The following is a 144,179-nucleotide window of genomic DNA, read 5'->3' on the forward strand; positions in this document are numbered from 1 at the left end:
TCCGAATGGAGGCGTGGGTTCAAATCCCACTTCTGACAACACTTTTACATATGGAACAAGTCCCCGGGGCAATTTTGCTATTCTTTTAGACTAAATTAGAGACCTTTTGGCTTTACCGTCTCTGGCAAACGCTTTAAAATATCTATGAAGCACACAGAAGAAAACCCTTTACCTGCACTTTTTGTGGGAAATGCTTGTAAATATCTAAGAAGCACACGGAAGAAAACCGTTTACCTGTAGTCTACTTTTTGTGTATCTTCAAGTTAATTGGATTCCATTGAAAACAATTTGTAGCCTGTTGCTTTGTAGCTGCCAGTGTGAACACAGCACAACAACAACAGCAGCAGCTCTTTGTCAAAGCAGCCATTGTCAGTTTCCCCTCCTGTGTAGAACTGCTGCCCCATGTGAGGCTCAAACTCACGACCTTCAGATTATGAGACTGACGCGCTGCGTACTGCGCCAACGAGGCTACAAATGATGTATTCATGCAAGCAAACATGGGTTATTACTACACTAATTCCAGTATTAAACTTTTTTATGACATAGGCCAAATGCCACTGGTAAATGGCCTGGCAAGCTCTGATCTCAACCTTTCAGTCTGCACAAGGGGAATTAGCTCAAATGGTAGAGCGCTCGCTCAGCATGCGAGAAGTAGCGGGATCGATGCCAGCATTCTCCAAGGAGCACGCATTCTTGGACCCTTAAAAGCTCATGCATAAATGATAGTAACTACTGCTTATAAATTGAGACTAGCCTATTATTGCATTATTATACTGTTACAGTTTCATTACATAAGTGATGAATTATTACTACATTACACTGTTATTACAATGGTATTACATTGGAAAGCAATACGTGGATTTGAACCAGGAACTTATATGGATGTCAGGATGGCCGAGTGGTCTAAGGCGCCAGACTCAAGGTGACAAACCTTCCAGGTTAAGGGACTTCTGGTCTCCGAATGGAGGCGTGGGTTCAAATCCCACTTCTGACAATACTTTTACATATGGAACAAGTCCCCGGGGCAATTTTGCTATTCTTTTAGACTAAATTAGAGACCTTTTGGCTTTACCGTCTCTGGCAAACGCTTTAAAATATCTATGAAGCACACAGAAGAAAACCCTTTAACTGTACCTTTTGTGGGAAATGCTTGTAAATATCTAAGAAGCACACGGAAGAAAACCGTTTACCTGTAGTCTACTTTTTGTGTATCTTCAAGTTAATTGGATTCCATTGAATACAATTTGTAGCCTGTTGCTTTGTAGCTGCCAGTGTGAACACAGCACAACAACAACAGCAGCAGCTCTTTGTCAAAGCAGCCATTGTCTGTTTCCCCTCCTGTGTAAAACTGCTGCCCCGTGTGAGGCTCGAACTCACGACCTTCAGATTATGAGACTGACGCGCTGCCTACTGCGCCAACGAGGCTACAAATGACGTATGCATGCAAGCAAACATGGGTTATTACTACACTAATTCAGTATTAAACTTTTTTATGACATAGGCCAAATGCCACTGGTAAATGGCCTGGCAAGCTCTGATCTCAACCTTTCAGTCTGCACAAGGGGAATTAGCTCAAATGGTAGAGCGCTCGCTTAGCATGCGAGAAGTAGCGGGATCGATGCCCGCATTCTCCAAGGAGCATGCATTCTTGGACCCTTAAAAGGGCATGCATAAATTATAGTAACTACTGCTTATAAGTGTTAATTATTACTACATTACACTCTTATTACAATGGTATTACATTGGAAAGCAATACGTGGATTTGAACCAGGAACTTATATGGATGTCAGGATGGCCGAGTGGTCTAAGGCGCCAGACTCAAGGTGACAAACCTTCCAGGTTAAGGGACTTCTGGTCTCCGAATGGAGGCGTGGGTTCAAATCCCACTTCTGACAACACTTTTACATATGGAACAAGTCCCCGGGGCAATTTTGCTATTCTTTTAGACTAAATTAGAGACCTTTTGGCTTTACCGTCTCTGGCAAACGCTTTAAAATATCTATGAAGCACACAGAAGAAAACCCTTTACCTGCACTTTTTGTGGGAAATGCTTGTAAATATCTAAGAAGCACACGGAAGAAAACCGTTTACCTGTAGTCTACTTTTTGTGTATCTTCAAGTTAATTGGATTCCATTGAAAACAATTTGTAGCCTGTTGCTTTGTAGCTGCCAGTGTGAACACAGCACAACAACAACAGCAGCAGCTCTTTGTCAAAGCAGCCATTGTCAGTTTCCCCTCCTGTGTAGAACTGCTGCCCCATGTGAGGCTCAAACTCACGACCTTCAGATTATGAGACTGACGCGCTGCGTACTGCGCCAACGAGGCTACAAATGATGTATTCATGCAAGCAAACATGGGTTATTACTACACTAATTCCAGTATTAAACTTTTTTATGACATAGGCCAAATGCCACTGGTAAATGGCCTGGCAAGCTCTGATCTCAACCTTTCAGTCTGCACAAGGGGAATTAGCTCAAATGGTAGAGCGCTCGCTCAGCATGCGAGAAGTAGCGGGATCGATGCCAGCATTCTCCAAGGAGCACGCATTCTTGGACCCTTAAAAGCTCATGCATAAATGATAGTAACTACTGCTTATAAATTGAGACTAGCCTATTATTGCATTATTATACTGTTACAGTTTCATTACATAAGTGTTGAATTATTACTACATTACACTGTTATTACAATGGTATTACATTGGAAAGCAATACGTGGATTTGAACCAGGAACTTATATGGATGTCAGGATGGCCGAGTGGTCTAAGGCACCAGACTCAAGGTGACAAACCTTCCAGGTTAAGGGACTTCTGGTCTCCGAATGGAGGCGTGGGTTCAAATCCCACTTCTGACAATACTTTTACATATGGAACAAGTCCCCGGGGCAATTTTGCTATTCTTTTAGACTAAATTAGAGACCTTTTGGCTTTACCGTCTCTGGCAAACGCTTTAAAATATCTATGAAGCACACAGAAGAAAACCCTTTAACTGTACCTTTTGTGGGAAATGCTTGTAAATATCTAAGAAGCACACGGAAGAAAACCGTTTACCTGTAGTCTACTTTTTGTGTATCTTCAAGTTAATTGGATTCCATTGAATACAATTTGTAGCCTGTTGCTTTGTAGCTGCCAGTGTGAACACAGCACAACAACAACAGCAGCAGCTCTTTGTCAAAGCAGCCATTGTCTGTTTCCCCTCCTGTGTAAAACTGCTGCCCCGTGTGAGGCTCGAACTCACGACCTTCAGATTATGAGACTGACGCGCTGCCTACTGCGCCAACGAGGCTACAAATGACGTATGCATGCAAGCAAACGTGGGTTATTACTACACTAATTCAGTATTAAACTTTTTTATGACATAGGCCAAATGCCACTGGTAAATGGCCTGGCAAGCTCTGATCTCAACCTTTCAGTCTGCACAAGGGGAATTAGCTCAAATGGTAGAGCGCTCGCTTAGCATGCGAGAAGTAGCGGGATCGATGCCCGCATTCTCCAAGGAGCATGCATTCTTGGACCCTTAAAAGGTCATGCATAAATTATAGTAACTACTGCTTATAAGTGTTAATTATTACTACATTACACCCTTATTACAATGGTATTACATTGGAAAGCAATACGTGGATTTGAACCAGGAACTTATATGGATGTCAGGATGGCCGAGTGGTCTAAGGCGCCAGACTCAAGGTGACAAACCTTCCAGGTTAAGGGACTTCTGGTCTCCGAATGGAGGCGTGGGTTCAAATCCCACTTCTGACAACACTTTTACATATGGAACAAGTCCCCGGGGCAATTTTGCTATTCTTTTAAACTAAATTAGAGACCTTTTGGCTTTACCGTCTCTGGCAAACGCTTTAAAATATCTATGAAGCACACAGAAGAAAACCCTTTACCTGCACTTTTTGTGGGAAATGCTTGTAAATATCTAAGAAGCACACGGAAGAAAACCGTTTACCTGTAGTCTACTTTTTGTGTATCTTCAAGTTAATTGGATTCCATTGAAAACAATTTGTAGCCTGTTGCTTTGTAGCTGCCAGTGTGAACACAGCACAACAACAACAGCAGCAGCTCTTTGTCAAAGCAGCCATTGTCAGTTTCCCCTCCTGTGTAGAACTGCTGCCCCATGTGAGGCTCAAACTCACGACCTTCAGATTATGAGACTGACGCGCTGCGTACTGCGCCAACGAGGCTACAAATGATGTATTCATGCAAGCAAACATGGGTTATTACTACACTAATTCCAGTATTAAACTTTTTTATGACATAGGCCAAATGCCACTGGTAAATGGCCTGGCAAGCTCTGATCTCAACCTTTCAGTCTGCACAAGGGGAATTAGCTCAAATGGTAGAGCGCTCGCTCAGCATGCGAGAAGTAGCGGGATCGATGCCAGCATTCTCCAAGGAGCACGCATTCTTGGACCCTTAAAAGCTCATGCATAAATGATAGTAACTACTGCTTATAAATTGAGACTAGCCTATTATTGCATTATTATACTGTTACAGTTTCATTACATAAGTGTTGAATTATTACTACATTACACTGTTATTACAATGATATTACATTGGAAAGCAATACGTGGATTTGAACCAGGAACTTATATGGATGTCAGGATGGCCGAGTGGTCTAAGGCACCAGACTCAAGGTGACAAACCTTCCAGGTTAAGGGACTTCTGGTCTCCGAATGGAGGCGTGGGTTCAAATCCCACTTCTGACAATACTTTTACATATGGAACAAGTCCCCGGGGCAATTTTGCTATTCTTTTAGACTAAATTAGAGACCTTTTGGCTTTACCGTCTCTGGCAAACGCTTTAAAATATCTATGAAGCACACAGAAGAAAACCCTTTAACTGTACCTTTTGTGGGAAATGCTTGTAAATATCTAAGAAGCACACGGAAGAAAACCGTTTACCTGTAGTCTACTTTTTGTGTATCTTCAAGTTAATTGGATTCCATTGAATACAATTTGTAGCCTGTTGCTTTGTAGCTGCCAGTGTGAACACAGCACAACAACAACAGCAGCAGCTCTTTGTCAAAGCAGCCATTGTCTGTTTCCCCTCCTGTGTAAAACTGCTGCCCCGTGTGAGGCTCGAACTCACGACCTTCAGATTATGAGACTGACGCGCTGCCTACTGCGCCAACGAGGCTACAAATGACGTATGCATGCAAGCAAACATGGGTTATTACTACACTAATTCAGTATTAAACTTTTTTATGACATAGGCCAAATGCCACTGGTAAATGGCCTGGCAAGCTCTGATCTCAACCTTTCAGTCTGCACAAGGGGAATTAGCTCAAATGGTAGAGCGCTCGCTTAGCATGCGAGAAGTAGTGGGATCGATGCCCGCATTCTCCAAGGAGCATGCATTCTTGGACCCTTAAAAGGTCATGCATAAATTATAGTAACTACTGCTTATAAGTGTTAATTATTACTACATTACACCCTTATTACAATGGTATTACATTGGAAAGCAATACGTGGATTTGAACCAGGAACTTATATGGATGTCAGGATGGCCGAGTGGTCTAAGGCGCCAGACTCAAGGTGACAAACCTTCCAGGTTAAGGGACTTCTGGTCTCCGAATGGAGGCGTGGGTTCAAATCCCACTTCTGACAATACTTTTACATATGGAACAAGTCCCCGGGGCAATTTTGCTATTCTTTTAGACTAAATTAGAGACCTTTTGGCTTTACCGTCTCTGGCAAACGCTTTAAAATATCTATGAAGCACACAGAAGAAAACCCTTTAACTGTACCTTTTGTGGGAAATGCTTGTAAATATCTAAGAAGCACACGGAAGAAAACCGTTTACCTGTAGTCTACTTTTTGTGTATCTTCAAGTTAATTGGATTCCATTGAATACAATTTGTAGCCTGTTGCTTTGTAGCTGCCAGTGTGAACACAGCACAACAACAACAGCAGCAGCTCTTTGTCAAAGCAGCCATTGTCTGTTTCCCCTCCTGTGTAAAACTGCTGCCCCGTGTGAGGCTCGAACTCACGACCTTCAGATTATGAGACTGACGCGCTGCCTACTGCGCCAACGAGGCTACAAATGACGTATGCATGCAAGCAAACATGGGTTATTACTACACTAATTCAGTATTAAACTTTTTTATGACATAGGCCAAATGCCACTGGTAAATGGCCTGGCAAGCTCTGATCTCAACCTTTCAGTCTGCACAAGGGGAATTAGCTCAAATGGTAGAGTGCTCGCTTAGCATGCGAGAAGTAGCGGGATCGATGCCCGCATTCTCCAAGGAGCATGCATTCTTGGACCCTTAAAAGGTCATGCATAAATTATAGTAACTACTGCTTATAAGTGTTAATTATTACTACATTACACCCTTATTACAATGGTATTACATTGGAAAGCAATACGTGGATTTGAACCAGGAACTTATATGGATGTCAGGATGGCCGAGTGGTCTAAGGCGCCAGACTCAAGGTGACAAACCTTCCAGGTTAAGGGACTTCTGGTCTCCGAATGGAGGCGTGGGTTCAAATCCCACTTCTGACAATACTTTTACATATGGAACAAGTCCCCGGGGCAATTTTGCTATTCTTTTAGACTAAATTAGAGACCTTTTGGCTTTACCGTCTCTGGCAAACGCTTTAAAATATCTATGAAGCACACAGAAGAAAACCCTTTAACTGTACCTTTTGTGGGAAATGCTTGTAAATATCTAAGAAGCACACGGAAGAAAACCGTTTACCTGTAGTCTACTTTTTGTGTATCTTCAAGTTAATTGGATTCCATTGAATACAATTTGTAGCCTGTTGCTTTGTAGCTGCCAGTGTGAACACAGCACAACAACAACAGCAGCAGCTCTTTGTCAAAGCAGCCATTGTCTGTTTCCCCTCCTGTGTAAAACTGCTGCCCCGTGTGAGGCTCGAACTCACGACCTTCAGATTATGAGACTGACGCGCTGCCTACTGCGCCAACGAGGCTACAAATGACGTATGCATGCAAGCAAACATGGGTTATTACTACACTAATTCAGTATTAAACTTTTTTATGACATAGGCCAAATGCCACTGGTAAATGGCCTGGCAAGCTCTGATCTCAACCTTTCAGTCTGCACAAGGGGAATTAGCTCAAATGGTAGAGCGCTCGCTTAGCATGCGAGAAGTAGCGGGATCGATGCCCGCATTCTCCAAGGAGCATGCATTCTTGGACCCTTAAAAGGTCATGCATAAATTATAGTAACTACTGCTTATAAGTGTTACTTATTACTACATTACACCCTTATTACAATGGTATTACATTGGAAAGCAATACGTGGATTTGAACCAGGAACTTATATGGATGTCAGGATGGCCGAGTGGTCTAAGGCGCCAGACTCAAGGTGACAAACCTTCCAGGTTAAGGGACTTCTGGTCTCCGAATGGAGGCGTGGGTTCAAATCCCACTTCTGACAATACTTTTACATATGGAACAAGTCCCCGGGGCAATTTTGCTATTCTTTTAGACTAAATTAGAGACCTTTTGGCTTTACCGTCTCTGGCAAACGCTTTAAAATATCTATGAAGCACACAGAAGAAAACCCTTTACCTGCACTTTTTGTGGGAAATGCTTGTAAATATCTAAGAAGCACACGGAAGAAAACCGTTTACCTGTAGTCTACTTTTTGTGTATCTTCAAGTTAATTGGATTCCATTGAAAACAATTTGTAGCCTGTTGCTTTGTAGCTGCCAGTGTGAACACAGCACAACAACAACAGCAGCAGCTGTTTGTCAAAGCAGCCATTGTCAGTTTCCCCTCCTGTGTAGAACTGCTGCCCCATGTGAGGCTCAAACTCACGACCTTCAGATTATGAGACTGATGCGCTGCGTACTGCGCCAACGAGGCTACAAATGATGTATTCATGCAAGCAAACATGGGTTATTACTACACTAATTCCAGTATTAAACTTTTTTATGACATAGGCCAAATGCCACTGGTAAATGGCCTGGCAAGCTCTGATCTCAACCTTTCAGTCTGCACAAGGGGAATTAGCTCAAATGGTAGAGCGCTCGCTCAGCATGCGAGAAGTAGCGGGATCGATGCCAGCATTCTCCAAGGAGCACGCATTCTTGGACCCTTAAAAGCTCATGCATAAATGATAGTAACTACTGCTTATAAATTGAGACTAGCCTATTATTGCATTATTATACTGTTACAGTTTCATTACATAAGTGTTGAATTATTACTACATTACACTGTTATTACAATGGTATTACATTGGAAAGCAATACGTGGATTTGAACCAGGAACTTATATGGATGTCAGGATGGCCGAGTGGTCTAAGGCGCCAGACTCAAGGTGACAAACCTTCCAGGTTAAGGGACTTATGGTCTCCGAATGGAGGCGTGGGTTCAAATCCCACTTCTGACAATACTTTTACATATGGAACAAGTCCCCGGGGCAATTTTGCTATTCTTTTAGACTAAATTAGAGACCTTTTGGCTTTACCGTCTCTGGCAAACGCTTTAAAATATCTATGAAGCACACAGAAGAAAACCCTTTAACTGTACCTTTTGTGGGAAATGCTTGTAAATATCTAAGAAGCACACGGAAGAAAACCGTTTACCTGTAGTCTACTTTTTGTGTATCTTCAAGTTAATTGGATTCCATTGAATACAATTTGTAGCCTGTTGCTTTGTAGCTGCCAGTGTGAACACAGCACAACAACAACAGCAGCAGCTCTTTGTCAAAGCAGCCATTGTCTGTTTCCCCTCCTGTGTAAAACTGCTGCCCCGTGTGAGGCTCGAACTCACGACCTTCAGATTATGAGACTGACGCACTGCCTACTGCGCCAACGAGGCTACAAATGAAGTATGCATGCAAGCAAACATGGGTTATTACTACACTAATTCAGTATTAAACTTTTTTATGACATAGGCCAAATGCCACTGGTAAATGGCCTGGCAAGCTCTGATCTCAACCTTTCAGTCTGCACAAGGGGAATTAGCTCAAATGGTAGAGCGCTCGCTTAGCATGCGAGAAGTAGCGGGATCGATGCCCGCATTCTCCAAGGAGCACGCATTCTTGGACCCTTAAAAGGTCATGCATAAATTATAGTCACTACTGCTTATAAGTGTTGAATTATTACTACATTACACCCTTATTACAATGGTATTACATTGGAAAGCAATACGTGGATTTGAACCAGGAACTTATATGGATGTCAGGATGGCCGAGTGGTCTAAGGCGCCATACTCAAGGTGACAAACCTTCCAGGTTAAGGGACTTCTGGTCTCCGAATGGAGGCGTGGGTTCAAATCCCACTTCTGACAATACTTTTACATATGGAACAAGTCCCCGGGGCAATTTTGCTATTCTTTTAGACTAAATTAGAGACCTTTTGGCTTTACCGTCTCTGGCAAACGCTTTAAAATATCTATGAAGCACACAGAAGAAAACCCTTTACCTGCACTTTTTGTGGGAAATGCTTGTAAATATCTAAGAAGCACACGGAAGAAAACCGTTTACCTGTAGTCTACTTTTTGTGTATCTTCAAGTTAATTGGATTCCATTGAATACAATTTGTAGCCTGTTGCTTTGTAGCTGCCAGTGTGAACACAGCACAACAACAACAACAGCAGCAGCTCTTTGTCAAAGCAGCCATTGTCAGTTTCCCCTCCTGTGTAAAACTGCTGCCCCGTGTGAGGCTCAAACTCACGACCTTCAGATTATGAGACTGACGCGCTGCCTACTGCGCCAACGAGGCTACAAATGACGTATTCATGCAAGCAAACATGGGTTATTACTACACTAATTCCATTATTAAACTTTTTTATGACATAGGCCAAATGCCACTGGTAAATGGCCTGGCAAGCTCTGATCTCAACCTTTCAGTCTGCACAAGGGGAATTAGCTCAAATGGTAGAGCGCTCGCTTAGCATGCGAGAAGTAGCGGGATCGATGCCCGCATTCTCCAAGGAGCACGCATTCTTGGACCCTTAAAAGGTCATGCATAAATTATAGTTACTACTGCTTATAAGTGTTGAATTATTACTACATTACACCCTTATTACAATGGTATTACATTGGAAAGCAATACGTGGATTTGAACCAGGAACTTATATGGATGTCAGGATGGCCGAGTGGTCTAAGGCGCCAGACTCAAGGTGACAAACCTTCCAGGTTAAGGGACTTCTGGTCTCCGAATGGAGGCGTGGGTTCAAATCCCACTTCTGACAATACTTTTACATATGGAACAAGTCCCCGGGGCAATTTTGCTATTCTTTTAGACTAAATTAGAGACCTTTTGGCTTTACCGTCTCTGGCAAACGCTTTAAAATATCTATGAAGCACACAGAAGAAAACCCTTTAACTGTACCTTTTGTGGGAAATGCTTGTAAATATCTAAGAAGCACACGGAAGAAAACCGTTTACCTGTAGTCTACTTTTTGTGTATCTTCAAGTTAATTGGATTCCATTGAATACAATTTGTAGCCTGTTGCTTTGTAGCTGCCAGTGTGAACACAGCACAACAACAACAGCAGCAGCGCTTTGTCAAAGCAGCCATTGTCTGTTTCCCCTCCTGTGTAAAACTGCTGCCCCGTGTGAGGCTCGAACTCACGACCTTCAGATTATGAGACTGACGCGCTGCCTACTGCGCCAACGAGGCTACAAATGACGTATTCATGCAAGCAAACATGGGTTATTACTACACTAATTCAGTATTAAACTTTTTTATGACATAGGCCAAATGCCACTGGTAAATGGCCTGGCAAGCTCTGATCTCAACCTTTCAGTCTGCACAAGGGGAATTAGCTCAAATGGTAGAGCGCTCGCTTAGCATGCGAGAAGTAGCGGGATCGATGCCCGCATTCTCCAAGGAGCATGCATTCTTGGACCCTTAAAAGGTCATGCATAAATTATAGTAACTACTGCTTATAAGTGTTAATTATTACTACATTACACCCTTATTACAATGGTATTACATTGGAAATCAATACGTGGATTTGAACCAGGAACTTATATGGATGTCAGGATGGCCGAGTGGTCTAAGGCGCCAGACTCAAGGTGACAAACCTTCCAGGTTAAGGGACTTCTGGTCTCCGAATGGAGGCGTGGGTTCAAATCCCACTTCTGACAATACTTTTACATATGGAACAAGTCCCCGGGGCAATTTTGCTATTCTTTTAGACTAAATTAGAGACCTTTTGGCTTTACCGTCTCTGGCAAACGCTTTAAAATATCTATGAAGCACACAGAAGAAAACCCTTTAACTGTACCTTTTGTGGGAAATGCTTGTAAATATCTAAGAAGCACACGGAAGAAAACCGTTTACCTGTAGTCTACTTTTTGTGTATCTTCAAGTTAATTGGATTCCATTGAATACAATTTGTAGCCTGTTGCTTTGTAGCTGCCAGTGTGAACACAGCACAACAACAACAACAGCAGCAGCTCTTTGTCAAAGCAGCCATTGTCTGTTTCCCCTCCTGTGTAAAACTGCTGCCCCGTGTGAGGCTCGAACTTACGACCTTCAGATTATGAGACTGACGCGCTGCCTACTGCGGCAACGAGGCTACAAATGACGTATTCATGCAAGCAAACATGGGTTATTACTACACTAATTCAGTATTAAACTTTTTTATGACATAGGCCAAATGCCACTGGTAAATGGCCGGTAACAAGAATACTCGCCGCATTTAGCGATTTGGCGAGGTTACCTTGAGGATTTGCCGAAACGTTACGAAACCTCGCCGAAACGTGACGAAAACTCGCCGCGGGGGCGACGCCTCTTCACATTCTGGCGAGTGTTCGTCACGTTTCGGGGCACTTTTAGCAGCTTTCTGTTGCAAGTTTCCGCAGGCTGATCTACAAGCTCACAACGTGAGCTCACGTTTCGGGGCACTTTCACCAGCTGGAGCTGCAAGTGGCTGATCTACAACGTGTCCGGACGCGACGCGTTGTGAGCTTGTATATAAATAAGATAACTCTCGCTATTTTTCGTGGCACAACAACTAGTTCCCTCAGTGTTTTCTTCACTTTCCAGGGCACTTTCAGCAGCTGCAGCCTCTGCTAGCTACTGTTCTAACGATGTGCATCCAATCTGATCCATGCACAAAACAAAACAAACCAGGGTTGCCCCATATCGTGGATGTGAGAGTGAAACAAGCAACCAGGTCCCCTCATTAAAAGAAGCGACTATAAAAGGCCACACGAGCACTTCAAAGCTATATATATCGTCCACTAAACAATGTGCTCATTTATATTATGTTGGCTATTTGAGAATAGACGATCTACAAGCTCACAAGCGTTCTACCATTATTTACAAGTAACTTCAGAAAAATAAGCCCAATGTGGCTTATAATAACCAGACCAGGCAACATTGCAGAGTAGCCTATACGGGGTATAAATATAATTGTGTCAACTTATAACAGATCATAAGAAAGCCTGGTTAAGACCTGAGCCTCCATCTGAGCAGTGATCACATGCAATCAGACACCACACTGCATAGCAATGGCTGCATTCCAATGCAAATAATACTATATCGATCAATCTGCTATAATGTCTCTTTATTGTGAGTGTTACAGATGCATTTATAATGTTTAGCAGCCAAATACTATTACTGTTAAGTCATACTCTGTTCCAACCTTTGAAAACAGAGAGACAAAGATTAACAACAATGCCAAACAACAAATGATAATTCTTTTTAAACACTTTTCCAATCAATAAGTTATTTTTAACCTGTCTTGTTTTTAAGCATTAAAGTATTTTAAACAATTAAATGTATTTTAAGCAATCCAATGCCTTATTTAAAGAACCATTTTAATTAAATATTTGAAATTACCCACTTGGAATAAAGAAATCAGATAATTGGCTGATCCTTGAGCTTGTAGCTCAGGCATTTTAAACCTTTTAACTGAATTGTTCACATTTGAGTTAGTCTTTTAAATGATTAAAGTAAATCATTTCGAGAGTGTACAGTACAAACTATCATTTAGCCCATAACCCACTTTGGAAACTACTTTCCATTTGATTTAAGCTGTAGAGAAGGAACGTAAATATAATATTGCTGTGGTTATGATGAAATACATTTTTAATATCATTAAACTCTGAGAGTGTACAGTACAGGGCTAAATGATAGTTTGTGACACTCATGTTTGCTTTGTTGGCAACTTGGTCATAGAATATTGCCTGATTGCCTAATTTGTTTACTTAGATGAAAGAATTGTAATTTCTCACATGCTAATATCTCATTAGCAGTAGCCATCATCATCATCATCGTTGTTAGCTTTGCTATTCAGATGTAATTCAGTCAGGAAGTTCAGAACGTTACAACAACAACAACAACAACAACAACAACAGGAACTCTGTGTGGTCCGACTTAGCATACCAAGTGATCAATATTGCATCCAGCAGGCTGATCTACCCACAACGTGCGCTCACGAACACATTAAGAATAAATCAGGCATCTCGTTAGGCATCGTCAGGCATTCTGTACTGTTGTAGTAGGCTAGCTGAATGAATGAATAGCTAGCCTACTACAATTTACAATTTACAATTTAGGCATTTAGCAGACGCTCTTAATCCAGAGCGACTTACATTTAAGCAAGAACAAAAGCATGGGAATACATCACATAAAAGCATTTATCAATATCATGAAACATGCGTAAGCTAAGAAAGTAACAGTGGAATATCTATATAATGAAACTATACATACACTATACATATAAACTACATATTTAATACTATGCTATACATATGTACTATGGCGTGCTATGACTATATACAATACAATTATAGTGCTGTCTACATAACATGCTATGTAACATACTACAACAGCATGAATAGGCTATGACTAACGAGAAATAAAACCACGTATTTTTATACAAATGGAAGTGTACACTACACTACTTGCTTTCCCCTTCATGACAGCAGCAAGACAGTGCTTGCATGCGAGGCGCACGCATGGCTCGCAATCATAGCTGTGTGTGAGGAGATGATCACAGTCACAGATAGAGGGAAAGTGTTATATTTTGCCTGTTATTTATATATTGATCGCGGCTGTGTCTGTGACATTGCGCAGCAGTGCACACACACGAGAGAGAAAGAGAGAGGGAGGGAGAGAGACGTAGAGAGAGAGGTGCTGCGTGTTAAAGAAATAAATAGGCTACTCTCATCGTTGTGTTCTGCATGGGTCGCAAACTTCTCTTTACATCGCAGCTGGTCAGCGTGCATGATCATCATGCAGCAGCTAGATGCGCGCTCCAGTGGCGAGATTACTTCCCCTTTCGGCGACTCTTCGTCACTTTCCGGGTCGAGTTCTCAGACAGAACTCGACCCGGAAAGTGACGAGGAGTCGCCGAAAGGGGAAGTAATCTCGCCAAAGATGAAGAAGACTCGGCGGGTCGAGTCTTCCGGTATTCAAATGGCCTGGCAAGCTCTGATCTCAACCTTTCAGTCTGCACAAGGGGAATTAGCTCAAATGGTAGAGCGCTCGCTTAGCATGCGAGAAGTAGCGGGATCGATGCCCGCATTCTCCAAGGAGCACGCATTCTTGGACCCTTAAAAGGTCATGCATAAATTATAGTAACTACTGCTTATAAGTGTTAATTATTACTACATTACACCCTTATTACAATGGTATTACATTGGAAAGCAATACGTGGATTTGAACCAGGAACTTATATGGATGTCAGGATGGCCGAGTGGTCTAAGGCGCCAGACTCAAGGTGACAAACCTTCCAGGTTAAGGGACTTCTGGTCTCCGAATGGAGGCGTGGGTTCAAATCCCACTTCTGACAATACTTTTACATATCGTCGCTGTCCGATGAAAAACACTTATCTCCAAAAACATAGGTTTTCAGGAGCATGTAAAAACTGTTTTTCTCAGAAACGAACTGGTCAAATAAACCTAAAACACTGTTGTTAAACACATTTAGCACCACAAATAAAAATATAACTGTACAAAATCATCAGTCAACAGTTTAAGGATTTCAATGGACTTACAGGGTTTTCTTGTGAGATACGTGGAGATACGCAAAACTTTTCTGTTTTTATGGCCAACTCAGACTCAGACGTCAATGAGCTGATCCTTGTTTCCCTACGTCGTACTTCTGAGTTCCCTCTGATAAATGTCACATGAAAGCAAGGCTATATCTGTCATGTTGCCATATAAACACATATTGGGACTTGAATCTTACGTTTTAAACCATAGAGTAATGTTTTTAACCCTGGCAAACAAGCTAAAAGTAACAGCATGCCGGTGCCGTCAATCGACTGTCGTAACTTTTAGCTGTTGTCATAATGGTTGCCATGCAATGGAAAATCCGACATGACGAGGTAAAATGCAGTCGGTTGTCAGTTTACCTTGCGTCACCAGGCTGTCAATAGATCATCTCAGTCGTTGCCTTGATGACATCTTCTTGGGACCGATTATTTTAGCAGTAGCAATCAAAACAAGCCCAAATTGATTAAATCAATTACCAGCTGCATTATTATTATTATCTGTGGGTCTGCTCTGCTGCTGACGTTATGCCACTTTTGTGACCCTAAAGAATTCTGAGGCAACATGGCTGGAGACGAGGCAGCCAATCAGAACTGCTCGACTAGCCATTGACATGCAACGACAACTTTCAGCTGTCTTATCAGCTCATATTGGTTAAAAAACAAAAAACATCCAAAGCTATCCTTCTGAATTCCTAGCACCCATGAAAGTTAAAATGCACTATAGAAACCAACCTTTTTACCAAAACAATCTAGGATAAATAGTGTTTTAACTATTGTTTGGGATTGAATAACAGATTACAGTGGAAACAAGCTCTATAGGCTTTAAATACCAATAGCATAACCTTTGACTGTACTGCCTGTATTATTGGAAATCTTGCAAATAATTCAATGCCTAATCTTGTTTACTATTTAAACCAGCTGATACTATACCCAAACTAAATTAGCATTAATGTTTCAATAATAATGTACAATAGCCTATCATCACAAATTTGTGCAGACAGTGTCGTCCACATTAGGAATACATGTATGTGAGTGAACTCTATTACTCCAACAGTCAAAATTGCCCAGAATTGTTAAGCCTTAACATTTAGGCATATAATTTATGCAAATAAATAAGTCAATGCATGAATAAATAAATAAATACTGAATAGATAAATACTGAAACATTGCACTGCCCAAAATGTTGTACAGTACAAACAGTAACACCACACAGACACAAACATTTTAACCCATTTTGGGCGGGAACCCCTTTTGGTGTTTTAAACATAGTTATAATTTAGCTATTTTTGAAGAATTGAGCACCCCTAATACAGAAACATGTCAGAAAACTGTCAGAATTTAGATGATTTTTTAAAATTTCGATGTCAGGCCTAAATGGGTTAATAACGCAACGGGAGGAACATGAGAACCCAGTGGAATGGTGGTAGGTGGTGGTCATCACTCCTCCGACTGCTCATGGCGGAGGGCATCGTAGAAGCCGTGGAAATCTTTGGGCAACACCAGCTTCATTTCTTGCAGGTGTTTGAACTTTAGTGCCTTGATGATGCGCCTGGAAGTGTACAGCGGGGCCACTGTGGTGACGTTGCTCTTCTTCATCAGTGATGGGGACTCGTAGGGCTTCCAGGCATCCGAGTGGTTGATCTTGTACTCCATACTGCCATCCATGTTGTACCTAGGATGAACAGAAGTCATGAAGAGAGGGACAGAGACAAGGGAGAAAAGTCAAGTTTTAATTATTATTTTTTAAATGTAGGGATGTGCTGAAACGGCCGATAGCGATGTGTTTGCCGATTAATCTCCACTCACTAGTTTTTATTACACTATCTTTGAATAATGTTTGTTATGGTTTCCACAGCTATGTACGTATGTCAGTATTCAAATACCTGATTGCTCGGAGGTCATGCACAGTGGGATCCCCAGCGACCTTTCCCGGGCGGATGGATTTGCAGAGGTTCACAGAGCTGAAGTTTGTGAAGAATGTGTGGTCCACATACTTCACATGGTACGGCGTGGGATTGGAGCGAGCTTCCTGGATGGCAGCACCAGGAGAAACACCACTTTGGTCATCTTTAGATGTCCAGGTTTGATCCAGTGGATCTGGGAAAGAAAGACAGACAAACTGAATGCAATGTTCACACACCTGTTATTCAGTGTCACTAGATTGTGCACCCTTTGCTCTGGCTGACTTAAGGCTAGTGTTCCACAAACCTTCGTCCCCACTTGAGTGGTGGTCATCCTCAACTCCACTGCTGTCCAAAACTCTACTCAGTCTACTGTGCTGCTCAACTCCTTCTCCTGCAGAAAAAAAATCAAATGTTCCCTCTCTCTCATCATGCATTGCTTTGCGTTCACAATATTGCAAAGCATCACATGATGTATTGTGCATCATGTGTGTGTACAGAATAAGGCTCTAAATAAATAATAATACCTCTGGATTCATCAGCACCAGGAGAATTATCCAGCTCTAATTGAAGTGTCCATGATGAATCAAGCACATCTGATAAAACAAAAAATAAAGAGGAACACAATGTACAATGAATGCAATTGCTCTTAATCCTCATTTTACCACAAACCTCACTTGGTGAGTCTTTGCACCGGTCAGCTAGGAAACACTGACCCCCCCCAGCCATGACTAGCCCTGTGTGTGTGTGTGTGTGTGTGTGTGTGTGTGTGTGTGTGTGTGTCAAACCTTCTATCTCCCCTTCCCCAATTGATGAGTCTTCCACAGCTGCTTCTGAAGAAAAACAAGAAAACAATTGTGGTTAGCCCCCCCCCCCCCCCCCGTGTGTGTGTGTGTGTGTGTGTGTGTGTGTGTGTGAGAGAGAGTGAGTGAGTGTGTCAAACCTTCCATCTCCCCAATTGATGAGTCCTCCATAGTCGCTTCTGAAGAAAATAAATGTGGTTGATCTCACATGAATGATATAAGTTGACATTATTGTGATGATATACAGCAGATATGTCCATTTATGTTTAAAAAATGCCATTGTATCATGATTATTAGTGAAGACCTATGAAGATAGGTTGAAAAGTGGTCCTTTAAGGTAAATAACACATTTGCAACTAGTACAGCAGGTGCAACAGCACAGAAACACATGGTGTGGGTCTATGTACATTGTGTGGGTCTATTGTGTGGGTCTATGTACATTGTAATGGGCAAAAACACACGACCTACCTTCATTTACAGATTTAACAGCAGACCCAGCACCTTCAGAATCCACTTGGTCACATACAAGTGCATCTTCTTGGAAAGATACAGTTTAAAATATTAGTACACTGAATAAATCAGCTATTTGTTGTCATTCATGATTTTTATTTCCAAATTAATTAATAAGTTGGCACCTCAACCTGATCATCTTGGGGGGGGGGGGGGGGGGGATAAATAAAAAACATGTTAACATTACACTGAATACTAATTAATAACTAGACCTCTACTCACACATCGTTGACATGGTTCTAATTTTTCCCAGCCGACACACACACACACACACACACACACACACACACACACACACACACACACACACACACACACACACACGTTGTTTTGTAATTCCACAAACCTTCCTCGCTGCTTTCACTGCTCTCTGCAGCCTCTGCTTTATCATGTCTGCCCCTGACACACTTGACGTTAACTATGGCACACAGCTCCTCCATTGAATACATCATCGATGTGAAATATAATACTGAAAAGTAGATTACAGGGTTGAAGAAATCAGTGTCCATTAGCTCCGGAGCTAAAATAGAGGGGTTGAGGTCCCAAACGTGGCTATGTTTAACAAAAATAACAATTCACATGAAGTCTAGGACAATCGTGAACATGGTCGTTAGCATAACCTAACATACAGTTGTCAAAAAACACTTTTGGTGGTACTTTACCTTGTAAAAATGTCAAATTCCGTGTCCGCAAAAGTAAGCTATCCTGTCTCTGTGAAAAGTTTTGCCCCTTTTTCTCCCGCGGTTCAATACGTGCTGTGTGATGGACAGGTTTCACATCCAATGGGAATGATTGTTTCAGCGTATCTCCACACCCCTTTGCATACGCGATGTGATGGACAGGTCCCACGTCCAATGGGGAGTTTTGTTTCAGCGTATCTCCACTCCCCTTACATACGCGCTGTGATGGACAGGTTGAACGTCCAATGGTGATGCGTGTTACATAGATTGTTAAATAAAACACCTTTTCATTGGCCATTAACACATCAACTGAGACCAGTAGAGAGAGCAGAACGGCTCTCTTCCAACTAAAGAAAAAAGAGAAAATCATAAAAAATTCATCAGACAGCGACGATATGGAACAAGTCCCCGGGGCAATTTTGCTATTCTTTTAGACTAAATTAGAGACCTTTTGGCTTTACCGTCTCTGGCAAACGCTTTAAAATATCTATGAAGCACACAGAAGAAAACCCTTTACCTGTACTTTTTGTGGAAATTGCTTGTAAATATCTAAGAAGCACACAGAAGAAAACCATTTACCAGTAGTCTACTTTTTGTGTATCTTCAAGTTAATTGGCTTCCATTGAATACAATTTGTAGCCTGTTGTTTTGTATCGCTGCCAGTGTGAACACAGCACAACAACAGCAGCAGCTCTTTGTCAAAGCAGCCATTGTCTGTTTCCCCTCCTGTGTAAAACTGCTGCCCCGTGTGAGGCTCGAACTCACGACCTTCAGATTATGAGACTGACGCACTGCCTACTGCGCCAAAAGGCTACAAATCACGTATTCATGCCAGCAAATCGGTTATTACTACACTAATTCCAGTATTTAACTTTTTATGACATAGGCCAAATGCCACTGGACAAATGGACAGGCAAGCTCTGATCTCAACCTTTCAGACTGCACAAGGGGAATTAGCTCAAATGGTAGAGCGCTCGCTTAGCATGCGAGAAGTAGCGGGATCGATGCCCGCATTCTCCAAGGAGCATGCGTTCTTGGACCCTTAAAAGGTCATGCATAAATGATAGTAACTACTGCTTATAAATTGAGAGTAGCCTACTATTGCATTATTATACTGTTACAGTTTCATTACATAATTGAATTATTACTACATTACACCGTTATTACAATGGTATTACATTTGAAAGCAATACGTGGATTTGAACCAGGAACTTATATGGATGTCAGGATGGTCGAGTGGAAACTGGGGTGTGCTCAGATCGTCCAACTCTGATTAATAGGCCAGTCTGCATTTCAATAAAATATATCATCTGAGCTACAGTATTGTATTCTATGCATTTGAGAAACTTGGAATGATGAACTTTGTTTATCGGCCTGAATATTTTACTGTACAAATGCCCTATTTTTCATAGTGATTGACAACAGATTGCACATTACACAAAGCATTTCCCTGATGGTCTAGTGACTAGGATTCGGAGCTTTCACCGCCGCGGCCCGGGTTCGATTCCCGGTCAGGGAAATAGGTGTCTAGTTGAATCTAGAGTGTGGTAGGATCGTCCAACTGCGAGTAAGAGGCATCTCTTCATTTCAATAAAAGATATCATCTGAACTGCACTGTTGCATTCTATACATTTAAGAAACTTGGAATGATGAACTTTGTTTATCGGCATGAATACTGTACAAATGCTCTGTTTTTCATAGTGATTGACAACAGATTTCCCATAACACAAAGTATGTCCTTGATGGTCTAGTGGCTAGGATTCGGCACACTCACTGCCGCGGCCCGGGTTCGATTCCAGGACAGGGAAAAGCAGTTTTAGTGGAACCTGGGGTGTGCTCAGATCGTCCAACTCTGAGTAATAGGCAAGTCTGCATTTCAATAAAAGATATCATCTGAGCTACAGTATTGTATTCTATATATTTGAGAAACTTGGAATGATGAACTTTGTTTATCGGCCTGAATATTTTACTGTACAAATGACCTATTTTTCATAGTGATTGACAACAGATTGCACATTACACAACGCATGTCCCTGATGGTCTAGTGGCTAGGATTCGGCGCTTTCACCGCCGCGGCCCGGGTTTGATTCCCCGTCAGGGAAATAGGTGTCTAGTGGAATCTAGAGTGTAGTAGGATCGTCCAACTGTGAGTAAGAGGCCTCTCTTCATTTAAATAAAATATATCATCTGAACTACACTGTTGCATTCTATACATTTGAGAAACTTGGAATGAGGAACTTTGTTTATCAGCATGAATACTGTACAAATGCCCTATTTTTCATAGTGATTGACAACAGATTGCACATTACACAAAGCATTTTCCTGATGGTCTAGTGGCTAGGATTCGGCGCTTTCACCGCCGCGGCCCGGTTTCGATTCCAGGACAGGGAAAAGCTGTTTTAGTGGAACCTGGGGTGTGCTCAGATCGTCCAACTCTGAGTAATAGGCCAGTCTGCCTTTCAATAAAATATATCATCTGAGCTACAGTATTGTATTCTATACATTTGAGAAACTTGGAATGATGAACTTTGTTTATCGGCATGAATACTGTACAAATGCTGTTTTTCATAGTGATTGACACCAGATTGCCCATTACACAAAGTATGTCCTTGATGGTCTAGTGGCTAGTCTTCGGCCCTCTCACTGCTGTGGCCCGGGTTCGATTCCCGGTCAGGGAAAAGCAGTTTTAGTGGAACCTGGGGTGTGCTCAGATCGTCCAACTCTGAGTAATAGGCCAGTCTGCATTTCAATAAAAGATATAATCTGAGCTATTGTATAGCAGTATTGTATTATATACATTTGAGAAACTTGGAATGATTAACTTTGTTTATCTGTGGAATGCACTTCCCATTGCAGTCAGAACTGCAGCATCACTCCCAATCTTCCGCCGTAGTCTGAAAACCCACCTTTTCAGACTCCATCATGGCCCATAGCACTTACCCTAACCCCCTTAGATAGCATTTCTGTAGACTTAGATAGCATCTGATACAAACTTATAGCATGTTATGTAGACAGCACTATAATTGCATTGTATATAGTCATAGCACGCCATAGTACATATGTATAGCATAGTAGTATATATATATATATATATATATATATAGTTTATATGTATAGTCTCATAATATAGATATTCCACTGTTACTTTCTTAGCTTACGCATGTTTTATGATTAATGCTTTTTTTGTGATGTATTCCCATGCTTTTTGTTCTTGCTTAATGTAAATCGCTCTGGATTAAGAGCGTCTGCTAAATGCCTAAATTGTAAATTGAAAATGTATCGGCCTGAATATTTTACTGTACAAATGCCCTATTTTTCATAGTGATTGACAACAGATTGCATATTACATAAAGCATGTCCCTGATGGTTTAGTGGCTATAAGTAATATGCCAAAGCCATTGTAACCGCTCTATTTTGGCTCACTCCCAGCAGATTGATGACACCACAACTTCTCTCAGGTTCACAGCATTTATTGACAACACACACCTACACATATGTGGTTGGTGGTGACTGTTTGAGGCTCACAACACAGCTCCCCAAAACAGGAAATACAGCAGCATAAAGGGCCAATATACAGTGTGATCGTAGTTTTAACAATGTTTTTTCCCCCAACATGAATTATGACAAATGTAGCCCTGAACCTGTTTTATAGTATTTATTTTACAATGAATTAATATAAAAATAAAATACCAACTTCTATGCTAAGGCTCTTAAAAGCAATACGGATCAAAATATGGAATGTAATAACAGGTCAGCTCCATATATGGAGATCTAAGGGTTTGAGGTCAGATGCAGATTTGCTGGACGGCTCCATATCCGCAGATCTAGGTGATGATCCAGTCTTCTCCATGTATGGCTATCCAGGGTTTGATGAGGTCAGTGTCGTGACTGTCGTCATCTTCATATATGGAGATGGCCGTATATGAAGCGTGTCCTGGCATGACTGACGGACGGACATACTGACAGGTTTTAGCGTGACTGACATGTTTTGCAGGTTTTCATAGTAAACTGCGACCTACAGACGCAATACTATAAACTTGGGTTTTACAAATTCATACTATTTAAAACTACTTTCAGAATGAGGAAGGGTACCAATGGTACCAAGAATGATAACTATAATTCAGTTTATTTGCACGGAAAAAAGCAATACATTTAAATATAAAGAGATGGACATAAATCAAAACATAACATGCCAGAAAGGCCATGCCAATTGTCACATTTATTTAAAAACCAAGGTGTTGATAACCAGGATAAGGTGTTTATGCATATGGGGAATATTAGAAAGAGAAATGACAAAGACATACAGAGTTGCTCATCCCACAAATGCAAGTTCCTTGTAAGTGGATACATATTTTTAAGAGAAATAAACAGGCTTTCCAAACATAAAAGGTTAATATCTGACACAGTTATCGGTTGATTGTTTGATCAATTAAATTTGTATCAACAGTTCGTAGAATGGGTACAGTTCAACGGGAGTACAGGTCAATACAAAAACAAAAGAAAAAGCACTAAGAAAGAGTCTTAGGGTCCTTAAAGACATACAACTAAAACTTCTATGAAACAAAATAAATCATCGTATACACGTGAAGGGCGCTCTTACGTCATAACAATGTGATTCCGGCCATTCACATGTCCCATGTCCAGCTTTTAATGTTTGTGTTTACACTATGACGTAAAAATGGCCATTCATTATCAATGGAAGTTAGTGTTTTAGTGTTTTTTTTCTTTTATTCTTCTTCTCCTTCCGCCAAAAATAGCAGTTCTGGCTGAACCGTGCAGTCAGTTTTCGTGACATCTGGTGATCTGGTAGAGGGCCATGCCAAACGGTTACTATGCGAAGCCCATGACGATTGGCCAAATGGTGGCGCTATAGCACTGAATTGAAAATACAAAGTTTGAACGTGCATAGCTCATGAACCGTTTGATCGTTGGCAATGACACTTTGATACACATATGTGTTTCCTCATGCCGAACAACTATCGTGTTTTGACCTCTGACCTTTAGATCACCCGCCAATTATATGAAAAACAGTTCAAATGTATCTCCTCCCAGGATCTTTGATCAAAATGCACAAAAACGTCTACACGTGAACTTTGGACCTATACGGACAACAAATCGTAGTACATTTTGTTGAAGTGAAAAAATGAAGTTTTTATGAGCCAATGAAAATTGCTGGTTTGTGAAAATTCTTCTTCTGCCTCCAATACATACATGCAGCCTCAAATGCTTATGTCACTTTACAGTATAGTAGTGGGTCATGCCAAATAGTACTGAAACAGTCTTACTCCAATTGGCCAAAGGGGGGCGCTATAGCAATTTTCCTTTGACCAGTCATAACTCATGCTGTTTGGCCAAGATTCATGGCACTTGTTTCCACTCATGGGGAACACATCTGTCACTTTGACAAGTAAGCTCCGCCCTCTTTCCGGAGTTTTTTTAGGAGTTTGAAAATTTCTTATACCTGATTTTCTGCCTGGATATTTTAGCAATTTGCATGAAACGTCCTACACACAATCTATGGACCATTACTGCAATGCCGGTTGAAGAGAAGTTTGTACGTGAAAACATGAACATCCAACACGCTGAAGAAATGGATAATGACATGCCCAAAATGAGGACACACATACTTCCTGCCGAAACACTGAATGATGTTACTGTTTACAATAAAACAACTGACTGTGTCCAGATAGCTCAGTTGGTTGAGCTCTCACCTTTGGACCACAATATTGTGTGTTCAAATCCAGGTACGGACAACTCAGCCCGTGAGTCTTATTTGTGCATATTGTTCTTTTTGCATATCGTCTTCTTCCTTGGTCCCACCTTAATGCTGCTTGCAGCTATATTTTTATTTATTTTACAGGGGCCTGTTTTGAATTGTAGCTGCCCGCAACTGCTCTTTGAGAGCGGTTTTGAAGGAGTCTAGGGATTCACATTTCTTAACAGCTGTTGGTAGGGTGTTCCACATTTTAGTGGCTCTATGCCACTAAAATGTGGAACACCCTACCAACATAGCAATGGGCGTGGTTTTCTCGACCCACTGAAAAATTGTCCATTCATTTTTCCCATAGAGATTTAAACGCTAATCAAAGGGCAGGGTTAACCCTAACCCTATCATTAAATATTCAATTATTATTTTTCACAGAATCAAAGGTTTTATGGTCATGAATCACCAGGATCCTGTTGGATGGCTTACACAATTGATATAGTTTTGTACATTTCTATGAGGAAAATTAATTGGAGTTTTCGGTGGGTCCAGAGATCCACTGATATGCTCTATAGCAGCGGTTCCCAATTTGTTTTTGGCCATACACACTGTTACCTCCTGACACATGGGACCCACATGGAAATATAAATAGCATAAGCTTTATAGAGACATATGTCCTATTTATCCACATATATGAACCTGAATATGGCGTAATATGCAGCATAGGCTATATTCTGAGTATATTTGCCATATTGGCATTATTAATAGGCCTATAGCCTATTTTAAATAAAACCATAGCACCACCATTAGCCTTTTCATGTCGCACACCCCCTAGAAGGCGCCCGCATACCACAAGTGTTGCACGCACCAGTTTGGGAACCACTGCTCCATAGGAACAAAATACATTTACATTGTTGGAGACAAATCTGGGTTGAACGTGTTGGTCTGGTGTTGTGATCATGGACTTTGTTGACATTAAGGAAGTGTTTTGATGTCCAACGTTATAAAACAGTGTTACAATCGAGACATAATCTACCTGGGGCAAAATGTCCAAACTTTTTGCGCCATGTTTATATAGGGTTTACATACAAAAAATCAATATAAAAAAGTTAATCATGTCATGTTGATATTGTGTAATGGGAAAATAATGATTCTCGTTACACAGACAGAGACACACAGGGCCCATATCCACAGATTGGGTGGCACAGCTCAAATGGCGATGTGGACACAAGGAGGAGCAACAAACGCCAGAGGGACCACGAAGACAGAGTAACAACATACAGAGAGTGAGGAACAGGCCTCCTTGCCTGTTCCACCAGCCCCTCCGGGCGCAAGCCTCCCCAACCCCATTCTCAGACAGTCCTTATAGTCTTGTCTTAAAAGAGATGGAAATACTAACTGTCCATATACGGATCTGCGCTAAACATAAGGGCGACACACAAATAAGTATACCTTTGCTGACAGCGTGGAGGAGTCAAGTCAGCTGTTAGATTGACAGCTCCATGAATTAGACAGAGCACATTGGTGAGCAAAGACTTAATCAAAGGAAGATAAATACACAATATGCACATATACACTGTAGTTGGCATTTTAAAATTCCCATTACAGTTGGCAGATTATGTGATTCCAATGTTTTAGTATCTATCACTTGCCATTGTGTGGATTAGAATGAAGGATCGTTCAATTGTCTGTGTTATATCATGTGTCAACTCAAATGGGTTCAATGGGTGCATTTATTACAATACAACTAACCTGTTGTATTGTAATACCCTGTATTTCTCATTAGCTACAGATGTGCATTTTGACCCAAGCATTCCCCCCTAACTGCAACTAAAGGGATTCCCCCCCCCCTGTATGAGCCCTCATGTGTCAATGGGCTTTACCCTTTTAGGAGTCCTCATGTGTTTTTTTTAAGATCACGATTGATAGCAAAGTCTTTACCACACATGTTACAAGTTAAAAGCCTTTAACTTGTATGAGTCTTCATGTGTTTTTGTAGATGAGGTCTTTGAACAAATCGTTTGTCACACACAATACAAGTAAAGGGCTTTTCCCCTGTATGACTACGCATGTGTATTTTTAGCTGACCAATCTGAGAACAGCCTTTACCACACACTTTACAAGTAAAGGGCCTTTCCCCTGTATGATTACGCATGTGTATTTTTAGCTGACCAATCTGAGAACAGCCTTTACCACACACGTTACAAGTAAAGGGCTTTTCCCCTGTATGAATACGCATGTGTAATTTTAGTTGATATTGCAGAGAAAAGCATTTACCACACACATTACAAGGAAAGGGCTTTACCCCTGTGTGAGTCCTCATGTGTATTTTTAGTTTAGCATTAGAAGCGCAGCCTTGACCACACACATCACAAGTAAAGGGCTTTACCTCTGTGTGAGTAATCATGTGTGCTTTTAGATCACCTTTCTGAGAACAGCCTTTACCACACACATCACAAATAAAGCGTTTTTCCCCTGTGTGACTCCTCATGTGTATTTTTAGTACAGCTCCAGTAGTCGAGCCTTTACCACACACATCACAAATAAAGGGCTTTTCCCCTGTATGAGTCCTCATGTGTGTTTTTAGATCACATTTATGAGACCAACCTTTACCACACACGTTACAAGTAAAGGGCTTTTCCCCTGTATGAGTCCTCATGTGTGTTTTTAGATTAACACTCTGAGCAAAGCCTTTACCACACACATTACAAGGAAAGGGCTTTTCCCCTGTGTGACTCCTCATGGAGTGAGTTTGTTTTGATTTCAGGTCCTGGGACAGCTTGCTGCTCAAAGACAATCTTTGTCCTTCCACATGTTGAGTCTTGTGTGATTTCAGTGTGTTTAAAGTTGACTGACCTTCACTGGTCTCCAACCAATCATCACTGTCTTCAGTGTCAGATTCAGTTGACTGATCTTCACTGTTCTCCAACTCACTGTCTTCAGTGTCAGATTCAGAACAGTGTGAAGAGAGGAGCTGGTCGTCACAAGTTGGCTGTGATGTTCCACAGTCCTCTACATTAGCTTGTGTTTTCATTTGTTGAGTTGAAGTGCTGGCTACAGGCTTTGTCTCTCCGTTTTCATCATCATGACCATCTTCACTTTTCACTGCTAGTAATGTCAACGTTAACTCATCAGCCTCCTCTGGTCTTTGAAGTAGCTCCTCATGTTCCCCTTTAATCTGTGGAGGTTGTGGTTCCTCCTGGACCAGACTGGAGCTCCTCTCCTGTTGTTCATTGAAAATCTCATCTTTACACACAGGGAGGTGTGGGGTGGCTAGGAATAAAGAAACAAAAAAACATTATTTATTTATTTTACTCTCCTGAATAAAGTGTATGGCGCAACGCACAGGTCCTGGCGGTACTCCTGGTGAGAGCAGGAGTGGACATGGTGAGACGTAGGAGGGGCCCGGACAGGAGTCAACCCACAGAGCCTAGTCCCTCCACATGCCAGAAATGTACCTCCAAAGTCCCGGCAGAGTAGTTCTGGAGTGGTGTGTGGCCCGGTCTTTCCCTAGTGGGTCTGATCGAGGGTAGCTACTGGGACGTAAGTCGGGACTTGATCACCCCGGCTGGGTCACTCGAGTGAGGGGCATGTTGTTTGCGAGACCCAAAACGCTGATGACCTTGGGATACATCACTGAGGATACGTCCCAGTTGCATTAATGTTGCATTGAATAGTTAGCTTTGAATAAGTAGTAAGTGTTCAACAGAAGGTTATGGCAAAATAAGAACGCTAAATAAATAAAGAAAACAGAAAACAATAATTGGCACAAACACTCAAACAGGTTGTTGGAAGTTTCAACAAACATGTTCCAATAATAATGATTTTGACAGGGTGTCACATATATTATAGTGGGGATGTAGTGGTGACTCCAGTTCTTACAATGGCTGGGTTTCCAAAAGAAAGTTTGTGTCGCACGTTGCTTGAACAGGAGTGCAGCGCTTGCACACATGCACTCTAGGCCACACACAGAAGCCTGTGTGCTGCCTTCAATCGGGCACTATGTTTTTTGGGAAACACAATATTATAGACATATCAAAACTAGACTAGAGCACAGCCATATGTGCAGGGCTGCACACAACTTTTTTGGTCTAGTACTCAGAGGAGCACCTGGAGGAGTTTCTTGGTGCTCCTAAAATGCGGCGACCCGTCTCACTGGATGGATAAAAGAGGGATGAATAACTTATAGCAATATTTATTGGATGAGTGGAGAGTGAATGGAGGGTATTGCACAGGGCTGCGTTTAGGGTAGATCGAATGGTGCCGCCGCACTAGGCCTCGCGCATGCGTTTTTTTCTTTTTTTTAAACACTTTCCATCTCAGATTCAGAGCTAAAATATAGGCAGCTACGTTCTCCCTGCGTCGCAGTTCGCAGCCCGTTCCGTCGCAGTTGATTTTTCACCTATTTAAGCTGCGGTCGGTTGGGGGGCCTCCGACGGCCGCGCGTCGCCTCCTCCTTCCAACCGCCGTCACTTCTTCATCCTAGTTAAGCGACACCCGGCTGTCCCGTCGTAGGCCCCCCTGTTGTCCCCCTCTGCGCTGCGCTGTGCCGTGCTGGCTTGCGCTGCAGAATTAGAGCAGATCTACAAGCTCACAATGCGTTGAAGCGCGACGCGTTTTGAGCTTGTAGATTGGCCGCACCACCGTGCAACGCATGCAGTCGAATTATACACACTATGGAAACGAAACAAAAACAACTGAACACATGTAGGCTAATTGAGTGCACAACGGCTCCGCTCACAAACAAAGTGACGCGAGTGAAGTGAAAAGGTATGCTGAAGGCACGCGCATCTGTGCCGTCAGTTACACTCCAGACTGATACGTCTTTTTATGCCCTGACGTCACGCACCTGGCTAGCGGCAGGAGGAAGTGCTGTGGCAGCCGCGGAGGCTGGAGGTGGTTTGTTTGCACCTAGTTACGGTTGTTTTAGCGAGTAACTCCTTAAGTTTATTAATCGTTGTGTGCTCGGATCGCGTTGGATATACAGTGTGGAGAGGATCACGCAGAGGAGGACGTCCCGGCGATCGTTTGGATCGGACGCCTTGGAACCGTGGGGATTAAACACCACATTTGTACGTCCGTGAGTAACAACGAAGAGTCACAACCGAACAGCTGAGGGGTTCGGGGTTACACTTACAACCTAACGGATACCGTGCGGGTACAGCAAACATACTGTCGGGTTTTGCGTTTGGGCAAGGACGGGATACTGAACTGAACTGTGAACTGTGAACCTATGTGCTGTAGGGCATTAACGACTTGAGATTTTTCCCAGTCGACTTGTCGGACAGTAATTTATCGATAAGTCGATTTATCGTTTCTGGCGGCGGGGGGGGGGGGGGGGGGGGGGGGGGGGCGGACGCGGACGCGCGGGGGGGGGGGATTTAACAGGGGCGGGTGGAGCTGCCGCGCGCTCAAATACGGAGCATGTCAAACATAGCACTGCGCATTCAGTGGCCTCTCCAATATGACACAGTCACAGTGCATGTATCATCTATATCAGAGGTTCCCAAACACCGGTGCCGGTCCGCGGGACACGTGGCACTGGTACGCAAGAGGGGAATTCTAAGTTTTGCGTCGTTTAAAAATGTCCAATCTTTGTATCTTTAGCAGCAGCAGCTGTAGGCTATTTTGTGACGATCGCATTAATGAAACCAAACGCTACACGCGGTTCCGGTACAGGATTATTATTTCATGTGAATCATGTCAAAATGAAAAGATGATGTTATCCAGGTAAAGTAGTGGTATTGGCACACAGCGCAGCAGCAGCACCGAGAACACAATGAGAGATATGACATTATTATTCTCCTCCTCCTCCTCCACAACTCGATAACGTTCTCATTTGTTACTCATTTTCTGAGCCATGCAAATAAACAACAACCCGCACTGACCGGAGACGGAGAGGTTCATGTGCGCTGAGCGTAAAGCTTAGCCAGAAACAGACAGTCATTGCGTCAGCATGCATGTAGCCTCGGGAACCCAGACGTTATATTTCCAGCACGGAGGTGAGGGGGATATCGTTTGGGGGTAACGTTTGCGTGCTTCTATATCTGTTACTTCTCTGACACAGCGCAGTTCAAACAGACTTCAGCCAGTCTCAATAGTGGGACACCGCGCGCTGAGAGCCACATAGCCTACACAGCTGCATTTGGTTTTTAATTAAGGGCGCGTTCTGAATGCAATGAAAAAAGGGGAGAAAAAAAAAAAAAAAGCTCAACTTTCGACTCGCGCTGCTGCGAGTCGACTCGTGACTCGTTTATCGATAAATCGATAAATCGATTTTTTGATGAATGCCCTAATGTGCTGTGAACATTTCATTATACACCTTCTTAAACTGCAACTCTACCGTGTCTGTGTTTATTGTGTTTACAAGTGACTCTACAGGGTGTGCAGTGTGGTGCGGACCACGGTATGCTGCACAGCCTTATGCAACGGTTACCCTATTAACTAACATTTTGTCAGGATACAACTGCCTGGCTGGCACCCCAGATCCATGATCTATAACAAACCGTTACACATGTCATGTAGGACTGTGTGGACAAAAAAAAAGGTTTTATTTCAAATACTTTGTCAGGCATGGACCGACGACCTCTCAGGCTCTCTCTCTCTCTCTCTCTCTCTCTCTCTCACTCTCTCTTTCAGTCTCTCTCTGTCAGTCCAGTCAGTCAGTGTCATGATATCACAATTTTCGAATTGAATTTTGATCGATCACAAACTGCAATCAAGCAAATGTGATAATATTTATAACAAATAACAGCAACACAAGCAGCTGTTAATTTTACTTTTATAACCAGTAATTTGAGCTGCACTGCAGGGCAGACTGGTTGGGTGGTGTTTTTATATCAGTTATGATCAGGGCAACAGGTTTGTGTTCCATTGGTATTCGTTGTAGAATAATACATAGACAAGTTAAATTGCTCATATAGATCTGATCATCATACAGTGTCAGCCCCAGAGACCCCTCCTGTGACAGCTTGCTTGTCATGTTAACTATAGCTTCCTTACAACAAATTAAATAACATCATTTGGAGGACCACAATCTCTGCACAATGTTAAGCTGCTAAATTAGGCAGTGCATGTCAATTTCTTACTCATTGGAGATGAGAACCTGGCATAATATTTGTAGGAAAGTGAAGGCAAAAGTAAATATTAATTCATTAATTAAAGGTATATTCAGTGATTTCACTTAATTCAAATATCACTTATTTTTTTGTTTTGTTGTGATAATCCTCCCTACTATAGAGTGTGCTGGCCATATAAGGAGTTCCTCCCTGTCCCCAGTTAACCCCTGGGGGTAAAAAAAACCTTAGGTTTCGTTTTTAACTCTCTATCCTGATTGGACGAAAGGCTGGGTCCCACAGCCAAAAAACGAAACCTAAGGTTTTTTGAGTGAAATCACTGAATATACCTTTAATTCAAACATTGTTCCCCGACATCTCGCACAGGGCCTCGCATTTCTCCTAGGGATGGGTCCGATTAATCGATTATCGTTGATAGGACCCGAAATCGATTATGAAAATTAATAATCGATAATCTTTTTTTTTTTTTTTTTCTGTTTAAAAAAAAAATGAAAATCGGTTGGAAAGGCAATATTGTCATCCAAACAGGACAGGGCTATAGGCCTACAAAAGTGTGCCTGGGATGTGTCTGTGTAGCTGCATGACTGAGAGGAGTGTGAGTGGAGATTGATTCCAATCAAGATACAGGTTTGGAGGATTTAGCAGGTGTTGGGAATTTACCTAATCAGGCCTAGGCTGGGGTTGCTATGGTGATCAATTGGATCAACAGTGGTCCAGGGACCACCAGTGGTCCTCATTTAAAAGATGGAGTTAGTAACCAAATGGACCCTTATTAACTCTCAAGAGTTACAATTATTGTTAATCAACTACATCAGGGGTTCCCAAACGTTTTTGACTTAGGTACCCCTTGGGGGGGAAGATTTTTTTTATTTGTAGGGTTCATTTTTTTTAGGGTTCATTTTTTTTTTTTATTAAACCCCCCCCCCCCCAAACGATTAATCGATTAATCGTTAATATTGAATTATACAAATCGATTTTCATTTTGGACACATTTACACATCCCTAATTTCTCCCAGACGCCCCTGGTATTGCAACTGTAGATTTAGCCCTATTTAGCCCCAGAAAGAATCAATAATAAGCAGGCTTGGCAACCTGACTGTAGAAAGTAATAGTACAGTACAATTGAATTTTAATTCACACATTAATCATGTTACCAAGATTGCCTTTTTTCACCTTAGAAATATTGCACGAATCAGAGCCTATTTGTCCTATTTGTTGCAAAAACGCTAATCCACGCCTTTGTTTTTTCTCGGCTTGACTACTGCAATGCGCTCTTTTCAGGACTGCCTAAGAAAACAACTGACAGACTTCAACTTGTCCAAAATGCAGCAGCTAGAGTTTTAACTAGAACTAAGATGAGAGAACATATTACTCCAGTTTTGGCATCACTGCACTGGCTTCCTGTTGTTTTTAGGATTGATTTTAAAATTATTTTACTTGTCTATAAAGCTCTCAATGGTCTCGCACCTTCCTACCTACATGACTGCCTGCCTAAATATGTCCCAAACCGGCCCCTAAGGTCTTCCACTGCTGGCCTGCTCGCTTTGCCTAAAAAAATGGCAACTAAAAAATACGGGGAAGCAGCTTTTTGCTTCTACGGGCCGTCGGCATGGAACAAGCTCCCACTGTACCTTCGTCAGGCAGCCTCTGTAGACATTTTTAAAGCTCAGCTCAAGACCCACCTCTACAACATTGCTTTTAAGTGATCTTTTATTTTTTGTTATTCACGTCCTCACTGTATTGTATTACTGCTTGTTTTTTAATGTTGTTGCCTTATTTTATCTGTTCTTATCTCTGTACCACTGCCTTCTCCTGATTTGACATTGCATTATTGTCCTATTGTTTTAACTGCATGCCTGTTTAAATGCTGTTTTGTTTTGCTTTTGTTTTTATTATTTTTTCTGCTCTGTAAAGCACTTTGAGCTACATTTATGTATGAAAGGTGCTATATAAATAAAGTTTATTATTATTATTACTATTGTTGGCTCTTGTTCATCCCATTATTAAATTTGCTAAAATCTAGGTCCATGTGTGGTCTAGCCCTATGGAATGCATATTCTAATAAAAACAACTTAATACTTCCTAAGGATAATATGAGCATCAAAGCAATATTTAGATTTTTTATTATTTTGTATTTAAATAACCGATCTACTAGCTCACAACATGTTGCGACACGTTGTGAGCTTGCAGATCAGCTATTTTTTTAACATCGTACGGCAAAGCATACATCAGGCTTCCCTAGTTCCCTTTTGTTTTTAGCTGAGGCGACGTACGTAGTCAGACAGTCAGACACACATGGCTCCTCGGTGCAAAAATAAACAGTGTACACTACCCGACTTTACGATAATAAGGGACAGTATGTCGAGACACTGTGTTCATGTTGGGCAGCAGCAGTGCCAGTCCGCAATGCTTTAAACTCTTCCCACTCCACTATGTCGGAACTAAAACCTTAGTACCCGTAAAAAGTCGGTGGCCGGTGCCTAGGAATCCTCCCTTTTGAGTAAGGACGCGCTGTGATTGGCCACAATGGCCAGTGCACTTGTGCAAGACGTGCTGTGATTGGCCAGTAGCCACTTTGAGTGGCAGTCGGTGGAAAATGCTCTCGTCACAGAATTTACTAGTATTCTGGCCATAATAATCATTCTCGGCGGCCCCGGCTGTTGGTACGCAGAAGCACTTCCCGGCGCTTGATTGACAGCGCATTTTGAATTTTGACAACGCATGCGCACTGGCGCACCGCTTATGTGCAGCCCTGCATATGTGTCCTCATTGTGCACGTAAGGTCTCCTGCATGAATACATTTAAGCAAACACGTCTTTCCCAAAGCCTTTTTAGCCTACATACACCCGTCGACCTGTGGCAGTAGTAACAAATGTCGTAGGTGAATTAGTATGTTACAATACTAATTCACCTGCCCTGCAGCCTGCCCTGCACTGAATGTCACATGATAGAACATCTATCTATCTGCATAAAAGACGAATAGTATATCAGCTAAATATCAAATTGATTATCTAGGTTATATAAAAAAATATAAAAATGATAACAAAATATTGTTATCATGATAATGGCTGAAAATGGCAAACAAATAAAACAAATCTAAACAAACCACATTTAAACAGGCAGGCAGTTAAAACAATAGGATAGTAGCAAAGAGCTAAACACTGGCAAATCAGTGAAGAGGTGAGTCTTAAGCTGTGTCTTAAAGAGGTCTATAGTCTGTCTGAGCTGTAGTGGTAGTTTATTCAAGGCTGTTGGCCCATAGAAGCAGAAGGCTACCTCACCAGATTTCTTAGTAGCCACCTTTTTAGGGAGTTCGAGTAGGCCAGCAGTGGAGGACCTGAGGGGGCGGATAGGGACAGACAATCATGGAGATAAGAAGGTGCAAGACCATTACGAGCTTCATAAACGAGTAAAATTATTTTAAAATCAATCCTAAAAACCACAGGGGGCCAGTGCAGTGAGGCTAAAAGTTGTGAGTAATGTGATCTCTCATCTTACTTTTGTTAAAACTCTAGCTGTCGCATTTTGTACAAGTTGCAATCCGTCTGTTTTCTTCTTTGGTAGGCCAGAAAAATAGGCATTGCAATAGTCAAGTTGAGAGAAGACAAAGGCATGGATCAGCGTTTTGGCATATTCTAAAGACATATGCTCTAATTCGTGAGATGCTTCGAAGATGACAAAAAGCAGTCTTGGTAGCCTGATTAATGTGCACATTCAAATTCAGCTCAGAATCGATAAGAGGTTCTTTACCATGAACTTGCTTTCTACAACCAGTCTCGGTAACCTGGTATTCTATATTGATTATTTCTGCGCTCTAGAACCAGTTATGAGGACTTCCGTCTTATCCTCATTTAGCATGAGAAAGTTCTCGCTCATCCAACATTTAATGCTGGTTAGACAGGTCAATATTATGGGTCAAGATCAGAGTCTGTGTCTACAGAAAGATATAGCTGTGTGTCATCAGCTTAAAAATGGGTGCTAATGAACGGCAATACGTACAGAGAAAACAGCAAAGGGCCTAGGATTGAGCCCTGAGGAATACCTGATGTGTTTGTCTGGAGCAAAGTCAGTTAAGAGTAGCTTCTGTCTGTTAACACATTGTATGCTGGGCTATTCTGTCAGGCGGTGCTAGGTTAAGATTGAACGAAGGAACGTCTTCGGGGCCCACAGCAAAATGTTCTCTTATAGCGAGAATCACACCACATACATCAAAATAAAGCCTAACTTGTCCAAAAATCTAAATTGTCGACATGATCACAGCCGGGCTTAGCCCCTCTCTGGATACCGTTGATGAAGCTCTTTGGGAGCGATGAAAATGCTTCAAAGAGGGTGTCCAGAGAGGGGCTTGCCCAGACATGTTCCCCTCCTAGCTTGCAAGTTGCAAACCACTACCATCGCCGATCCAGTAACGCGTCTCACTATAGTTCTGAACCCATCGGTGGAATGGGACATTTTGTAGCCTACACAGATCAAGACTTTTGCTGACCCCCCCTGTTACTGCGATCGAGACAATGAAAGTAGATCTGTGAGATAGATTAGGCGAGACGCGCATCATCATCATCCACATGAAAGCAGAGTTATGAAGGTTTAAAGTCACAGACATTGACAGGCAGATATAAAAATGAACTAATACTGTAATAATAATCAAACTCACACCGCTGTGAAGTGAGCAGTGCAACAGTTGCACCGCTCACTTCACAGGGGTGTGATTTTTATTATTATTATAGTATTAGTTTTTTTCTTATGAAAGCAGATAGTCTTCTGTTTCATACGGTATATAGTATGTACATGTCGCTATAGGCCTTATTTTGTGAATTTTTAGTTGTTCAGGTCCATGCCTTCTCTAAAGTTCTCTCTGGTGGGCGCAAGCTGCATTCAATAACCAATTACTGACAAACTGTACATGGGATCAATGTGTACTGTTTTCCTCCTAAAAGTAGACATTCAGGGCTTTCATTCGATGTATAGTATGTATAGGATATTAATTTATTTGTGTTCATTTTTATATCTGCCTGTCAATGTAGATAGCATTTCTGTTGGCTTAGATAGCATTTGACACAGACTTATAGCATGTTATGTAGACAGCACTATAATTGTATTGTATATAGTCATAGCACGCCATAGTACATATGTATAGCATAGTAGTAAATATGTATAGTTTATATGTATAGTGTATGTATAGTTTCATTATATAGATATTCCACTGTTACTTTCTTAGCTTACGCATGTTTCATGATATTGATAAATGCTTTTATGTGATGTATTCCCATGCTTTTGTTCTTGCTTAAATGTAAGTCGCTCTGGATTAAGAGCGTCTGCTAAATGCCTAAATTGTAAATTGTAAATGTCTGTGACTTTAAACCTTCATAACTCTGCTTTCGTGATGATGATGATGATGATGATGCGTGCCTCGCCTAATCTATCTCACATGTCTGCTTTCATTGTCTCGATCGCAGTAACAGGGGGGGCAGCAAAAGTCTTTATCTTTAGGCTAAAAAAGACCCATTCCACCGATCGTTTCAAAACTATAGTGAGACGCGTTACTGGATCGGCTTTGGTAGTGATTTGCAACTTGCAAGCTAGGAGGGAAACATGTCTGGGCAAACCCCTCTCTGGACACCCTCTTAGGCTCTTTAAAGCAGGAGCAATGGAAAAGAGAAACTCGACGAGGAAGGGGAAATGGCTTCCACAGAACACAACGGTTTAGCATGAGGAAATGTGTATTCGTTATACATTACAACCGGGTCGATGACGTCCCCGACGCGTTCATTGCGGTCTTATCACTGCAATTATAATGAATAAAAAAGCGTTACAATCACATGACCGAGCTTAGCAAGCTATAGTGATTGCTGGCGAAGACGGCTATGGTAATCAGTGGTGGTGCTCCGCTCCCCAACGGAAGACATGTAACCCCAGCGGCCACTGATTTCATGGCGGTCCCTCGATAATGTGATTCGTTTGTTAGTTCATAATATGAAGAAGGAAACATGCATCTGTCCATGACTCCATGTGTGTTGCAGACGTTATACAATGCTGATCCGTTGCAGATTATTCTTATTCGCCGTGGGGTTTTATGGCGGTTAGCATATACGGGCAAGTCGCTGCGTTCAATCATTTTCCGAGAACGAGAGGGAGACAGACCCCCCCCCCCCCCATCCTCCTCCTCGGGAGAAACCATGTAGAAACAGGAGGGGAGGGAGAATCGAGTGTTACTCCTCTATTCACACACACTAGATCATGGGCGCGTCCATTTTAGATCCCCTGACATCTACACGTAAAGGAAGTGGCCTGCCCATAGACCGCCGCCTCTTTTCAGGAGGGGGGGGGGGCTTTTTTCCCCCTCTTTTTTCCGGATCACATACCCGGAACTTTGAAGATGCGTTTGGAGCTACTTTCTTTGTTGTCCGGGTGCATAGAAAGATTAACTAAAGTATTCATTAAAAAAAGCTATATTTGCGTATAGATACGTGATCTGCAAATGGCGATCGGCTGACAAATGACGTATAGATACTCACTCTGCAAACTTTGTGTTAACTATGACAAAAGCCAAGACAGGGCTGTGCGTGACAGATCAATCGAGTGCTCCAAGCGATGTATTAAGAGGAGTAGGAGAACGGATACATTTTTCTTGTCAGTGGCCACCTAAGATCATTTACTACTTTTACAAGAGCTGTTTCAGTGCTATGACCATTTCTGAAGCCGGATTGAAATGTATCATGCACCTTGTTGTTCTGGAGAAAAACATCCAAATGATTCAAGATAATTTCTAATCTTCCCAGAAAGGGCAGATTAGACATTGTTTCTATAGTTTCCTAACACAGAGGGATCTAGATTGTGTTTTTTTCTTTTTTTTTGGATATCTCCAATGACACTGTCTAAGACCTCTTTAAGGAAGGGGAATAGTGTCCAATGAACATGTGGATGAAGAAGGAGAAGGATACCAGACTTAACCTAGGGGGAACAACACTATCATGCAAGGCACAATTGGCTGTGTTAGCAGTTGGTGGATTAGTGTTAGCAGCCACATTTGTGATACCAGCTCGGATGTTAAGAATTTTACTGTCAAAGAATGATGCAAACTCCTAAGAATGTCTCGAGGATAATAATGTTTTTTTTTTCTTTTTTCAAATCTGTTCATCTGTTCTGCATTCATGAGTTACACGAGTTGTGTTGTAATAGTTTCATTTTGCCGTTTTTGAAAACTTTTGAAAGTTACAAGGTTTGCCTCGGATACGTCACATGTTTGGATCACGTGACTGGAGGAAACCCCCCCCCCCCTCCCAAAAAAAAGAAAAACAACTTCTCAGGGCTTCTGGGAAGTCGAGGCACAATGCATTGGCTATGCGGTGTCATGGCATGTTGTTGTTGAACGCGGTAGTGGAATATGTTTTAACACTATGAAAATCAGATTTTCGTGAAATGGAGGTACAATCAAGACCGGGTAATTCTTCAAAGGTTAGTGAGAACCGGTGTGTGAGTATACGATAAACATTTATGTTGAAAGTGAAATATCTCTTAGAACAGCACATACCTATACGGTATAACTTTACAACAGGTTGCATCATTGCATCAAACGGTCCACGTCCCTCGTCCGTCTCTGGCTGTTCCTCTGAAAATGTTGCGTGTCTTTTGGAGGCCATCTCTCCAGATACGGTAGACCTCTCCCTGTGGTGCTCTGTGGAAATCACCGGTATAAACAAATTTTAGGCTACTTATCATTCAGTAAGGGTGTTATTGAAAATACAATATAAAAGAAGTAGGGCTGTCAAATGATTAAAATTAGTAATCAGATTAATCACAGCTTCAAAATTATGAATCATGATTAATCACCATTCGAACTATGTCGTTATTTTTTCATTTATCTATTTTTTATTTTGAATACGTTGCTGCGAGCTATAGCCCATAGAACCACAGAGATGGGCTGAAAAAATGCAAACAAAGAAAATCCCTTTGGGATTAATAAAGTGGCAACTTTTACGTCCACACATTACATTATACAATACAAATCAATTCCTTATTTATTCTGGGTGCCTGCCATGCAATGGCAGAAACACAGGTTGAAATCCGCAACACATACTTACTCATAATCGTCGTAATTATCAATACGCAAAACTTTGACCTCTATGGCTGGCCGCACGGTTTTGGTTCCTGCCCACAGAGCCAAAACTACTAGTAACTGGTGTACTGACCATGGTATTACTGTGCTTAACGGACCAGCTGACTGGCCTGCCCTGAACCCCACAGAATCTATTGTATTGTATATCTGTTGTATTGTCAAGAGGAAGGTGTGAGACATAAGACTGAACAATACAAATTAATTTACGACTGTTATCAAAGCAAACCTGGGCTTCCATAACACCTCAACATGCCATGCCATGCCCATTGATGAAATAATTTGCTCAAAAGTAGCCCAGACAAAGTATTAACTGCATACATTAATATACTTTTCAGATGGACGGCATTTCTCATTAAAAAAAAACATTATTTTAAGTGGTCTCGCAATTGGTCTCTAATTCATTGAGATGGGATTTTTTGATTTTCATGAACTGTACGCCATCATCGTCAATATTAAAACAATATAAGGTTATTTCAGTTGTTGTGGACTGAATCTAAAATATATGAAAGTTTATTTATTTTTATTACATTATGGCAAATAATGAAGTTTTTCCCAATTTTTCCAATTCGTTGGGAAGGACCTGTATATCAATTTATTAAAAAAAAATCGATTAAAAAAAAACAGTAGTATAGAGGCCTGCAGAGGGGAGCTGTGTGTGTCTGTGCCCAGGTGATGGCTGTTGAGTCATTAAGTTTAATTAATTTTAGTCCCCATTGTTTACAATGGGAAAGCTGCCTAGCAGTGTGCGGCTGCCCTGTCCGGTCAGTTGTTGTGGTCGTCACTTTGGAATATGTTTCAACACTACCACAAGCGATTACACCGTTTTAAAGTGGATTTTCATGACAAGCAACTCAGCGGTCGGTGCACTTGCTGTTCAAAGACTTTAGGCAGTCTAGCCTGAAAGACGGACGTAAATTGTCGGCATTCATCGCACGCCGGAGGACAGACCTTTTTGCCCGTATGACTTAAAACTGATTAAAAACGTGGATTAAACAATGAAAACAACTCTGGCAATCGCAAATCGCAGGGAAAATGTTCTACAATTACTAATAAATAAAATGTAATGTAATAAAAAAAGTATTTTTGGCATCGCGACTACGAGCTGTGCGACCTCCCTTTCCGTTTTAAAGTTTGTTTGGCCTTGGTAGTATTGACTAATTGTGGTTTAAAATGGTGTCCATTTTGCAAAGTGGGACATCCCAGAAGTATTGTCCGTTTGGCATAGAATTCCATACAGTGTTACGCGTCCGTTCTGCATAGGATTCCATACAGTTACATACCCTTTTCAGGTGGACAGCCTTCATTGGCGTCTGTTCCGCGGTATTTTTTTGCCAGGAGCCCACTCCACAGCTCCGCCCACTGGGGGAGCTCAGCGTTACGCCTCTGTTGCGCCTCGAAAAATCGCAGGACGGCCCCCGGAAATCGGGACTGGGTGTGTCACGTAGGTAAAAAAATCTACTTATAGGGGGCCCTGGTGGGAGATGCTGCGAGCTGGCCCGGCGCGACCAGGGGGCCAGGTGGGAGAATCGCATGGCGCTGGGTGGCTGAACAGATGCCGGTGTCCGCTTGGTGAACTTTGTCTGTTCGGCCATGTTTGAAAACCTTTCCCTAATGGCAGGGAAACCGGTCAATAAAAGTACGATCCAATGTCTCCCCGCTCAGCATCAAGGTTTGGATTGGGGTAAGGTACAGTAAAACATTTAGGCCAAAAGTATTACACAAAAAGTCCTGGGGACTTGTTTCCTGTTCCTATATTATCCAGATATTATCATTGACATATGTTTTGCCAAGATTATCGTATAGTGAAAATACATACTACGGTTTGGGTGGTCTTCAGGTTCCTCCTGTTTAAGAGAGATGTCTTCAGGTTCCTCCTGCTTAAGAGAGATGTCTTCAGGTTCCTCCTGTTTACTAGAAATATCCGAGTCTGGGGAGTTCATCTTCACCTGCAGTCTGGACTCCACACACTGGTCTGAAATGAAGGAATTGAATAATGACTTGAGCCCTAGAAAATATAACAAATATTGGCAGAAGGTAAAGGCAATATTATAACCTTACAAAATATAATGAAATTGATATTTTAGAGCAGAATCTTGCTGAACATAAGATTGCAAATTGTATCGCCAAAACTGATATTCATAAGTACGGATGAACAAGTTGGTTCAGGATGGGTAACCGCCCTGGTAACCGCCCCCCTTTCCGACATACCGCCATTCCGACATTGACTTCTAATTGTCGGAATGGCGGTACTTTACATTTCCCGCCATTCCGACACGGGACATAGTCCCGCCATTCCGACACGGGACATATATATATATATATATATATATATATATATATATATGAACTGTCGGGGCTTGCACGGCGCACCTCTCTCTCTCTCTCTCTCTCTGCACACAACACGCACATCTGAATATATGATTTCATTCAGACCCCCCTCCCCATGTAACCGTGTCAACATTACCCCTGCCATTCCGACACGGGATATATATATATATATATATATTAAACCAATTATCTTTATAATGAACTGTCGGGGCTTGCACGGCGCACCTCTCTCTCTCTCTCATATATATATATATATATATATATATATATATATATATATATACACACAATAATAAATAATAATAATAAACCAATTATCTTTATAATGAACTGTCGGGGCTTGCACGGTGCGCGCGCACCGTGGCCTCACGCCTCGGCTCGCCACCTCACAGCAGTCATCCTCCACACCACACCCCCAAAATAAATCTACTGTAGTTTCGTGCATGTACATTCTGTATGTATTTATTGTCATTCCATGTATCTACAAGCTCCGGTTGCCTCCAGAGCTCGTTGTGAGCTTGCAGATCTTTCATTTTGGTGCGTGCAACTCACCATGAATCCAAGGACTCCTCACAATGGCCATCGGAAAAAGTTGAGATTATCTCGTGTCATACTCAGGAAATTCACACTTGTTATAATTCCAAGTTGTCTATATACTCCATGAAGTATGTTATCATTTGGTTTTGGGTGTAAATGTCATGTTTTTATAGCCTGGGGACATCAGGTTATAATGCCCAGTTGCAAGCCCCGAATCCCAGAGCTAACGTGCGGCAATACAGCGGTAACAGGTACGGTCGCCCCTTTTCCATCTCTCCCCTGTGAAAAAAAAAGTGAAGGTAACTCGCCCCAAAGCCGTAGATAACTCTCCCCGAAAGCGTGGATATCTCGCCCCAAAGCATGGATATCTCACCCAGAAGTGTGGATATCTCGCCCCATGTTTATTTTACCATATTACCTACACTTTGCATTGTTGTATAGCCTACCATTTCCATAGACAGATGTTGTTCTGGTTGTTGTTGTTCTCATGGAAATCCCCCATCACATGATGAATATGTGATGAATGGCTCATCCCCCACAATAGATAGCTTTTGTTCCGGTTGTTGTATACATTTCCATAGATAGCTATTGTTCTGGAAATTCCCCCAATCACCTGATGAATGGGTGTCTGTCTGTCTGTCTGTCTGTCTGTAAAAGTACAGTACTTTAGCTGGGGACCACCTGGAACCCCCTCAAGGACCACTGTTGTAACCACTGTTGTAAAGCGATGTATACTAATGCACTTTTTTCTTTTTTGTTTGTTCTTTATAAGCAAATAAAAAATCCTGTGTTTGTCAGGTGATCAGTTTTATTTATGAGCAGTATACAATACATATTACTCCTTAAAAAAAGTAATATTATTACTTATTACTTGGAGTCAAGACTAATACATGTTATATTAAAAAAGCCAACAAATCCTGAGTAATATGTAATAGGCCTATGTGCTATTTTACAAAATAGGTATATTATTACTGTTTTTGGCAGAGTACCTTACACTACTCGTTACTGGGTAAAGTAATGATAGAAATATATTACTACTAGTTACTGGCCATGTTGGCCAACAATTAACTGGCTGTCGTTCTGGAAACGACACCTGATGAATGGGTGATGAATGGCTCATCCCCCATTCAAGGTTAAAATATGGACATTGCAAATACAATGGGAAAAAAGAAAATAAATTAAGACAATACAGTTTGTGGAGTTTAATAAAACTAGCAGATTTATCTGTAACACTTGCTATGCATCCCATGTTTCTAACACATTATGAACACACGTATAATATATTAAAATCTTCTCATAAGTCATAACCATGTGTAATTATAGGCGCCCAAAAATAATCATATTTTAACACATAAGCTTTATTATAATACTTCATAACTTGCTATTTATTCCATATTTATAACGCAATTATAACAAATATAAGACAATATAATTTTCTCAAACATTTATAATAAATTATTATAAATGTTAAAGTATTATTATTTAATATTATATTAATATATATTATTATTATTATTATCATAACACATTATAAAGCTTATTTGGGATGCATAACACGTGTTACCATTTATTCTTTTACTGGAGGGGTCATATTTTGCTGCCTGTCATAATTCAGTATCAAAGTATTGGACAAAATCATACCCTAGAAAGCACTAGTGTCTATTTAAAACACAGAGGTTATTGGAATGATTTTGTATTCATCCTTAGGGCCCCAAATTACACCTTAGAAAGCATGAGTGTCTATTTAAAACATTTTTGACTGGGGAGTCATATTTTGACGGCAGTAACTGCCTGTCAGTTCATATTAATTTTGTATTCATCTTTACAGACCCAAATCATACCCTAGAAGTGTCTATGGGATAAGCCATTCATCACACATTCATTAGCCAGCTAATTGTTATTTCTACAGTTCATGTTCTTGCATGCAGACATCGGGGCTAAGATCATTTGTTATTCATATTCAGTAACTAGCAGAGGTGGGACAAAGTCCCTATGTTGCAAGTCCAAGTCAAGTCTCAAGTCTTTGCTCTCAAGTCAAGTCAAGTCTCAAGTCTTTGGCATTCAAGTCCCAAGCAAGTCCATGTCCTGAACTTTTTGTTTCGAGTCCCAACCAAGTCCTAAGCATTTTGTTTCAAGTCCCAACCAAGTCCTTACCTTTTGTTTCGAGTCCCAAACAAGTCCCACCAAGACATAATACTAATTAATGATATGTAAAGATTTACATATATCATGAGCATTTTCCACAATTCCACAACGATACTGTACTTTTCAATTTCCTCCGTGAGGACAGGGTTTAAAGCACCACTCTGTACAATGGGGTGGTTGTAGTTTGTCTCTCTGCTCTTCTATTGAGCCATTTAGGTCATGTCTCACCGAGAGACAGGATCTGACACAAATTCAAATTTTCCCCTGAGCAAGCAGGCTATTATTATTACAATGGTAAAATGTCATTACTTGCACTGAAACCGTGTTCAAATACAGGGTAGAAGAGGAATGTTACATAATGCCTCGATCCACTTTTTCCACTCCCGATCCGATACCAATCTAAAATCATCAAAACCGATCCGATACCGATACCGATCCGATATCGATCCGATCCAGCACATATTTAAGTCGCTCTATGCTTTCCCAAATCTGTCAGATAGAACACTTTTTTTTACAGATTTTATAGTCTGAAATGTTGAATCAGGATTGATCAAGTGATATTATTACTCAAAACAGAGAACAACACCTCCCCAGAATAATAGTCAACAAACAAGTTCCACATGAGTAGGTTGAGAATAACTGACCCATTTATTTTTTACCAACTTGAGCCTATACTTCAAATGTGGAAGTGTTCTAGTGACAAATTTATTTTATTGTATTCTATGCCTTTTTTTATCCATACTATTTATTATTATTATTATTATGCACATTGATCAGGTTTTTTTGTGTTGATACATTTATCAATAGCATAGGTAGGCGATACATTTATCAATAGCATAGGTAGGCTATACCACTCTAAGGGCTAGTATACACATTAATTCTGAATATAGGTTTTGAAACTAATTTGCCCCAATACAGCAGCTGTGTTTTTATGGATCTATCAATGATCATCATTTAAATTTTAAGGACCCAGCAATTTGTATCTCTGGGACCCCAAATTATTATTTTGTATTTGTTTATATTGTAAAATCAATGTAAATTTAGAGTGTACAAATGGAACCTATCATTTGGCTGGGAGTGGGGAGCACACTGTCACTGTCTGTCCGTGACAATGTAACTAGTGACGTCCGTTTATTTAAGCATTGGTTAGCACTTAAGCAGTTATTAGCATCATAGCATGGTCTGTCACATAAGTATTGACAAACAGCGGTCATATTTGTCAACCAAAACTGTTGGGGACTGTGGGGAGATATCATTTTAAGAACATGAGCATGTCGTCATGCTCAGCTGTCAGCTTGTTGCACTGTTCTGTCTCTCTCGTCTAAGATGTTGACGCTAATCAATGCTAAAGATTAGCTTGCATGGAGCTAAGGCTGAAACTTTGCTGCTGTAGTTGCCACGGTGGCGAATCCATTTTTGCACTCGGCTGTTGGGTCTTTTTTGTTTTATAATATATAATACTCCTATAAGGGAGCGGCTGTCAGTGCTGCTTTCTCCACACTGAGTAGCAGCGCGCAGTAATGGCTAGTGGCTAGCCTAGCAGCCTGCACTGTGCAAGACTGCCACTGTGAAGTGTGACTGGGGCTGCCAATGCCTCTGTAGCGCAACACTGCTGGAGGAATAAAGTCCTGGAGTGGAGTACTGGAATGGCTTGCAGTGCTTTTCGCTGTAGTCCGATCCGATCCAGATCACGTTTTTTGGCTGATATCGACCAGATATCCGATCCGTGGCATCCCTTTATAAACCAATACCAAACCATTTTACATGTCATACAAAAGATAATCAGAAGTCAAGAGGGCTCAAGTCAAGTCTCAAGAACTTGGCATTCAAGTCAAGTCTCAAGTCTTTGGCATTCAAGTCCCAAGCAAGTCCAAGTCTATTTTTGATTTGATCAAGCAAGTCTAAAGTCATCAAAATCGGGACTCGAGTCCAAGTCGAGTCTCGAGTCGAGTCCAAGTCCCCACCCCTGGTAACTAGTAGTAGGCTAATATATTTCTATGATTACTTTATCCAGTAACGAGTAGTGTAAGCTACTCTGTCAACATTACATATTACACAACACATTTCATTTAAAAGGTCAGGAGATTGCGGTGGAGCGGCTGGAGCTCAGGGGTAGAGTGGCTGGATGGTAACCACAAGGTTACCACCGCCTGTCCCCTTGTACACATGCAGATCAGGCATTCAAATGCTAATCTTGTTTTCACCTGCCAGGTAGGGTATTCATACAGTACTGTACTCTGCTTAGGCTACTTGTTCACAATGAAAATGAGTAGCCTACCACATGACTCAGTGCAACCATGGCATTTAAAGGGTAAGACCACTTTTTTGGAGGTTTGGGTTGTTTTCTTACCTTATTATGGTCAAACTAGTCCAGGAGTTATTTCGCTCCATTGTGCAGTTTTATAGAAAAATAAAAATACCAGCCCAATGAGCCCATTGACTTACATTGTAGCGGGGAAACAGCTCTCAACGTCACTCTTTTAGCACATGAACGAACGCAACAAAAGCTGATTCTGACAGTTTATTATATCAGGAAAACTCATGCGGTTTTATTTTCGTGTTTTAACGTATATTTATAAAGGTACTATTTTGTTTGGAGAGACACTGAAGCTGCAATGCGGTCTTCCGTTTCCGGTTTCATTTGTAAACAAGGAAGCACGCTGGCTGCCTGTGTTGTACGCTGAGAGCACCCAATCCATCTGCAGTCGAGCAGTACCCCCGACACAGACACCCACGGCAAGCAGTCATAAATTTGTAGGCTTACGATACTCTTAGAACGGAGGATGAAGTGCGCTGTTCCAGATTGTTGCAGTTAGAGTTGTACCAATCGGATCGTAGTACCGTGTCACGTGAAAACAGAAGTGATTCGGTTGGCGTGAGCATACCTACCAGATCTTCTTTCTACACAAATTAGTCAAAACAAGACAACGTTGACATTTCTTACTAAAAATAGTTTTCCTGATGTCATAAGCTGTCAGAATCAGCTTTTGTTGCGTTAGTTCGTGTGCTAAAATAGTGACTTTGAGAGCTGTTTCCCCGCTACAATGTAAGTCAATGGGCTCATTGGGCTGGTATTTTTATAACGTTATTTTCTATAAAACTGCACAATGGAGAGAATTAACTCCTGGACTGGACTAGTTTGACCATAATAAGGTAAGAAAACAACCCAAACCTCCAAAAAAGTGGTCTTACCCTTTAAACATGCTCTTCTGTTTATAATCTAAACACTGTGACAGTGTTACAAATAAGTGTTTATGAACCTAAATGCTTGGGTTTAGTGTTAAACAAAAAAAACAACAACTGTTTTTCCACGCTGTGGCGGGGGGGCAGCGTGCGCATGAGCTCTGATGTAATGCACAATCTATAAAGACGCTATATAAATGCACCATTTACCATTTATTGCTGCTGCTTTATTTTATAGCACAAACAAATATAGAAAAGGTGCATTAATACCAGTACAACAGTGGTTACAACAGTGGTCCTTGAGGGGGTTCCAGGTGGTCCCCAGCTAAATGAGGGAGCTTATAGATCTTTAAATCTTGCCAGTGTAAAATAAATGGTAGGCTAGATAGATACTAAGTACTGTACTTTTAGACAGACGCAGAACATAGAATGCAATAGATATATGGAAATGGTACACACTATACAACAACAACAGCTGGGGGAGGATGAGCCATCCATCAGCCATACATCAGGTGGAAATTTCCAGAACAATGGAGGGGGATGAGCCATTCATCAGGTGATGGGGGGGGAATTTCCAGGACAACAACAACCAGCTGTCTATGGAAATGGTATACAACAATGCTCAGTGCAATGGCTAAACTGGTTCTAAATGTTCTAATATGAGAAATAAGGTAAAATAGACATGGGGCGAGATATCCACACTTCTGGGCGAGATATCCACGCTTTGGGGCAAGATATCCACGCTTTGGGGCGAGATATCCACGCTTTTCGGGGCGAGTTGGAAAAGGGGCGGCTGTACCTGTTACCATAATGAATCTACTGCTCTGCTGTTAGACTGCACGGCGCATGAACGCGCAACAGACAGACAGACAAGCTGTGTGCGCTGCTGCCTATATTTTTCACAGCCATTTCGGGCTTGTCATAAAGTATATAGGCTACTTTAGTTTGTGCTCTTCAACGGGATCATCAACTTCTGGAGACTGGATAGGGAAGAGGGGTGTAAAATCTGCAAGTTCATGTTCAAACTCAAAGCCATTTGTTTCCAAGTCATATTAGTAGCCTATACAGTCAATAGGAGCCAATAGGCTGCATATTAATTAAATGCCCCGCACTCGATTTTTATCATTTTATTTTGAGTTTAACTATATGTTCAAAACAAATAAATATAGGCTACGTGGCTACTCAAACAGCCGGACAGTCCGTGTCATTATATCTTCCTATACAGGAGTAGGCTTTTGACAGCAGATGGAGGAGACCTCATAACAATAACTTAAACAAATATGCCTATTAGGCTACCGGGCGAGAGAGAGATATGGCAAGCCCGACAGTTTATTATAAAGGTATATATTGGTAGAGAATTTAATTGACAGAATTGATTCACATATTTATGGTCGACTCAAAGTGACGTGCCGTCGTTGCCGAGGAACACCTATGGCGCAGGAACATCACAGGTGCAGCATGGTGACTGGGCATATCATGTTTCTTTTTGTTTTTTTTGCAAATTCAACATAAAGGCGGAACCAGGGCGGAACAAGGCATTAAGAGCCTGCTGGTTAGTCAGTCAGGGACCAATCAAAAGGCTGACAAAGAGTGAATTAAATTCATACATAGTCGCTTATAAATATTGGAGGTCCTGGACAAGTTTGTCAAGGACCTGGCCAAGAAATGAGCTTCGCAGACATTGTAGCAGCCCAACAGAAAGTATTGAAGAGAGCAAGACCACATGAAACTTACTTAGGTGTAGGTGGTCTTCAGGTTCCTCCTGTTTAATAGAAATGTCCCTGGCTGAGTCTGGAGAGTACATTTTCACCTGCAGTCTGGACTCCATACACCGGTCTGAAATCAAGTGAATCAGGACATTAATAAGAATCTTGAGATTATGGGATTCATGAATTACTGGTTTTCAACTATTCTCCAATGTTCGGAGGTCATTTCTGATTATCCGGTCATTGCGATTGGAACATTGCCGTTTTCTAGAGCAAGTATTGGCCTTATTTTAGCTTGGTAATAAACGCTAATACTTTAGTATCCAAGATGGATGCTAAAAGCGGACGTGAGTCATAGTGCAATAGCCTGAAATCACCGGCACCCAAGTGCCATACGACTTTCGTTCAGCATGCAGCACTCATTATGTTAAAGTGGGTTTGAGGCCAAGTTTGCAGCGTATGAACAAGACAGGAAAACAATTTCCAATGTCATGCATTACCTGAATGGTCATTATAAGACTGACACAATAATACAGAATGACAAAGGTTTAGTTAGTAAGATTTCAATGATTGGTTCATGAAGACATGGAGCTCTAAGTTCACTTGACAATCACATTACAGTGGACAGAGTAAATATACTACTCGTTTACAATCTACATTTGCATTGCTTGCAGGGCTTGACATTAACTATTTGAGGCACTTGTCCTGTGGACAAGTACATTTCCCAGTCACTTGTCCGGGCACAAAAGTCACTTGTCCGTAGCACGAGCACACACAAATACATTTTAAATTAACTAACTGTAAATTGGTTTTGGTGAATGCATGAGTATTAGTTAAATATTCTCATTTCACAAGTTAATAGCCCTAGAATGTCTGTGATCTAACATACATTTCATGTATTCCAAATACACAGCCATTTATTGTTCCTTTCCACGCACGGTTAGCAGACTGACCTCGTCGGCATTTAAACTTGTAGCACTGCGTGTGCACTCACCCAATAATTAATTCCTAAGGCTTGGAGTCGTTTGGAGACTAGTTTCATATTCATTTGAAAGTTCTGGCATAAAACTTATATTTAGTAAAATATCACACGGATGAGATCCTCTCCAGCAAGGGGCCCGGAATGAGCGCAGGAGTCAGGACTGAACATATCAAAACTTCCTTTAGGAAGCACAAATGTATGGGCCACATTAAAATGGGTGGTGGGATCAATTAGGAAGCACAAATGTATGGGCCACATTAAAATGGGTGGTGGGATCAATTACCACTTGTCAATTGTGTGCCCCATACGTTTGTGCTTCCCAAACATCAACTGTTCCCAAAGGATGTTCATATTTACAGTCCAGGTTTTCCTCGTGTAAAAGTGGCGATATTTTACTTAAATCACGTTTTCTGCCAGAACTTTCAAAGGGATATCAAACTAGAGCACAATATCTGACTCCAAAGCTTAGTAATTAATTACTGGGTGGGTACAAACGCAGTAGGACAAAATAATAATAATAATAATAATAAAACTTTATTTGTATAGCACCTTTCATGACATGAAATCCAGCTCAAAGTGCTTTACAGAACAATGGAGAATAAAGAAAAGCAAGGCAATGACATTAAAAAACAAGCAGTAATGCAGTACTAGTAGCATGGCTACAAGTTTAAATGCCGCTGGTCAGTCTGCTAAACGTGCGTGGATACAATCTATTGCTGTGTATTTGGAATAAATTAAATCTCTGTAAGATCACAGACATTCTAGGGCTATTACCAATATTGGAATTATTGGGATTATTAGGAAAGCCAGACAATAATGCCAGACAATATTGTTGGCTGCTAGGAGCATCACAGAAAAGGTTAAACCAAGAGTCACTTGTACAAAAATGTGATGCACTTCCGGAAAGATTTATTACTTGTCCCGGACAAGCGGACAAGCCTTAATGTCAAGCCCTGCCTTGTATGGAAAGCTTAGCTTCTGTAGTCTGTAATGCTACAAAACACTGATGTAACAAACTGTAGGGCTAAATACTTGATCAGGGCTCGACACTTAGCATTTTTCCAAGTAGCACGTGTGCGCCTAAGTTGAAAAATCGAGTAGCACACACATTATTTTAGGAGCACGATGAAAAGTTATCAAATTATGTGTTTTTGAGGGGTGCTAGCCCCTCCTATATACAGCTTTAGTCCCCACACGTCTCAATATTTGCCATTGACAATGAACGGAGAAATTAGGTCTGATGTATGATGATAAGAGTGCCTCTCACTTCACACAGGTGTGATTTTTATCTGGCAAAATATTATATCACAATATATTTTCAGAAATGATCCCAATATTGATATTCATCTGGATATCATATTTTTTTTAATAATCTATATAATCAATTTTTATACTGATAGACTATTAGTTTGGTATGCAGATAGATAGATAGATAATCAATTCATTTTATGAATGGATGGACAGACTATCCGTTTTTATCTTGCTGTTCCATCATGTGAGTGTGACATTTAGTGCAGAGTCTGCTTGATGGTGAATTAGTATTGTAACATTCTCCTTGGCTTTGACTGCTTCAGTTCAGACAGAACATCAGTAATGTAACATTCTCCTTGGCTTTCACTGCTTCAGTTCAGACAGAACATCAGTAATGTAACATTCTCCTTGGCTTTGACTGCTTCAGTTCAGACAGAACACCAGTAAATTAATGTAACATTCTCCTTGGCTCTGACTGCTTCAGTTCAGACAGAACATCGGACATAAGGCTACACCTCGGCGTGGTGGAAGGAGATGGTGGGGGGATCTTTGCCTTTTTTACGTTGCTCGTTATGCAGGCCAGTGAGGCCAGTGACTAGCTCTGGTCCATAGCTCTAGTCTAATGCGTTGCATTTAGAGTTATGGACCTGAGCTAGCCACTGACTAATAATATATCCAGCCAGGTGGTTTATTCGTAATATTGCGCTGCTGCGCACACGCTTTTGTAAGCGAGGTGCTAAGCAAGGGTTGTTTTGGTATATCAATCAATCCGTCCACTCCATGTGCGTGCGCACGTGCACTCTTTACGTGCGCGGCTGCACGCTGTTTCACAAATCCTGTAGTCGCACCTGTGCTACAAATCTAATTTTACAACTCGCACGGTGATATTTTTTGTCGCAAATGCGAGCACCTAGTCGCACTGTCGAGCCCTGCTTGATGTGTCTATTTCTGATTGATTAATTGATTAAAGTATGTATTAACAGTTTGCAGAAATACTGTTAAATTAACTGTGAGTGGACGACCCAATAAAGCATTGCACTTGTTTACAAGAGGGTCCACCTTATTGTTCAATTCATCAAAACATTTAGAGACATACAAATAATTATACACTTCTATATAGCCACAGAACAGAACAGAACGGGCGGGACAACGCTCCACACGTCCCAAACTCTTCTCCCTTCTGGCTCCAAAACTGTGGAATGCACTTCCCATTGCAGTCAGAACTGCAGCATCACTCCCAATCTTCCGCCGTAGCCTGAAAACCCACCTTTTCAGACTCCATCATGGCCCATAGCACTTACCCTAACCCCTTAGATAGCATTTCTGTTGGCTTAGATAGCATTTGACACAGACTTATAGCATGTTATGTAGACAGCACTATAATTGTATTATATAGTCATAGCACGCCATAGTACATATGTATAGCATAGTAGTAAATATGTATAGTTTATATGTATAGTGTATGTATAGTTTCATTATATAGATATTCCACTGTTACTTTCTTAGCTTACGCATGTTTCATGATATTGATAAATGCTTTTATGTGATGTATTCCCATGCTTTTGTTCTTGCTTAAATGTAAGTCGCTCTGGATTAAGAGCGTCTGCTAAATGCCTAAATTGTAAATTGTAAATTGTAGAACAGGAATTCATCATAAAGGAGGTAAAAATGGAAAAGAAACATATAGTGAGTTGAAAAAGGGGTGGGTGGGTGCGGGGGATTCAGATTTCTACATGCATTTTAAATGCATTGGAGAACATTTATTGCTTATATAAAGGAAGTGCAAGAAGCACCAACATCGTTTCAGTAACACACAAAATGTAGACGACACATGTAGTTATAGCCACATTTTCCTAAATGTGCTGTCACGGGTAAATTCTCTAGATGATGCAGAGATAAAAATATTAATTTAATTATGACATTTTTATATTAAAAAAGGCTTTAGGAAAAACGGGGTTGCTTCTAAATCCATTCATGCAGAAGGCCTTATGGGGCCTGTGCTCTATCTATAGGTATATTATATGTCTATGTTGTCATGTTTGACGGTGTTTCCCAAAAAAGGGCATGGGCTGCGTTCGAATTGCTAGGGTTGTTCCCTACTCCCTACTCCCCATACGGGGATCCAGACTCAGTGGACTCAAATAGTGATGAATTCGGACAATACTCCCTGTATGGGGAGCACCGACTCTGACGTCAATATCGGTAGAGGGCGCTATAGGTCTGCGGGTTCATGTACTTTTTATTTGCATTGTAATCCCCATAGGGTTTTTTCAGATCGATTATTATCAATAAATTAATATTATATCCATTATCCAGCAATATGAAAACAGTGCACCACCTTGACAATATGAAAATATCAGCAGCATGATTGATTAACCACATGAACCCCCGCTAATCCTGGGGCGGGGGGGATACGGCGAAAATAGCCGATCTATATCATGTTGTGAGCTTGTAGATGGGGTACTTTTGGTAAAGAATTACCAAAAGTAGCCGATCTACAAGCTCTGCTCACATTCAATCACAATACGGACGTTTGGTGTTAAAAGAAACAGCAGTCCAATACATTACTGCCTACATAATGAAGTTTTAATGTATTTATCGCAATTCAATGACATTTTGGCAGGAATTAATGAATATTAATAAAACATATGTTCGGTCACAATTAATGTGTCTCACATGCATGTATTTAGCCTACGTTTGTGATAAAGAATCTCACACATATTCTACAGCAAGCAAATGATTATTCTCCCAACGTCATGCACTGGGCCTGGGCGATACAATTAATCAGATAAGTAATACTATTGCAAATTAATTGTTTTATTATAAATAAAATAAAACAATTGCAAATAAATGCACAGATCATTTGTCTCGAGATCTGTAGCTTCGAGATCCGCCAGTGAAGAAAAGAGAGGGGAAAATGAAAGTTTAAAAAGTATATTTGTGATGATTTATTTCGCTGCTTCAACTTCTGCCTCTTCTGAGATGGAGCGCAATGAGTGCATGCATGCAGAAGCAGCACACGTGCGCAAACGTGTGCATGTGCGATCAAGAGCGAGCTTGCACAATGCATTATGGGACAGATTTGCTTTGCGACCATCGGTTGGTCCCTACAATTCCCGGTGCATTGTGGGATACTTCAGTCCACTACATTAGGGTGCAAAAATGCTCACTACACATTCGGACACTATAACAAAATGGCGGAACCCCAAAGTAGTGCACTATATGGGGCATAGGGAATGAATTTGAACGCAGCCATGATGTCTGATTCACTGCATGCAGCCAATTTGGCAGCAGACAGGCTTCTGTGTGCGGCCTTAAGAGGGCATCTGCGTTGGCCCAGGCCGTAGCGTAACGGTCTGGGCACCGGACTGGTAATCCAGTCGCAGTGTGCCGCGGGTTCGACTCCCGGACCCGACACGGCCTTTACTGCATGTCATCCCCCCATCTCTCTCCCGTTTCCTGTCAGCCTACTGTCTGTCCCTTCAAAAATCAATAAAAGGCGTAAGCCGCAAAAAAATATCTAAAAATAAATAAAAAAGAGGGCATCTGCACATGTGCTACACCACAACTCTTACACTAAACGTGTTTGTGTCCTTTGGGGAACCGGGCCAATGCTACCGATTGGTTCATTCTTCATTGGCTTGCAGTTAGTTATTGCACATAGCCAAAATGCAGCAATAATAATAATAGGCCGGTCAGGATGGGGAAAACAAGTTATCCTTTTTTAGAAAACATTCAGTTGGCTCGCATGCATGCACACGCACACACACAGCATGCATGCACACACACACACACGCGCGCACGCACACAGGGAGGAGAGAAGGGACTTCAAGGCAGGCAGAGCGTGCTGTGCTCTGTGTCTAGAGCCTCCTCCGGTGTTACAGGGAGACACGCAGTTAACACTACGAAGTCTGAAAAAATTTCACTACTACTCAGTCGGCTCACGGTCAGGGGGACCGTGTTTTTGGTGCGATTTGATTGGCCACTCTCTCCCCCACTGATCGTCCCTCTCCAGCTGGAGAAGACATTGTTCAAGCCTGCATCCCATTTCCAACGAATTAAATCATAATATGTTTCTTAACACATGTTTTCACTCCTAAAATGTATAAAACTAATAATACATGTGAAAAATATTTATTTTGCCGTTGCCCGTTACTATATTGCAACATAGCCATGGAAGAGTGTCGCGTTGCTGCCTTTTGTTGTCCTTTTTTTTTCTTCCAGAAGAGCAAAGATCACTTGTCTTTTCTCGTGTGTTATCGATGTAATTAATATATCTGACCCCACGTGATGTACAGACTGCTTGACTAGGCATGTAAACATGACATAATTGTATTAATGTTTAAGTGTAATGATGTTATTGACCGGATTGTCCGTAGTCCTCCAGCCGTTAGCTTACAGTTGCTAATATTATAAGCTAACAACATTACTAAAGCCAATGTATTGCATTAAATGCGGTCTGTCCGCGGTAAATTACTTATACAAGTGAGTCGCGTTATATCTACCTAAATTACCAGCCAAAGTACATTCCAAATAAACAATTATTAGCCACGTTATGTTGTTATATCAGTTTAATTAATAAAAAACATCGCATTTGTCGGCCGTTAGCACTGTGAATTCAACATCCGGTGAGGAGAGGATACGGATCGTGTATGTATTGTGTATGGAAATCGGCGCATACAGACAGATACACGACCGGATGTAAGCCTTGCACACTAAATAGACATTTACATGCTTTCCTGAGAGGGAGAGAGAGAGAAAAAGGAAAGTTTTGACTGACAAAGAGCTGGCGATATTGAGCCTATATGCCAGAACAAATTAATCCACAGCAGCATGCCTACATACGTTCCACGTCGCTTGCAGAAAGAACTGTTCTTTTGACTGACAAAACATTTAGCGGTTCGGGAGGTCTATCTGGTTGGAATTATTTCAAACACTTTATTTTGTATCGCGCGCATCGGCAAGCGTTCTCGCTTCATGGAAAGTAAATGTCGGGTCGTAACCGAGCATTCAATAATAATAATAATAACAATGATAATAATCATTGTATTCCTATTCCTATTATCTTATCAAAATAATAAACAAATTCCAAGTTAATTAATCAGCCAAACGTATATGATTTAATTCGTTGGACATGGAATGCAGGATTGAACAACAACAACAAGAATGCCTTCTGTTTGTGTTCTTTTTTTTTCTCCACTTTCTTTCAATCATAACTCGCTCATTTTTTGCTCATTTAAAAAGATTCAAAATACCATGTAAACTATGGAATTGGGGCTTTCATTTGGTATATAAATCGGTTGTGTAGGCGCTCTCTACGAAACGATATCAAGTGAAAAGGAAATGTCGGGGAATCACCATTAACACCATTATCAAGCAGCGCAAACAAAAGACGAGAGGGGGAGAAAGGGGGACAGTTATATTTAGCCTGTCCAACTACTAGTTACTTTGACCAACAGTATTACAAGCAGCATATAGTTCACATACATGACGAAATACGACATTAGAGTTATATATTGTCCCCCTCTATTATATAGAGGGGGAAACATTATAGGCTACGCAATGTAATTAATATATATTTGATTGATTGTGCCAAATAATCGCCTTTTTCCCTCCACCCCTCTTTACATAACTCGCTTATTTTTTGCTCATGTAAACTACGGAATTCTGGCTTGTGTATGCCCTCTCTACGAAACATATCAAGTTGAAAAGGAAATGGGGCAGCTTGCAGATTAACCATTTTCAGAAAAGTGGTATACATTTAGGCAACAATTAATGTGCTATTGTGCTATTCTCGGCCAATTTTCTACCGATTGTCCTAATTCCAAATATATAATCCGTGAAGTGTACATTTTCATTGGGTGTATAATAATGTATTCATAAGAGAGGGAAGAAAATAAAAAATAAAAGTGAGTGCGTGTAGGCAACAATGACGTCTCCAGCTCCAGAGGTGTGAACGAGTGGTGCGGGGGTGGAGGGATAAAGGGGGAGAGCGGTCGAATGGGCCGATATAGTCAGACTGAGTAAGAGATATATGCCTAAAATCATATTTACAAAACGTTTCAAATGGGGAAAAAAACAGAGATGATTTCAATCGAATATTTAGACAAAGTCATGCAAGGGGAACTTTCTCTGGACTCCATGGGCTGAGAAAATAAACATTGAAATCTCAAATTCGGTCAGAACGGCTGCTCAGACTTCCTAGTGTTAAGCTATACATCTCCTTACAACCGTACTCTACTGGATTTCCAATGAGAGTGGGTTGTTGCACTTGTTTGCACATTTCTGACAAAATATAATAATATGTCCTTTTTTCATTTTTTTGGCACAGATACCGCTATTAATTCAAATTATGAATATCAAAACCGATAATCGGCCGTTGCCGAAGAAAACTTGTACGAGGGCTCCTGTTAGGGTCTTCAAGGTGTTTTTGTTGACTAGTGAGGAGATCCTGTAAAGGAATCTTGTTCTTTGGTTGACTTTTTTTTATTACGTTGGTGGCCATTTTATCACCGGAAAGAGTTGCCTCCAGGATGGAACCTAGGTAGTTAATTTCATCTTTTCGTGTGATAATAGTCACCCACTCTAACCAAGAAGACATCTGCCTTGCTGAGATTACAATTTGATCCAAAGAGAATGGATTCCGTTTTTCCCAGGTGTAAAGATAGTTTGTTATCAGCGAGCCAGGTGCAGATTCTACCGGGTTCAGAGCTGAGGGCCTTTTCAACCTGCAGTTTGTTCCTGTCTGAGACCAGCAGTGCTGAGTCATCTGCGGACAGGAACAAGTTGCAATCACAAGCTGATGTCATGTCGTGGAACAGTAAAGTGCCACAGCTCACTGGGAGAGGGTGGGCCAGTGTTCCGTTCACCTCCGCCATCTGTTCTCTCCGCTCTAGGTAGGATTGCATCAAGCTCACTGATGTGCTATCTTTTAGCTTGTTAACCAGTATGGAGTGGTTCACGGTGTCAAAAGCCTTTTGGAGGTCCAGCATGACCATGCCACAGTATTTACCAGCATCCACCTCTTGTTTAATGTGGTCGCTCAAATATAGGAGGCATGTGTCAGTGGAGTGGGATGTTCTGAAGCCAGATTGGAAGGCGTACATTAATTTATTTGTGGCAAGATACTTTTCAACCTATTGTCATGCACTAGGGGATGCATGGCAAAAACATGGAGTCCACACAAGAGTATAATCATTTTTAAAGTATATGTATTAAGTTAAAGTAATTAAATACTTGCAAATAATTAAGTGTGGGATGTGATATCAGTTATCAGTAATGTCTGCAGTGTATGGCACCAGTCACACCTTTGAGACAGCCGTCTTATCAATGTTTTACGCGTTTCATCCGTCTTATCGTTTCACGCATCAATTTCCCACAATGCTTTGCGGGATCTGGGTGGTGCGCTGAGAGACTGCGGAACAACAACACCCCCCACGCTTCTCTACCGTGGATTTACAGTAAAGTTTTTGTGCTCGGCGACGGTGAATTGTGACACAAAAATATGTCTAGTGTCTACTAGATGTGTAGATGTCTACACAAAAGGGGCTTTGGTGGTATTTGGTGCTGTTGCTGGCGATTGAATACTTTATTAACAGTTTGCAGAAAAGTGCCCAGGAATATGTTGATTCAGACGGAAGCAACAGCTACGCTACGGTAACATTTCTATCCTTATACGCTGCAAAAGTTTAGTAGGCCTAGTAGCCTATACTGCTAGCAAACTTCCTAACTCAAGCTGTGCATTGCAGGAATTGTTGATTCAATTGTGTACGCTGTATATTAATAATACTAGCAAAATTAATGTTAATCAGTAGCAATGCTTCTTAAAGTGGACCCTAGCCCTGGGCCAGTAATTATAGCAAGGGATTTTTTTCACTGCTGTGCGAGGGGTCCAACTTTACCGATAATAAACAAAACTTCTCCGCTAATCACCGAAACAAGGCCTGTTTTGTGTTGATGAAAGTCTATTCTCCAAGCTGGGAAGCATCTGTTCCCCATCTTCTCTCTAAAATGCACTATTCTTTTCTTTTTTTTTAAGATATTTTTTTGCGACTTACGCCTTTATTGATTTTTTAAGGGATAGAAAGTAGGCTGACAGGAAACGGGAGAGAGATGGGGGGATGACATGCGGTAAAGGCCGTGTCGGGTCCGGGAGTCGAACCCGCGGCACAGTGCACACCGCGACTGGATCACCAGTCCGGTGCCCAGACCGTTACGCTACGGCCTGGGCCAAATGCACTATTCTTGTCATGAAATAAAATGCATCTAAGTGGATCTGCGCTGAGTACAAGGTACCTGTCACTCAAGCTGCCTGGACTGGCTTTGAGAAGAAACACAGACAGTTTGAGCAGATGCGCATTTGAAAGTCTAAAATGTAAAATAGCGACTGTAGAGGAGACATAATGATATATTTAGTTACATCATAACCTATTTATCGATGAATAAATAATATAATCTTGGTAAACTTGTTTGTAAATAACCGAACGGACCGGATCTCAATCCTCCCCTGTCTTCAGTGTTCATGTCTCCCCCCCACTCCGCTCTCCTCTCCCCCAGGCCACGAGCGAAACTCTCCGGGCATTATGTAATGTTAATGTTGATTTAGCAAGAGCATACCGTAGAAATACAATTGTATATATCCAGCACGTCGTAAAAGCAATTAAAACAGCTTATGTTTACGTGCGGTTTCCGGACATTCAGTCCCAAGTCTTCCGAGGAAGGGAGCCCCTATCTCGGCGCTGTCTGTCTGTCACTGACCCTCCTCGGCTGGCTATATGTGGCAGTAGGAGACCGCTCCTCCTCCACACACCCCGGACCCTCACCGTTTACACTACAGCATCAGCACATTTAAAGTTTGCTTTTAATTAGCAGATGATGTGAAACATTGTGCCAACTAGTAGGCTAGGCATACTTTAATTACTTAATAAATAATCAATATCACCGGAACGGAGTCCAGTGTGTGTGTGTGTGTGTGTGTGTGTGTGTGTGTGTGTGGGGGGGGGGGGGGGGGGGGGGTGTGCATGAGTGAGAGAGAGATATATATTTTTTGTCTCTGGCTTTCATTGCAGTCTGTATGTCCGAATTCATCCATGGCTCCGAGCGGGGTTTTGACCCTGATGGTTCTCAAAGGAGCCATGTTGTTTAGTACTGATGTAAAATTGGTTTTGAAAGTAGACCTGGTCGGCTGGTCCATAGCCCTAATGCCATTGCATTAGAGCTATGGATCAGAGCTGGTTGGCTGTTGATGGTAACGTAACCCAACTATCTTTCAAAATCATTTGATGGGTAAAAGGAATCTTTTTAGTTGTTGCTATGTATGATCTAGTTGTGTGTATCTTGCAAGTTGCTAGTTTCAGATTAAACATATCTACTCACCCAAACAATTGAACGTTCTCTAGGACAATTACATATCCAAAAGGAAAATATAGCTGCAAGCAGTGATAAGGCGGGACCAAGAAAGACGACAATACGCAATATGAACAATATGCACAAACTAGACTATGGAGACTAAAGGACTATAAGATATGTATCATATTGAACTTTGTAAACAGCCTGACACTCTGTAGAAAACCAGACTAAATTAATTTATATTATGAACTTTTTTATAACAATTATTACAATTATAAATCTAATCTCAAAATGACAGTCACTGCAGTGTGGGGTTGCTATAGAAACGGGTCAGTGACTTGAGCACTGTGTGAATCTGTCAATTAGTTAGAGACGTACAGGCGAGAGACGACCCGGACGTAGGAAGTTATTTCCAAAATGGAAAGACACAAAACAATGGTGTTATGCTGTGTATGAGGACGCAGCATCTTAGAACGCCAATATCTCTGAATCTTTTTTTTAAACCAGAAACAAGTTTGATTTGTGGCTCTTTTCTCTAAGCGTTTTGGGTGGATTAAATGACAATCGCGGGACATGTTACACAGCAGTTCTAATAATCAGCTTAGCAAGGCTGCTCACTTATGGGAGTTTGCGCCCCCTGGCGTAAACACAGAAGCATTTATATAAACTCACAGACAATTTGGCTGGGACTTTAAGACGAAAGGAGTGGGCGTTGAAACCCCGCCCGCCGGTGCACCAGTATAACAGTGCGTCAACGCCCCTTCGTCTTCATTCATTTGTTTCTTCTCATGTGTGAACACAGCGCAGCGAAGTCTCCCTTAAGGATTAGTATCTGATTTATTTCCACAAGGACGAGAAGCCTTCTCGGTACCGCGGAAACTACTTTTCCCAGAGGCTTCGAGAAGAAGAAAGACGGTAAGTCCGCTTTCTTTACTAAGTTATTACTAACTTAGTGGGTAATTTAGCTCTGTGTAGTGGCCCAGCGGCCCTAGCTGGCTTCTTAAATTACCTGTGTGACGGTCTGTAACGCGGTTAGCTACAGCCAGTTTTTGCTTCCACACAAACTTTCGTTGGCCTCAAGGTCTCGAACGTGTGACGGGCTTGAAGCGGTGCACAACCCTTTGTTAGCTTCCACACGTGTGGCGGCGTTAGCGGTGGCTAGTAATAGCCCGCTCTAGCCGACACACACACGTCCCGCGTTTTTTCTAAACCCTCGACGGTGTGGTAACCTGAGCAGCATATAGTAATACTGTTTAGCTTCCACGTTGTGTGACGGTCTTTGATAATGGCTAGCAATAGCCCTATTCTCAGCTTCCACGCGCACGTGGCGTCTTATACAGTGGCTGGCGACAGCCCTGTTTTAAGTCTCCACATAAAGTGACGGTCTTTCACAGCAGCCAGCAATAGCTCTGTCCTAGCCCTCACTTCAACGTAACTACCTACCAACTCGGCTCCCTACAGGCATGCAGTTTGTGAAACTGATTATAGAATGGGAGGTTACGTGTGTAACCGGAGTTCTATAACCAGCGAGCCTTGTTTGTGGCTTGTTTGTCCACGTGTATCTTGGCATTACAAGAAAAAGTGACGGTCTATCGCAGCAGCTAGTGATAGCTCTGTCCTAGCTTCCACTTAAACGTGGCTGCCTACTAACCTGAGCAGCATATAGTAATAATACTGTTTAGCTTCCACGTTGTGTGACGGTCTTTGATAACGGCTAGCAATAGCCCTATTCTCAGCTTCCACACGCACGTGGCGTCTTCTACAGTGGCTGGCGACAGCCCTGTTTTAAGTCTCCACATAAAGTGACGGTCTTTCACAGCAGCAAGCAATAGCTCTGTCCTAGCCCTCACTGTAACGTGACTGCCTACCAACTCGGGTCCCTACAGGCATGCAGCCTTGTGAAACTGATTATTAGAATGGGAGGTTACGTGTGTAACCGGAGTTCTATAACCAGCGAGCCTTGTTTGTGGCTTGTTTGTCCACGTGTATCTTGGCATTACAATTTTTTTTTTTTTTTAAGTGACGGTCTTTCGCAGCAGCTAGTGATAGCTCTGTCCTGGCTTCCACTTAAATGTGGCTGCCTACTAACTCGGCCCCGTCTTGCCTTGTTTATTGCTTCCACGTGCATCTTAGCGTTATAAGATGCCTGAGTCCCCGACCAAGGCCCGTCGTCGACGCCGTCGCGCCCTAGCGGACGCTGACAGCCAGTGCCTGCAGAGGGCCTGCAAGTCATGCAGGGGCCTGCTCACCCATGCCGACAAGCACGATGAGTGTCTACTGCCTGGGTTATGGCCATGCTGATGAGGCGGTGGAGAACCCAGAGCGATGCCCACATTGCCTTGCCTTCTCCGACCTGCTGAAGCGTAGCAGACTGAAGCGCGCCCACAGGGCATATCAGACCCAGCAGGACGCCCACGCACGGGGGAGAGAGGACGAGGACGAGGCTCAGCATCAGGAAGCCTCCAGGCCTAACTGAGCCAGGCAGTGGTCCGCTGACATGGACACTATGTTCCCTTGGCCGCAGGAACTGGCCTGTACTTCTTCGAAGATGGCTTCCCGTCCGACGCCCAAGGCGGGCGCACCCGGAGCCTCCGAGCTGCACCGGATCCGACGGGAGCACAAGGGCCTGCCACAGAAGACCTGCGCCTTGGCGGCCTGTGGGAACACCATGTCCGGGCAGGACGAACATAGGGTTTGCCTGTACTGCCTGGGGGTCGCTCACGCCGAGGATGCCATCACAGGGGAGGGCCCCTCGTGCACCCCGTGCGACAACATGAATCTCCACAGCCTCTGCAGGGTGAAGGCGTACTTCGCAAAGCCTGAAAACCAGCGGCTCGCCGGAACCCCGCCACCCACTGCGAGGTTCGTCGGAGGACTGCCTCTGGCTACACCGAGGGCTGCTGCCGCCCAGGAGCGGCCTATCCGGCACCGCAGGCTAGCGCCCGAGACACACAGTCTCTCCCCCCGCGACCCTGGGAAGAGGAGGGAGAGAGAGAGGACTTTCCGGCCCACTACGAGCCGTACGACGAGGACCCCGTCACCGTGGACGAGGCCAGCGTCGTGGAGAGGACGGGCGAGGACGACGCGCACCAGGGGGACTCGCCCCTGCTGCACGGAGCCATGGCGGCCTGCCCGGTCGACCCAGCAGCTCCCCCGAGCAAGTCTTCGCCAGACCTGGCCAGATTCCACCACCTCAACAGAGAGATGGCCTCGCTGTGGTGCGAGTCAGCGGAGCAGACAGGGGAGATGCCTGTCCTCCGACAGGGCAGGCTGAGAGGGGTCCCCACGACCCCCCTCTCAGGCCACGTCGAGAGGGCCGGTGGCCCACCCAGAGAGGTCCACGGGGAGGACAGAACGGCTCACTCAGCCATGGTGAGACCGACCCAGCAGGGACGTCCCGGGGCCGAGGGACGCTGCCCCCCCCACCCTACAGGACCTACGCTCCCAAGGGACGCGGACGTGGGAAGCGGCTGTAAAGGGCCAGGTCGGACTTAGAGGGGGGTCAGGACGTACACCACCTCTTTTTCCCTCCACTCCAGGGTCCCCAGCGTAGAGGGTAGTGGTCTCAGACCTCACCCTCAGAACGCAGACTTAAGACTCAGAGGGGGGTCAGGACGTACCCCACCTCTCTTCCCTCCACTTCAGGGGTCTCAGCGCAGAGGGTAGTGGTCTCGGACCCCACCCTCGGACCGCAAAATAGAGACAAACGTTTTGTTGAAAATGTCCATGCAGTGTGCCTCTGTACATTTCTCTTCAAAATGCTGTATTGTGTGGTGTTCATTCCTGTATGCTTTTTTATTAATAAAAATAAATACAATGAAACAAAGACACGAATATGACCTGAAACTACCTGAAGGGCATAAGCCCATAACGTGGGGATTATATCCCGCATCTGGTACAGTAAAAAAAAAAAAACTGTCCCAGGCCCGGGAGGTCACGCCCAATTATTTTTTCATTATTGAAGAAATTAAGGGCCTCTGTCACTAAAGCAAGTGTTGCTTCTGCACGCCTAGGCCACTAGAGTGCACCACTTTTCTCAATAAGGCGGTGTTCTCTACTGAAAACCGGTCTCATGAATCGTCACTTGAAACTCAAGGGAATGGGCCCGCAGCCCGGGCCTTCAAGGAGGCCCGTGGCTGTCGAATGCAAGTGTAACTGCCGTGGACACAGCACCAGAGCCCCAGGTCCATATTGCAGGACAGAGGCCCCAGGCCCAGGTTCTGACCGTAAGGGGCGCCGCTCTACCATGATGCGTCAAGGGGACTGGTATTAGGGGTGCAACGGTTCAGTTAGACCTCGGTTCGGTTCGAACCTCGGTATGGGGGCCACGGTTTCGGTTCGGTACAGTAAAAAAAAATTACACACGTGTGAAGTGACCCCCAGGAACGCGCACAGGGGGCCGGGCCGGTTCCGGCGAGCCGCCCCGTGTCCGAAACGGTTGAGAGATTACAGAGTTACTGTGTGCCGGTCCCTCTACTGTACCCTCTACTGTACTGTACTGTACTGGCACACACGAAATCATCATATATACAGTTAATAATGTGCGTGTGTGTGTGTGTGTGTGTGTGTGTGTGTGTGTGTTTGTGTGTGTGTTAGGTTGCGCACAGGTGGTGAAAAACAACCATGCTGTTTTCATGCTCATACCCAGCCAGCCAGGCAGTGGCTTGCACCACTCAAAAAAGTTTATTTATATCATTTTCTTTTCTTCTTTCAGTTTTTTAGCATACATTATTTTATTAGGCATTTCTGCATTTTCATTATTTTAAAGGGGGAAAAAAACCTTATATTGCCATTTTAATGTGCCTCATCATTATTTCCAAAGGGGAAAGAAATGCACCTATGCGCTCACACGGGGTAGTAAGCACATGAGGAGAGGAGAGTGGTGGAGGGGAGGGGAGGGGAGGATTCACACAGTGAATGCGTCGTGTCGCACAGAAAAATACAAAAGTTTACAATAAGTCTACATGAGGATTTAAGGATATTATGCTTATATTATTAGAAGAAGGGCTTCTATCTACAGTCATGGATTGGACATTTTGTTTGTCTGACGGAATTAATGTCCTGCTGCGGGTTGTTTTTGCTCTCAATCTCCCTCTTAATTAGCACTCAAACAGCGAGTGCAGATGCAGAATCAGATCTGAACACATTTACAAAGACCCTGCTTAGAAGCCTGTTGGCGCGAGGTTACTCCGCTGTGTGTCTCTCTGTGTATGACGATCAATAATTATTCCAAGAACGACGTTTACGAGGGCTGGAGTGGATTCTCCTCATCATGCCGTCTCTGTGTGTGTGTGTGTGTGTGTGTGTGTGTGTGTGTAGGGGGTGGGCCGACAGAGTGCTAGTGCTACACTTCTGTGACCGAAAGAGTGCTAGACTTCTTAGTAGGACGGTGTGTGACCGATAGAGTGCTAGACTTCTAAGTAGGCCGGTGTGTGACGGAGAAATACATTCTTCGCAGCTGTAAGAAATTAATTACCGTAATTTCCGGACTATAAGCCGCAGCTTTTTACCCATGATTTGAACCCTGCGGCTTATACAACGGTGCGGCTAATCTATGGTTAATTATAATTTAGACTCACAAGGAAACTCGCTTTAGGAGATTGTGACTTCGTCATAATCACAGAAGCATTATAATACACTCACAGGCAATTGATTGACTGGGTTTGGGACCAATGGGAGCCTTGACCACCCCCCTCGGCTCGGTGGTATAAAACCAGGCTCCACCCATTGTCCTCACTTTTGTGAAACTTCTCATGCGAGAACACACAGCAACAGCATTGCTACAAAGTCCTAGTAATTGAGTCAACGGACAGGAGCGGATCCTGGCACCCCGACTGCACTTGGACATTGTTTTCCAGAACATATTCACGTAAGTGTTCTTCATTAGTTGACCGGCGAACGGCCCTAATTTTCACACTGTACTTTATTCTCTGTTTTCTGTCTAGCACGAGTCCTGCAGAAGGACGCGACTGCGCTCTTGTTAGCGCTTGCTAGACTTAACTATTCTGCGAACACAGCGAACGTGTTCCCTTTTTAGTTTCCTAAACTCTGCTCTACCGTATACACGGCGGACGTGTCGACAGTTAGCACAGTTTGGTTAGGCTGTAGCCACGGGCTACTGCCTTGCTACGAACACAGCAAACGTGTTCGGTTTTAGCATCCCGCCAAATTCTCTCCACTGTGTGCACAGCAGACGTGTAGACAGCGGTAAGTTTGGCTAGGCCGGCTAGGCTAGGCTATTAGCTACATGTACACAGCGAACGCGCTACATGTGCTAGGCTAAGTTGGCTAGGCTATAGCTATACCTGTACACAGCAAACGTGTTACAGATACTAGCTGATTTTTCCCTCTCTTTTTCTCTGGCCTGCAGAAAGCCTAGAGGAGATGCCGGAGCGGAACAAGCAGCAGCGTCGCCAACGCAAGCAGGTCCCCCAGAAACACTGCGAGTCCTGCGGCAACTGGATGGCGGGTGAGGACCAGCACGAAGATTGCGTGCGTTGCCTAGGCTTGGAACACGCCATCGACGCGGCCAATAATACCGGCGTGTGTGCCTTGTGCAAAACAACAGCAGCCGGCATCAGAGCTCGGAGGCTCGTACGGGCCAAGGCTTTCTTCACCGGCGAGGCGAGAGAAAAGGAGCGGGACTACGTCGACCATGGGGCAGCGTCGGTGCTTGAGGTGCCAGAAGCACCTCGCCGTCCGCCACGTGCGACACCTGGGTCTGCCCGCACTGATCCTCCACCCGAACCGGACGACCCCACCACAGGGGAGTCGATGGAGGACGAGGACGACGAGAGCCGTGGCTCCGACGGCGACGACTCTGAATCCTCCTCCGACGACGACCCACAAGAGGTCGGGCCGTTTGGCGGCCAGTACGGTTCCCCCCGTTTCGAGGCCCAGCTCCAAGCCACCCTGCTGGCGGGCGCGGCGACGGCAACAGCAGAGCCTCCCACGGTGGGGACCGCATCTGAGGCCATGGCTCCCCAGGTTCCAACCCAGGTCCCAGCCCGGCCCCCTCGACCGCCCATGGAAATGGACCGCTCAGAGCTGCTGGACATCTTCAGGAGAGCCACCATCCGCTCGGGCCTGAAGTGGCCCACCGAGGCAGCCCCGGAGGAAGCTAGGGAGGACTCGCTATGGCGCGATTTCGGCGAGGACAAGGACCCACCCCGTGCCAAGCAGATCCTACCTCTGACCAAGGGCCTCATCAACACACTGAGCGCGTCGTGGAGGAACCCCAACACTTTCTCTTTCCCACCGGACCACAAGAGGGACCTCGACTGTGCTGAGACGAAGGTAGCAGGCCTAGAGGGCATGCCTGCGATGGACAGGCAGATGGCGGCTCATCTCCTGCGCCAGCCAGAGGCCCGGTGGACCAAGGAGCCAGTTTTTCCTGACGCCCACGACAAAGAGCTATCTACCATCGCCAGGAAGGCCTACTGGTCTCTGACGCTCGGCGTCAAGGCTGTGAACGCTATAGGTCTGCTCCAGGGCTCCACCTCTCATATCCTTCGGGACATGGGCGACGAGCCAACACTGGAGCACATGTTGGAGCTGCGGAGGATCCACAAGGAGACCCTCCTCCTCACAGAATACAACGTACAAATGACCGGGAAGGCCATGGCCCACCTCGTGGTCCTCGAGAGAGCCAGATGGCTAAACCTCTCTCCGAAATTTGGGGACAGAGCCGCCACCTTGGATCAGCCCGTCCTACAGTCCAGCCTGTTCTCGGGCTCGGTGCCGGACATAACAGCCCGCCACGAACGAGACAGCAAGCAGAAGGAGGCGCTCAAGGCATACATGCCCACGGAGCCCCTCAAATCATCGTACTCAAAGAAGCCCAAGTACGGTAGGTCCGCGGACAGGCCACGGGAGTTCGGCCGAGAGCGCAACACCAGGCCCCAGTTCAAGGCCCCGGAGGCAGCGAGGGCTCCATCCGCCGTGCCCGGCCAGCGTCAGCAGTCCCTGAAGAGGGACAGGCCTCGCAGAAAGCCATCGTCCTCCCCCGCTGGAAGGCAGCGCGGAGGCGGCGGCGCTAAGAACGCCAACGGCGGCCAGCAGCGAAAATAGCACACGGCCGAGCCTCGGGGAGACGACGGTGGACACCGCCTCCCCCCCAGTTCTTTTCCCCCGTTTTTGCTTACCCAGGCACGGCGTAGAGGCCCCGGGCCTCACGCCGAGGAGGACGTTAAAAAGGTTTGCGAATGTATTGGACTTAAATGCTCATACTGTTTTACCTCTAAGAGGAGCTGCTATTGCACCGCACTTGTTTCTGAATGTGTCGATGAATGCTCTGCCTCCCATGTTCCCTCCCTTGGTTCGAATAAATTTGTGCAGAACAAATCAGTTGAATCATTGCCTGTACCCTTGTGTAAAACGGCGGGATATGAGCCCACTGCCGCGCCGATCGTTAAAACGATCAGCGGCAGGGGGACAACTCGGCGACACGATGACAAAACCTCTAGCAGGTTTTGCCATCGTGGGACGGGGCCACCACGCCAAATTTCTCAAAAGCACGATGGCAGAGCCTCTTACCGGAGGCACTGCCATCATGAGACGGGGCCTCCACGCCAAATTTCTCAAAAGCACGGAGGCAGGGCCTCTAACAAGAGGTCCTACCACCGTGGGACGGCACCACTATGCCCAAAATTTCCCTGCTTTACCAGCAGGGAACGCCACGACACCTCAAAGCGATGTCATGTCGATTTTGAACCCTCTGGCACGGTGCCTTCCAAAGTGGATAGAATGCGGGACACATCCATGGGTGCTGAGAACCATACAGACGGGTTACAAGCTGCAGTTCACTGCGGAACCGCCCACGTTCGAGAAAGTTATATTCTCTCAGGCGAGTGGGCAAGCGGCCGAGATTCTTCGGACCGAAATACTCTCCCTATTAGGCAAGAATGCCATTCGGGAGGTTCCCCACAATCAATGTCTAAACGGGTTTTACTCGAGGTACTTCCTAGTGAAAAAGAAAGGGGGCGGTGTGCGTCCAATATTGGATTTACGTGCACTCAACCGGTACCTGAAGAGATTTCGTTTCAAGATGTTGACAAATGCGGCCCTTCTGCGCATGTTGCGCCCAGGGGACTGGTATACGTCAATGGACCTAAAAGATGCTTACTTCCACGTTCCAATCTACCCACCGCACAGGAAGTTCCTGCGCTTTGGTTTCGAGGGACGGGTGTTCGAATACCTAGTTCTCCCGTTCGGAATGTCACTGAGCCCCAGAGTGTTCGTGAAATGCACACAAGCAGCGATAGCCCCCCTGAGACAGAGGGGGATCCGCATAGCGTCATACATAGACGACTGGCTTGTCTGCGCAGGCTCTGAAGTGGAAGCACAACAACACACCAGTATAGTGCTGAGTCACGTGACGTCTCTAGGCTTCAGCGTAAATTACGCCAAGAGCGTACTGGTACCTGCTACGTCAATAGACTTAGGACAGAGTGAGCTCCACTCTGGCCTGCGCGGCGTCTTTCCGAGTGGGACGCAAGGTCTCGTTTCGGACGTGTCAACGGATGGCGGGACTCATGGCGTCTGCTACGACCGTGTTACGGTTAGGGAGACTCTACATGAGACCTTTTCAGAGGTGGATGCGGTCGCTAGGCATACCCAACACTCATCGACATCGCATGGTCACGGTCGAAGCGGGATGCTCGACGGCTCTGCGGCGATGGAGAGACAGGTATTTTCTTTCCGAAGGGGTAACCATGGGGTTGGTTGTTTCGAGAAATGTAATCACCACGGATGCCAGTATGACTGGTTGGGGCGCTACCCACGAGGGCAGGGCTGCCAGGGGTGTGTGGGACAGCAGTCTACAGTCTGCACACATAAATTATCTAGAGCTTATGGCTGTGTTACTGGCTCTACGGCACTTCGAGGTGTTCATAAGGAACTGTCACGTTCTGGTCAGGACGGACAACACGACAACTATGTGCTACATAAACAAGCAGGGCGGGCTACGATCCCGGTCTCTGCATGTTCTGGCACAGGACCTGACACTATGGTGCGATGCACACTTGAAGTCGATCAGGGCCTCCCACGTTCCGGGGATTTTGAACAGAGGGGGGGACCTGCTCTCCAGAGGGAAGTGCCACTATGCGGAGTGGTCTCTGCACGACGCAGTGGTCTCTCAGCTCTGGGACAGGTTCGGCCGGCCACTGATGGACCTGTTTGCCTCGGAGGAGAACAAGAAGTGTCCACGGTTCTTCTCCATGACAAGTCTAGGCTCTCTGGGCGTGGACGCTCTGGCTCACGACTGGCCGAGAGGCCTGCTTTATGCTTTTCCTCCACTGTCTTTGATATCTCCGGTATTGGAGCGAGTGAGGACCCGGGGTCTGTCAGTAATACTGATAGCCCCAGGGTGGGGCTCGTGGAGGTCAGAGATAACACCTCTCCTATGCGGGCACCCATGGCAGCTCCCGCTGAGGAGGGACCTCCTGACCCAGGCGGGGGGGGAGATCTTCCACCCCCAGCCAGGAGACCTAGACCTATGGGCCTGGCCCGTGAGCGGTTGAATCTGGAAACGGAGGGTCTTCCTCAAGGCGTCATTGACACCATCCAGAGCGCTAGAGCCCAGTCAACTAGGGACGCCTATGGCGGCAGATGGGACGCGTTCGAGAAGTGGTGCGTTCAGGAACGGGTGGTCCCTTTCCAGGCTCCGGTGAGGGTTATTCTGCTTTTCCTACAGAGTCTGATGGACAGGGGTCTGTCTTTCAGCTCTATAAAGGTGTATATGGCGGCTATATCGGCCTGCCACGTGGGTTTCGGCGATGGCACCGCGTGGATGCACCCCCTAGTGCGTCAATACATGAAGGGTGCATCCCGCCTCCTCCAGGTGCCCAAGTCGCTGGTTCCGGCGTGGGACTTGGCTGTGGTACTGGATTCTCTATCTCAACCTCCGTTCGAGCCTTTGGAGTCAGTGGACTTGCAGTTCCTGTCTCTTAAAACAACATTGTTGTTGGCGCTGGTGACCGCTAAGCGGGTCAGCGATATTCACGCTTTCTCGGTGAGCGAGGAGTGTACTCGTTTTTCTGAGGATAGAACGAGGGTAGTTATTAGGACCAATCCGGCTTTTCTGCCTAAGAACCGGCTGGCCACGTGCGTGCCGGTGGATTTGGTGGAGTTCTGTCCACCACCTTTTACCTCTGAGGAGGATAAGAGGAGGCATAATCTGTGTCCTGTAAGAGCGTTACGGATTTATATGGACAGAACGGCGACGCACAGGAAGACAGCTCAGTTGTTTGTCTCCTGGGGCCCCAGGACTCTGGGGAAGGCTATAACTAAGGTGAGGATCTCACAGTGGATAGTTGAAGCCATAGAGCGGTCATACTCGTGTAAAGGGTTGCAGCCTCCCATAAGCGTGAAGGCGCACTCTACACGGGGGATGGCGACATCCTGGGCCCTATGTAAAGGGGTATCAATCCAGGATGTGTGTACTGCGGCCAGTTGGGGCTCCTCCTCAACTTTTGCCAGGTTTTACAGGCTGGATGTGACTGCGGCGCCTGTGGCACATGCAGTCCTCAGTGTGGCCTCTAGGTAGAGGCCGGAGATGCTGGGATCCATAATGGTTTTCACTGGCTCTCGTTTTTTCCCCCTACCGGTTCCGGCCTGGGGGGATCATATAGTACTACACTAAGCATTTTCAGATCTACGTTTGTCTACTCTTTATGCTGACCTTATAAGACATGTCTGTGACTGTCAGGTCAAATAGTGGGGTTTTCTGACTGCCTGGCGGGCATGCAGGACTTAGGCCCTCCTTATCTCACAGGCTATGAGTCGGGCCCTAGGGGCTTGGACTTTGTGGCTACAATAAGGGAGTGTATCACGTCTCCTAAAGCGAGTTTCCTTGTGAGTCTAAATTATAATTAACTATAGGTTACGAAGGTAACCCAGGTTAATTAATTAGACGAGCAAGGAAACTCGCTAAAACGCCCTTCTTGTGAGCAATGCCTCATGAGAAGGTTTCACTGGTTTGAAGTGAGGACAATGGGTGGAGCCTGGTTTTATACCACCGAGCCGAGGGGGGTGGTCAAGGCTCCCATTGGTCCCAAACCCAGTCAATCAATTGCCTGTGAGTGTATTATAATGCTTCTGTGATTATGACGAAGTCACAATCTCCTAAAGCGAGTTTCCTTGCTCGTCTAATTAATTAACCTGGGTTACCTTCGTAACCTATAGATTTTTACAGCTAACGCAGAGCCATCTCAGGCTCTGAGCTAACGTAACTGCGGCTTATAGTCCGGTGCGGCTTATAGTCCGGTGCGGCTTGTATATGGGATTTTCCCTAAATTTGGCTGGTGCGGCTTATATTCAGGTGCGGCTTATAGTCCAGAAATTACGGTAATGCAAACCGAAATAGCGCGGTTCATTAGAGCGCATTGAACCGTGTATGCTGTACCGAACGGTTCGGTTTTAAACCGAAAACCGTTGCACCCCTAACTGGTATACAACTCTCGATCTCAGAGACGCGTATTTCCACATTCCCATCTACCCACCACACAGAAAGTTCCTGCGGTTCGGCTTCAAGGGACAGATATACGAATATCTGGTCCTTCAGTTCGGACTGTCACTAAGTCTAAGGACTTTTGTGAAGTGTACACAGACGATGTGCTATATCAACAAGCAGGGGGGCCTACGGTCCACCAAACTGCATGCGCTAGCACACAGACTGACGTTATGGTGCGACGAGCACCCTCTTTCGTCAGAGCCTCCCACGTTCCGGGTCTCCAGAACACGGGGGCGGATCTGTTGTCCAGGGGCCGATACCTCTATGCGGCTTGGTCACTGCACAAAACAGTGGCCAGGCAGATGTGGGAGAGGTTCGGCGAGCCACGAGTGGATCTGTTTGCGTCGGAAGAGAACAGCAAGTGTCCTCTGTTCTTCTCCATAGCAGGGACGGCTCCGCTAGGTTTGGATCCTTCTATAGACTGGATGTGACAGACTGGATGCGGTCCTGGGCGTGGCCTCCGGTTAGTGGAGAGACTTAGTTCCCCACGGGGGACGTTGGTGTTCTCCAGGGCGTTAAGACGGTTGTTAGGCACATATGGCAGACTTAGGTCTGATTGGCCTTCCCAATGGGGTGCAGTAGTCCTGTTGAGGGACATGCTGTGGTCCTTTGCTCACAGATAAAGGTACGGGCCCTAGGGGTCCAGACTTCGCGATGACAATAAGGGAGTTAATGAAGTCTCCCATAAGTGAGCAGCCTTGCTAAGCTGATTATTGGAACTAAGGGTTACGTATGTAACCAAAGTTCTATAACAGCGAGCAAGGCTGCTCACTAAGATTCCCTTCTTGTTGCTTGAGAAGAGAACAATTATTATCGAATGAAGACGAAGGGGCGTTGACGCACTGTTATACTGGTGCACCGGCGGGCGGGGTTTCAACGCCCACTCCTTTCGTCTTAAAGTCCCAGCCAAATTGTCTGTGAGTTTATATAAATTCTTCTGTGTTTACGCCAGGGGGCGCAAACTCCCATAAGTGAGCAGCCTTGCTCTGTGTAATAGAACTTTGGTTACATACGTAACCCCTAGATTTTTACTTAATGACTCCAAACCGGCTTTCTAACTAAAAGTGCTCACCATTGAGAATACATGCGTGGAGGTGAGAGCCCTCCACCAGATGGTGCTGTGGCGCCGATAGTTTGATTTGATTTACCTGAGAGAGTGTCACAGCTCGTCTCCCAGTGTAGTAATGTCAATGATGACACATCAGCCTCCTCCTCCTGCTCCTCTTTAATGTGTGGAGGTTGTGGTTCCTCCTGGACCAGACTGGATCTCCTCTGATGTTGTGGAGGTTGTGGGTCCTCCTGGACCAGACTGGATATCCACTTCTCATATTCAGTTGAAACCTCTTTACACACAGACAGAAGGAGAGAATAGTCAAAACAATATGGTTCGGTCGGTCATTTGTCCTGAAATTAATTGTGTTTAAAAGAAAACGTGAAAAATCGTACCGTGAACCTAATATCTTGATTCAAATCGATCACAAATTGAATCATTGAAACATATTTTAATATCATTGTTAACCTACTGACTATTCTATCATTTACTCTCTGAGTCTACGCCGAACCTAGATCTGTGCCTGAAATAGCCGATCTACACACTCGCAATGCAAGACGTTGTGAGATTAGATTGGCTATTTTCGTATAATGTTCCCCTCAGAATGGGGATGCTAGTGCTCAAGTGGTCGATGCATTTCTTTTCTTCCAATAACACAACACATTTGTATGTGCTTTGTTTAACTGTGTTCAACAAACAACAACCTTTTTTTTTGTTTTTGCAACCCATTTTTTCACCCAGTCAATTATCTAATGTAATCCTGGGCACTACACTCCCTCTGCCAACCTGGGGAGGACAGCGTACTGACCTTATGCTTCTTTCTATGCATGAGGAGTCCAAGCTGTTTCTTTTCACCTGACAGGGGAGAGTTTCCCCGGCCGGACGTAGTGCATGGAAGGAACAAGTTGTAACAATCGCCTTTTACTCATTCAAGGCAAATATTACTAAGGAAAGATTAAGCGGGATCGTAGGGTTATATTCAGAATTATTTATATAGAGATAGCCAGACATAGCAATTGATCGAATAAACAGTAGACAGTACACTTCATTGGTAACGCCTCTCCCTGTCTCTTTCCCTATTAAATAAAATAAACAGGCACACAAACTTAAACCCACAAACAATAATTACTTCCCGAGCCCCCCTAAAGTCAGCTGAGAACAAAGTCCGCGTCCGTCGTCCCCCTCAAATGAGGCGCGCTCACGCGAGAGTCTACAACTGTCCCAAACTTCCAACGTAACGAAAGGTTCCTCTGCTCCAAAAAAAGGTCCAACGTAAATATGAAAATGTTCGGGGTACCCCTATATTTGTAATCCACACAGAACAACTTCGGAACAGTCTCACCGGTAGCTGTAGCCCTGATAGCCTCCAAACACCGGCTGGTTATCCTCCGTTCCAACTCCGATCCCCGACGGCAGCGGCATACGCGATGCCCAATCCGCTGGGCCCGACTGTTCTTTATAATTACTATGGCTGCATATAAGCTCGTTTAAACATTAAATAGCGGTCGTAAACGCTATCTGGCGCCTGAAGCTACTCTCCTCCTCCGTGCAGGCCTGCACTCTGTTTGTTTTGCGATCCCCCCTCCCCGTGTGTCACTCCCTCTATTAGTAACCTTGGGTGGTGACAATCAACAAGTCACTGACAGCTGTCACTCACCCCTGTACAAGGCCCATTACCATACTTGTGAAATAGAAGATAATATTGAAATAATCAGCATCACACGTTACATTTCTTCTAGAGCTGGGACTCGATTAAAAAAATTAATCTAATTAATCAGAGGCTTTGCGATTAATTAATCTAGATTAATCGCATTTTAATCGCATATCATTATTTGACCCGAGAACAGTGAGAAAGCAATTTTTTTCAAATGGATTTTGGTATACTAGTGAATCAATGAATAGTGAATACATAAGTTTAAGCAATAAAACATTGTTTTTGTAGTAATAGGGGTAATAATTATTTATTGAAAAATTGCACACAACTGTGCTGTAATCCACGCTACCATCGGATAGCCTTTTAAATCCTATTTCCAATCCACGGGGACAAGCAAAGTGATCTCAGCGGCTTCCCCCAGTCTGGTGAACTATCTGCTGTTTCTGGTGGTGTTATTGTCTGAAGAGGATACGGACACTTGGTGCGCAGGTCCGTCTGAAAACTGTCCAGTGACAACGTTCCGCGGTGAGAAAAATAGGGCGATTAAAATGCGTTATTTGTTCTGTAGTTAATTAATCGTAATTAATCGCAATTAGTCCCAGCCCTAATTTCTTCTTCACATAAATGATAACATGCATATGGTGAAAATAAAGCTTAATAACATTGAAATGTGCTTCGTCACAACGTTATTCTAATCAGTTCCTTTCTCCTCCATCAGGCGCCCCGGCTGTGCAACAAACAGCTACTGGGAAATGTAGTTCAGCTAGCTTAATGCTACGTGTAGCTAAGCTGGTGTTGTTCAGAGTTCACCAACCTGCAGTGTGTAGTTTGGTGTTGTGTGACACACACACACAGACTATTGTAACTCTCTCCTACTGGCCTACCAGCATGTCCAATTAAGCCTCTGCAATTGATCCAGAATGCCGCAGCTCGCTTAGTCTTCAACCAGCCACAATTCTCACATGTCTCCCCGCTTCTCCACTCCCACCATTGGCTCCCGGTCGCTGCCCCCACAGAGTACAAAGTTCTGATGCTGGCATTCAAAGCAACCAAAGGTATTACTCCATGGGCTAGAGGCCTATTTCTGGGATATTGGTACCACTAAAAGGTCAATGTCAAGGTCATTTTCGTTAACAAAACGGGCATATCTTGGCCTTGACTTTTATGTTGACCTTAGCCTGACCTAAGCAGAGACATTTCTGGTCTAGAGGGGCGGGTCGCGCCTCAGAAATGCGCGCACCCTGATTGGATCTCATCGATCTGTCCGTCACCCCCGGCCCCTCCTCTCCCCCCTAGTGCAGCGCTACGTCACATCATTTAGAGCGACGCCCACCCGGAAGGGTTGACTCCCACTTTTAGACTGGTTCAGCCCACGGCTTTTTCCAGGCTTTCATCTTTCGCGCAGACGAAATGAAAGCCTGGGTATCGAGGCTATGTTGACCTTGATCTCAATAATACGTATAACATAAAATAAAAATGTGTAGCAAAAAAACAACAAGCTCAATAGTTTGTATTTTGTATAAATGTATTTTGCCATCTGTTCTCACCTTGCCAAGGCCTTTTCAGTCAGGTCCATATTTTAAGGCAAAGATTAGCCGAGGTCGTTAACAGGAAGTTAGAAAATCGACCTGCAATCTCTTTATAATTCACCCGAAACGTAACCCCAAGCTAATCAGATGATAACTAGAAAAAGTGCCTTTCTGGGCACAGGTCTCTTGGCAAAATGTTTAAAAGTAATATAAACATGTTTTTTTGCAACAATGTTCATGTCATTTTGTTGATGAAATGCAGAGCCAAAGCAATGTGTTTTGCAGTAATCGGCCTCATGGTGGTGCTATAACCGGCATATGTGGAGGGATGCAGGGACAATGTTTTTGTCCCACGTTTGGACCTAAAACCAGGTCCAAACGTGGCCAGGGAGGAAGACGCAAGGTGACAAATAAGAACACCATGCCATCTAACTGGCATAACTTCCCGAGGCACAATGACAGCAAGACAGAGTTGTACCACTTTCTTGCCGACAAGGTTGCACAAATGTTTGCTCCAAATATGGTGATTGTCACAAAGGGACCTGCTGTCCTCAGCACTCATGAAACTAGTCTTGATGGACTGGATAAATGTTCTCAAGAGGAATCTGACATTGACTGATATTTTTGGACACCAAACATGCTGCAGAACATGGCAGCCAATCCATCATAATCAAGTGTCAAGTGCCATTGCTGCTCAAGAGGCTGGACTACAAAAGATGTGGGTTGCATTTAGGCAAGGTCAATGTGCATGACCTATTTCACTATGTTGGCCGGGGGAAGGTCAAAGGCATGCTATACTTTCACACGTTTACAGGATGTGACACTGTGTCAGCCTTCCGTAAAAAAGGCAAGAAAACTGCTTGGCAGACATGGGACATATGTCCAGAGGCCTCGTCTGTATTCTCCAAACTGGGTATTCACCCTCCCACAGTGGAGTATAGTGACCTAGAGATTCTGGAGAAGTTTGTCTGTCATACTAATGTATGACAGATCCATCACAGCTGCTACTGTGGATAGCCAAATATTGCGAACAGCTCAACAAATGTGGCAGTAAATCGGGCTGTCATAGCAGGTGCAAGTGCTATAAACTGGGTCTCGTGTGTACAGCTCTGTGAGGTGTAACACTACACTTGTGTGGGTCTCAAACTCATATTTTTGCTCTCCCAATTATGTAAAAGTACCTATCATTTGATTCATAGACCAAAAACAGGTGCTAAAATATGATTACTTCAAGTTAATGACAGCCATCTTGGACACCATCTTGTGTCTGTAAAAGTACCTATATGCTGTATCTTAAGACCCGTAATAGATGCGCAATAGATCCGCAATGCCCAACTTTATATTCGCCTTCAATACATTTATGGGGCTTAAAATCAATGCATTTCAAGGTATAAAGGAAAAAGCACATTTGTGGACGGACATCTTGGATTTTTGGGCCGCCATCTTGGAATTTTGCGTGGCTAGCAGTAGGGGTGGACGATATGGCGATAATTATCGTCGGGACGATACAACGTCTCCACGATATGGCTTTTTAGAGTTATCGTTTCCATCACGATAAATGTGCTGCATCAGACAGTGAATGCACACTCTATATATGCAGTTCTATGCCGTAATTTTTACTTCTGCAGTACGACGGTTTCGTTCTCAAAAAATAAAAGATCTACAAGCTAACCACACGTTGCTACGGCACCCCAATGGACGACGTGGTTTGCTTATAACTCTGTTGAGTTCTCAGCACTCCCAAAGTCCCCGCCCCCTTTCTTCTAGGCAGAGGGAAACAGCATTGTGCTCACAGCTCAACATGTCGAGGAAGGGCGACGTGTTTATAGTTCCCAAAAAGAACTCCACGTCTGTCACACAGACAGAGCCCGTGTGTTAAGACCAACGTGACTCGTCTTCATGGATATAAACTCACAAAACAACACCACGCAACAGCATAGACTGCAGGACTGCTCCACCATTTACCAAGCTATCGTCTGCTACGTTAGTTGACAGAGTAAATTGTCCGTAACACCGGGGCTCCACCGGCCGCGTCAGCATCGCGTCTCCGTCACCGTCACATAATGTTCCCCTTTTAATCAATGAAGGGGTCACCATTAAAATTGAACCGGTTCGTTTGTTGACGCACGCGACGGAGACGCAACGCGCCCGGTGGAGCCCTGGCATTAGGCTGGCCACGGCTAGTAGCCAAGTAGCCAAGCACCAGAGCGCGCGCCGCTCACTGTATACGCGTCGCTCGCTTAATAATCATTAATTTCTGTATCAATGCGGATATAACGTGGTAAATGTTCATAAGCACACAAGTGTACAAAATGCTTTTTACACTTGACTTATCTCCAGAGTCCTCAGTCCAGCCAGTTTAGCCTTAACATCTACATGTTATTCAATGTATTACTTTAGCACAAAATAATCTTTTCTAAACCAAGCCCTCATTCAAAAGTTATGTAAGTAAAATTAAACGTTATTTATAAGCACCTTAAGAAACAAAGTTAGAAGGTAAAAACAAGGAACATATCAATCACAGTTGTGACAATATCAGAACAAAAACAGACGAGGCAGAACAAACATAGGGCTATAGAAATGAATGTAGGCTGTCTGTCATTGTATTTTCTGTGAATTAACTCAGTTTAATCCAGTGATCCTCAGCCATTTTAATTTCAAGGACTCCAATAGAAAAGGAACCACCGCTCATCCGCTGAAAAAAACTTTAGAGAGGTGCTGGAGCCACAAAGGGAATAAGAGAAAAAATAAAGGGAAGCTCTGCACACTCAGATCTGTGCACAATCAATATATTTTTGCCAAGCTTTCGGTCTACTGACCTTCTTCAGGCATTTCAAGGACCCCCAAATTAAATGTATATGAATTAGCCTATAGGGTGACAGGGTCCCAGGCCTTTTCATTATGATTTTCATCTCTGCACTGGGACCCTATGTTACAGACATGTTTACAATATTTTACAACAGTAGCTACTTATATTTTGCTATTTAAAGCTGTGATTATTTATTTAAGAAGCACTGTTCTGAACCAATGTTCGCCTTTAAATAAAATAAAATGTAATCATCCTTAACCTTTTAAGCTAAAATAATGATGAGCGGGGACTAAAATCATTGTTTTAATTGATGGCCTTCATGCCCTGGCACTTGGCCTTGTGCCCTCAAAAAGTTGACCACACTAAAGGCCAAATGGGACTCATAACAATTGTTTGGGACTCATTTGAATGACCACCTGTGCATCCCGGGACCCATTACATTGAAAACCTATTAACATCACAATTACAGCGTCACACAAAAGCACCAAAAGTAGAAGATCCACAAGCTCGAGATGTGTGAGTGAAGTGACATGATTTGAGCTTATAGATCTGCTACTTTAGCCCTTTTTTAATTTGAATCCTTAACAGTTTTGGACATATGGGATTTCCACCCGACAGAGACGATAAGCAGAGCTTGCGGATCTGCTATTTCTGTTGCTTTTGTGTGATGCTATAGTATGGTAGAGCATACATTTGCAAGACATAAAATATAAAAAAATGACAAGCGGTTTCTGCTGACAGCTACATTATAATAGTGTGGGGTGTGTGTGTGTGTGTGTGTGCTCGTGCACATACCGATGAGGAGTTTCTCATGGTATTTAAATGTCTAAATACAGTATAAATGGTATTTCTTAAATTTTTGTTACCTTGTACTGTTAAGTAACTTGAAAAATAACCATAAAAAACCGTGCACGAAAATATCGTGATAATATCGTGTATCGTGATAAGCTTGAAAAAATATCGTGATAAAACTTTTGTCCATATCGCCCACCCCTAGCTAGCAGTATTTTTTTAAAGAGTGGGATTTGAAGAGTATATGTACCAAATGTCATGCTTGTATCACCATTTGAACGATCCTTTCACTTATCTACTCCACTATTTTGCTAGTATAATATCTGTATGTATAATTGCTATGATGAATTGAACATGGTGGGCCCTATTGTAAACAAGTGTAATGCTTTATGGTGTCGTCCACAGTTAACAGTTTTGTTTTGAGTTGTGCTTGAAATGTACTGTAATTCTCCAATATGTTAATAAAGTAATCAATCAATCAATCAATCTTCCGCCATAGTCTGAAAACCCACCTATTCAGATGCCGTAGCACTTGCCCTAGCCTTGACGACCTGTAATAGGATGTAAATAGGATGAATTTATGTAAATTACATGCCCATTTGTCTAAATATTTATTCATGATAGAACACTTGATGACTATTTATGTATTTGATGTATTACCATGTTTTGTGCTTGCTTACTGTAAGTCACTCTGCCTAAATTGTACCTGCAGTGTGTAGTTTGGTGTTGTGTGTGTAACACACATAGCCTACCTGCAGTGTGTAGCTCGATATCCATATCAAAATCAATGTCCAGCAGTTTGTTTTGTTTCTCCAGCAGAGTTTCTAATGTCTCCATCTCTTTCTGGAAGAGGTTGACCATGAACTGTGCGGCTGCACTGAGGCGCTCCAACACAAATACTCTGAGCTGACAAACATCACTGCTTGTTGTGTGTTTGTCCAAAACGCACAATATGTCCTCTCCCACCACCGACGTCATGTGTTCATGTATCTTCAGCCGTAGAGACTCCATTGGACTCGTTTTACCTCCTTTAGGAGACATTTATTACCAAACAGACACTATCGCTGGAGTGTCGAGATGATTTCGGGTCGTCACAACATTTCAGTGGCACCGAAGAACCGACTTAATGTAATATAAACTTATATAATGTGTAAATATTATATTTCTGTTCATACTGTAATATAGAATGTGTATTAAAATGCCCTCCATTGACTCGTTTTACCTCCTTTAGGAGACATTTACACCAAACAGACTCTCATCCGAACTACCGCTGTTTCCTTGGCTTCAACGCCGACAAATGGAACTCGAAGCTGGGCTAAATGAAGGAGAGCCGAGAGCGAGATGGCTTCAGTTGTTAAGACCCGCCCGTAACTTGCTCCACCAATTGGGAGCTAGCTCTCCTGGCGTGGCTGCTCCATAGAGTTGGAGATCGGGGGTCGTTTCGTTTCTATCTCAGCGTGATAAACGTTACAGTTACAACTTATAGAATGTGGAAAATGTCTCTTTTCTCTAGATGAGTATATGAACAACAACAAAGACTTTCACTCCGATCCCGCCATTAAGCTGAAAACAAAGAACCAGTGTTGCCACATTTTGTGAGAGAAATAAGTAACCAAATCAAGAAAAACAAGCCAAAACAGACTATAGTTTAATAAGACCGTATAATCCTAATAAAGAAAGAGTTGGTGCATTTATCAATATAAATACTATGTGTGTCTAGGATAATTAATGTTTTGGTAATTTATTATACTAACAATTAGCCTATAACAAAATAAGCTGAAAATAGCGGGAAACAAGCGGATTTGGCAACCCTGCAAACAACACGCATCTACTTCCGGGTCAACGTGTCACACCGAGCATGCGCCGCTTCCTCTCTGCTGCCACCTGGTGGAGGAGGTTTGTAACTGTTACTGAATACATGTAAGGACTAGCTTTAGGAATAACGTGAATTGTAAACACTGTTACTGGACCCATGGATGGTGATGATGATTGACATTCTTTCTTTATAGGAATAATAAACCCTTATCTCGTTTTCATTAAGGAGGTTCAAGACACACAATATAATGCATAGTGTAATAATGCTTAATAATGGAAGGCAGTGTTATTGACTTGGGCTTTCGTTTGAAATGTACCCATTCGACATACTGTGAAATAAAAAAAGAGAAAAGGACAGAAACTACAGCAACCAAATCAACCAAACAATTACAATTCTGCAAAACAAGTTAGCACACCGACGGGATGACAAAATACAAAGAACAAACAAAACAACAATACATAAGTCAAGCAAGGATACAGAATGTATCATTCATCTATAGAGAATGGATCATTAATTTATAGAGAATGGATAATTGATTTATAGAGAATGGATCATTAATGTATAGAGAAGATATTAATTTATAGAGAATGGATCATTACTTTATAGAGAATGGATCGTTAATGTATATGTCAGGATAGTATGCAGTATAAATTAATAGAGCCTACTGCATACTATGATTATAGTGATTCAAGGTTCAATGTTAAATTAAGGATGAATGGAGTGCCTTCCACTATCTAGGAATAACATGAATGTTAAACAAAAATGAAATTAATTAGATATGGTATTGTGTAACATAATTAGCCTGGCATGAGCAGACTATATCACTGCCCAGGGCTTCTTCCTCTGGTCCGAGGTGGTCCTTAATTGGGTTCCAGGTGGTCCAGGGACCACTGGTGGTCCTTGAGGGGGTTCCAGGTGGTCCGAGGACCACCAGTGTTTCCTTGAGGGGGTACCATGTGGTCCGGGGACCACCGGTGGTCCTTGAGGGGGTTCCAGGTGGTCCGAGGACCACCAGTGTTCTTTGAGGGGGTTCCAGATGGTCCAGGGACCACCGGTGGTCCTTGAGGGGGTTCCAGGTGGTCCGGGGACCACCGGTTGTCCTGGAGGGGGTTCCAGGTGGTCCTTCCAGGTGGTCCGAGGACCACCGGTGGTCCTTGAGGGGGTTCCGGGGGGTGCATCCCTCCATTCCTACATGCTGCCATTCCGACATCCCCCCATTCCGACATGTTGCCATTCCGACATCCCCCCATTCCGACACATTTTAGTCCCACCATTCCGACAGTCCACAAATCTTAAATGTATTTTCAAGGCAATTTTTTAAGGGGTGTGTAGCAACTTATAACGTAATAATCAGCTCATAATTTAATTAAAAGACGAGCACATGACTTAATAGATTTTTCTATAATGTAATAATGTGTTACATTAAGAACCTCCACATAGGCGACTCATACTGTAATAAAACTTCATAATGCAATAATGTCTTTATATTATATGAGCTGATTGAGTTTTTATTACATTTTAGCCATGATACTGACATGACACTGACCTTGACACTGACATGATACTGACCATGACACTGACATGATACTGACCATGATACTGACATGACACTGACCATGACACTGACATGATACTGACCATGACACTGACCATGATACTGACATGACACTGGCATGATACTGACCATGATACTGACATGATACTGACCATGACACTGACATGATACTGACCATGATACTGACCATGATACTGACCATGATACTGACATGATACTGACCATGATACTGACATGATACTGACATGATACTGTCATGATACTGACCATGACACTGACCATGATACTGACATGATACTGACCATGACACTGACCATGATACTGACATGATACTGACCATGACACTGACATGACACCGACCATGACACTGACCATGACACTGACATGATACTGACCATGATACTGACCATGATACTGACCATGATACTGACATGATACTGACCATGATACTGACATGATACTGACATGATACTGTCATGATACTGACCATGACACTGACCATGATACTGACATGATACTGACCATGACACTGACTATGATACTGACATGATACTGACCATGATACTGACATGACACTGACCATGATACTGGCATGACACTGACCATGACACTGACATGACACTGACCATGACACTGACCATGATACTGACATGACACTGACCATGATACTGATTGTTTACAACAGGGTCCACATTGTTCAATTCATCAAAACATTTAAAGACATACAAACATTTAGAGACATACAAATAGACATTTCTATGTAGCTAAAGAACAGAACAGTAATTCATCATAATGGGAAGCAAAAAAGGGAAAAGATACAATATACAGTGAGGGAAAATGGGGTGGGGGGGATTCAGATTTTACAGAGGCCAGTTTCGAATTGCAGCCATCCGTAGGTGCCCTTTGAGAGCGGTTTTGAAGGAGTCAAGGGATTCACATGTCTTAATGACTGTTGGTAGGGTGTTCCACATTTTGGTGGCATAGGAGCGAAAATAATTTAGTCCCTTGTTTGTGCCGAATCTGGGTTGTACATGGTTTGTTGCACTCCCTCTGGTGTTGTGGGTGTGGACTTTGTTTACATTAAGGAAGTATGACAGGGTGTGCTTCTTCTGCAACAAGTTAGCAGGCTCTCAAAAAAACTCAGAAAAGTGCTACGTACATGAGGCTTCAACAAAACAGTTGGACTTCAATGTTAGACAAGCTGCTTTGGAAACGGAAGACACTGAGTTACTAGGCAAACTTGCACCTGGGGACATGATAGCCCTTGAGGCAAAGTATCATCGAAACTGCCTCCGGATGCTCTACAACAAATCAAGACAGGCTCATTCAAAGGATGGACATGAGGAAGAGACTCAGGTGCATGGTATTGCTTTCGCAGATTTATTGGCCTTTATGGAGGAAAGTATAAGGTGATGACTGCGCCCCAGTATTCAAACTGGCAAACCTGGGTAAACTGTACCAAGAACGACTTAAACAGCTCTGTGCTACAGTAGATTATCGTATCCACACAACCAGACTGAAGAACCGGCTTATGTCTCAGTTACCTGATTTAACGGCTTGTACAAAAGGAAGGGACACACTATTAACATTTCAGGATGATATCGGAGATGCTCTCAAGAAGGCCTGTGATCACTACCGTGATGCCATGCATTTAGTGAGAGCAGCACAAGTGGTACGGAGAGAGATGTTTTCCAAGAAGTTAAACTTTGATGGCTCATTCCATCCTAACTGTCAGAAGGAGTCTGTACCTACATCTCTTTTGGCCTTGGTGAACATGATCCTGGATGGGGCCAACATCAAACACCAGACTCAGCTTCTGGAAAAAGGAACTTCTACCGCTGCTCTTTCAATCTCACAGCTGCTGGTTTTCAACAGTGTCAAACATACACGAGCAGAAAAGTCATCAGGTACAGTACGTCACAACCGTAACCGTGAAACTCCACTTCCTCTGTATGTGGCAATGAAAGTCCATGCTGTCACACACAATAGAGGGCTAATTGACACTCTCTTCAGTCTGGGTATGTGTGTGGCATATGATCGCCTGCTGCAGGTGTCAGCTGACATTGCCAATGGAGTCTGCCAGCGTTTCATGGCAGAAGATGTTGTGTGCCAGCAAGAAATGCGCAATGGACTCTTCACAACAGCTGCGGAGGACAATATTGACAACAATCCGAGCTCTGGAACAGCAAAGGACTCCTTTCATGGCACTGGGATCTCCTTGATGCAGCACCCTACACATGAAAGTGTAGGCTCTGACCGTGGTGTGCTTGTGATTAACCAGTCCACTCTATCCACTAGGTCATTCATGCCACTGCCACAAGCCTACACCAATGTGCCACCAGTTGCTCGGAGACAAAGACCTTCAGAGCCCCTCCAGTAAAAGGCCCTTTAAAAGTCTTGATAGCAAGAACAAGAGAAGAAGAAGATGGGTGGTTGAGAACTGTGAAGGCAGCCTTGGATGATCCAGAAACCAACCAGGCAACCTGGGTGTCATGGTCTGCCTATCATGCTCACATCCAGCAGACAGTAATCCCCCCTGCAGCCATCAATGCACTATTGCCTTTATTCCTGGACAACGCACACTCTGCTGCCATGATAAGACATTCAATGGACCTCATCAGAGCAGCACACGCAATAACCCTCTATTGCGTGTGACAGCATGGACTTTCATTGCCACATACAGAGGAAGTGGAGTTTCACGGTTATGAAACGCTGGCAGACTCCATTGGCAATGTCAGCTGACACCTGCAGCAGGCGATCATATGCCACACACATACCCAGACTGAAGAGAGTGTCAATTAGCCCTCTATTGCGTGTGACAACATGGACTTTCATTGCCACATACAGAGGAAGTGGAGTTTCACGGTTACGGTTGTGACGTACTGTACCTGATGACTTTTCTGCTCGTGTATGTTTGACACTGAAAACCAACAGCTGTGAGATTGAAAGAGCAGCGGTAGAAGTTCCTTTTTCCAGAAGCTGAGTCTGGTGTTTGATGTTGGCCCCATCCAGGATCATGTTCACCAAGGCCAAAAGAGACTTCCGCCGTCGCTGCAGTTTGGTTTGATTGTATCTTACTCGACAGGCCTTGTGCCACTGTGCACTGTTGGTCATCAATGTGGCTTCTATGCCATTCCCTTCATCCAGCCTAGCCCTGATTGGGGCTGGGTGAAAGAATGATTGGGATGGCAGCCACTGTGGTCCACCCTTCCAGAAGCCTCACAGAGCTGCTATGAACTGATACATTGTGGTTGCAAGAAAGGGTGCACGAAGCGATGCAAGTGCAAAAAGTCTGCCCTCAAGTGTACTGCCCTTTGTTCATGCTCAGGAGACTGTTAGGCCCCTCTAATAATGTCATTGCATGGTAGACACTCTTTACTGCAAATAGGATATGTTAAGAAGAGATGTCAAATGCTCAATCCAATTGAACACAAATGGTTGAAAATCCGATTTTTGTGTCTGTGTTTATGTGAGGTGTTTGTGTGACCTAATGACCCATGAAACCCAATTGACATATCTTCTACTGTTAATTTAACCTATTAAAGCAATTTGATGATGACTAGTGGGTTCCAGAACTCTTCTTATTGATATACTGTCTTTGTGCCTGCAAAAAAGGGAAAATTGCATGTTTTTGACAACCCGATATGTGTACAGCCTCTAACGAGTTACAGACATCAACTCAGAAGTGGTTCCACGTCTGAAAACAAACTTCATAGTATATAGAAACACTGTAGAAAGTTTCATGCTTTAGTCATAAAATGCACAATACCTTCCATATGATGAGCTTAACTGCCGCACTAATACTGTAGCCTATATATACAAGCTTTTGCCATTTAGTAAATTTGCTTAATCATGTTGGAGAACTTGCTAGAGGTTCTCTGTTCTCTGATCTACATACATGTAGTAGGCGCAAGGTCTTCCTGACACGTGAGATGGATCCTATTGTCCTTTGGAGGAGGTTATAGCTGACCCCTGTGAAACAACTCACTGTTTGGGGAACAGAACACCAACTTCCACAAACAACGATAGTCATGATACTACTAGGTGGCAAATGTTAGCACATTTAAAGTTTTTACAGGCTAGACAGAGACAATGCAAATTAAGTTTGCAAACATTGCAAATACGAATAATGTAGATCAATGTTAAGAAATCCATGTATCAAAATGTCATCTACATTGACGTAGGACTGAACTTCATGCATCCATGTATGTTATGAATCAATGTGTTGTATGTTTTTCTAGCACTTCATTGATGGGAAGCCAACGAAAACACACCCAAACCCTGTTGATGCAGGAGGTTCACGTACTGCATGCAGACCATCCCCTAAAAAAGGTAACGTTCAAGCAGAGCATTAAGCTTTCATAAGATAATAATTTTGGGTGTATCAGTGACCTGTGACCATGTTTCCTTGATTCCTTGATTTCTTGTTTATTAAAAAAATATAATATTATTGAATATGCATTGATTGAACCATTCTATTATATTCACCTTTTTTATTAAGTATACCTACTAACTATTTTCGAATAAATTAAATTCCAGGTTCATGACATGTTTGCCAAAGAGGAAGCCTGACGCAGAGCAGCACACAGCAGAAATTGGTATGTATGTGCAAAAGCAGTTTACCCCCCCTTGAAGAGATTGTGATATTGGTTTAAGAAGAAAAAAAAATAGAGAAATTAAGATTTTTTTATTAAAGTAACTTGGCAGCTGAGAAATAAAGTGCCCGTGCCATTTTCATGTAGAAAAATACAACACTGCTTCAGTGCAAATGTCAGTAAACAGTGCAAATTTGGGGATTCTTGGCCCTCTGCTTTATAAGGCATTTATAGATTTGGTCTTTATAGATTTGGTCTCAATCTTAAAACCGTCTGACCGATTTTCACCCCTCAGGGCGTGTTTGTGCCCTGGGGCCACTCTGCTTTTCACCCCTCAGGGGGTGTTTTTCGTTTTTTATTAATCTGTATATATTTATCTTTTCCGCAACTCTGTACGAGATATTGAGCAAAATATCAACTACAATTCCCAGAATTCCCGTGTCATGTGACACACGTGCATCCGGTTGCTATAAAAGCCGGCCTCCCCCCGGGAAAAGTTGTGTGGAGACAGTTTGGAGAGCGTCTATGGTGTGTGTCGAAAGAGTGAGTAATTATATTGAGCGAGTTGAGCAGTTTTGTTGTAGTAGTAGTAGTAGTAGTAGCAGTAATTTAGGTTTATATTTAGTTTAGATTTATTAGTTAGTAGTCTGTTGTCTGTGTCTGTCTTTGTCTGTAAAAACCCTCCCCAAAAGTGTCTCCGTCTTACCTGTGTATAGTATAGATCTTACCTGTGTTTTGATTTGATTTGATTTATTTAGAAAAGCAATCATAATACAGCATTACAATCAGCGATCCAAGGATTACACAGTAAAGTCCAAAGACTTATTTCCACTGGGGTCCTCTCACACTGAACAGAACAATACTTTAAAATACATCACAAATACATAACAGTACATATACATTACATGCACAACACAACAAGTACGTCCCTATCCATCCCTCTAAGATGACCCTTTATAGGGGAACCTTTTCCAGTAGCCATTTTTTTGTCTTCTGTTTAAATGTCCTCAAATTGGAGGTCAGTTTAACACTGGATTCCAGGCTATTCCACTGTGTGGCTCCTATATAAATGAATGAGCCTTTGCCCACTTTACTTTTAAAAGCAGGGAGCACCACATCTGCAATACTGGCTCTGGTGAAATGGTTGTGTACCTCGTTTACCTGCCTGAAACGGGACCTCTCCGTATTTAATTTTATGGACCATGTTTAGTCTAGTCATTGTAACCTTTGATTCAACCGGGAGCCAGTTCAGCTCTCTGAACTGGTTCCTTCCTATATGGGTTCTGGGTTCCATCCCTAGTATAACCCTGATCAGTCTATTTTGAGCTGACTGTAGCTTTGTTTTAAAAGACTTAATCAAGCCCTCGAACCACGATGTACACGCAAAATCAAAGTGGCACAGGATAAGGGAGTTTGCTACCACTAATTTTTGTCTCCCTATCCATGTATCTTACTGTTCGAGCTAGAAACGTAGTCAGTCCGGAGACCTTGTTTAGCACCTTGCTGGCCATATTTCGGCCGTCTAAGTTACCCTCTAAAATACAACCCAAGTATTTCACTGATGATTTTGCTGCTATGTATTCCGAATTTATTTTGATCTTGAAGTCTGTGCTTCTTCCTAATTTGATTTTCGAGCCAAACAGAATTGATTCTGTCTTCCCTGAGTGTAAAGATAACTTATTATCTATAAGCCAGGAACTAACATTGGCTACTTCCTCAGTCAGGGAGCTTTCTAATGTGGTTTGATCCTTGTGGGACATTAGCAGTGCAGAATCATCAGCGTACAGGAACAAATCACAGTTACAAGCATCTGTCATATCATTCACGTACACTGAAAATAGGGCTGGACCTAGAATGCTTCCTTGTGGAACTCCACATTCCATGGTGTTTGGGTCAGATAAAATGCCATTCACCTCTACCCTTTGTTCGCGCCCCGTCAGATATGATTTGAACCATTTACAGGTTGCCCTGTCCGCCCCCAGAGCCTCAAGCTTGCTCAGTAACCTACAGTGGTTCACTGTGTCGAATGCTCGCCGTAAATCCAGCAGCACCATTCCACAAAGTTTTCCATTGTCAACTTCTTTCCTAATTTGTTCTGTTAAATATAATAAACATGTGTCGGTTGAGTACAATTTTCTAAAGCCAGATTGGAGTTTATACATTAGGTTATTCCTATTTAGGTATTCATTTAGTTGCTCATTAATCATCTTCTCGAAGATTTTTGATACCGAGCTCAAAATTGACACCGGTCGGTAGTTACCGGGGTCATTTCTGGCTCCTTTTTTTATACAGGGGGAGTATTTTAGCCTTTTTTAGATCTTGTGGGAAGACACCCTGTTCTATGGATAGGTTGAAGATGTAAGTGATATATGGAGCTATCTGTGCTGCTGCATCCCTTAAAAAGAGAGGAGATATACCATCCAGACCTGTGGCCTTTGCACAGTTAATCTCAGAAAGCATCCCTGAGACCGCCTCCACTTCCACCTTCTGCAGGGAGAATGAGTTAGAGGTCACCCCCTGGTTCTCATAGAAGTTCCTAACCCTGTTAATGTCAAAAATACCCGGAGAAGCCGGCAATTTAGCGACCAGCTCTGCTGCTACATTATTGAAATAATTATTGAATTGGTTTGCCACTATTTGCTTATCAAACACCATCTCATCATTGATTTTAAGGCCGATCAAGCTGCCTTTATTATTATTGACTTTATTACCTGCTCCTAGCTCTGTGTATAGTATAGATCGTTAGTTTTAGCGTTTAGATATAGAATAGTGCGTGTTTAGTTTAGTGTGTGTTTAGTTTTTACCTGTTTAGTTTGTCCGTCTGTTGGTTTAGTGTTTTGTCCCTGTACTGACTGTAGTTCGACATCGCGCCTAAAAAAGGCTCCAAAAAGCGTCCATCTCCCCTTCCCGCTACATCCACTGGTGGTGTGCGTCAGACCACTATGGAGGAACATCTCCACAAGATTTTGTCGGGAAGAAGGGTCGACGCCATCACCCGATTCCTGAGACCGAAGACGAGATCTCTGAAGGAGATGAGAAGAAGCCTCTTGAAGTTGTCCCCCCTGTGCCTGTCTTGTCCCCGGTCAAGAAGAAGTGGAGGAAGCAAGGGCCTTTGCCCAGTCCACAGCCCAGTGGCAGCGGGCTGCATGTTCGCGTCCTTCTCCCATCTACCCCCGAGCCTGAGCCCAGAGGCAGCGGGCTGTCCGACCCCGCTCCCCTGCTGGATTCTAGCGCCGAACCCCTGCTCCGCTGATCCACCCGTGCTACCAGATATGTCGCCGTCGCCTCCTCATCCTCCGAGGAAGAGGACTTTGAGCCGCTTCGAGACAGCAGTGACGATCGAAGAAGCCTCCGTTACGCTCGACGGTAAGAATCTCATTGTCTGTCTGTAACATTGTTACGGAAAATGTCCATTGTTGTATCCCGCCCCCCCCCCCCCCCCCCCCCCCACTGATATGGCGGAGGACTGAGAGTCCTAAGGTAACCGTTCAATTAAATCTGTATTGAGCTTGCATGATTATCAAATTAATTGATTGTACCGTGGCTTAGATGCTATATATTATGATAAATGTTCCATTACTTTCCCCCCCCATCTATTCAGTGTGGAATCGTGATTATAGTTTCTGATCGCTGTTTTTTTTTTTACTTTGCCGCGCCGCTGGGAGAAGGGTGGTGTAATGCAGGCCGCTAAGCTAATTTATTATACTGCTAAATCTATATAGTATTGCGCTTACATGATAATGAAAATGTATTGTACCGTGGCTTATTAGGCAAAATCATATAAGATGATCGCTAGAAATAAATGATTTGGATTATGTAGCATATGCACGACAATATAAAAATAATTATCGTGCATGCTGCTGCTAGCTGCTAGCAACTCTGCCAACCCGACCCCACCTCATCATCATCATCCTCCCGCGGCAGCAATCTCCGCCAAACCTACGTTGACGAAGACGATGATGAAGGTTTGGCGGGTGTTGCTGAGTCAGCAACCTCCGCCAAACCTTCATCAAGTCTGCATCATGGCCACATCATGGCCACAATTCGTATGTGATTGCCATGATTGGCTACATATTTGTATGAATTAGGTTGCAACAAAAGAATGTATTGTAGCGTGCACTCCAGCTAATTATTTATTTTTATATATTTAGATCCGGGTGATGAGGAGTGGAAAGACGTTGATGAGGAGGACAGTAAAGGGCAGTCCATACTGTCTCCGACCACCGAACTTTTCGTCGGAAAGCTCCGGTACAACTACAACATGACGTCACTCGCAACTTTCCTCCGAATTTTTATTCTGAAAGCTGCACTCCCAGATGTTGTGACTCGCCGAACTCTACTTAAAAAATGTTAGTCTGATCTTTCCGACGAAAGGTTCAGTGGTCGGAGACAGTATGGACTGCCCTTGACACAGCAGGTGAGAAATTTACTCTTTTATCTAGAGCTAAATAACTTTTGTGTGGATGTGGCTAAAGTCTGTCTGCATTTGGCACTATGGAGAATGCTATACACCATGCCTGAAACCATTGATTGAAATTGTTATTGTTTTACAGATGATGATGAACAGCCAAACGTCTCATCTGCAAATGCTGCCTCTGTCCCCATTGAAGCAGGTATGAATACAATGCACAGAACAAAATTGTGCATATCATAGTTTATAGTCTCATCACATGTTACAGCTCTACCAGATGTATCTACATGAATAACAACAATGCTTTTTTATGCTAATAATTGTGTATTTCTGTAATTTAGGTGACGACTCAACGTGTTCTCCAGGCTGGTATGCTGCTGGGTGGGAGGCACATCACATCCCATTCACTGGAGAGCCGGGCGTTCACTGTGACCTCAGTGCAGAGAGTGATCCAGTGGACTTCTTTGAGCTGTTCATGACGGATGAGCTGCTACAATACATCTGTGATGAGACTAACCGCTATGCGGCGCAGTCCATCGCAAAGGTGTGTATTGTGTATATTCCACATTAATGTTTTCCAAAAATAGATGACTTTGTTGTAATTTCTGCAAATAAATCTAACTTATCTATATCTATCTAGGTATCTATCTAGAGGTATCGCTAACGGAGCTGAAGAACTTCTTCGGGCTCTACTTCCTGACAGCTATTGTGAGAAAGCCAACCCTGGAGTCGCACTGGTCTCGGCATCAAGCTAGTGAAACTCCTCATTTCAGGCGAACCATGACACTGAACCGCTTCCTGTTGATCAAGAGGTTCCTGCACTTCAGTGACCAGGAGAATCCAGACACAGACCGTATGTTCAAGGTCAGACATGTTCTGACCTACTTGAGGGACCGGTTTCAGAGTCTGTACACCCCAGAGCAGAACATCTCCATCGATGAAGGTATTTTGCTCTGGAAAGGACGTTTGGCGTGGACGACTTACAGCCCTCTGAAGCCAGTGAAATGGGGGATTAAATCTTACTGCCTTGCCGAGTCTCAGTCAGGATACCTCTGGAACCTGAAGCCATATATAGGAGTAAACTGTGGGCTTGACGAGACTGTCATGGAGCTTCTTGGTACATTGAGCAATCTGTATAACTCTGTTAGTAGGTGTACATTACTTCAGTCTTTGGGAACCCAGGTATGTGGGACAATGCGGAGACACAGGGGGGACCACCGGAGATAAAGAAGCTGACCAAACCTGGTCCTACACACACAATGTCAACGTCAAAATAGAACTGTACTCTATTGCATTATTTATTTTCTGTAATAGCCTATTTATTATAATTGTATTATGTTGGTAGTTAGAAAAAATAAAAGCACTTTTCCAATCCGAGATATCTGTCATGGCTATGTATTTTTACACTATTCTGAGGTTTATTGTATATGACTAAGCAAGTTTCAACTGTGATTTACTCGAACGGTAGATGGTAAGAACTAAAATGTTTTATAATACATTTCATGGGCACCAAGTCATATCAAAACAATGTCCTTGGATGTGTGTTTCTATCAAAACAGTTTCTTCATCAACAGGTTTTTGAGATACATGCATGAATAGACAAGGTACTGGTAAGACTATGTGAACAGGGTATATATCAAAATGCGTTAGAATGTCTAGTTTTATCCCACATTTTTTTTGAGTTTCTATAATGTTCCAATTCCATTTTTAGATGGAATGGTCAGAATTGTCATGACTGACCATGCTATTTATAGATGGCATAATATCTACAGTGGTACATGTGAGAAACTTTTTTTTTTTTTTTTTTTAACTAGACAAATCACCCTTTAAAATGAGATATTGCCAGAGCCGGACTAACAATGGAACTAGGTGGAGCTTAAGCGCCAGGGCCCGAAGCTTGCAGGGCCTGGTACGAGACTATAGGTACAGCTGTTGCTTCTTTCGAAAAATATAACGCAACATAAGAACCCCCGCTAGTGTTTTTGGTCTTCTCGTCTGACAGTTTCTGTAGCAGTTTTCGGGAGGGGGGGGGGGAGCAGTCTGTTTGGGGGGTTTCCCGACGGCTGCGCGTCGCTTCCTCCTCTGACAGAGGGGAAGCGAGTAAGCGACGCCGTCAGAAGCCCCCTTGCTCAGGAAGGCCCCCTCACTCAGACCGACCAAGTTGCGACAATAACATACAGCCTATGTAAAGAGGAATATAAACAAGACATTGGCGCAAAACTTCATATTTACCCTGCTAGCCTCTAATACAACAAAAGTGTGTTCTTACATCCTCCATTTCACGATTTCAGCACTCGTGAGTAAATTAATTTAATTGCTATTATGAAAGTTTTCAGTGACGTTGGACCCACAGGTTGCATTGTCGTCAATAATGAATCTGTCGTTAAAACGTTCTAATATTAATATAGCATGTTGGCATTGTCTGTTGGTGCACACTGTTATATGGACCATGTAACAACATGGTCAACAGCACTGTTTGCAAACGTAGCTACATTTGTTGGCCACAAAGACAATTTAGACAAAACATGCTGCTGCCTGCTAATGGAGCTTGTAGATATAGGCTAATTATTTTTCGGGAAAATTGCAGTTTAGCAGAGACTGAAGTTGGAAAGGCTGTGCCCAGTGCGGCAGTTCCTGCTGTGTCTTGTGTGTCAGTGGGCAGCGCAGGCAGTAGTGGATATGCGCTAAACGCATGCATGTTAATTAATTAATTAATTGACTGAATCTGTAGGGCCTTTTGATTTGGTGAAGCGCCAGGGCCTTGATAGGGGTTAATCCGTCACTGGATACTGCATGTGTATATAGGTACAGTAGAAAAAAAGTTATTTCGAAAATAAAACTTCAAACAGCCATAACCTTTTTTGTTGTCCTAGAAACACTAAACGGGGGAAATGCAGGCTCTTTTAACACAACGCTCTTTCCAACACAAAAACTAAACATTGTATCAACTCAGTTCATTTTTTTCCTGTAAGCAGACAAGTCAAGCTTTCTCTGAAGGCGCACAGTCACAACAGAGAATTTTCAATAAATCATTCAAAAACGCCTTTCTGCCATAGAGAATCTTACCAACTCCAATGAAATCAGCTGATCTGTCAATTAACATGACAATGTGTAAAAAAACTAAACAGTTTCAAAAAAGAAAATCCAGCACATTTCTGCCACACATGAACATCGCTGCCTAAACTGGAGCCAAGAGATAGTGTAAGTACTAACAACACTCAGTAACATCTCATTTCTTGACTGCTAACATGGAATTTGTGGAGTCTCACGATCATTTGATTGATACATTCTGTGTCTCTGTGCACTCTATCAAAAAACACACCTTTTCTAGTGTAAAGCACAAAGTCACAGAATTCTAGGCCACTCAGTTGGCCTTGAATCTGGCTGTAGCACTGGTGAGTTTTAGAGATGGTGAAGGTCTCTACGACTCTACCCCTCTTTTACAATGTAAAAGTATTTTACATTTTCTACTGCTTGGGCCACCGTCGTGTCCCTTGCAGCAAAGGGACATTTAATTTCAAGCAACCCACTCCCACCACTGCCATCGCATACAATACCATCTGGTGATGCCCCAAGAAAAGGCAGACTTGGCTGCAGTAAAAGGCCTGTGCACCTGCACAACTGTGCAGGTGCCTTTCAGGAAATGTATCAATGTACTGTATCTTGGCTAAAGCCTCATTGTTTGATCCATAATTTGTTGCATTCGATTTGAATGGCTTGGGATAATATATATCCTGTACAAATGTTTCTGTAATTTTTTTACGTTTAAGCACCATTCCAAATTTAGAGGCTGTGATTCTGCCCTCCCTCTGTCGATGCCACTGTGTACTGTACATGACGCTTGCTCTTTTGTGTTGTTCTGTATTTGGCGAGCATCTTCCAAACTGAAGCTGGTAGTGTGCTCTGGTATGTAGACATCACTGGCCATCGGCATTGGAAGGTTTGTTTCGCCACAGATTGATGTTGCACTGCAAGATGGTTTTCTCCAAGAATGGTAGCTGGGAAATTATAAAAAATACAATTACAACCACACAACATGATGAATTAAATACAAACTATATATTGTATTAAAATATTTACATTGTTGTTTTAATAAAGATGTAACTTGTTTCTAGAAAGTACTGGGCAGTTCAGTACATTGCATTGTATGTAGTCATAGCACGTCATAGTAGGCCTACATATGTATAGCATAGTATAGTATATATGTATAGTTTATATGTATAGTTTCATTATATAGATATTCCACTGTTACTTTCTTAGCTTACGCATGTGTTGGCAGAGCTGCCATTACAGCAGTAAGGTAGATATGCCTGGAGCTAGTCGGGCTAAACACTCATAATGGAGGAACGTAAATAAGGACTCAGGAAGCAGCAATACATTCAGCTCGTAACCATAATAATACGAGTGTCTTTATTAGTCATTATATACACTTGAGTTGATAGGCATATCCGGTACTTCCGGTATAGCACTTCAGTATAAAAGCATTGCATAAATATACACATACAATAAAGATCATCTCAACAGCATGTTTCATGATAAATGCTTTTTATGTGATGTATTCCCATGCTTTTTTGTTCTTGCTTAATGAAAGTCGCTCTGCGTCTACTAAATACCTAAATTGTAAATTGCAAGTCAATGAAGAATCCCTTGTCGAGGAGCAATGCCATGCCGCTGTGGAACACCACATGGAGGTCGAAGACCAACCCCACCATCACCAGAGACAGGAAGAGGACAGTGACAAGGCTCAAGAAGAATGCCATGCCGCTGTAGAACACCACACGCAGGTCGAAGACCAACCCCACCAACCCCAGAGTCGGGAAGCGGACAGTGAGAAGGCTGAACTGCTCAAACGAATTGAGCATTTAGAAGGAGCTCTCAACAATCTAAATAAAATGACCCCAGAAATAATTCAGTTCAGTACCATTCCAAATTTCTTCCAGTACAATACAGGGTTTACCTATGAGCAGTTTAATGGCCTGTGTACCATATTCAGCATTCCTAACAGTGCAAATGCTCTGCCACAAATGGCACCCCTGATTTACAGAAAAGTTCACCAGCAAATAACACTCATGCCTTTGCGTCAGCAGCTCCTTCTGGTTCTGATGAAGTTATGTCAACATTTTAACAAAGAGCTTGCTTTCAAGTTTAACATTAGTCATCAAAGTGTAAGCTTTTTGTTCAACTATATAATAACACAAAATGCCACCCAAGTACCGGTCTGAATTCCCTACCACATTTGCAATCCTGGACTGCACAGAGATTAGAATTCAGCAACCAAGCTCTTTGAAGCTACAGAGTGAAACATTTTCAAATTACAAATCTACCACCACACTCTCATCATTGATTATTGTTGACCCAAGAGGCTCATTATGTTTTGTTCCACCCTATTTAGAGGTATAAGACAAGGAGATAGTTAAGCAGTGTGGAATCATACCTCTCCTGAGAGAACTGATTATGAATGGCTACCTTAAGCAGGGTGATGGGCTTATGTGCGGCTGCTTAGCTCCTGAATACACAAGAATCGTTCAGTTTGTGATAAAAGCATGAAATTTGGTACACTTATAGCCAAAGACATTACCAAGCGATCCGGATGTGGAGGCATCTTGAATTTTCATCACGGCGCCCATGGCAGCCATTTTTCAAAATGGCCGCCATCAACAACTGTTTTCTAATGAGTGATGGATATAAAATGATATTGCTCACACAATTTGTTGAATTTATTTGCCATACGTACTTGGTAATGTGTTTTTGGGATAATTGAACATTCTCATTGAAAATTCAAAATGGCCGCCATCTTTTCTAGCTGGTTCTAGATGATCTCTGTGTCGAATTATACATTTTTGTTGATGCAAAATTTGAATTAGGAACTTTAGAATTTCTAAAGAGCTTCCTTCTATCTCATAAGACTCATTAAAGATAGAGTGATGTGATTCCCCCCCGGCCCCCCCTATAAAACATCTTCAGGTACTATATGATTATACTAGGAGGAAGATTTATTTCTTATTTCTATTTTATTTTTCAGTGTACAGAAAGTGTTCAAATTATGTTTTCATGTGAGTTTTCAACAGCTCATTAAGTATACCTGGTTATCACCTTAGCACCACGCACCTGAACTTAATTAAGCCTCGCCCACAGTGTTGTATGATAATGGGGGAGGGGTTAGGGTATGATGTCACACAAATGGTGTATTTTCGATTAATTGGGCCTTTTGACTCAAATGCTTTCAGCTTTCAGGAAGAAACCAAAAATACACAGAGAAGACATATGCTATTAGTGTATATTCTAACCACATCTGGGGGTCTATTAGAGTAATGTTAACGCCATAGACACATACAAAACAGAAAAAGTACAAAAACTCCATCTTTAAGTGAAGCCAAACCTAGGGTGTTGCACAGGGAAGACTATTCACACTCACCTTCACAGAAATGTAGGGCTATCAGTGTGCACTGTAACTGCAGAGCTTTTTTGCACTTGCACTGCCCAACACAAACCTTACTGTACATTTTCAAGAGATGTTCATACCTGGTCTGGTGATCCCACTCACGTTGAGTCTTTGTGATGCCACTTCTGCTCACACAACACAGTCTCATTCCCAAGAAGTTACATGTTTACATTTTGTGCAGAACTAGTACAATACGCACGGAATGTGTCTTATCAATCAATCTATCTTCTTTTTTTTTTCTTTTTTTTTGAGCGAATGACTGCTTGACTATGACGTCCCTTCATTTCAGCCTAGCATTGTGGTGGCCTAGTGGTATTGTTCCAGGACTGCAATTTTATTACCTTATGCTAGCTAGTTCAAATCCGGGATAATGCTTACATTTCAATTTAATTGTATGTTTGCCTTCTTGATTGTGTGTGTGCTCTGCAGTTAAAGGTTAAATGATCACTTATCTTGTGTATACTTAATTACAGATGCTCATAATATTATTGAGATAATAATTTTATATAATATTATAGTTTTATAATAATTCTTAATGCACCAAAACAAATATCATCATTTTTTTTTACTCTGCTATGACTCTGCTTACTTTGTTTTATTGGCTTAAGTCGGCTACTTTGCAGATGGAGAACCTTTTTATTCAGTGTTCAATGTGTTCATAATATGTGTGTACGTAGCCATACTGGTGACTGGTGGTAGATTAATAGTCTTGTCTCTTGACAAGCCTCAAGGTTGTACTTTATTGTTACATCTTGTGTACAGGTACATATGAGTAAAAGTTATTTTGGTTTGGCTTCCTTCAGACAATGCAGCAGCATAGATAATAACAACAGCAGAATAACAGCACCATCCCGGATTTGAACCGGTGACCCCATGGAGTCTCACTTTGGTGCAGAAGGCCTCAAATCAAAGCCTACTATATATATTTTTTATATTTGCTTTTTTAAGATCACGCATGAACCGTGCATGCCACCGGTTCGGGCCTGGTACCGACCGATTCGTATCGGTGGGTAGACGGACATGTCAGAATTGTAAAGTTTTGACAAATCGAAAACCAAATCAAACACCAGATTATTGATCAGCGCGTCGCCCTGAACACGTCAATATAACTCTCCTCACACACGGACTTACTATTCTCTAACCCTAACCATAGCCGCCAAAACGCGCCCAAGGTTAGGGTTAGGGTTGCCGAGGTTGTGGCAAGGTAAAGAAGAAAAACAAACAAAGGTGTTGTACCCTGCCCTGTTTTTCTTATTTTTTAATTATTTGTTCGGCCCCAAAGAAAATGTTTGTTGTCACGCTTAAAGGTCTTTAAATAAATATGTTTTGAAACGTCTATGGAAAAATGAATGGAGAATTCTCTGCCTTCGCAGGGGGCGGTGTATTGTCAGAAAAAACAACCACAGTGATTCATGTGAGTCTACTTTCTATTCTATTCTGTTTTTTATTTAAATTCAATGGAGAAAATATGTTGTAGTTAGTTGAAACTATCACAACAGTATCTGGAGTTACACCATGGCCAGGTAACTACACGACACAAACCACTTCCAAGGATTAATTGTGCTTTATAATGGTCGCCCTGCATTTGCCATAGTTACATTTTCAGACATGTTTTCATCATTGCCTCAACACATGAGTATAGTGCATCATTTGATACAGTATATAGGCTAAATTGATTATTCAAACGCAGATTCAGTGCAATAAAAAAAAAAGATAAATAAATTATATATTTGTAATAAGCATGTTGATTTTCTTCTGGCTATATATCGTCATAAGTGAGTTTGCAAACTCGCTAATCAGTTTGCAACACACTGACCTGCTGATTTTTGATTTATTTTTGTAATCAAAAAGAGAGAGTGCTCCTTCAATCAGCAGGTACTGCATGGGTGCATATCTTTGATCCGACGTACAGTCCGACACGCATTAAACACGCATGTGTCTTAACCGGCCACACATGTGTCTTAACCAGCCACACATGTGTCTTAACCGGCCATGCATGTGTCTTAACTGGCAGCACATGTTGGCGCCACGGGTGAGTCTTCACCGGCCACACATGTGTCTTAAGCGGCCACACATGTGTCTTAACTGGCCACGCATGTGTCTTAACCGGCAATGCATGTTGGACTCTTAGTATGTCGGACCAATGTATGTGCCCCTCCCAGTAACATGAACATGAAATAGATCATTCATTCAAGCCCAGGTCAGCACAAGGTGTGTCCAGAGCTCTGCGTAGGTTCTGCCAGAATAGTCCAGGGTGCCGTCCAGCCTGGGACCAGCTCAGGTAGGTGTCTCTCTTCACCAGCCTCTTCATGTGATAGTAGGGAGACAACTGGTGGGCTGGAATGTCCTCCAGAAACACCAGGATCAACACGTCCTTCTGCTCATCGAACAGACGGTAGCTGAATGCACAGACATGAGAGGAGATAAGACACTTCACAGCAGGGGTGGAAATTAGTACTCACATTTTTTTACTTAAAGATGGAGTGAGTATCTGCAACCATGTACCAACGCAAGAATGACAAACAAAAAAACAAATAGTTCCTACTATAGCATAATATATACTGCCCCCACCTGGCCATCTGCATCTCTCTAGAGCACCACTCACTCTCCAGGTAATGATGACTGATCACACAGATGATCTTTCTGCTGCCGTAGATGGCATCTGTAATGTTCTCTATGATGGGAGCACCTGGAGACAAATTATGCAACTAGTTTAAAACACACTTGAAACTATTTCCCATCTGATATGTAAGGCATAATGTCTGGCTAGGTAGTCATCGTTGAGTTGATGGATAAATCACAGACAGGGTTGATTTATCATTATACAACAGGTCGTTTCGAGGAAGCAATGTGATTGGTTTAAACTGCCTTCTAGCCGTGGTTCAAACAAGCACCACTCCACACCTAATCAAAACAAAGAATTCAGCTGCTCTGTTCTCCCAGAGTGCAGCAAACTCGGTGGCTAGGCTAGCTAGTTTCTTGGGACATTTGTGGTCATATTGACTACACCTGTCATTAAAAAAGAAAATTCAGCGATTGTCTTAGTTTTAAGGGTAACTGTTGTATCATTGCAATATTACACTCGAGGGTGTGGTTTAAAGTGATTATTGCCACGACAGTGATGTGGTCAGGAAAGAGACATTGTCGAGTTCCGCAAGCATCACTGCAGTGTAATATTGCTTAATTAAACAATGACCACCTATATGTACATTATCCCGCTTATTTCACAGCTACTTAGTACAGTACATACATTAATAAACAAAGTATTTCCTTGCTTAGGGTAATGCAAGTATGGCATTGCTTCCAGAAACATGGAAGTGAGTGTTGATCAAATAGAATACATTTTTGGGTGCTGCATCATTGAGAGCAATGTTTAGCTGTGAATTACATTGTGTGCGCGCGTGTGTGTGTGTGTGTGTGTGTGTGTGTGTGTGTGTGTGTGTGTGTGTGTGTGTGTGTCGAAAACCAATTACACTCTGGCATTGGGTCCTTTAATCCACATCTTTATTACGTCATCATTGAGAGCTAGTTATACATATACACACCATGTAATCTGGCACCACTGCCGTATCAGGCACAATTTGCTGGGACGGTGCATACGCATCAAAAGTGGCGGGACGGCTGGGACGGTGCATACGAGTCCCGGGCGAAACTATTACTTGCGCGCTCTGCTTGCGCAAGTAAATACTTTCAGAATTATACCCCCAAAAATACACTGCTTTTCTAAGACGGAGATAATGTCTCTACCTGTTTAAGTGTTATGGTAAGGTATCACAAAGAGACAGACATACTATGTCACATTTTGGTCACATATTATGTGACCAGATTTGACTGAGAGCCCTTTCAAGCCTGTTTTCTCAATTTGCTTTTTTCTGCAAGACATTACTCTATAGGCCATAACTCCAAAACTGGTGGGTCAAAACCAATATGTAAATTTGAAGCCCTGATTCCCTGCTTTCAAAAATTAAAAAGTCCCTCAGTCAAATTTGGTCACATATTTAGATAAATAAGTAAATAAGTGAGAGACAGAGAGGTTTGTGCCTGGTATGAAGTCTCGGTGGTGCAGACAGAGCCTCCAGCCCTGCTCTCCCTCCAGCACTGGAAGCATCTCGTTGTAAACCCAGAGCTCATCGTGAACGTTGTAGGAGATGAAGGCGTCGTAGCGCTGAGGAGACCCTCTCTTTCTTTCCTTGGCGTCGTACAGGAAGGCCAGGAAGAGGTAGTAGCCGTAGATAAGATGCAACCTCAGGAAGTGGTAGGTGAAGGACGCGAGCAGAGTCAGCACGATCACGCAGGTGGAGGACACGTAGCAGACGAAGCTGGAGTCCACCCAACACGAACGATAGTCAAAGTCCAGAAACCTGCTTCCCTTCTTAGCCAGAGGATAGGCGCATGTGTAGTGCTGAGCATCAACCACCAGCGTCTGGTTGTTGCTCAGCATCCACTGCTGGAAGTCGAGGTTGGAGCAGTCACACGTGAAAGGGTTGCCGGCCATGTTGACGTACCTGAGAGCGGGCAGGGAGCGAAACACTGAGGCGTTGACCACAGTCAGTTCGTTGCGGCTCAGGTCCAGCCGAGAGACTCGCGTCAGGTTGGCTCGCGCCAGGAAGTCCAGGGACTTGAGTTTGTTGTCGGAGAGGTCGAGAGCCTCCAGGTATGGTATGGGGTGGAACGTCTCCGCATACAGGTACGTCAGAGCGTCGCTCCTCAGCGCGAGAGTCTTCAGCTGTGACACGATGTTGAATGTTTCTGTGTTTGGTGTTGGCATGTTCAACCGTGAGCTGTTCTAAATGTGGCATGTATCGGAGCATGTTTGCTAAAAGGCGATCAAAATCATGTGGACCGGTCAGTAAAATAAATTGCACCCTATAGACCCTGAGGCTCGTCAGTAATGGGAACTCGCGGAATGGTGAAGATGTCACTTTGTCGGGGATATTGATAATTTTTAGACTAAATGTTTCCAGTTCATCCAGTCCTCCTAAATAGAACACGTCGAACGTATCCGAGTTTAGTTCCACGTCTAAGTGCTTGAGCGATTTCAGCCTTGACACGTCGCCCTTGCTGAGCCCCGACACAATGTTATTGTTTAAATCCAATAATTCCAGATTCTGCAAACCAGCCTTGAACGTGTCGCCAAACGTCCAAATTAAATTGCCATTGACCGTCAGGGCCTTCAACTCACCGAGGTGTTTAAAGACACACTGTTTGAGCGCAGAGATCTGGTTGTTGTCCAGATGAAGGTGTGTGAGTTTGGTTAATTCTAAGAAGTCTGAGCAGCTTAAATTGCTAATGCTATTGTGCGTCAGGTTCAGCATTCGCAGCATGGACAGATGCTTAATGTCTCCTGGCACCTTGGAAAGGTAGTTCTGGGCGAGATTTAGGCGACTCAGGTGTGTCATTTGTGTTAGTGAGCCATTAGACAGTTGACTCAGGTAATTTTCTGATAGATCCAGTTCGCTTAGCCGCGTACAAGACGACAGTTCGTCACTTAGGCTTTCTATGCTGTTACCACGCAGGATGAGTGTACACATTTATCAATGTGTATGTTGTCGCAGGCGATATCTACGATGCCTCTGTCCATCCACATGGACATCTCAAACATCTCTAGGTACTCCAGTGAATCAAGGCTCTGTAGAGCCTTTCCGATGGATTTGAAAGACATGTAGGTGTCTCTAAAATACACCTTGGTTACGTTCCTGAGAAAATTCTTGTCCGGTATGTCCCACTCCCATCCGTGTTCTGCACAGCATAAGGACAAGTCGATCGTCTCGAGATGCGGAAACACAGCCGTCGTGATGCTAAACAGGTTTAGAGACAAAGATATAACCCTTAACTCCCTGAGCTCAGAGGACAAGTTCAGTGGCAGATCTTTAGACTCAAACGACTCGTACGTATAAATGGAGATGTTCAGGACCTGTAAGCGCGGCAGTTGTAGGACGGGGATAATATCTGTGATTTGATTCGACGTCAGACTCAGTTCCTGTAAGCTGGGGAGAAACCCGAAGGCAGCAGAGTTGAAGAATTTGATGTGGTTGTGATGCAAGCTCAGCTGCAGGAGGTTAGACAGCCCTTGGAACATATGGTCGGTCAGTGTTGCCAGCTGGTTATGGTCCATGCGGAGCACTTTAAGTTCCGTCAAATGGCCAAAAGCCCCGTCGTCTACGTGATCGATTGCATTGTTACTCAGCACCAAATATCTGAGATTCGACAGGTGGTGAAAATCTGTCCTGTTTATCGTGCGAATGCGATTAAAATCCAACGCTAGCGATGTGGCGTCTGCGGGAATGCCCTCAGGCATGCTCTCGAGGTCCCATTCCCCGCAATCCACTGAAATGCCGTCGGTGACATTGTTGGAGTAGACAACGGCGCAGTCTTTAAGCAGGCGAGCCGCTGTTAGACCAATGTGAAGCGAGCACAACAGAAATACGAGGGGAAAACAAAGCCAGCTTCCTGGCCGTGGCGGCATGGCTGTCTTCAGTTTTAGGGCCAACCGGGTGCTTTTGGTGGAATGACTCTGCTGTGGACACTGGTTGGTGACGACACTCTTCAGCGTTGACGATCTAAAGAGTATACGACAGTAAAACTGTTACAGTCAGAGCACAACATGTAACCATTTAACAGTTGAGTGTCTGTGAGGTCTTTCTGACCCATTTTGAGATTTTGAAGTTGATTATCTTCGCCCGTGAAACTCTCAGAATGTTCCCTTTCCTTGACTTTTCCTAAATATTCACCGTTAACCCGGTCGAAATTTTGATATTACTCTTCCAGATTCTATCAAAAAGGTTACACACTATCTCTATAGTCATGTGTTCAAGACGGATCTGTCCGATATTTCAGATTCCATCAAAAAAAAAGTCAACAAAAAGTCTAAAAACCTTAACGGAGCGTGCAATTTACGTGAAATCTTTCACAGACTTTCCTACTAGGCTGAGGAATATATCCGACCCTTTTCACAAATCTATAACAGGCGTTGGTAGCGCCTGTTATAGAGCTACCAACAGGTGGATTTTTGAAAAACACATTTTTGGAACAAAATGCCTCAAATCATCCAATTGCCATCCAAGGCGTAAGAATAAATGGTTTTATGGTTTTATCTAGCATCAGTATTATACTGACTCAAATATTAAATAATCTGCATATCAGCACCCCCACCACCTCAGGACATTGTGGTACTGCAGCTAAAACTGCTTTGAAAGTCCAGAAAGAAATGACAAGGCCTGGTTATATCAGAGTGGTGATTGAGGCTCAAACCATTAGAAATAACATTGAGGGACATAGACAATATGCTATTAAAATAAGTTTTAAAATGCATGGTATTTGCGCTTTAAAGTAGAATAGAATGCAAAAGTTGGATGCTTCAGATTAATCTGTGCCAGGCTCTGTCGGCTCCAGGATGAAATGACCGAGGGGGCATTTGAAAATGGAGAGGGGGCACATCTCATTCCTGGTCTCTAAACTACCTCCTGGCCAGCCGGGGTGCCTGAAGGAGGGGAAAGGAACTGGTCGGAAATAACGTGTTACGTGCTATATACGTCCGGCGGTGGAAACTCTCCCGTCAGGTTAAAAGAAGCAGATTGGACTCCTTGTGCATAGGAGGAAGCATGAGGTCCCCCCCCCCCCCCTCCCCCTGGTTGTCAGAGGAAGTGTAGCGCCCAGGATATCATTGGCTTAATTAATATTTACTTTTGCCTTCACTTTCCTACAAATATTATGCCAGGTTCTCATCTCCAATGAGTAAGAAATGTACATGCACTGCCTAATTTAGCTAATTAAGCTTAATTTAGCAGAGATTGTGGTCCTCCACATGATGTTATTTTATTTGTTGTAAGGAAGCTATAGTTAACATGACATGAGTCATGTCAAGCAAGCTGTCACAGGAGGGGTCTCTGGGGCTGACACTGTCTGATATGATCTATAATATATAAATTGCTCATATTATGAGCAATTTAACATGTCTATGTATTACTCTACAACGAATACCACTGGAACACAAACCTGTTGCCCTGATCATAACTGATATAAAACCACCACCCAACCAGCCTGCCCTGCAGTGCAGCTCAAATTACTGGTTATAAAAGTACAATGAACAGCTGCTTGTGTTGCTGTTATTTGTTATAAATATTATCACATTTGCTTGATTGCCTGCAGACAGTTTGTGATCGATCAAAATTCAATTTGAAAATTGTGAAATCATGACACTGACTGATTGGACTAACAGAGAGAGACTGAAAGAGAGAGTGAGAGAGAGAGAGAGAGAGAGAGAGAGAGAGAGAGCCTGAGAGGTCGTCGGTCCATGCCTGACAAAGTATTTGAAATAAAACCATTTTTTTGTCCACACACAGTCCTACATGACATGACAGCATACCTTTTCACTTCACTCGCGTCACTTTGTTTGTGAGCGGAGCCGTTGTGCACTCAATTAGCCTACATGTGTTCAGTTGTTTTTGTTTAGTTTCCATTGTGTTTATAATTCGACTGCATGCGTTGCGCGGTGGTGCGGCCGATCTACAAGCTCACAACGCGTCGCGCTTCAACGCATTGTGAGCTTTAGATCTGCTCTAATTCTGCAGCGCAAGCCAGCACGGCACAGCGCAGCGCAGAGGGGGACAACAGGGGGGGCCACGACGGGACAGCCGGGCGTCGCTTAACGGTAGGATGAAGAAGTGACGGCGGTTGGAAGGAGGAGGCGACGCATGGCCGTCGGAGGCCCCCCAACCGACCGCAGCTTAAATAGGTGAAAAATCAACTGTGACGGAACGGGCTGCGAACTGCGATGCAGGGAGAACGTAGCTGCCTATATTTTAGCTCTGACTCTGAGATGGAAAGTGTTTAAAAAAACTGCCTAGCGCGAGGCCTCGCGCATGCGGCGGCACCATTCGATCTACCCTAAAAGCGGCCCTGCATAGAGGTAAACATGAACCTTTTGTAGGCAACCTCAACACAGCTTCACTCAGTTTGTCACTAAGTAGTCTATCTTTTGTTCTGTTACAAGCATAACACTGTGTGTGTGTGTGTGTGTGTGTGTGTGTGTGTGTGTGTGTGTGTGTGTGTGTGTGTGTGTGTGTGTGTGTGTGTGTGTGTGTGTGTGTGTGTGTGTGTGTGTGTACACTTAAAGTTACATTGTGGGCGTTTTCTGATTTTTCTTTGCAATCATCCCCACAACTCTAGATAGATTCCGAGGGAAGATGACAATACAATACATTATGACTGCAGCCATATTGTCAATATAGAAAGCTCAAACTGACCAAATGTACGCCATAACGGTCAACTGTCACTGTAAAAGTCACAGTAAAACACATGTTTGTGTGGCGTCCATCTTGGACGAGTTTCTCATGTTCATAAATTATGAAATAGAAATCAAGTTTACATTTCTATTCCATCTGGTTCAAAAGTTATTGCCAAAGCTACTGTACTTTCTGATAGGGGCCAATATAGAGGCCATATTGGATTTTTGAAGTTGACTGGTTTGTCCATATATCAGGGCAAATGAAGAAATCTAAAAAAGGGGGTTACCCAAGGTGGGTATTTGAAATAACCGCCCATATATGCCTCATATGGAATGTAATCAGCTCCATTGGATTCCTTGCCCCCAAAAATATAGATTTAACCACTGCAATCTTGATTTTAGGTCATCTAGGAGGCGAGATATTGAGAAAATCGTTTTTGAAAGTAGCCATTTTTAAAGATCCAAGATGGCTGCTATTCCGACCTCGAAAAAAATGGCAACAGACATTTTCTGATTCGTTAGGCTATAAGGTTTCCAAAAAATATAGTTTTAAAAATCTTCGTCTTTAGCCTACGAAATGACATAAGGAACCTGACTAGATGTATTTCTCATTTAATTTACCACTTAAATGAGTTACCCATAATGTTAACAGAGCAGAGGGGAGATGGCAGACAGAGAACCTGACGCTTTTAAGGGACGTCACTGCCGTTACGAGCGCCGACTTTGAAGAGTGGAATTCCCAATAATAAATCCCGATCCCAACTGGCTTTGTTATTCATGTCTATATTTTGAACATGTCACAGGCTTACTAATATGTTCCGTGGAGCTCCAACGGTGTGTTTTACCGTTGTCAACTTGTTGTATAATTAACTTGGCTGAATAGTTACATGGGAATATAACCCAGCTAAATGGAGGAGTGGCATATCCTGACATTTTCAGCTACCTAGTGAATTCTCCAGATGAGTATTAATAATTAGTCTTGCAAGATGCTGTTTAGATAAGTTTCCACAAATACATAGCATATAAAACGAAGCACAAAAAATACATCTGGGTATTGAAAACCTCAAGGGATGCGACCGTGACGTATATAGCCTATATTGCGACCCCTTTAACTTGAGATTTACAATGCTAGCACTTTTGAATCTCTGGTGGAGTATATTATAATACATTGTGGGCATTGTGAGTTTATGTCACATGTGACACCAAAACCAGAGCAGAACTCAGGCAATCAATTAATGGTAAAGCAGAAGCAGTAAAAATGATTATTAATTAGTGTAACATACCTTCAGAGAAAATACCAAGGTCTCACACACAAAAGCTGGAACTCACAGAACCCAGAAGCATAGGATGTTTATCTGAGTAAAATATCAGATGGTCATTATAGAAGAATACACATCCTCATTCGATTAACATGCATAATGTAAACAATATTGTTAAACATGTTATAATAAACCCACCTCGTGCGCCCAGCGTCTTTTCTCTGCATCCCTCTCTTTCTCTCTGTGTACACAGTGCAAAAACAATCGATCAGTGTTTTACGTGCTTTTCCCCAAAAAATATTGATCTATTATACTTTGAACTTCAAACATGCTGTTAATCAATAATTAACTCTGTGTCAACGCTGGTCAAACAGAAAAGCACAACCCCCCACAATCATCTGGAGGCTCCCACAATCATCCAGGTCCCGTCATCTCTGCGTGTGTTAACTGCACTATTATACACACGCAGAAGAACTGGGAGGCGCAAGGGGTAACACAGATTCAGAATTATTAGCCTGAACTTAAGGGCAGTCCATACTGTCTCCGACCATCGAACTTTCCGTCAGAAAGCCCTGGTACAACTACAACATGACGTCACTCGCAACTTCTGAAACGCATTCCTCCGAATTTTTGTTCTGAAAGCTGCACTCCCAGATGTTGTGACTCGCCGAACTCTACTAAACTCTACTCTAAATTAAAGTCTGATAAAGATCTTTCCGACAAAAGGTTCGGTGGTCGGAGACAGTATGGACTGCCCTTAAATGTAAAGATGAATTATTCTCCTAAAACTAACATGTAAAGATGAAAATAATGCATAACTATCAGTTTATTTCCTACTGCCTCTCTCCTTTCCCACCTTGTGCTTCAGGTATTCAAATGCAATGAATTCTGGGATAGGTGGCGGGTGAAACATTAGTGAGGAAAAACATATTTTGTTCCTACAAAAATACATACACATCTATTTGTGACTTTGTGTCAGAGTGAATACACTGTTAAGGGAAACACTGCACTGTCCAACATGGACAGCCCAAGTCTACTCACTTGCAGTTCTCCAGGACAGAATCATGCATGTTGAGGCTCAGGTCCAACTCTAGAGTTTACAGCTGAGGCCAGAGCTTCACAGCATCTCTCTGACAAGTATAGCAGTCAGACAGTCTGAAACATCAGATGAAAAATGAATGAATGAATGAATGAATTAATTAATTAATTAATTAATTAATTAATTAATGAAACACATTTTCATGCATTATTCCTGTATTGAGAACCATCTATTATGAACTGGGGATCCCCCACCCTGACAAGCACTTGGATACAGATACATATTAAAGCACAACGCAACACCTCACAGTGAGATTGTAGATCGGCTCTTCTGTAATATTTGACAATTTGGCCAATTTGGTTTTTGAAAAGGTCTTAAAAGTAATACAATTGTAACTTTATAAATGTGCAGATACTCTGTATACACGTATACTGTATGTTGGTGTGTTTATTGAGTGAAATAATGTTGCACGTTGCATAAATGATGGTGACCCTACAAAATAATGTGGGAACCTCATTATGGGAACCACAAGCCTAGGCTAATCAAACCATATGCCAGCAAGGGCGAAGTAAGTCGGTAAGTCCGATGGTCGGTTGATAGTCGGACGGGTTGGTCGGTAAGTCATACGGTCGGTCGTTAGTCCGACGGGTCGGTCGATAAGCTTGTGAGCTTGTAGATCAGCTATTTCTGATGTACGCAAACCCGTTATATGATGAAGTAGCCTATACATTTGGCCTTAAAGGGTTATTACACTTTCAAACATGGTTGGGGTAATTGTAACGTCTACATGATATCAAGCTTATTAATACAATCTCACCACAGCATTCATATTATATTCACAGAATGCACTTACATAATAAAACAAGTAATCAAAATAAATCTGGTAAATGTATCTTACTTTAGAACTTCCAGTCTACAGTGTGGACTCTTCAGTGAAGCACAGAGCTCCTCCACTAGTCCTGAGTGCTGCAGGTTGATTTTACCGATTTCCAATTCTCTCAAATGGGACGGATTAGAGTTGAGAGCGGAAGCCACAGCTTCAACGTCTGTCCTTCTGAGCTCACAGCCAACAAGTCTGTAAAAGCAGATAAAATAAGAGATTATCAGAACAAATGATAGCTAGTTCACTGTCATGGAAGTTAAATAAGAGATCTTCTATCTAGTTATCCAGACATAAACAGTATTGTGGAATAGACAGCACCACTTGACAGCACAGAATGACAGATTTAAACCAGCAGTCGAAGGAGTGAAACTGTGTAAAAGCTTTACAAACAAGCTGAAGGCTTTACCATTATTTGGCATTTCCCCCAATATTATAATTGCATAACCTACAAAAATATAACATTCCATAAACTACAATAGTATAACATTTCATAACCTACCATATTATAACATTTCATAACCTACAATATGGAGGTTGTGTGAAAAGACAAGTGACAGAACCAGGACATGCTGAAATGATGAAACCGCTGCTCATCGACAAGTGTTGGGACTGTTAAATATAGTCTGCCTACATCATATCAGATCAAAGCCTACAGAGATAGCAAATATCCAGTGAGGTGTGTTCATCATTTTTGTCAATCGGGAAAACGATACCTACAAATTGCATATTTTTTATATTTAAGAAGTGTCTTATTCCTTTTCACAAGCAACAACTGTATACCGGTTAACGTCACTTCTTTAAACAAACATTGTGCTCTAAACAAACATTAAAAGTCTGTAGACTTGGCTGGGTCCAGTCCTGTGTATACTGTTGCTGATTTTTACGTAATGATATGACATAATTTACAAAAGCCATGCATTGGAGCCATGCAAATGGTTTAGGGGGTTGGCAGCTAAGACACTCGACTGCCGCTCGCTTCTGCAGCAGTGTGTTGGTCCGACATGCATTGCGCTGTGCTTGCAGTTAGGGTCAGGGTAAGGGTTTGGGGTAGAGTGTTGAACTGATACTGCCGAGAAACACTGTCGCCTGCCGCGGGTGTTCAGATCGGGTGTGATGAACCTTACAGATCATATCACACATGGTCCCTGGAGGATGAACCCTACAGATCAAAGTGACTCCATGGTCTTTCCTCTTGCTCAATCGTTGTACCATTTCATCTTCAAAATGTTGCTATATTATTTCATGTCGCATCACAAAGCGTTGGCTGTTGTTTACTTTACAAATAAACCAGACCTAGAAGCTGGCAAGGTTTAGCGATGCAAAGCATTGTAAAGCTTATAGCTCTGATGCCTTTGAACCAGCAGGGATTAACTCTTTTTTTTTTAACCCATGCTTGATTGTGGACGGGCCTTTATTTGGACATACACACACAGTACCACTAGTCACTATTTGAGACAGCATTATTGGAACGTTTATGTCAACCTTCATTTCTAATTCTAGGGTTAACTGTAATTAGCAGATTGCCTCTAGGACGTTTCTAGTCACTTGGCTACTAACCAAGCCTTTCTGCAGTTCCTCACAGCTGGGATCAGACTCCATCGCCCAAACTCGTCTGTGTTGTATTTGTCCAGGTCGAACTCTTCCAGAACCTCCTCTGACTTCAGGTACCACTGGAGCTCCTGCTGTAATGCGTGGTCGTCCATCTCCATCAAACAGTGGACGATGTTGTCGAAGAAATTCTGAGAATTTAACATTTATAAAAAAAAATATCGTCCCATATTAGTTCAAGTTAGCACTTACTATCCTAGATCAGTGGTCCCCAAACTTTTTCATGTCCAGGACCCCCAAATTGACACTCATTATAGCCTGCGGACCCCGATTTGAAAATATATGCCAGGGACCCCATAAGAGAAGATTTTTACAGCAGTGATTCTCAACCCGTTTAATTTCAAGGACCCCCAGTTTGACATGCATTCGTCTACGGACCCCCATTTAATGGCATTTCTCTCTCTGGGACTCCCAAATTATAATGTAAAATTAAAATTGATTTAACTCAATGGAACCAAACAGACCCTAACGGGTCCGTATGGTTCCATTTGTACACTCTCAGAGTTACAGACCCAGAAGGGTCCATTTGGTTCCAAACTATCATTTAGCTGGGGACCCCCTGGAACTCCCTCAAGGACCCTTGGGGGTCCCCAGACCCTACATCATTATCAGACATATGTCAATCATAAGTTGATCATAACTGTATAAGTAATGTCAATAAGTTGATCATAACAGTGTAATTAATGATCATAACAGACTAGGATATTCTCACATTGTGTTCTGATCCGTCTGCTGCCTATGTAGTAATGTAGGTGTATGTAGAGAGGGAGAGAGAGAGAGAGAGAGGGGGAGGGAGAGGGAGAGGGAGAGGGAGAGGGAGAGGGGGGAGGGGGGAGGGATGAGAGGAGGGCGGAGGAAGAGAGAGAGGGTGAGAGGGGCTGAGAGAGAAAGGGGGAGCGGGAGGGAGAGAGACAAAGGGAGAAGGGGGGTGGGGAGAGGTGGAGGGAGGGAGAGAGGAGGGGGAGGGACAGATAGGGGGGGAGAGAGAGAGAGGGGGGGTGAGAGGAGGGGGGAGGAAGAGTGAGAGGAGGAGGGAGGAATAAGAGGGTGGGGAGAGGGAGGGAGAGAGGAGGGGGGAGGAAGAGAGAGAGGGTGAGAGGGGCTGAGAGAGAAAGGGGGAGCGGGAGGGAGAGAGACAAAGGGAGAAGGGGGGTGGGGAGAGGTGGAGGGAGGGAGAGAGAGAGGGGCTGAAAGAGAGAGGGGGGAGAGGGAGGGAGAGAGACAGAGGGAGAAGGGGAGTGGGGAGAGGTGGAGGGAGGGAGAGAGGAGGGACAGGGACAGATAGGGGGGGGGAGAGAGAGAGGGGGGGTGAGAGGAGGGGGGAGGAAGAGTGAGAGGAGGAGGGAGGAATAAGAGGGTGGGGAGAGGGAGGGAGAGAGGAAGAGAGAGAGCGGGAGAGGGGCTGAGAGAGAAAGGGGGGAGAGGGAGGGAGAGAGACAGAGGGAGAAGGGGGGTGGGGAGAGGTGGAGGGAGGGAGAGAGGAGGGGGAGGGACAGATAGGGGGGGGGGGCAACCAGAGGGAGGAAAGTCAGAATGAGAGCAAGGGGCGGGGGAGGGGCCATTTGACTGTCAGTTGTTTATTAAGCAGAGCGTGTTATTTGCATCGTTGAACGATAGATCGTTGAACGATAGAGGCTCTGATTCGGGCAATGTTTCTAATGATGAAAGAAGGCAGTCCTGCACGGTGGCATGACTAATGTGCGTAATGACATTCAATTCATTTACATTCATTTAGTAAACTGCTGTGGAGACTTTTACAGAGACAGAGAAGGAGGGAGGGAGAGAGAGAGAGAGAGAGAGAGAGAGAGAGAGAGAGAGAGAGAGAGAGAGAGACAGAGAGAGAGAGAGGAGGGAGATAGAGAGAGAGAGAGAGGTGCTGGGCTGCTATGAGGGGAGAGGAAGTCAGAATGAGAGCGAGGGAGGAGTAATTATTTGAGAGACACATCCAGGCTTTTGATCAATAATCATCTTTGTCTGCACCTTCAAAGGGTCAAGCAGGCTTAGGTTTCTAGTTTCTAGTTTTGCCCGAACTCGACCAACGTTTATTTAGACAGAAGAATAATGAATCGTTCACTCATACTATGTCATGGTCTACACTACAATATAGCCTATAGACAGAATAATTAAGAAGCGATACGTCCTTGTTCAACTTATGGCCGAGTCAAAAATATCATATTATGCACAAAAATGAATTTCACTCACTTTTGTACTTGTGAAACTGTGATGTGACAATAAAGGTGATTCTGATTCTAAACACGAAAACACCCTAAATACGGTATAATAGATATTCCAGTAAAGTGATTAAAAAACCTGATATTAATCTTTAGGCTTTAATCCAGAGTGTTCAGTTCTCTGTGTCGTTGTGTCAAAATGGTTGACTGTGTTTTAACCTAATGCCCCAAAGCATGCAATTCCAACTGCCTATAGCCTATACTGAAACTTGATACTATGCTGAAAACTCCCCCTCTGTTCACTGCGGTGCGTGCACCACAGTGAACAGAGGGGGAGTTTTCACACAACACAACACAAATGCACACACACACACACACACACACACACATACACACACACACACACACACACACACACACACACACACACACACACACACACACGTTTCATAGGAAATCCCCCAAAAAACAAAATCAGTGTGGAAACCACTATTAAGGAAATAGAGATATTCTTGGAATGAGATGACAACAGCAGAGCAACAAAAGGGAAAAGGGAGACCCTCACCAAAAAGAAGGTGAAAAAGCAGAAGCGTTTTCTATACAAATGCCACACTTTACAACCTTTTCCTGAAATTCAAGAGGGAAAGTCAGGCGAGGCTGTCATATGCAGAGTTTAGCAAAGAACAACCTTTTTGGGTTGGGGCTAATGCACGTGTGGTATTAGCCCCATATGTGCCCTCTCCCTACGCTCATTCTGTAGCTCCGAGATGAGGTCACACACTAGGCCCCTCCTACCACGTTTCAGAAACGGCGCAAGTTTCCGCTATGTAAGTCTCTTACCCTGACGCCACGATGAATCCAAACGTAAAGGGGACATGAAGGGTTTACACTAATTCAACCATAACAACGCCCAAGAAAATCCAACTCGGCATTTGAACCGAGCCTTTATGTCCCGCATTTTGACAGTCGCTTCAATGTTTTGCCCAATCTTATTCGTCGTGTTTGTCGCTCCGCATCCCTCGTCCCCATTTGGCAGCGGTGCTCCCCTACCGGTTCGGACGAATTATTACACCAGGTTTCACTGTCGCGTCTCGGGGCTTTCTGTAACATGATCTAACGGGACTTAAATCGTTATGAGTCTGCGCACGTTCACACGACCACAGTTTATTACCCTGTTGACCTCATCATCACCGATGTTTCTCAGCTCATTAGAAGAAAAACGACAAGGACAACAGATGTAAGCATGGCGTCAGCCCAGCGAGTAAATGCGAAAATTGTGGATTGATATTACAACAAAAATTTAAAGGGATACAGCAGAAGACTGCTACTGAATATGACAAGTCCGGCGACATCAAAAATAGTTTTTCCACAATTTTCTCCTAATGACAAAACATATCTCTGCACGGTCTGTGCATATTTTCTTCAATCCAAGTGCAAACTGAAAACAAGGGGAAAGAAAAGACGATATACAGCACTTCGTTCAACATCAAGAGGATCTCCATCGAAATCAACGGCATCACCCGACCCCAAAAGAAAAACAACCCCAAAGAGAACATTTTCATCACCTCCTGTAACATCACAAGGTTCACCCTCTTGTCCCTCTACTGCATCACCCATCCCAAACATCACATCAAACACATCTTCTAAAACGGGTAGTCCCAATACTTCATTCGGATTGGCTGGTTACCGTCACGTGAACGGTGTAAATTTCACCGATAACCCACTCCTTCAATCACTTTGTATCATCCTGCAGCCTTGTAGCTGAACTGGGAAAGGGGAGTGCTTGATTGCCTTACAAACACATGCCGTGCAGGCGTCTAAGCACCGCCCGGCTCATATGACTGTGAATGTGTGGCTCCAGGCAGCCCCGTAAATACATCAAGCGCTATTCTCCCGTCACATAGGCTACTTACGGAGCAAAACAAGGAAGTGTTGTGGCTCTGGCTCGCTCGCTCTGGTGGCGCAAAGCGTAGCTACTTTTGTGAATTTAATAGTTTTATTAGGATAATATTGCTATTATGTTTGTAACCGTTTTAGAAAAGCAATAAGCCACTCGAGGCCCCAGCTTACCGGGTATTGTACACTGGCTGGGGGGTAGAAGACCCTCCGCTTCGCGTCGGGTCCACCTACGCCCCCAGGCAGTGTAAAATACCCGGTAACCTGAGACCTCTCGTGGCTTATTGCTTAAATCTCCTACTCCTATGGAGGGAGAGGTTCCACTTCCCAAACCAGAAGACCTACAAGGCCTACCATGGGTTCCCCTGGGAAATGGACCAAGAGCACAAGCGTTCAGCTATTTACGCAACTACAAATACCTTAACTTATTCAGGACACTTTTTGAGTGGTGCAAACCACTCCTACAACCAGCTTGCAATGTCCTTGTACTTGTTTGTTTGTTTGTGTGTGTGTCTGTCTGTGTGAGCATGATTATGTGACTTAATAATAGCAGTAGGGGGCGCCAGAAACAGTGAGAGGGGTAGTGACTCTAATGAGAGAGAGTGAGAGAGAGAGAGAGAGAGAGAGAGAGAGGGAGAGAGGGGGGGGGGGGGGGGGGGGGGGAATTGCACCACTCAGTTCACACGTGTGTGATTTTTAACATAGAAGGAGCAAAAAAAGCCTTCAGTACCTTTGTCTCACAGTTACTCAAACAAGAGGTAGGCCTAATCTATATTTTCCTACATTTCAATTGATTGTATTATAGGCCTATTACATGTGTAATGGGGGTGGAGGAATTTCAGAACTGCCAGTTATATTGTCATTTATTGTCATCATTGATTACTGATTTCTCTGAAACATTTCCTTTATTTATTTTTTAATATCTATTTGTTAATTATAGAGGTACATACTAATGCAAGACAAAGAAGGGCCTTTCACGAAGAATGTTGATTCAGAGGTGATATCTCAATTCTCATGGAAGAAGTGCCTGGAGTGGGGGGAGGGGAAGGCCCCATTGTTACGAGTGAGTATGGATGAGGACACAAATGCAGGCGACAGTAGGCAGAGCAATATAACTTTAAGGGATTTATTAAACAAACTGAGGTTCTTCCATAAACAGGGCAAAGAAGGTAGGGCAAAAAACACAGAAACCATACAGGAACTCACACCACAGGGAACTACGAACCAACAAGAACAATATGCAAACACAGGACTTAAAAACACACAGGATAACAGGGCACAGGTGGAACCAAAATACAATCAACATTAGGATAGGCTGGGGGACTAAAAGGACACAGGTGGAAACACTGACAAATTACAAGGCAGGAACACTAGGCACAAATACTACAAAATAAGAAACACAAAACCAAAACCAAAGAGAACAGTCAGGAACACATGAGCAAATACATACAAAACATACTGAAATCAGTGAAATGACAGAAATACATATTAAAGTCCAATCTCAAATAAAGGACAGTCAAAGTTCACGGTCCGAGGAGCGGACCGTGACATAAACTTAACTTAGGCACAAAGGCAACAATTAAACTGAGGCTAAAGCGTATCAGCGTAGATATAGAGGTTCCAATTTAACGGAGCTGATGATACTACTAGACATGATACTGAGAAGATACTAGACAAGATACAACTGACATGATTCTGCTGACAAGATACTGACATGTTACTAGACATGATACTATACAAAGTTCACGGTCCGAGGAGCGGACCGTGACACCCATTTACCTTAAACTGCCTCCAGTCAATGTTTCCCGAGGCAAGACAAGTCGCCCACCAACACCACAAGATTGAAGATAAAAGGAGGTATGATACTTTAATCAAGTAATTAAATATGTTTTGTATAAATCTGATAATGTCATTTAATATAAATTATTAATTTACATTTACTGTTTTTTTCAGACCCTTTACACTGACAGAAGCCCAAGGACTTTTAGACAAGAGGGCAGGCATGGTGCTGTCAATCATCTTGTATACATCTAGCTTGCAAAAACAAAAAATTGTGCAAAGTTGCCTAGGCGTCGAATGTTGGAGGCAGGGCTGCTCTCAATTTTTTTTCCAGACCCTTAACAGCCTGGGAGTCAGTCAGAGCATCAATGCTGCTAGGGGCCATGTAGACAGTATGCGCCGTGGCCATGATCACCAGCTGAAGTTATGGAAGACATCAGTTGAGGTATGTAAACATTCTGAACTGTTGTAGCCTATTAAAAAGTACAGTCATTGTGGCAAAATAAAGGAATATTACTCTCATTCAAGTATAAAAAAATCACATAATTAAAATGCATCTAAAATACACCATATTAAATAGTTAGGAAGTTTTTTTTTTTAACACCTTTAGGTAGTAGTCCTACCAATGAAGGCAAAAAGGAAACTGACATTTGATCCTAGACTGACCAGGGGCAACTCATATTCACTCACATGGGACAATGTGCAGGTAAGATAAACACTTTAGAACAAATAGTAATATAATAATAATAGTAATAGAAAGTAGTGATATTATTAATAGTATATAACAGTAGTAACAGAACAATGTGTAGGCTAAGGAAGGTGCATACAATTAAGTAAAAACAAAAAACAATCTAGTACACTTCTTTCAACAGTTGACAGCACACGCCAAGCATCAAAGCCAAGGACATGGCAACCAGATGCTTCTTTGGGCACAGAAATAAAGTCAACTTTGGCCATCTTGAAGGAGAGGGTCAAAGGGCAGTGGATGTCCCTCTGCACAAGGTCCTACCATCACCAGAGGTATGTACAGTGTAGCACACACATAGCCACATCCTGTGTAATAACCAAACATAAACATTTATAACATATAATTAATAAATATAAACTTTGTTTCAAACAGGATTATGATTCATTGCGTCTGCGGATGACTGTCTTAGTCAAGCGGGTCCTCGTTCACAATATACCAGCTCTTGAGAAGATCAAAGCTAAGGTGGTGAAACACATTACTCACTCCTACACCGAACTAATGGAGCAAAAGAGCACAGTGGTATGTAGAAAATATAAAGATTTAATTAATATTTTAAAAATATCACACATTTATTAATACTATGATGATGAGTTGCAGTGCTGGTTTTGGGTCAACAAGTTTGATATACTGGTAGTGTAATATTCTGAATTATATACTTTGGTGCGTCCATATTTTACTGATTTCTTTTATTTTTGCCTATTAGGTCAGCCTTGGGGTGATCCACTCAAACCCCAGCTCAACAGAGGGAGTCCTCGAAATAATGGATTCCCTTCATACATCTGTGCCAACTGTTGGAGGAAAACCTTACCCGATCCTGTGTTGTGGAGATGGGCTAAGTGTGGAGCGCATGGTCCACTGCCGTGAAGCCAGGCTCAACGGAAGCAGTCCTGAATTACGCTTTGAAGGACTCGTGGAAGCTCCACAGGAGTTTCATAAAGACATGGTTCTCCTGCAGGTGAGATGGAGGAATAGTATCAGGCCTATATCATCTATTGTTTCCCATCACATTTACTGCTACACTGTTCTTGTAACTGTTTGTAATATCATTTAAAATTAATATGTATACACAGGACACAATGAACCTCTTATTCGCACAGAGTAGTGCAAGCTCTCGAGGAACATTGTCCAACTTGAAGGGGTTCTTTAACCACAAATCCCTAAAAAAGGAGGTGAAGGCAAATGTTCAACATGCCTGGGACTTCATTGAGGTACAAATTTCTACAATTCTATACTAAATAATATTTCATAGGTAATATTTAAATACAATCGCCAATGTTGATAGTACTATAATCGATAATATATGTTATCCTTATCTCCTCCAACAGTAATTATACAGTAATCGTCATACTATTACCTGATTATTATAACTGCATTATGCTCTCTTTAGTTTGTAACATCGGCATACATAACATTGTGTGCCGCCACAATGCGTGGCATGGACAATGTCGACCAGACACCCGATGGCTATCCGGATGAGGCAGAGGAACAACTGCAGTGGTTAGACAACCTCGCCCAGCAAGTGGTAGATCTTGTTTGGATGCCACCACCACAAGATGATATCAAACGTGTTGCTCTCACAAAGAGGGTAGAAGGCGAGGAAGGCGACGACATCTATCCTTTTTGCTCTTGTGAAGAAGGTTAACTGTCTTTATACTTAAAGATTGTTCATATTTATAGATGTTTCATCTGAATTATTATAGATGATACATTTGTGTGTAAAGATTACATTTGACTAATATTAATTATTTGGTTTATTTCTGTATGTGTATTTACAGAAAAGGATGATCAAATGGTGCAATGCTGCAACAACCTGTGCAGTTCCTCTTGGTTCCACCTGTCTTGTGCAAAGCCACCACTGGATGCCGTAACAGAAGATGACTGGTTCTGCTGCGATGACTGTCAAGACAACGGAAACTATGTGTAGGCCTACTGTTTCTGCCGCAAGCAACGAGGCGGGACCATGGTACAGTGTGAGCTTGAGGACAAATGCCGGCGAAACGAGTGGTACCACATAGGCTGTTTGAGCCCAGAAGCCCAGCTTGAGAGCAAAGGTAGGGATAGATAGAGCATTTTATTTTTTTCACTTAATTTTTATTGAAGGAAACACAGACAAGAAAACACAACTGACAAGACTATACGGAAAGAAAAAGAAAAGAAAAAGACAAAAAGTAAAAGAAAAAAGGCTGCATTTTTCATATTACAAAAAACATTCAAAGAAATAGATAGAGCATTTTAATGTACATTTCCATTAAAGTGCATATCAAAGAAGGCCTTTTTATTGTAATATACATTATTAATAATAATGATATGAATGGTTTATAATTAATATACAACTTGTCCAACAGGGATATGGTATTGTTCGAATGACTGCCTGTACGGCACACAGGATGAGGATCATGTCCAGAATTACAGCAAGGCAGTGATGTGGGAGGGCCTGTGCCATCTGGCAAGAAAAGACGCTGTCAGAGAGGGCGATGGCACGGAAATGGCTGCATTTTGGAAAATGGACATGCTGAGTTTTTGGAACCGGAAGCGTCCTCATCCAAAATATTTTATCCTTGCCCACCAAATGTTGACAGGTAAGATTAGTAATTGTGGGCTCGCCACAGCGAGCACACAATTGTTACTGCCAGTTTATATTTATTTATTCTTTATTCCGCCACTTTTTTCGCCGTGTAACTACTTCCACATACTTTATGAAAGAAAGAAATGTAGTTCAAACTTCAAACTGTTCAGCTCTTTGCAGTGATGTGTGCTTGTATTTTTATTTTTACAAAGTTTTATACTTTTTATACTTTTTAACTTTTTAACTTTTTTTTACATTCTTTATAGTGAGAGTCGATGGAAGAAAGGTCCCATTTTTCACAGTTAACTTTTTTGAGCTCTTATTACTCCGTCATACTTTCACTTTGAAACTTAATTTAAACTTTATAATGTTCATCTATCTTTGAACTTTCACTGGTGAAAAAGTTGTTTTGAAAAAGTTTATACTTTTTATACTTTATTTATAGTTTTTTCCTCCCATTGACAATGTATGGGATTTATCTCTAAATCAACCTCACTTTTGCAGCCTCATTACTCTGGAATACTTTGTCGTAGAAACGTGATTTAAACTTTAGAAAGCTCACACATCTCTGGACTTTTTCGTGGTTCAAACCGTATTCGAATACGTTAAACGGTTTTTCCGAAATCGCAGTTCAATCGCAGGCCGTTTCGCCTAATTAGTGCCAACTTAGAGTGCGGGGCTTCTTTGACTAGAGTGCGGAAACTGAAATTCTTTCCTTGAAAATTTACCAAACAAATTGTCGTCCCGGCCAAAATATTCATTTTACACGCATGTTCTTTGGTCATTTTGTAGCCACACATGTCCTCTTTCACACAATGTGACCATCAAAGCACAGAGACATACAGAATGTGAACTACGGCCTTTGTGTGACACAAATACAGTCAAGCTGCTCATTGACCTCCATTGTATAATTCTTACGAGGAAATTATCGCGATGACAATTCTTAACTCGCTCTTATAACCACATTTCCGATCGTACCAACACCACAATCGCACATGGTGTACCTCAATATCTCAGGCCACTCACAGCGAAAAGAATATTTGCATTCGACTTTTACTTTTTGCGATAGAGCAATTTGTTCGGGCATAGTTTCCCCCATTCAGGACCATTGTAAAATAGCAGACCTACAAGTTCATAGCGCGGCACTCCCAGTCATAGTGCTGTGCTGGCAGTCTTTTACACTTCCACAGCTGAGACATATAAGGGCTTAATTACAGGGCTTGACATTAAAGTTACAAGATCTCAATGAGTTGCTCTGCGATACCTTGTGAGCTTGTAGGTCTGCTATTTGTGCAATTGGCTGGCCTTTACACAGCTCTCGCAAGAGCACGCACGCACGCACGCATGCACGCACACACACACACCCTCTCTTCCTATTGGCTGGCCTTTACACAGCTCTCGCAAGCGCACGCACGCACGCACGCACGCACACACGTTTATAAAAAAAATACTTTAATAAAAAAAATTATAATAATAATAAAAAATATATATATATAAAAAAAAGAATTGAAAAGAATTAAAAAATTAAAAACATTAAAAATATTTATTTTTTTTACTTTTTTTAAACTAAAAAAGAAAGAACTTTTAATAAAGAACTTAATATTATATTTTTTTTACATTTAAAGAAAAATCTTAGACCATTATCAATAATCTTTTTTTTCTTTTTCTTTTTTACCCTTTCTTAATTCATCAAGAATACATTGTAAAGCATTATTCATACATTACAAATCATTAGTAGACAGTAATACTTTACTTACTTTATTCTGCCACTTTTTGGGCATCATACTACTTCCACCTACTTTATTTCCGCTTTATGCTTTATGCTTATTCTTTTTACAAATTTTTATACATTCTTTTTTTAACTTTTCCTTCAGCTTTAATACATTTTCTACTGTACATTATATACATTGCGTCTTTTGGCGAGCCCACGCAGTTTCTGCAGGGAACTGCTTTCTAGTTACAAATGATAAACTTTGACTATCCTGTTTAACCCATTCTGAACGGGAACCCCTTTTGTTTTTTTTTGTATTATGTTATACTTTAGCTGTTGAAAAATAGCAGATCTACAAGCTCATAGCGCAGCCCCAAGTGCCGCGCTACGAGCTTGGAGATCTGCTATTTTTGAAAAAGTGTGAAACTGTGGCGCAAATCTTTGAATATATATTCTTTCAGAGCGAACATTTTTAACTCAAATCTTTGCTTATGGGGGGGGTCCCTGGAACTACATATTTTCAGATGGGAGTCGGCAGCCAAATACATATATTTTTTGGTCTCCTTGACATGAAGATGACTGTCATAGAAACATGGGTGTTTCAGAAAACTGTCAGGATTTAGAAGACATTTGGAGAATCGGCCTCAGGTCTAAATGGGGTTAAACAAGGATCTACTTTTCATGCCCTGTGATAAACAAAGTATATCACAGCCCCAGCATGTAGACCATCACTGTAATAGCACCATACGAGGGAAATCAAATAGATGAGACGGACACAGACAGCTCATGTTTCACAGCTCCACACAGGACACTGTCCTCACAGCAAGTGAGGCTTTTTATTGATTAGACACACCCATAATCACACCACACCCACTCGCAGGTGGCACTGATCAGTGTTCAATTCCTCATTAACAAGCACCAAAATAATAATAAGTTTGCCTCTATATATATATATATATATATATATAGGTTACAATTAAGAGCATATCTTAACACCCCCACTATGGTCTTAGATTGTCACCTTACTTTTATTTTCTTCTTTTTTTTTCAGTTTCACTTTCCAAACATAAAGTCAGCAAACTTAATCAACTTAAATTTTGTAGCAGGTTTAGTCATAACATCTGCTACATTTTCATTAGTTGGACAATAATGCAACACCACATTACCATCAGACACATGTGATCTAATAAAGTGGTATTTTGTGTCTATGTGCTTACATCTTTGTCGGCTTACAGGATTTTTTGCCAAAGCAATTGTTCCCTGGTTGTCCTCATAAACCATAGACGTACCATAATCATATTTGTCAAGATCTTTCAATAGCAATTTCAGATATAGGCACTCTTGGATTGTTGCGGCTAGTGCCATATATTCTGCTTCACAAGTGGACAGTGCGACAGTGGGCTGCTTTTTGGTTTTCCAAGAAACCAGACTGCCATTTTTGGATAGGCCAATACAATAACCAGTAGTACTTCGTCTGTCATGATCAGCCGCCCAGTCTGAATCACTGTACGCTTGAATAACTAGTGTTTCACACTTTCTGTAACACAATTATTTGTCAACTGTACCTTTAAGATACCTCAGAACATGTTTTACTGTTACCCATTGCTCATCAGTTGGCTCTGCAAAGTATTGTGACAGTTTACTTGCGATGTAACTTAGATCAGGTCTTGTACAAACGGTCAAATAAATGAGGCTACCGACTGCCTCTCTGTATAATCTGACATCAGCCATCATGTCAGTATTATCAGTATAGTTTAGTTTTTGTTCGCTAGGTGTTGACCTGGGTTTGCACTCTTGCATGTCAAACCTTTCTATAATTTTTTCCACATACTTTGCTTGAGACATTTTGACACAGTCATCAATCTGGTTAAAAGCAATGCCTAGAAAATGTCTAAGTCTGCCCAAATCCTTCATTTTGAACCTTGATGCAAGCTTGTTCTTTACATCCCTCAGAACATTTTCATCACTTGCAGCAATGATCAAGTCATCAACCCATATTACCATTAACACCTTTTCATTTTCAGTTTCTCTGGTGTACACACAATGATCGGCTCGATTTTGTACAAAATTAATTTGGGTCAGGTATTCATGTAAAACCTTATTCCAATTCCTGCCAGATTGTTTTAGCCCATACAATGATCTTTCTAGTCTACAAACTAATTTTTCATTGTTGTTGGATTGGACCTCATAACCCTCTGGTTGTTCCATATAGATTTCACAGTCTATAGGTGCATTCAAGTAGGCAGTTTTGACATCCATTTGGTGCAGAATCAGGTTTTCCTGTGCTGCTTTCTGCATCAACACTCGGACACTTGTCAAATTTGCTGTAGGAGAAAACGTCTCCTCATAGTCAACTCCCATCTTTTGACTGTATCCCTTAGCCACATATCTGGCCTTGTACTTTTCAGACCCATCAATGTTCTGCTTGATTGCATAGACCCATCTACTATCTAATTATTATTATTCTGTTTTAAGGAATTGAAGGTCACCTTCCGGAGAGACTATGACAAGATATGATTTGGAATCGTGTGGCAAATTTGAAAGGGAAACCAGGCGGCAATGTGGGATTGGATCTCGTGAATGAGTTTCTGAATGTAACCTGGCAAATAGGGCACAGGACACAGACATATATTGGGGTTCTTTATTTCCCAAGAAGTTGGTGTTGGTTGGTGTAAAGAATGCCACAGTTTGGCAAATATGTCATGCAAGCCTGTAACATAAAATAAATCTAAACTAAATACGGTAGTGGCACTATCTAGAATAAAACAAATAGGAAAGATACCACAATGAAATGAGATATTCCATTTCAATGAAACTGGAAATACACTCATACTATACTGCATCAAGAATGTGTTTACATTTGTATCTGAAAATATACAATGCAAGTATTGCATTTTTACCATCAAGATCTTCTCAAAGAATCCCCACAAATACAGGTTGCTTCTTATTATTCAAGACGTTTTTCAGTGTAACCCTTGACCCCCAGAACATGGCACTCTTAAAGTGACAGTGTCACCTGGTGGATTTACATAGAACTACAGGCATATATGCCACTGGGCTACATTCTCCCCTGCTAAATAGTCAACGTCCCGGTGACTAGCACACATTTCTCCTTTAACAGCCTCTCTGAAAAGGTATACACCCATGTTGGTGATCCCCTGTGAGAAACACCTCTGGGTGTAAGGAAATAGAGTTACAGATTGATCTCGGCTCATGGAAAGGATTACGATGCACCCCTGCATGTTCTCTGCAACTCCTGCGAGGAGCGGGAGTCTGTACATCTACCACAGGTTCACTGACAAACACATCCACATCAGGTTCAACCACTGAGTCAGCAGCAGGCTCAGCTTCAATTTCGGCCCGACTGCCTTGTGACACATCACTAGAAGTGGTTGTAAGTGATTCAGTGCTGACCTCCTGAGTCACTGCAGGGAATGATGTTTCAGCAAGCACTACAAACCCCGGGTCTGAGTCCTCTGGGCAAGACTCAGAGAGCAAGGGCATTGGAGTGTTGAGAGGAGGCTCACTTCTAACCACTATAGGGGTTGGTACCGGACTTGCACATGCCCTCAAATTAACCCTGTGAACTCTCTTGACGGGGCCCCCTCCCACTGGTTCAACTGCATGTGTAGTGCCCTGCACCTCTACAACCCTGTACACGGTAGGACCCCAAGCATCCTGTATCTTGTTTCTTCCCGAGGGCCGGTGCCTCAGGTAAACTAGCTGACCAATGCTGACAGGGGGACAGAACACTTTGCTCTCTTGGTGTGAAACTCGTTCTGCTGCCTTTTGTTCTGCATATTCTTTTGCTCTAGTATGCGCTTCATTTAGTCGTTCTTGATGGACTACGAGCCAGTCACTTTTCTTCTCCACCATTTGCTCACTGCCCAGCAGCGCATCAACAGGTAGGTGGGGGTTGACCCCATAAAGAAGGAAATAGGGGGAGTATCCCGTACTGGCATGAGGCGTCACATTATAGGCATAGACCAATTCCGGCAGGTGTTCAGGCCAGCGGCGCTTCTTCTCGGGGGGCAGTGTGCGTAAGAGATCATGCAGAGTCCTGTTGAACCTCTCGCATTGTGGATTGCCCTGAGGGTGGTATGGACTTGTGCGGGTTTTCTTCACTCCATAAAGCTTACACAGTTCTGCAACTACTTGACTTTCAAAGTTTTTTCCTTGGTCACTGTGGAGTCTTTCCGGACATCCAAACTTCATAAACCATTCTTTGAGCAGGACTTTGGCGGTAGTGTCAGCCTTCTGATCACGAGTGGGGAAAGCCTGCGTGAACTTAGTAAACACGTCCGTGACTACTAACACATTTTCACGCCCATCTGAAGCGGGTTCAAGGACAGTGTAGTCGACTGCAACAACTTCCAAAGGTCTTGTCGCTAGAAATGGCTTAATGGGAGCCTGTATCCTTGGCTGAGGCATTTTGGTCATGATACACCGCTGACACTTCTTGACCCACTGTTCAACGTCATCATACATGCCCACCCAAAAACATCTCTGCCTCAATAGATTCTGTGTGCGTTCGATGCCTTGATGTCCCATCTGGCCATGTACACTGTCCAACACTTGTGGTTTCATACAGTCTGGTAACAGTAGCTGAAAGCATTCTCCATCATGAGGATCTTCTATGACTCGGTACAACAGCCTATCTCGCTCTTGAATGCGATGCCACTGTTTCAGCAAGGACAAGGTAGATTTAGACAAACCCAACCTCTCTTTTTTTCCTGGTTTCCGCTGCCTCTCCCAAAACTTACGTAAGGCAATAATAGAGGGGTCAGCATCCTGGAACTGGCGAAGCTCACTGTGGGTGTACCCTGGTAGAGTTGGGGTGTTACTCAATGTCTCACCCTGGTTATCTTTGCCATCCCCATTTTCCAAGGCACGGATCTGTTTTACCTTGTAGCAATTCATCCCCGCTGTTGCTAGAGCTGGCTCTAACGGTGTGCCTTTATTAATTACATTGCAAATGGTCACACAATCATCATATTCAGCATCATCAAGGTCAGGTTTGGGCTCCCCTGCTAACGGCTGCCTAGAGAGGGCATCGGCCGCAGCATTGCACCGTCCTGGACGGTACTTAACTTCAAAGTCAAAGACGGATAACTGAGCCACCCATCTCTGCTCTATGGCTCCCAACTTTGCTGTAGATAGGTGACATAAAGGGTTGTTATCGGTGATCACTGTGCATTTGGATCCAAGGAGATAGCCTCTAAACTTTTCCGACACAGCCCACTTGAGAGCAAGGAGCTCCAACTTCATGCTACTATAGTTACGGTCATTCTTCTCAGCATTGCGAAGCCTCCTGCTAGCATAAGCAATCACTCTTTTCCTATCCCCTTGCTGCTGGGAGAGGATAGCGCCTAAACCAAGGCCACTGGCATCTGTTTCTACTATAAAGGGACAAGTAAAATCAGCATAGCCTAACAGCGGGGCACTGGTCAGTCTTTCCTTCAACTGCTCAAATGCATTCTGACACTCTGATGTCCATGAATTGTTGAACAGCTGCTTTGATCTTGCAGGACTGCCTTCCTGGAGGCAATAATTTACGAGATCATGAAGAGGACCAGCAAGCTTGGAGAAACCTTCTAAGAATCTTCTATAGTAGCTACAGAGGCCTAAAAATGATCTAAGCTCCTTGACAGTGCTGGGTACACTCCACTGTCTAACTGCCGCTATCTTGTCTGGGTCTGTACCTATGCCGTCTGCTGAGATCTGATGACCCAGAAAGCGCACCTCTGGCTGTAAAAAATGGCACTTTTCCAGCTTCACTTTTAACCCAGTATCTTTCAGTCGCTTCAACACCGTCTCCAGCCTCTCTAGATGATCTTGAAAAGTCTGAGAGTAAAGCAGGATGTCATCAAGATACACTAGCAGGATCTGGAACACTAAGTCATTCATGGTGGCCTGCATAAGTCTTTGGAATGTAGCGGGGCCATTACATACTCCAAATGGCATCCTCAGATACTCGAATAACCCAAAGGGAGTGGTAAATGCTGTCTTCTGCCGGTCATCTTTATGCATGGCCACTTGATGATACCCACTGGCCAGATCAATTGTTGAGAAGAACCTCGCCCCACACAGAGCATCAAAGCTTTCATCGATACGAGGTAAGGGAAAAGCATCACGCTTGGTCTTCGCATTAAGTCTTCTATAGTCTACACACAGTCTAAGACTTCCATCAGCCTTCCTGACCAAGACAATAGGCGCTGCGTAACTGCTAGAGCTCTCCTGAATAATTCCCTTCTTCAAAAGCTGGGTGATATGCTCCTTAACTTCACTGTACTGAGTCGGTGGAATGCGGCGGTATGGTTGTGTAACTGGCCTGTCATCCGTTAAATGTATCTCGTGCTGAACCTTGTCAGTATACCCAAGATCATCATCCACCAGGGCAAAGACTTCAGAATAACTGGTCAGTAAAGCACCCAACTCAGCTTGTTGTTCAACAGTGCCACCCATATCAAGTTTGTCCAGTAGATGTTGTAAGCTGCTATCAGACAGCTGCGGTGCTTTTTTATTGACAGTTATCTGTTCCACCTTAGCTGATACTCGTTGAAAATTAACCTCACACCCTTGGCTATTTTCCACACACTTCACGGGGACCAGCATGCCTAATTTGGTCCTTGGTTGAAGCCAAACATCTTCCTGGGAAAGGTTGATGACTTGGACCTGAAACAGAGGGCTGTGGGTGGACACTAGTGTGGGCATGACAATAAGGCCACTCGGCAAGGCTACATTTACAGGTTCCAACAGCATTATAACACCATCCCCAACATCTCTGAGACCTTTCGCTGAGATGGTAGCAACCGTTGTGGCAGGGATATAAACAGCATCTCGACCTGCTACACGCCCCATAGATGACTTGTCATTGAGGTCCACTTTATGCATCTGCTGAAATATCTCCCTCCAATCAGAATCCAGCTTGCCACACAGGGTGGTATCGAACTGAGCGTACACCAGCTGTTTGCACCTGCTAAGTATATTCATGCCCAGGAGGCCCGGAACAGAGGAACGAGAGTCTTCAGGCTCCTTCACTACTAGAAAACCACAGTCCGGAATTGTCATCGCCATCGCCTCCATCTCCAACTCAATATAACCCAAGTAGGGTATTCCCAACCCGTTAGCTGCAGTTATCTTGAGCCATCCTGTTGTCGAAAGCATATCATCATCTTCTCCTGATAAATGCTCCCTGAAGAACCCCTCACTGATAGTGCTAACTTGGCTACCTGTGTCCACCAAACATGTCACACTAACACTTCCAATTTTTACATCAACGGTATGACATTTACCAACAGCACGTTCCAGTATTTTGTCACGATCATGGTCAGGTTTACTTGAGCCTATGGACTTTCCTCGTATTGCTTGGCTCAAAGCAACCGAGGGCTCTCGTTTCCCTGTGCTGTAGGGGAACCTGATGGTGCACTGGGTCTCTGCGTACAGTGTCGGGCTATGTGCCCCACCCCCCTACACTTGAAGCAGATAGGCTCCCCGTCATCTGTGAACCTAGGTCTGACCTTAGGTTTGCTTTCATCTCGGTTGTGGCTCTTTTCACCCTGTACAGTAAGATCCCTTACTGCACTTCTCAATTCTCCAATCGCTTTACCCTGTTCAGACACTACTTTTAATACATCTTCTAAAGTAACAGGCCTTTTCTTTTGAGCATCAATAGTAGAGCAATGAGTCAACTCCTCCGTGTAATCACATGTCACTGCACTGCTTTTGACTGTTTTAGGTGCACAGGGCTTATCCTCTACTGACCACATGATGGCCTCATCACGCACTTCAATGAAAGTAGCATCTGGTTTATCTCTGATAAACTTCCGTAGTTCCCTCCTCAGAGACAAATCGCTAACCCCCTCCATGAACTGGTCTCGTATTGCCCGCTTCTCATCAGCTACGGCAGTAGGTGACTGCTTCATTACTGAGCTGAGCATTTGTGAGAGAGCATGTGAAAAATTACGCAAGTCTTCTCCCTCTCTTTGTTTACGACCATAGAAAGCTTGTAATAACTGGGAAGTACTGCGCTTCTCTCCAAAGGCCTGTCGGAGATACCTAAAGATGTCACTTGTTGGGCCAGAATCCTCACCCATACGTAAACGCACTTCCTCTATGGCTGGACTCTTTAGAAGTGATAGCACAAAGTCTACCTGGTCAGCAGGGGTCTGATCTCTGGCCCTAATCACACGTTCGACCTCTTCTATGAATTCATCAACAGAGCGACCATCTTTGATTATATCCCCACTAAAAGGCTGAATAGTGCGTTCTCTAGGTACATATACATATGATCGTCTGGGCTCATTACCTAGGGCAGCGATAGTAGCTAAAGCTTGATCATGTTTCCTGTTTAGTTCCAGCACTTGAGCTCTAAGGGCATCCATACTGTCTGCCGCAACTCCCCCCACGGCTCCCAGGGCTGCGGGCCCAGGAATCACATCTTCTTCATCCCCAGACATTGTGAACAGTTTCAGTTATTATTAAAATACTTAACAGTCTCTGAACACCCAAAAAAACAAAAAGCAGCTGTAAGTTATGCGGATACGTCTTCTCCTCTGGTCATCGGTGTCACCCGGATCCTGGATCTGGTCGCTGAACCTCCCGCACAGACGTCCTCCACCTCTTCACCACTACCGTATTTTATGTACCGTACGTTTACTATAAGAGCCCAATTGTTATCAGGGCCACCAACTATCAGAAACCCCACTCCTGGTACCAAAATGTGTAACCTGGCAAATAGGGCACAGGACACAGACATATATTGGGGTTCTTTATTTCCCAAGAAGTTGGTGTTGGTTGGTGTAAAGAATGCCACAGTTTGGCAAATATGGCATGCAAGCCTGTAACATAAAATAAATCTAAACAAAATACGGTAGTGGCACTATCTAGAATAAAACAAATAGGAAAGATACCACAATGAAATGAGATATTCCATTTCAATGAAACAAATAAAATGACATTAATTGTGAGTTAAACCTAAAACTCACCACAAACAGTGTATGAGGAATGGCCAACTCACACACTGAGCAAACAATGGTCTCCCAAGCTTCACCCTTTTCCACTGAGAAACACATTACATTCACAACATTATAGTAACCTCTATAAAGAGATGAACCTTACAATTTACTTAATGTAGAATTAGAAATAGAAATACAAAGAAGCAGTACTTACAGTACAAAGACACAAAAACTCATATCAACCAAGTTGATATAATAGCTAGTTCAGCTTTCACCTCTTGTTTACAATCTGCAACCATCAACAACATGTATTCTTAATCATCTGGAAATACACTCATACTATACTGCATCAAGAATGTGTTTACATTTGTATCTGAAAATATACAATGCAAGTATTGCATTTTTACCATCAAGATCTTCTCAAAGAATCCCCACAAATACAGGTTGCTTCTTATTATTCAAGACGTTTTTCAGTGTAACCCTTGACCCCCAGAACATGGCACTCTTAAAGTGACAGTGTCACCTGGTGGATTTACATAGAACTACAGGCATATATGCCACTGGGCTACATTAACAATGAGATCAAAGGTATTTATTTGATCCTTCATTATGCCTTGTATAAATGTGGTCATGTCACGTTACATATTGATACCAGTAACCGGATCGTGTTTTTTTTTGTCAGAGATGCTAAAAAGGTCCAGAGGCAATTACACTGACCAGCAAATTGCCCGTTGTGCTGAGCTGTCAGGTTCTTTTGGAAAAGAGATGGACAGGCTCTTTTCTGAGGCTGGATTGGGGAATTTTGATTCTCCAACTCATGCATCGTCTTCACATACGAAAAAGTATAGGGAGGACAGCGAGTTCCACAGAGATGGACTCTTTGAGTACTTACCAGGAAGGTACCAAAAGAGCTTCAACACGTTCAAGAACTCTCCAGGCATCCAGGATCCTCAGAAGATGGCTCACCACATGATGAGGCTGGCAGAAGAGATGGATGAGCGTCTGGAACTTCGAGACACCGATGATTAGGATTTCAAAAAGGTATGTTACACTGTGTTTAATCTGCCAGTTTGAATAGTCAATTACATGTGAATACTTTTTGATTTATGCTCAATTGAGGTAAAATAATTACCTCTTGTGTCACACACACTGCAACAAGCTGATTTGTTGCATGCCAAAGTTAATTTGTCTCTCTCCATGCCGGACAAGAAAAAGTACTCCAGTACGCCCTTCCGTATGCACTGTGACTCAGAGGCTCCAATCAAATCCAGCATGCACTTGTCTATGAACCTGGCATTTACTGACCGGGGGTAGATATAAAGCATGGCTTTCCCCTGGAGACCATCCCTGGCACACCTTCCCACTTCTTGCCAGTAACCCATCAAATCATTTGATGGACCCCAGTGCAACACTTGACGAATGTCGTTAACCTGTACACCCAGTCCAAATGCCACAGTTGCTATTATGCAACGTATGTTGCTGTCTGGCCTCTTGAATGTTTCAAGTATACGGTCTTGTTTGCGTTCGTCGGTGTGGCTGTGAAACATTTCCAGGATTTTCGCTTCCTTTTTGCCCGATCCATCCACGTACATGTTGGTCCCCAAAGCCTTTTTTATTTTCCGGTATTCCTTGGCCACTGATCGAATAGTTCTTTAGTTTATGAAAAGATATGACATAAAACTTAAATACACATCTGTCATACTCAGTTATAATTATAGATGAATTGTACAAGAAATAACATATTAGCATGACCCTACAAAAATGTTTTAATTGCTTGTGCTGCAGACATGGCCTACCGGCAGTAGATCACTGTTTTCATTGTATGCCTCCCTGAACCTTTCAGCTGTGCCACCAGCCAAGGCAGTTCCTTTAGTAAGTCCGACGTCGCACATCTCTCCATTGACAGGTGGATATTTTGACTACATAATGATAAAAATCAATGTTTGGCTGCACATGTGTGAATACAAATATTATTTATTTCCTATAAATAAATATTAGTATGTATTTGTGTAATGTGTATTCACATTACATATAGTATAATAGGTTACATACTGTACATACACTGTCTCTGTAGGGAGTATCTGTATAACACAGTGTACTGTTTTTACCGGTTAGATGATGCTGAGATGCACACCACTTCGTCAAGGGAGAGGCCCATGTTCTCCAGAACTTCTGTTCGAAGCTGTTCAGTGGCTGTTGCTGTCAACATCAACACCGGGCACCTCAGGATAATCATGATCTCTGGCACTTTCATGTAGTCAGCTCTGAAAGTTTTACCCCTTTTACACAGACAAAATAACATTCATGTTAATTAATGTTATCTGTATCTACAAAACATGAACAGTATTGTCATAACTTAGACCTGACATGAGATTCTACAAATGTCTTCTAAATCATGACAGTTTTATGAAAAACCTTATGTTTCTATGTCAGTGGTTCTCAAACTGTTTCATGTCAAGGATGACCCCCATCTGAAAATGTGTTGTTCCAGCCAGGGACCCCCCCCAGAAGCAAAGATTTGAGTTTAAAACGTTCACTGTGAAATAATATATATTCAAAGATTTGGGCCATATTTTCACGATTAAAAAAAAATAGCAGATCTACAAGCTCGTAGCACGGCACTCGGTGCCGCGCTATGAGCTTGTAGATCTTCTATTTTTCAATAGCTAAAGTATAACATAATGCTTAAAACACCAAAAGGGGTTCCTGCCCAAAATGGGTTAAAGCTGGCTGTGAAGTTGGGAAGCACATGCCTTGCTTACTTCAAGGACATCATCATTAAAATGTGTCTCATTAAGCGAAAAAGGAGAAAAAAAAAGTAATGAGGTGTTGACTGTTGAAGTAATATTATTGTTAAATGTCATACATACCATGTGGTCATACAGTGCACCTCATCTAGTGCTAGCAGGCAAATTCTACCACTAATTTCCCGAATCCAGGTGAATAAAATGAGTAAGTACTTTGTTTTGTTTCTTTTGGCATTTCTCTAGTGATGGCTGCAGCATTTACACCAAGAGACTGCCAGGTGTTGACTTGGTCACTCATAAGCGCCTTTAATGGGCTTATTACCAACACAATGTGTTTGTTTTCACCCGGGTGCAGCTGTAAAATAAGAGTTACATTTACGAGATTAACGGGGATGGATGCATAGGGTAGCCTATAGGCCAATAGCATAAATGTATAGATAGATAGTTATAGTGCATGCTCAGCAATTATGCTAAGATATTTATTTATTATTAATGTCAATAGGATAAAATCAAACTTACCATGTCATATATGTTTCCAAACAAACCGAAACATGCACTTTTCCCAAAACCAGTAGGTAAAGAACAGAACGCATTTTCCCCAAAAGCAAGTATTGTCAAGATTTTCCTATGTTCATCTTTCAAGTGAAATTGAGAAATTGAGTCTAAAATCCGTTCGATTTCCGTCATTGCAATATTTGTACAAGTTCGACGTGAAAGTGATGTAGATGTGAAAGTGAAAGTGAAATGACCATGCGCAGACAAAATTGGTTAAGTGACCAATAATTGTATTGAGTGTGCAGAAACATACAGGTGAAAAATGCATCTGACCATTCTTACCAGAGGAGGCAGTAATGTGCGGATGCGGCCACAACTTCCTTGATGTCTTAAAAACATGGATGCGACTGTCAAAATGCGGGACGTAAAGGCTCGGTTCAAATGGAGAGTTGGATTTTCTTGGGCGTTGTTATGGTTGAATTAGTGTAAACCCTTCACGTCCCCTTCACGTTTGGATTAATCGTGGCGTCAGGGTAAGAGACTTACATAGCGTAAACTTGCGCCGTTTCTGAAACGTTTCTGAAACGCGGTAGGAGGGGCCCAGTGTGTGACCTCATCTCGGAGCTACAGAATGAGCGTAGGGAGAGGGCATATATGGGGCTAGTGTGGTATCTGGTATCAGCCCAGATTCAACACAAACAAGGGACTACATTATTTTCGCTCCTATGCCACCAAAATGACACACAACACACCATACAACAGTGTCTGCGTTTGTTACACCATGTGTAAGATACTGGTTCTGTTCAGAATGTATTACTGATACTGGTTCTGTTCAGGATGTATTACTGATACTGGTTCTGTTCAGAATTTATTACTGATACTGGTTCTGTTCAGAATGTATTACTGATACTGGTTCTGTTCAGGATGTATTGCCTCCAATCTTTCCACAAAATAATCGAAAATTCTCAATAGTGGGCTGGACAAGAACCCGGCTTGATAGGCCTGATCGATAAGGTGCTTGTTATCAATACAATTTAATAAGCTCCATTCCTTTTTTTATCCCATTTGCAACCCATTTTTTCCACCCAGTGTCTATTATCTAATGCAATCCTGGGCGCTACACTTCCTCCTCTGTAAAGCTGTATGAATGTGTGTGAATGGATGCATTTAAAGCGCCTTGGATAAAGGCACCATTTACAGAAAAAATAAAAGTGAGTTTTTAGGAGGGATTTGAAGTGGGGGACGGATTCTGCAAGCCTTATCTCGAGGGGGAGGGCATTCCAGAGAGTTGGGGCTCTGAGTGCAAAGGCCCGGTCACCTTTCGTTCTCAACTTGGAAGCTGGGACTACCAAGAGCGCCTTTTCCGAGGACCTTAAGGTGCGCTGTGGGACATAGGGCTTGAGTAGGTCAGATATGTAGGATGGGGCCAGATCAGAGATGGACTTAAAAGTTAATAGTAGGATTTTAAAATCAATTCTAAAAGTGATTGGGAGCCAAATGCAGGGATGCCAGGATTGGTGAGATGTGGTCGTATTTTTTTGTCAGGACTCGGGCTGCGGCATTCTGAACTAGTTGTAGACGTTGGATGGATTTATTGGAGAGACAAGAGTACAGCGAGTTGCAATAATCGAGACGTGAATAAATGAATGCATGGATTACTTTAGTTAAGTCAGGGGTGGATAGGAAGGGCTTGACTTCTTGTGATGTCATCATGTCATTATAGGCTACATTTATAGAAGGTATAGACCGATTCCGTACCGGTTTCATGGTTGCAGCCTACGTATTTCCTGTAGGCGGACTCGACATAGCTGCGGGAGTAAAACCCTCACCAGGCGCACCTCTTCCACTACAGTGAACGGCAGAGTGACTGATGTTAGTTTGCCTCAAACTTTACTCCTTTACCTGCTTTTTTACTAACACTAACATTACAAAGATGCCCAGAACATCGAGATGAACCTGTGTAGTTTATGGCTGCTCCAACAGTAGTGGCAACATAAAAAAAAACAAAAAACGGAATGTCTAATATCCACCTCGGTGGCGGAGACCAGAGCCATTGAGTAATGGTTGAGACAAAGCAGTGAAGGGTCCTGAAAGATACGTAATTTCAGTCTTACCCAATACCCAATCTTTCTGTTTTATGAACACAAGGCTGCTGTATTTTATACCTCATACTAAGCATTTAAAGTATGAGGTATAAAGTACAGCAGCCTTGTGTTAATAAACAGAAAGATTTGGTATTGCGTTATGTATCTTTCACTGCTTTGTCTCAACCATTACTCAATGGCTCTGGTCTCCGCCACAGCGGTGGATATTAGACATTCCGTTTTTTTTTTTTTTTTATGTTGCCACTACTGTTGGAGCAGCCATAAACTACACAGGTTCATCTCGATGTTCTGGGCATCTTTGTAATGTTAGTGTTAGTAAAAAAGCAGGTAAAGGAGTAAAGTTTGAGGCAAACTAACATCAGTCACTCTGCCGTTCACTGTAGTGGAAGAGGTGCGCCTGGTGAGGGTTTTACTCCCGCAGCTATGTCGAGTCCGCCTACAGGAAATACGTAGGCTGCGACCATGAAACCGGTACGGAATCGGTCTATACAGTAGGTCTATTGTGTCAATTTGTGTGTCATATGAAAACGCCTCCAAAAAAATATAATACAAAACATTTAATTGTTCAATTTGAGCATTAAAAAAAATGTAATATGTACAGGTAATAGTAATATTAATATATTACTCTTGCTCAGACAGTAATATGTAATATAATATATTAGTTTAAAATTAAGGTAATAATTAATAAGTAATATATTAAAAATATAAAGTAATATACCCAACACTGCTGAAATTAGAGATTAGAAGTAAATGTATTTAAAAAATGGAAATACTCAAGTTTCCAAAACAGTGGGTCGGTAACCATTTGTGGGTCACGGACCAATTTGTATGGGTCAAGACTCAGGTAAAAGTCCAAATTTAATTTCCTACTGTACATTTAAAAATATAAATTAATAAATAAATGTTTTTATTTAAAGAAAATATATAATGTTATACATTTCGAAACAAAAATAAGTAGGTAAGATATAGCCATTCGTGCCATGCACGTTGAGAGCTTGTAGATCTGCTATTTTAACTGTCGTGTGGGTCTCGGCCAAATGTCTAATCTCTTTTTTGGGTCTCAGCCTGAAAAGTTTGGGAACCACTGCGTTAGAGAGCCTATATTATATGGTACTTTCCGGACCGCTATAGGCACCATTACTGGTGATGCTTTTGTGTGATGCTGTAGTACAGCGGTGGGCAACTTTGATGATGGAGAGGGTCACTATATTTCCACACTCACTCCAGAGGGTCACTATATTTCCACACTCACTCCAGAGGGTCACTATATTCAGGGCTGCACACAACTTTTTTGGTCTAGTACTCAGAGGAGCACCTGGAGGAGTTGCTTGGTGCTCCTAAAATGCGGCGACCCGTCTCGCCGGATGGATAAAAGAGGGATGAATAACTTATAGCAAAACAATATTTATTGGATGAGTGGGGAGTCAATGGAGGGTATTGCAACTCTAGATTTAGCCCTAGAATGGCTCTTGTTGTAGATTCATCCCACTATTAAAAATATATAAATTTGCTAAAATCTAGGTCCATGTGTGGTCCAGCCCTATGGAATGCATATTATAATAAAAACAAGTTAACAACTTAATACTTCCTAAGGATAATATGAGCATCAAAGCAATATTTAGATTTTTTATTATTTTGTATTTAAATAACCAATCTACTAGCTCACAACGTGTTGCGACACGTTGTGAGCTTGCAGATCAGCTATTTTTTTAACATGCGACACATCGTACGGCGAAGCATACATCAGGCTTCCCTAGTTCCCTTTTGTTTTTAGCTGAGGCGACGTACGTAGTCAGACAGTCAGACACACATGGCTCCTCGGTGCAAAAATAAACAGTGTACACTACCCGACTTTACGATAATAAGGCACAGTATGTCGAGACACGGTGTTCATGTTGGGCAGCAGCAGTGCCAGTCCGCAATGCTTTAAACTCTTCCCACTCCACTATGTCGGAACTAAAACCTTAGTACCCGTAAAAAGTCGGTGGCCGGTGCCTAGGCTGTGAGAGACGCTAATATGGTTTCTGCCTCGGATTCGGGTTTTGAGACGGCATCGCACACGAGCAACCATGCTGCTCCAACAGCCGGAAAACAAACACAAGCACAGCGGCAAATGGGAAGAGTGCAAAGCATCCCAAGCATGCCCTTTTACACCGGGGACTACCGGACTACAGTAGTTTGCTATCTGAAACGGAGAAGACGAAACTATTTGTGTAAGGTTTTCCTGTCAACCGCCCTCCGCCTCCTCCCAGGCTCCCAGCAGAAAGCAGCATGGAATCCTCCCCCTTTTGAGTGAGGACGCGCCAGTAGCGCCAGTCGGTGGAAAATGCTCTCGCCACAGAATTTACTAGTATTCTGGCCATAATAATCATTCTAGGCGGCCCCGGCTGTTGGTACGCAGAAGCGCTTTCCGGCGCTTGATTGACAGCGCATTTTGAATTTTGACGACGCATGCGCGGTGGCGCACCACTTATGTGCAGCCCTGACTATATTTCCACACTCACTCCAGAGGGCATCTATATTTCCACACTCACTCCAGAGGGCCTCTATATTTCTACACTCACTCCAGAGGGCCTCTATATTTCCACACTCACTCCAGAGGGCCACTATATTTCCACACTCACTCCAGAGGGCCACTATATTTCCACACTCACTCCAGAGGGCAACTGTATTTCCACACTCACTCCAGATTGCCAGTATATTTCCACACTAACGCCAGATGGCCACTATATTTCCACACTCACTCCAGACAGAGGGCCACTATATTTCTGATGCCCTCTTGATCTTTAAGGTCACATTGGGGTTGTGAGCTTGTAGATCGGCAATTATTTTCCGAATAGCTCTGACTGGCATGTACAGGAGTGAAAAATGGACATTCTCAAAATGAACATTCTCAAAATGAACATTCTCAAAATGAACATTCTCAAAATGAACATTCTCAAAATGGACATTCTCAACTAGTAAAAGTACCTCAACATTGTACTTAATTACAGCACTTGCAGTAACATCATGTTATGTCTCATTTCAGGAAAAGAAGAAAGAGTGAATGACTTCTTCTTCTGTGGAGCTGCAATCAGATCATATTTATCCGCTTCAACCGTAATTCATTCAGACATAGCCAAAAACTGACAATAAACAATTAAGCTCACAATCTGACGTGATGTGAGCTTGTCGGTCGGGTTATATCAGGCTATTTTTGGGGGACAAAATGTAACAAATGTGAACAATTTCTAAAAGTTTTGAAAATGTTTGATAATGTGTGTTGACGACATGTGGCCTGAAAGCACTTACCTGTGTTGTTGTTTACTACTTGTGGCTCTGTATTCATGTGTACAAATGCAACAACATGTCTTATTAATGAAACAAATTGTATGTTTGTGTCGATAAATGTCAAGATGACAAGGACACTGGATTGTTAAGGCGTTGTTGTGATTGTTTTTTCAGGTTTCCTTGATTTTATATTTGATTTAGCACACTATAAAAAACAATACACAAAGAATATATAAAATATAAACGGGAAAGTGCCAGGAGGAGGCATGAAGCCAATGGTATACTATTTCCAAGTGGTAGTATACACACATACCACTTTTGGAGCTTCTCCCTTATGGAACTTTTATTCCACGCCAGAAAGTCACATGTTTTTACATTTTTAACCTTACATGAACTAAACTATTTATTAAGTTATATCATGAAATTGTGCATTATGAACTTATTGCCATTCATCTTTTTAATAAGCTGCACTATCAATCAGTTGCGCTCTACTCGCAGCGCAACGCGCTGTGAGCTTGATCGGCTATTGCATCGCGGACTCACACTGCATGATAAAAAACAAACCCACAATAATAGTCGTACACATAATATGCCCACCCCTATCCAATCAGAAGCCTTGCAGCCCCAAAGCTGCTGCGGAATGAATTAATGGGATTTAAAAGTATCGTCTCTGTAATGTTTGTATTGTTGTAGCCTCGGAAACCGTTTTATTTACTACCTAAATAAATAACTCAACATACTGCGCTGTGGAACCACGTGACACACACACACACACACACACACACACACACACACACACACACACACACACACACAGAGGCAGTCATAATAACTGCTGCACAACGACACTTTCCATGAATGAATCCATGGGAACGTACAACGTTTAGTGGAAATACTACAAGCCAATGACAAGCCACTAGGCGGAGCCATGGTACAGTATAATACAGTGGAACAGCTACACTGCATCTCATCAAAGCCTAACTTGCTTCACTGAATCATTTTAAATTTAGAAACCATTTCATGAATCAAATCTAACAACTCACTCAACGTCTTCCACTGTGTCAAACCATTGTGATGCTGCATTACCTACGTTTACTGGGGGGACCCCCTGGAAATCCCCCAAGGGCCACGGATTCCGAATTGAGAAGCACTGGTATACATTCTAAACATTTGTATTCAGTCAGTTTTTATAAATGTCATTTTGAACGTGAAAACAGACTGTTGCCTGCTGCTGTCTACTCGTGTGCTTCAAATCACTGTGACGCCGCATTAAACTACTTTCACTGTGGACCCCGTGGAATCCCCCTGGAAACCCCAAGGGCCCCTGTATTCAGTCAGTGTGTG

The 144,179-nt window shown here is 42.9% G+C and overlaps 1 protein-coding gene across 1 annotated transcript; it reads right to left on the reverse strand.

Annotated features, from left to right (window-relative positions):
- Positions 1-16,377: 16,377 nt before the first annotated feature.
- Positions 16,378-82,566, reverse strand: LOC310856758 (uncharacterized protein; the record flags this gene model as incomplete). Its single annotated transcript, XM_083762233.1, has 5 exons — positions 82,309-82,566; positions 74,870-75,064; positions 49,658-49,759; positions 16,824-17,037; positions 16,378-16,612 (listed from the first exon to the last, which is right to left on the reverse strand). The coding sequence occupies exons 1-5, from the start codon at positions 82,532-82,534 to the stop codon at positions 16,378-16,380; spliced, it is 972 nt and encodes a 323-aa protein (XP_083618359.1). The 5' UTR covers positions 82,535-82,566.
- Between the last annotated feature and the right edge of the window lie 61,613 nt (positions 82,567-144,179).

The sequence above is a fragment of the Protomyctophum parallelum genome (genome assembly GCF_964188405.1).
Source record: "Protomyctophum parallelum genome assembly, chromosome: 3".
Taxonomy (NCBI): Eukaryota; Metazoa; Chordata; class Actinopteri; order Myctophiformes; family Myctophidae; genus Protomyctophum; species Protomyctophum parallelum.